The following is a 144,179-nucleotide window of genomic DNA, read 5'->3' as shown; positions in this document are numbered from 1 at the left end:
TTATCTTTAAATGTTCATAGCTTTTAGAATATGAACGTTAATTATATATTAAGTTTTTTCCTCAGATAATTCACATATAAATTAAACCTTTTGAAAATTCTGAAGCAAATAAAACATCTCAAGTCCCTTAGATTTCTCCTGTTATATGGCACTAAGTGAGGATATATATATCCATATATATATACAATTCATCTTTAAAATACATAAATACAGAAAGTCCAAAACCCTTAATTAAATAAAAAATTCAAACATGACCCAAGTATGTTTTTAGAAACATTACGGACAATAAACTCATAGAATAGCACGATGGAACAAATAATAATTACACATGGGACCAATGAATTTCAAAACTCAGCTGTTAACTTTGCCTAATAACCAAGATCTCAACAAGGTTTAATTATGTCAGCTCTTACACCTTTGCTATCTGAATGACCCGTTAAATCCTCTATCATATCTCTCAACTGCCCTTCATTTTATTCTCAATCTGCACAATTGGATGGTCTATTTTGAGTAATGATAAGATCTGAACCATGAAATTAAAGTTGCAAAAAAATCAGTATGCAAACCTTGAGCCTTTGACTCATAATAGATTAGAGACTGAAATGAATGAATGGTTAACAAAGTGTATCATTACCCTTTATCAGATAAGTTGACTGCAATGTCAGTGGAAATTATGTGTTAAGCAGTAGTTAAGTCCATTTCAAAACATTTTACATAAATCATAACAATAACAATAAAGAAATAAGAAGTTGATTTAAATATTAAGAACATGCTGAATAGGTATTTTATCAAACTAATCAACATGCAACTTTGCTCCAGTTTTTTAAACTCAGGAAGCCAAAAGAACTTCATAAATTCTCCAAATGAATTAATATATTAGTTTTTAAATAAAATTGTCAAAATGTATCAAATCATTCTGAATTTTAGAAAATTTAACTGTGATTACTTGTAATCAATTTCTTGAGACCTTAAATAGGCAGGATCAACACAACTGCAAAAGTTTTAAAGTATATATTATAGGTAGCATTCATAATAACACCCAGAAAAATATTCAAAATTAGACAGATACCATTTAAAAAATTTATAGAAACCTATGATAGCTGGTATTCACCAAAGAATAACTACTAGGTAGAGTGAAAACATTTTCTTAATATTTTTTATACATGCCTTATTTTAGAAAATGCATGGTCCATATTTAACTGAAAGGGCCTTGTAAAGTTAAACTCTTCTAACACATCTGGATTTCTTCTTGTATATTATATATACTCCAATGGCCATCATAATGAAATTTACTATATAAATTAAATGGAAGTTAATTTTCTAATATCTAATTGCTAAGTAAATGGTCATCTAATTCATTCCCCAAATATAGGCTATAACAAATTTATGGCTCCTCCCACAGCTTTGTACCATATGTGTTCAATATATTATTTAATGAATTCAACACAGGTGCTGGAGACAGTGTAGTCTAGCAGATAAGAGCTAGGACTCTTGGCACCAGATTGCGTGCATTGAAATTCCAGTTCTTACTCTTATTTTCTGACCCGTGGCAAGTTACTTAACCTCTATGTACCTCATTTCACCCATCTGTAAAGTAGAAGTGTGAAGTGAAGTATTGACTTCACAGGGCTATTGTGAGAATTAAATGAGTTAATTTCTGAAAAGCACTCAGAAGCATGCTTGGTAGGTACGCAGTAAGCACCCTCCACATGGTAGTCATTATCATCACAGCCAAAGTAACCATAACCTAAAAAATATCCTATGAAAAGTATCTCAACGTACAAATGTTCAGTATCACTAGACAGATCACAATTTTAGTGATTATTTTATTTTGAATTTTAATACCCCACTGAGATACACTAGAGATCGTCTGTTCAACAATGAGAATTTTTATTTCTTGGAATAAAAAGTAATATAAAATTGAAATGTATACAGAGCATAAATGAACACTTTAAGACATAAGAACCAAATGCAAAGCGTGGCCCTTCCTAGGATGCTGATTTGAGCAAATCAATCCAAACCCACACTTTTTAGATGTGTGGTATTTCTAAACCAGTACTCTCAAATTTTAAGAGACTACAAATCCCCTGGGTATCTTCTTATAATATAGATTCTGATTCAGTAGGTCTGGCATGGAGCCTGAGAGTCTGTGTTGCTGACAAGCTCCCCAGGTAATGCCCATGCTGCTGGTGCCTGGAGCATACTTGGAGTAACAAGATGGTACTTGGGAATTACTGTTAATTATATCGTGTATGATAAAGGCATTGTGGTTATACAGGAAAATGCCAGAACTTTTCAGAGATGCTCAAGGAGTTACACAGTGGTGAAATGGTATGATGCCCAGGATTCATTGTTTTAGCAAGGGACAAAAAAGATAGATGAAGCAAATGTACCAAATCTTTATTAGAGAATCAGGGTGGGTAATGGGCATTTAAGTATTCACTGTACTATTTTATTATTGTGTGTTTGAAAGTTTTTATAGTAAAACATTTTAAAAGTATACTTCTGATAATAATGAAGGGAAAATGTCCATAAAGAACCTGAAGAACATTATTACGCTCAAGATTTCTTCTGGTCCTGTAAATAGTTTCTCTTTCATAGGCAAGGAAAATATTAACTTCAGAGAGATCCTCAAAATAATAATAAAACAGCTCATTTCTTTTCAAATTTCATTTTCTATCTTAAGGGTTTAAAATCTTACTATTTAAAGTTTTACATCTTCATTTAGCTTCTTCCTTCAAACCTGCTGCTATGTTTATCTGGTTTAACCAAGACAAGCTGGTCATGTTTCCTGGAACTTAAAATGCTCACCTGTGATTTCTCTGAAGTGGTTTCAGAATGTGATTCATTTGTGATACCAGTGGTGTTTACAGGAGAAACTTCAAATGTGACATCATCTAGGCCTGGGATAGATGACAACTAAGAAGAGAAAATTAATGTTGGTATTATGAGGATAAGATTAGCTCTTAAACACTGTAAGTTTCTAGGTGTGTGTGTTTTAAATAGCTATTTTAAGTTCTTAAGCCTATAGAAATAGGGTGTATAGGGGCACCTGGGTGGCTCAGTTGGTTGAACGTCTGACTTTGGCTCAGGTCATGATATACGGTTTGTGAGTTCGAGCCTCATGTCAGGCTCTGTGCTGACAGCTCAAAGTCTGGACACTGTTTCAGATTCTGCGTCTCAGTCTCTCTCTCTGCCCCTCCCCTGCTCGTGCTCTCTCTCTCTCTCAAAAATAAATACATTTTTAAAAAACATTAAAAAAAAGAAATAGGGTTTATAAAATCTCATCTTTGGTGTCTGAAATTCTCCATGCCATAAACTATTTAAAAGTGAAAGTCATTCACAAGTAAAATATTCCTGAATGATTTTCCATTAATCTGACTTAGCTTATAACCATTCTTTTCCTGGGAATTATCTTTTAAAATATAAGGATTCTTAGTTCAGGGAATAAAAAGCAAGGGCTTTGGAGTCAGATTGTGTAGGTTTAAGTCACAAGCTATGTGACATTCTGTAAATCTCCCTAGACCTCAATTTTCTCCCCTGAAAAGTGGGGATAAGAAAACTTAACTCACAAAGTTATTGTAAAGAGATTTTTATTAAACATGCTTTGTAAAAAAAAAAAAAAAAAGAAAGAAAGAAAGAAAGAAAGTCCTTTGTAGCACATTTTAAATGTGAATGATCTGGGAAATGACAAAACTCTTGTCATCACATTTTAATGTTTGACAGCCCATTCTCTTTTTCTTTCTTTAAGCATTTATCACCAAATATTACTAAAATGTGTTATTTTTAATACACAAAAGATAGGCATGTTGTCAGTGGTTATATATTTCAGGTTGGATCTGCAAGATCCATGCAAACCCACTTTTCTGATTTCGTTCTGATTATCAGTGATAGATGTTTGTCAGATGTTTGGCTGACTTTAGGGATTAATTTTATGGTTATGGAAATAATTAAGGTTCTGGAAATGATTAAAGTTAAGTTAGCTACACAGTAACTTAACTTGTGACTATGGACTTTAACTCCAGAATTGCCCAAACATTAAAATAAGACACATACTCATAATGAATAATAATGAAAAGAAACAGGTCTGAAGCAGCAATATTCATTGAGAACTGCTGACTGATGACAATACTTAGCATAGTGGCTATGGCCCAAATAGTTACAAATAGGTATGGCTGCTAGGAGAGTATCTTAAACATGGTCAAGGCCAGGTATCCTAAATTTTCCAAGCTACAGAAACGTGCTGAGAGAAACATAGCGGCTGAAGTCCACAAGACGTAGAAAGTACAAATTAGACATTCTAATCTTTATGCTAATGACATTAGCCATTTTACTTCCTCATAAATATTCAATAAGCATTTTTTTCAGATCAATTTTTTTTTTTATAAAAGACAAAAATATACTAGGGTCTCCATTACTTTATAATCAGGGAAAACACAAAACCTGAAAGCTTTCAAATCAAAACAGTTTTCTATTTTCGCTAGTTATATTGTGTAACTTCTGACCTCAAAACTGGTATTCTTCATTAGCATTCAATATATTTGATATTTGAAAACAGGAAATAGATATTTTCTCCAAATTTTGCTCTGGAGACATCTGAACTTTTATTAATTTGTACTGTGTTACCAAATGATTACTATTTAAAAAAAATTTTTTTAAATGTTTTTATTTATTTCTGAGAGAGAGAGAGACAGCATGAGCAGGGGAGGGTCAGAGGAAGAGGGAAACACAGAATCTGAAGCAGGCTCCAGGCTCTGAGCTAGCTGTCAGCACAGAGCCCGATGTGGGGCTCGAACCCACAAACTGTGAGATCATGACCTTAGTCGAAGACGGACGCTTAATGGACTGAGCCACCCAGGTGCCCCCCAAATGATTACTATTAAGATAACTGTGAATTTTCTATCAAATGAACTATAGAAATAGCCCAATTTGTTAACATGTTATTCACATGCTTTTGACTAGAATAATGAAAGAAATTTCAATTCCTGTGTACATTTAAACAGACTCAGTTAATAGTTCATAATGAGTATCATTTCCTTTGCAATTATAATGAATTAAAAACAAACACAAAACACTGTACCACCTCATGGATGCAGGAGCTAAATTTAATTTCCAATTCAACTAAAGTTAAGTATGACTGAGAAAGTTGGTATATGCAAAGCTTATACTATAAATTATTCAGAAATACAAACCTTTGCATCTAAAATATTGAGAGTTGTTTCAATTTGCTGGATACGAAGAGAAAGATCTGCCAGTTTCTGGAATAAGATCAGAAGGACAAAGTCGGACTGAAATGAGCTGTTAACAAGGGTAACAAAGGGCAGATTTGAAAAACAACAGGAACCCACTATGGTTTAAATATTAGTCATTTTCCAATGTATTACACTTTTATTTATAGGAGTAGGAATGGGAGCTCAAGTACGTATTTTTGTAACTTCCATTAGCATGCTTCACAGCTACTTTATAAAATTGTATTCACAGATAAGCAAAAATTGTATTTTCAGCCTTATCAAACTCATCAGAGCTATCTATAATCAGTCATTGGAATCAGAAGGTAAACTTCTTCTGGGACAGAGTTTTTTGTTCACTGCTATATCCCTCATGCCCAGAACAGTACTTGATACTTAATAGGACTCTAATAATTATTTGTTGATGAATGAAGGAATTCTTCACAGAAAAGAATAAAAATTAGCCCAAGACAGCTTGGAACAAGATTTGCCTTTAAAAGTTACTTAAACACTTAAATATATATAATTAGTCCCAAAATAAAAATTTTTAAGTCTGAAAATAAAAAGAAGATGAAATTAACAGATGAGCAGTTCATGTTAGAAAGAAGTAAAACCAAGAGAAAAAATTAACAGTACTAAAAAGCAAAAGGAATCAACCTACCATCAACATCCAAGATAAAACAGAACCAAAAGCTTCCCATGCTCTAGTTATTCTGTACAATTAAATTACCCATGTGTGTATATACACTATATATAGCCACACAAGTAAAAGTAACACCATAAAATATGATCCATTAGAGCATTTATTTAAAACTCCCTAATCTTAAACATTATTATATTCAGTGTCAAGTCCAAGGCAGTTGGCCCATTGACAGTTGGCAGATATGCAGCATTCTGACTGCTTTCTGGCTTATGATCAAGATCCTGACTAGCTCTCAAGCAGAATGTTAACACTCCAAGCAATGGTCATTTTGCCCACATTTAGGGGAGAAAAACCCTGAAAGCAGTCACAATGTAGAACTTTTTCACAAGACATTTTTAAGATGAACATCCTGGTATCTATAAAGCTACAATTTTTAATTTTATATATTTTTTAATTTTATAATGTTTTATTTCTAACACTAGAATCTAGTTTTAATGGCACTCAAAGCTTTGATTTCTTTTAACTTTGACTTCTAGCATTTGTTCATATAATGCTTTACAATAAATATAAACACAGGTTTATGAAACATCAGATGAATGAATTCCTCTCCAAATTATAAGTGTTTTCCTGGAAATCATGAAAATTATGTTTTTCCACATTTCGTCAGTATTTTACAGAAAAGCTTAGTAACTGCAGAAATCCTATAACAAATTAATTTGTAAAGTGAAATAATTTCTAGCTTATTTATAAATACATGCATTGGCTTGATTAAAGTGAATACATAAAAAGAAAAAGATGAATTAATTGTTTAGGTATATTTATATAATATACTTTTCAAAATTTTTATTTATTTCTGAGAGAGAGACAGAAACAGAGTGTGAATAGGGGAGGGGTAGAGAGACAGGGAGACACAAAACCTGAAGCAGGCTTCAGGCTCTAGGCTGTCAGCACAGAGTCCAATGTGGGGCAGGATCATGACCTGAGCCGAAGTTTGATGCATAACTGAGTGACCCAGGCGCCTCTATATAAATGTACTTTTAAGCAATAATCACCAGCATTGTAAATGTGTGAGCATCCACCTTACTATGCTACACTGTAAATGCAATGTATCATTTGAAACCTCACACCAAATGCATAAAGTAGGAACTATTATCATGACAATTTTAAAGAACAGAAAACTGAGTTTTCATACAAGTAAAACCATCTGAACTTAAAAACTCCAAATCCAGATACAAAATTAGTAACTATCTTTCAAAGACAGAAATAATTTTTACATTGTTTGAAAGAATTATACATTGTGAGAACATGATGCCATAGACTCTGGGTGACGATGTGTCAATGTACAGTGTAACAACACTGACCAGGAAAGTTGATAATGGGGGAAGTTATGCTTGCTGAACTCAGGGAAGCAAGGAGCACATGGGAACTCAATGCTTTCTGCTCAGTATTGCTGTGAACTTAAAACTTGTCAAAAAAAAAAATATATATATATGTATATACACACACACGTATGTACATGTGTATATATATATTCACACACATATATATTTGTGTATATATACATTAATTAGGAAAACACACATCAAGATGGAAAATTCCCAGGCATTGCATACATAGAAATTTTGTTATTCAAAGCTAATAGGTAATCAATCCATTTCTTATAAACACTAAGATGCTACTGTGCTTAAAAAAAAAAGAAATCAAATTACTCTGACCTATTTTCGAAAATAGATGTTATTTATCTGGAGTTTTTAAAAAAATTTTTTAATGTTTATTTTTGAGAGAAGGAAGAGACAGAGCGTGAGTAGGGGAGGGGCAGAGAGAGCTAGAGACACAGAATCTGCAGCAGGCTCTGAGCTGTCAGAACAGGGCCCAAAGCACAAAGCCCAATGGGGGACTCAAACCCATGAACCGTGAGACCATGACCTGAGCCTGAGCTACCCAGGCACTCCTATCTTTATAAGGATTTAAAGCAAACGTGAAACGTCTTGCTTTGGGACCATAGGGTAATTTGCAAGGTACCTGAAGTTTGTCAGACAAGCTGAAAATTTCTTGATTTATCACCTACCTCTTTCTAAGGTGGTGAAATTCATTAAAGTGACCAAAAAAAAGGATGAAAGGAATAAATATGGAGTTAATAGTTGAACATGGAAACAAAAATAAAATACTGTGGCTTTTCAGGTTTGTAAAATATCCAGTTTGCATACCCAATTCTCAACAAGAGAAACAACATTTTAAAATCATGGCTCCCTTGGTATATTACACTGGGTTGGTTGTGTCCTATAAGCCAGAAAGGGAAGCAATCAGTGGTTTTATTAAGCTTCATCTGGCACTTAAACCCAGCAGTTGTAAAAGTTGTAGCAGTAAATATAGCAAGATTATTTGGTTGAAGATTAAGTCTGATGGTGGGATTAAAAATTAGATGCAGAAGATAAGCACACTAAAATCTGTTAGGTTATATGAGAATTCCCAGCATTTTTTTTCTTATTCTTAAAGAATTTAGAAAAAAAGTTTGGAATATTTGAAAATGATTAAGAACTCAGTATTTTAGGCATATTACAAGTCTGAGTCAAAATAACACATATGATGGCCCTGTTTACAGAGTACCTTTGACTTTAAAATTCATTATAAGGTTAAATTTCTGCTCAGTTTTATCTATAATATGCATAGAACTTGCATTGTACTTCCTACCCCATTCTGTTTTAAATTTGCACACCCGATGGGCCACCATAAGATTTTTTCTGAGTGAGGCCCAGAATAGAAATGCTTACTGGGGATTTGTGAAGGAAGAACTTTGTAGCTTAGGTCTGATTCAACTACCTTCCTTTCTCCGGCTTTCAACCTTTCTACTTATCCTGGTTTCAGTCATTAGAAGAGTTATAAAGTACTCTGGTGTCCAGAAAGTTTTTTAAAAGTTAAGTTTTTCACTTTTCTCTTTCTTTTTTTAAAAAGTCTATTTGTTTATTTATTCCTTTTTTGCTGAGGAAAACAGTCATTTTGGCTCCTGCTTAAGGCTTTAACTAAACAAGAATACAGGTCTAATAGGTGCTGTTAACAAATGACAGCCCATTTTGAAAAATTACATTGATCTTAACTCGAGGGGAAAAAGTGGCACCTGATGTTTGAATACATATATTATGCCCTTGGAATTTATCATATCATATCGAAAAAGATATAACATCAAATGGATATGGCATAGCAAAGAAGAGAATACAAATCTAAAAAATAAATTTTGAAATAGCTCATTACAACCTCTCACTTGGAAATGATGTAAACATGCCTCTTATCCAGATCAGAAGGGGCAACGTAACAGACGAGTGAAATGCTTTTGGTTTTTACAGTTATTAGATCAGAGTTGGAACCCCAACTTTGTTCCTTTCTAGCTGTTTGAATGTGGGTAAGTTAGAGTAGCAACTGCAGCTATAAATAATATGTAAACAAATATATGTCTAATAATGAATAAATGAGTAAGCAAATGATTTAAATCTCTCTACATCTTAATTTCTGTATTTCTTTTTTTTTAATTTTAAAAAAATGTTTATTTTTGAGAGAAACCGACTGAGTGCAAGTGGGGGAGGGGCAGAGTGAGAGGAGACACAGAATCTAAAGCAGGTTCAAGGCTCCACACTGTCAGCACAGAGCCAGGTGCCAGGCTCAAACTCACAAACTGCGAGATGATGACCTGAGGTCAAGTCGGACGCTTAACCCACTGAGCCACCCAGGCACCCCTTAATTTCTATATTTCTAAAAAAGAGATAATTGGACCTCTCTCACAGGGCTGGGCTGTAATGAATAAATGCATGTAGAGCACATAGTATAATACCTACACAGAGCAAGTACACAAAAATAAATGTTATTGTCATCACACCAAGCAAACAGTCTATAACTGACATAAATATCCAGACTACTAAAGTATGAATTGTAAATAATGGGTTATAGTCATTATAATCAACCCTAGACCACCACCCATTAAAGAGAAAAAGGCAATAAACTACCTCTAAACTTCATGAGTTTTTGGTCAAGAAACTTTTTTCTTCGAGGGTTCAAGGAAGAACAAAGGAATAGTGAAATATTCAAAACAGTTGAGGGAGAGTTGAGAGAGGTACAGAAGGGGGTTAAAGAGTGAATCAGGAGGCTCTGATAATGCATAAGCAATCAATAAAGAGGGGATTATTGTTATATTGGCTTTAGTCTTTACCAAATAGCACTCATTTCCTAGGCAGTGAAAAGTGTTAAGCACTGCAAAGGCTATCCCTGCCTCAGGGCAGCTTAACCAAGTTGCCTTCACATCTGTGTTTGCTGGTTGTTGTTGTTGTTGTTGTTTTACCTGGTGATGAGGAGTATGTGGATGGGGTATTTGCTCCTTTCTGCTTACAATCCGTGAATTGTCTCTCTCCACCCTACCCTGGTATAAAAAGTGAAGGACCAAATCCTTAGTCAGTCCATTCTATATCCCATTTAGAGAAGCAGCAGTAGGTGATAAAACTCCTGGAAGAAAGCACCTAGCCTCTGGGCCTGTTAGATACCTGGGTGGCTCTCCTGGTTTGTGGGGTTGAGCCCCGCATCGCATTGGATTCTGTGCTGACAGCTCTGAGCCTAGAGCGTGTTTGAGATTCTGTGTCTCCCCCTCTTTCTGCCCCTCCCCTGCTCATGCACCATCTCAAAAATAAACATTTAAAAAATTAAAACTAGGGGCACATGGGTGGCTCAGTTGGTTAAGCGTCTGACTTCAGCTCAAGTCATGATCTCACGGTTCCTAGGTTTGAGCCCCGGGTCGGGCTCTGTGCTGACAGCTCAGAGCCTGGAGCCTATCTTTGGGTTCTGTGTCTCCCTCTCTCTCTGACCCTCCCCTGCTCATGCTTTCTCTCTCTCAAAAATAAATAAAACATTAAAAAATTAAAACTATATATAATGAACTGAGTCTCTTACTGTATCGATTATCATATTTCACTTTGTTTTCTTTTAGCGAGAAGGCAGAAGAGATTTTAACTAGAGATTGTTAACTAGACAAAAATAAGATGTGATACAAATGAAAATAGTTTTCCTGTCTCCAAGCAATTTTTGTTAATAACAACACATCTAACAAAACTACTTGCTAAAGCTATATCTTATAAATAAGACAGAATGAATTAATGTTATTTTTATTGACTCACCTGTGAATGATCTCATTTTACTCCTCTTTCTCCTTTCTTAAACCTGATTTCAACCCAGGGTTCCCATTTACTTCCCCATTCTCCTTATTGGCTTTTTAAGAAGAAACAGGGGTCCTTGAATCTTAAATAAGTACTCAATTCTCATTTCACAAGTCATTTGCTAAAAGTATTTTTATTATTTTCATAATGATATTTGATACTGAAGTTATATTTTGAGGCTACTTCCCCAACCATCTTTTGGATCAAGGGGTGTAAAATAATTTTAATATGAACTGAAAACAATGTGCATGTAAAGATATATATCTTGGGGGGGAAATGTAAATCTTTGGGGTAAGAGAAACAAATTTCAAAATAAAAAAATTTTTTCAATTGTGAAATCCTGGAATTCCTTTTGTTCTCTTTAGGCACATAAAGGTGATTGATGACACATAATCAAAGAGGATTTATGGTTTGTCAACACAATAACTGGATGACAAGAGGTCATGGTCCATGAGCACCTAGACTGACTCTTGTTTTACTCATCTGCCACCTTCAAAAGTACAAGATGATTTCTAGGCTCCTCATTAAACCAGTATCATCAGACCTACCTCCTCACAAACTGTAGAAAAGCGGTTGAGGAACTGTACAGTGTGCACCACAAATTGGTTTAGAAATGCCACCGTTCTTTTCTGTTGAATAGCTGGCACCTGTGTTATGTAAAAACAAACATGATTTGTACAGGAAGAAGTACACCATGCAAACCCTTTGACGTCAATTATATATAATCATAACGGGGCATTTTGCTGTATTACATGAGTTACTCTAAGTACTACGAATAGTCACTAACCTGTTTTCCTAAACTGTGGGGTGGGGTGTCTGATGACAGAAGCTGCAAAGTTTGAGTATGCGCTTTGGATTCACAAATATTTGTGAACTTTAACATAAAAAGGCAACACACATAAACACACAAAAAACTTGGGGACCATATAAAAGAGGTAGGGTTAGAGGTCGCAACTTGCTTCTGTCGCCGCGCGTAACCTGTGTAACCCGAGCGTAGAGCGACTCCTAATTTGGGAAGCAAAGAGCAGGAAAGGTACACCACCCCTTTAAACGGATCAGGAGGGACCCCTTTTTAAGGTGAACTGTAGGACTCTTCCCTCCCGAGAGCAGGACCGGAGAGGCCCGGGGCCAGTGACGCGGTTGGATATGGAGATGGGGTGTCCCTGGGAACCGAGGGTTCCTTCCCCCATCCTCCTCCCAGGTCGCCTAAGTTCAACTCGGTCGTTTACAAACCTTGGTCAGGTCTATGCCCGACCCCATGAGAGGAAGCCCGTCCTCATCCATCTCCTCAGCGGGCGGGGGACCCAGGGCTCACCCACAAACCCCTCCCAGACGGGGCCCGCCCAACCCGGTAATAATGTTCAAATACCTCCCCCTAGTCCCCGCCTCCAGGGCCCTTCCCACCGGAAGGAAACGCCTCCGCTTGCCAATCACGCGGCTGCTTCCGTAGAACCCGCCTCTTTGCGCGGCATTCTGGGATTGGTAGTTCAAGTCGGGACTGTGACGTCAGACGCAAAGGCGCGGGGTGGGGCAAGGCTGTGGGTTTAGCAGTAAAATCTTTAAAAGCAAGTTAAAAAAAATAATAAAACACTGAGTACGGATGAGGTTGTCCTTGCTTAGCCCTGTTACATAAATTGCTAAATCATTCGTTAATTAAAAAATATACATTTTTAAAATTCTGCTAAGTTCTGGATACTCTCCTAGGTCCTGTGGGAAACACAGAGGTTGAGTCAGTTTTAGCCTGCTGCCCTAGAGAGATTTATGCCCTGAAGCAGAACACAAAACTTGTTTCCTAAGGACTTTAAACATGAAATAAAATGTCAAATGCTACCAGTGAGACAAAGACCGATGCAAGTGACATACACTTAGATCATCAAGAAGGTACAACAGACACCTGGACAGAACTTTGCATCAGGAATTTGAAGATCTAGGCTCAGATTTTAACTGTTCAGCTTAGCACCTATAGGACCTAGGAACAGCCACTAAGCCAAAAATTGATCCCCTTCCATGTACCAACCAAGATGCTCAGTACTGGAAAGATTGGAGAATAGTCTCTGCCTTCATGAAGTTTATAGTCTAGGGCAGATATACAGAGTCAAGAAGTGCCATATCTACATAGATGTGCTAACAATACTGAGAATGTTGTGCCCTTGCATACTCCCAAACAAGAAAACATACCATAGATAAAAGGTGCTCTTAAATCCTCTGAGAAAACCAGAGAAGGTAGTTTTATAGCAGGTACTTGAATGGAGTTATCCAGGCAGACAATTTGAGGTGAACCTTTGTACAGAGGCATGGGTGTATGGTATGTAGGGGAAATGGAAAGCTGCTTTGTAATGTTGAAGGAGAAAGTCCTAGAAATGGAGAATGGTAGGAAAGGAGTCAGGAGACATAGAACAACTCATTAGGGGCCTTGTGTGTGAGATTTGATACTATAGTCCATGTTTCTCTAATATGTGATCCATGGACCACCATCATCCATTTTTTGAGAGTGGGCAGTACTTCTTAAAGTACACATTCCAGCAATTAACTTTAGATAAACAAGGACCTCTGGGGGTGAGTCTAGAAATCTGCATTTTAACTCTCTGTCCCTCTCCCCCATTATTCTAAACTGAAAGGTTAGAAAGTTTTTTCTGTAGGTGATGGGAGCCATTAGAAATTCTGGGCAGGAGAGTGACATGATTGACTCTTCCATGACTTTCCTTCTAGCTCTCTGGCCACTGATTTTTCTTTTGTTGGTCCCTTCTCATTTTCCTAACCTCTGGAGTTTCCCACATTTCTATATCTAGGCCAGATCTCACATTGGAAACCAGTATAGCTGAAGCAGAGTGAGCAAGGTGGGGAGTTATGTCGGGGGCAGATCATGGAGAGCTTTGTAAGCCATTGTAAGGACTCTAGCTTTCTGGGTAAGGTGGGAAGTCATGGAAAGATTTCAAGCAGAAACATAATAGGAGCCACTGAAGAGCTTTAAGCAGGGAAGTAGCATGATCAAAATTGTATTTGAAGGCAATCATTCTATTTGGCACTAAGTAATAAGAGTGACATGAGGGTGGCAAACCCGGAAAAGTTAGACAGCTGTAACAGCCACCTTTTACTCCATTCTCCTTTGCACTTAAACATCCATGAGGCTGTATGTCTTCCAGCTCCTACATAGCCCTTGAGTCTATTTGTAACTCTCCATCTACACTGCCACATCTCAAGTTCTAAACATTCTTTGATGACTGGGTTACTGTAATAGCCTCTTCCTGCCTCCATCTGTGTTGCTCCAAACAAAACACAATGTAGCCATATAGTGACTGTTTATAAAGACAAATCTGATTATATTATCCAGGATATAATTTTGCTTCTCATTTCCCTTAATGTGCTTAGAAGGCCCTCTGTATGGCTCTTGCTTACCTCTCTAACTTCACTTTTCACTATTCTCTCCACTTAAACCCCCGAAATTTCTCTAAATTCTTAAAACCAGGAATTTCTCTGGGCATTAAATATGTTGTCTCCTTTGCCTAGAATACAATCTCCCTTGTTCCCTGACCACCCTTGCCTGCCTAACTCCTACTTATTCTCATCTCCTTTATCCTTGTTTTCAACAGTTTGAATACTGTGTACTTGGATGTGATTTTCTTTGTATTTAACCTTCTTGAAGTTTGCTGAGCTCACATCTGTGGTTTGATGTTTTAAATTAAATTTTGAAAGATTTTTTGGCCATTACGTTTTCAAAACAAAGTTTTTTTCCTGTCATATTTCTTTTTTTCTGGGACTCCAAAATACATGTATGTTAGATCACTTGATACTGTCGAGTTCATCGGTGTTCTGCTCATTTTTTTCTCCCTGTGCTTCTGAGTAGATAATTCTTATCAACCTATCTTCAAACTTACTGATGCCTTGTTTTCTAGTGTTAAGTTTGTTGTGACACTACTCATTCAATTAATTTTTTAGATTTTTCAGTTCTAAAATGTCCATTTTTAGGAGTTTCTATTTCTCTCCTGACATTCCCTGAATCCATCTTTCCCTCTATATATTTTTTAAAACAAATTTATAATTGTCACTTTCAAGTCCTTACATAATGATTCCAATACCCGGTTCACCTATTATGTCTGCTTCCATTGCCTTTTTATTGATTATGGATTGTATTGCCTACATTTTGGGATGTTACATAATTTTAATTTTTATTCTGGATGTTGTGGTGGAAAAAAGGAACAATGGAAATTAAGTGAGGAACTCCTTTACAAATTAAGTTGAACTGGGGCTAGGATATAGTTTTAATTAGATTGAGTTCACCTGCAATTAGCCCAATTCCTGGTCTTCTGCAAAGGCTTGAATTTTTTGATCTTGTCAATGTTTGAGTTAGAGGGGAATAGTCTGTTTTCCAAACATTTTGATTCACCTTTGTTTTCAACTTCAGCAAGGCCCAAAAATCCAAGCACCATGAGAATGTGCAAGACTTAGTATATTCTCTCTACTGCTGCTTTCTTAGCAAATTTGGGGGGTTGGCTGTAGTCCTAAGAGATTTGTTTTCATAACTGAGGTCTTTCTAGATCCAAGCCTGTCCTCCCAGCTTATACCGCTGGCAAAAAATCTCAGCTGGTTTCTTCTCGAATCTCCAAAGTTTCCCAGAGTGTCACAGGCTTGCTCCTCCACCTACTTATACTTAGACCAGACCCTTCTCTCTATGGTAATGCCACACCTCTCTACTCATTCATGTCCCCCTGGACCCAGACATCTCTACAGAATTTAGTTCATTAAGGTCTTACTCCATCCACTGCTTTCCAACAGCCCCATGGAAAATTATGATTTTTATTTTATCTGGTCATTATTACAAGCGATGTGAGTTTTCTTGCATCTTTTTATGTCCTAACTAGTAAAGAAGCCTTATCATCCTATCTTTAGAGAAGCTTTCCCTGAACTACCAACATCAGGCTAACTGTCCCTCTGAATATATGCTTCTATAGCATCCTCTGGATCACTTTATCATAGCACATTTTATACTTGCCTATTTGCCTAAATGTCTACTAGAGTGTTGATTCCAGGCAGAGATTCTGCCCTGTTCACTAGTAAGGCCCTGTCTCAATGACTGACCTAAGGTAAATCCTTAAGAATCTGTCAAATGACTTTTGGGCCTAATGACGCTTATGCTTCCATATCTTGCTTGATCTTCCACGATTCTTTGATTTAGATGGCACTCATAATTCTTGGTAAACTCATTCAATCAGCTATCCTTGAGCAAAGTCCCCAACTGGCCAGTCTCGCTTTCCTCTTCAGAACCAGGAGAGGCTCTCAGTAATAGGAAAAAACAAAAAACCAGTCACTTCATGGTTATGTATGTCATCTATAAGAAGCAGGCGTCCATATATATAATATAGAATTACAGAAACATGAACTTGTTCTCAGTTGGCCAGGTGACAAATTTTTTTTCAAACTGGTTTGGTTTCTTAAAAAAAAAAAGGAGAAACATAATGCTAGATGTGATTTCAGTGAACAGAAAGAAGAGTGGCAGCTTCTCTGCCTCCTGGGATCCTTGATGATTACTGCTCATCAGTCATCCACAGCTCCTGAAAGCAGTGCCATTCACGGTTTAAGAACAGAATACCCAAGACTACTAAAAACAGTCTATAGCTAGAAGTCTTGGCTAACTGCCAGAAATCCTCTGAAGTATGTACTTCTTCCTCCAGGCTTTCATTGGGAATGTGTTACCAGGTTTCATTTACTATAGTAAATTTTGGAGGCAGGATGAAACAAGTAGATTACAACGAATATTTATTTCAAAGGGCAAAGCTATACACACGCGCACACACACACACACACACCTGCTTATATCTTATGAAATTTTTCAATAAAATCTTATGAATTTTTCAATAGTATGTTTGTTTTCACAGCAGGTTACTGGAAAATAACTTATTTAATTTTATCACGGATAGGTTCTTAGGCAAGTGGAACAAGGAGAATTTGGTTCCTATTTTTCTTCTGTGTTTCTTCCTGCTCTGCTTCAGGATGACCAGTTAGAGGGGTGTGGTGTTTATTCATGAGTGGGAAAATAAAATTAAATGTCCTCATCTGTTCTCTCCGCCCCATGGCTCATGAAGGGATGCAAATTATCTATTGGGACTTGGTTAAGTGAAGGAATTCTAGCCTAATTATTTTAGTTGTGTTAAGAATTAACTGTCTTGGCTACTTCTTTTAATTGTTTTGATTTTTCAAACTTCCAAACTCAGATAGTTGAGTTGTAGGCCTATATCCTAATGGCAGGGTACCGGATTCTTCTCTAGAAAGCTGACTACTTCATGAGAAGAGATCAAAAGGTATTTAGTTAGGGGGTCCCTAATAAAACAGCACATAGCCTAGTGATCCTGCTTTCTTTGAGGGAATGGGGTGGGGGAAGCTCTCACTGTTGCATTTGTACCCACCAGTTTTAATTCATGATGATGAATTATGGGTGACTGATGACAGAATAATGCTATTGAGAGTTTATTACTTACATTTCCCAAGAGAAGGGAGCACACCATGCCACACAGGGCCACAGGGAAAATGCCAGATTTTAGCAAGGAGGCAGAAAGAAGCAGAAGCCAGGGGAAAGCATAGGCCAGTCGTTATTGGGGTTTCTGTGGGAAAGGCAAAGCAAGGAAGGGGAAGCAGTTGAAGACTGACTAGTGTGAATGATTCTGATGAGCTTTCAGGCATGGGAGCTCTTCCTAGCTGTCTGTACCTGGCCCTGAGTTGATACAGGGCAGGCGAAATGTTGGCTCAGTGTATACGAGTTAGATAAGGACTCCAGATTGGTTGGCTTGTATATTGAAAAATGTATTTCCAAGTAAGTTGTTTTACTGTTTTTAGGCATTAGCCAGCCCCAGAAGAGGCAGTTTCTCCTCTTGAGGTCACAAAAGTCAGAGCCTCAAGAATACAGAAAATTAAAAAAAAAATCTATAGTTAATTGGCCCATCACAATTAGTGATGGATGCTAAAAAGACAAATACAGAATCTAAGAAAGCAGTGAGAATACTCACCTTTCAGTATGTGGGTTTTAGGTCATAATTTCACCAAGGCACCCCACTCCTGAGTCTAGAGTCTCATTCAATTTCTCAAGTGATCAGAAGGGAAGGAGGAGCAACTGTCTAGGTATGCAAGCCAGGGGGAGGGTATTTGGAAGGGGATGTATCTAATTACTCCTCATGCACACTCTCAATCAAGCTTTCTGTTTTAGTGACCCCTGAAGCACTGCACCCCCTTCAGAGGAACTGATGCCCCAAGAAATCCAAGTGTCTTAACTTTACTGCCTTAGAAGATGATGCCACTTCTCTTCTTTCAATCCTTACAACACTCCTTGCTTTCATCACTCATTTGATACCTAGTACATGTTACCATTCTTTTTGTGACCACGTGGTATATTGCCAACCTCTGTAATTTCTTTGAGATCAGAGGCCAGTTTCCATTTCTTTACATTGCCATGCACATGTTAGTTAATATCTGGTTTTTAAGTTAAGAACTTAGTATAAAAGTGAACTACTGGGGCGCTGGTGGGGAGGGGGCTCAGGTCATGATCTCACAGCCCTGTGTCGGGTGTGGTGACGGCTCAGAGCCTGGAGCCTGCTTAAGATTCTATGTCTCCCTCTCTCTCTGCCTCTTTTTTTATGTTTTTTATTTATTTCTGAGAGAGAGAGAGACAGAGAGACAGCATGAGCAGGGGAGGGTCAGAGAGAGAGGGAGACACAGAATCTGAAATAGGCTCCAGGCTCTGAGCTGGCTGTCAGCACAGAGCCTGATACAGGGCTCGAACCCATGAACTGTGAGATCATGACCTGAGCTGAAGTTGACGCTTAACCGACTGAGCCACCCAGGCACCCCAGGGCCTGACTCTTATTTAGGCTCAGGTTATGATCTCACGGTTTGGTTTGCTAACAGTGAGGCACCTGCTTGGGATTCTCTCTCTCTCTCACCTGCTCCTCCATGCATACTTTCTTGCTCTTTCTCTCTCAAAATAAATAAACATGAAAAAGAGAAGTAACCATTATGACTCTTATATTGCCAAGGTACTTTATCTTAAATTCACTAAGTCAGATTTTTTTCCTCATTGGTGGGAGTATAAATGAGTCTTTACTTAGCTTTGTACACCTTTTATAGCACTCTGTCTTCTTCATAGAATAACCTTCTCAATTTATTTAAAAAAAAAAAAAAAAGGCAGCAAGTGATGCCACTATCAGCTGCTTCTAATTAACCTCCCCTGGCTGTTTCAGAAAATGACTCAGCACCTGGACTTCTTAAAGCGGTCAGGTTATTTTGAATCACAACCACATAAAATCACTTAACACTACTCTGGAAGTTCAACATCAACATTTCTTCTTGTGGCCTTGTTTCCAGAGTCCAAAATGATCTTGTTAGAACCTTTGCTATTATCCTTTAAAAAATGATGGGGCCAGAAGGTATAAGCCAATCAAGCTAGGAAAGTGGTTTACAATATTTTCCAGTATGAGAAGACTTTTTTAATAGAAAACAATTTTGAGGAACCCCAAATGATTGTGGCTGAACATTTAGTATCCATTGAGTGAATACATACACATTGTTGAGGATTAAAAATTCTATTTAATAATGGAAATGATGAAGTATATTGGGAAATTCATCTTAAAATCCCAAATTTTCATTCAAAATAGGAGTTTGCTCCCTTTTATTTTCCAGGCTAGGTGCTATTAGTTTTCCATAATACATCCTACTTTAGAAAGTCTTGCCTCTTATATGTCACATAGGCAGGAATTTTTTTTTTTTACTTTCTATAATTTATTTTTTATAATTTACATCCAAGTTAGTTGGCACATGGTACAATAATGATTTCAGGAGTAGATTCCTTAATGCCTCTCACCCATTTAGCCCATCCCCTCTCCCATGACCCCTCTATTTATATAGAGCAACCCTCTATTTGTTCTCTACATTTAAGAGTCTCTTACGTTTTGTCCCTCTCCCTGTTTTTATATTATTTTTGCTTCCCTTCCCTTATGTCCGTGTTTTGTATCTGAAAGTCCTCATATGAGTGAAGTCATGGTATTTGTCTTTTTCTAATTTCACTTAGCATAATAACCTCTAGTTCCATCCATTTGATTGCCAAGTAATACTCCGTTGTATATATATATACACCACATTTTCTTTATCCATTCACCCATCAGTGGACATTTGAGCTCCTTCCATACTTTGGCTATTGTTGATAGTGCTGCTATAAACATTGGGGTGCATGTGTCCCTTTGAAACAGCATACCTGGATCCATGGATAAACACCTAGTAGTGCAATTACTGGGTTGTAGGGCAGTTCTATTAACATTTTGAGGAACTTCCATGCTGTGTTCCAGAGTGGCAGCACCAGTTTGCATTCCAGCAGTGCTAGAGGTCCTCTTTCTCCACAACCTCGCCAACATCTGTTGTTGCAGAAATTGTTTAAGTATTCTGGCTCTCATTTGAACTCCAGAGCCAAACCTGGGGGGGTCACATAAGAGATATCAAGATACACTTTTGATGTATGTGGGAACCCTCTCAAGATTTCTGAATGAGATCTTCAAAGCCACTCTCACTGAATTGGAGAGAAGGGTTCATTGACTGGCTCATTCCGACTCTTACTACCTGTTAACAGCATTTTGGGGAGGAAGAGGCTATTAGTAAAACACTTGAAATCAATATCTGCGAGAATTGTGGGCAAGTTTGATTTTTGGAGCTGTTTATAATATTTCAGGACCCCAGGAGGTTATGATTTCAAAGGTAAAAAAGGATTTTGATAGTGGGAATATGAATATAATACGGAGAAGCCTTACAATAATTCCATGCTCCTCCATTTGCCATTAACAGATTGGCAAACAATGACTCAAGGTTTTGTAACAATTATATATACATGAGAGCATAGCATAGTTATTGTGGCAGGTGGGTGGAATGATGGGGAAAAGACTAGGTCAAAAACACTGATAGAATCTAGAATTGCTCCTTGGTATCTAATGTATTTGTGGGGTAAGTCCAGGAGGAGGTGAGACCTCTGAAGCAGCTACATCTATTACCAGGTCTTGTACTTGCTCAAAATAAAGTGCCAGGAAAATCTTATTAGAGTTCTATAGATTCCAAGTGAGGGATAGATACTCCCATAGATTTCTCCTTGGTACAGGCAACTGGGAGAGAAATGCCTCATTAGCTGTTCACAACGCAGCCTGAGGCACTAGTGTCCAATTCACATGAGAATCAGCCCTATACAACATTTGGCAAAGTCTTTTAAATTGAAGAGTCTCAGCCTTAATGAAAAAAAATTTTTCTGGGGGGGCCTGGGTGGCTCAGTTGGTTAGGGGTCCAACTTTGGCTCAGGTCATGATCTCATGGTTCATGGGTTCGAGCCCCGCGTCGGGCTCTGTGCTGACATCTAGCTCAGAGCCTGGAGCCTGTCTTCAGATTCTGTGTCTCCCTCTCTCTCTGACTTTCCCCTGCTCACGCTGTCTCTATCTCTCTCTCAAAAATAAATAAAACATTTTAAAAAATTGTTTTTTGTAATCTAAAAACTAAAGTGAACTCTTATACAATAATTACTATAAAATATACCGGACTTATTTTTATCTGTAATAAACACCTAGATTTAATTAATACTAGTGGAAGAAAGAACTAGCAATTAACCAAAGAAATACTAATTAAGAAAAGATGGTAGAAAAAGTTCTTTAAAAATAACTTCTAGTTGGGGCGACTGGGTGGCTCAGTCAGTTAAGCACCAGACTTTGGCTCAGGTCATGATCTCATGGTTTGTGGGTTCAAGCCCCGTGTCGGGCTCTGTGCTGACAGCTCAGAGCCTGGAGCCTGCTTCAGATTCTGCGTCTCCCTCTCTCTGCCTCTTACCCACTTGCTTGCTCTCTCTCAAAAATAAACATACATTAAAAATTAAAAAAAAAACAAACTTCTAGGGGCACCTGGGTGCCTCAGTTATCCATCCAACTCAATCTTGGCTCAGATCATGATCTCATGGTTTGTGAGTTTGAGCCCTCACCAGGCTCTGTGTTGACAGTGCGGAGCCTGCTTGGGATTCTTTCTTAGCCGCTACCCTGCTCGTGCTCTCTCTCAAAATAAATAAATAAATAAAGTAAAAAAAAAAAGCTTCCATTGGTCTGGTTTAAACTAATGTCAACTAAGAAAGTCATTTCTTACAGTTATGGTCGAAGTAAAAATGAACCAAAATGAACTAATTTGTTTAGACAGCCTCCAACTTCTTTATCACTGTGGTATAATTTATGACTAGTTGCCTCTGGCTTTCTTGAGAGGTTAGTTGTCTGGGGTTTATTTCCTTTACACACTGTCCCAAAAATAAAGATTTCCTAAAACAGCACTGGAAAGCTCTTACTTGAGATGGCTGCAGAGATTAACCTTAATTTTGGCCAGAGTCTAATCTTGTCTGGATTTGGCTCAATAGGACAACAGCTGTGCTTATAAGAAACATCAAAGTTTTGTGTTTAACCACTACTAGGAGCAAACATACCAGAAGTATTTATAGTCTTTTACTATAAAGAAAGGAAATAGGCACTCAAGTCAGCATAGCACTAAAAATGCAGTTGGCAAAAATGCTTTTATTTCATACATCTTTAAATCTACTGGGTTACTCAAATTGTTTTCAACGGTAGAGAAACTTGGTACCATTGTTCCTATGGATTTTATAAGCTTATATAAGTGTTACAAGTTCAAAAACAGAGTGTTCTGTGAAAAATTAGTTGAGAAGGCAAATAGCTATATAACAAACATATACGTTAAACAGAAATATGCTGATCCAAAGAAATTTCCAGGCAAATTTAACTTGATCCTATATATGGGCAACAACTGTTTTTACTAAGGTAGTTCAAAGAAAAGTAGAAAGGTCAGAAAGGAAATTCAGTGCTTTCGATTTCTCATGTCCATACATGCAGAAGAAATTGGTTATGTTGAGTTTGAGTAATGGATATGTCACCAAATGTGTGTTTTTCCTTTTGTGAAAGGAAATCTTCAAAGCCTGATATCCTAATTACTTCGTTGTGTTATTGTGCTTAGTTGACGAATGGGTTGCTATAAAGTCATGTTAGTAACAACAAAAGAAAACTACCTATGTTTAAAAGGCATATTTCTTTAAATGTATAATTAGAAATGGATGTTAGCTGTTTTGAAATTCTTTTCCAATGCCTGTTAAAATAAATGTTTTTGAATCAGCAAGGTGTTAGATTAAAGAAACAGAGTGTTCTCTCCTGTCTGTGTTACTAAGCACACCGACAGCTTGATAAAGATATATTGGAACAGAATGCTGCTTCTGGGGACTGGACCATGCTCTCATGAGGAATATGTGGAAATAGACCATCATAATGGTGATTTTTATTTTTGCACATTTTATTTGGGCTCAAATTTAAGGCAATATATTACTGGTATCATATAAAGTTGGGTTGAGTTTAACTTTTTGAGCACAGAAACATGAGGAATAATCTGGAGCAAATACATGTTCTCTCCAAAGAAGTCAGTCTTGGGCATAATACCGTCTCATAACTTCCCAATCAGCATTTCTGGGATAATGTCGGATTTTGGACAATTACAAAAAACCAGACACAAATGTGCAAACCAGATTTCATTTTCTTCTCCACTGACATGAGATTTAAAACAGCAACAGGAACATTTCTAGGTCAGTGTCAATATGTAGTCACAAATTACCAAAGAAACAAATTGGAGAGCATGGGTGTACGGTTTTGTGTTTTGGCATGGGAGAGACACTGAAATATTTACAATGTACAAGCCAAATCATAAAAATAAAATGGGACTTATGATTCCATCATTTTGAAAGAGTAGGACTGAGTTCTGACATCTTACAGATTTGTGATATCCTGACTTTTCCTTCAACAGCTCTAAATAATATGAATTTTAGAAAACAAGTACTACTTTTTTTCCCTTTCTACAATTTTTGTAAGTGAAGCAATCCTCAGAAAAACTTATTTTCAACAGAAGAAAAACCCTCTTAGAATAAACAAACATGGAAACACTAAAACTAAATGGGACACACACACACACACACACAAAATCAGAATTCATGTTATTTATCAGGAATTAGAAGTGATGAGCAATAACTCATTCTCCATTAAACACTGCCTCCTGTGTTAGTCTAATTTAAACATAGTTTACTAAGAACAAAGTTTCCCATGGAAAAAGAATATCATTATATCATTTAAAGTCATTGAACATAGAAAGTTTAACAATGCTTACTCAGGATAACATACCACTACTGAAGCTAAGGAATAAAAAAATTCCTCTCATTTCTTGAGACTTGAGTCTTACAGTTACTGTATTAATTTACGAATAAAACAACCATTTTCTCTCTTTAAGGATAACACTTCCTGCCTCTTGGCATAAATAGCATAAATTTAGTATTTACATGACCACCATGGGTTCTCTTTCCCCCAAGACAGCATCCCCTAACAGGCAGTAGTCCTACTGGGTAATTTCATTAGATAACTTCTATTTAGGTAAGCCCTCATTCCAAAGAACCTATTTCTAAAACACCCAAAAATCCAAGGCCAACCTACCAATCTCCACCCCACTCCCCACCTTTTTAAAGTTCACTTATTTATTTTGAGAAAGAGACAGCGTGAGTATTGGAGGGGCAGAGAGAGAAGGAGAGAGAAGAGAGAATCCCAAGAAGGCTCTGTGCTGGAAGCACAGAGCCCAACGGGAGACTCTAACTCCTGGAACTGTGAGATCATGACATGAGCCAAAACCAAGAGTCGCTTAACCAACTGTGCCACCCAGGCTCCCCTCAATCTCCACCCTTAACAACAACCCATTCAATTCCTAAGTCAACTTCCCTAAGTATAAGACAATTTTCAAATGTACTGGCTCAATCTGACATTTCAGTATGTATTCCTTATTTTGGGGACACATCTTGAAATGTGAAATTCTTACAAATTCTTTGATCTATCCTAATGCTTTTATGGTTCTCTGTCCCATCACAGAGATTGTTAAAAGGAAACATGTCCAAATTCCCTGCTCTTTGCCTTTCTAAGTTACAATCTGCTTATTAAGGGGTAAAGGAAATCACTTCTACTTCTACTATTTTGTAATAATTTATTATATCAAATAATTGACTTAGAAATTGCTATGCTATTTTTCATCTATACTTTAAAGCATGTTAATATTTATACTAAGTATCTACATGATTAAAATGTTTCATTACATTAAACAAATTACTCCCAACATTTCTTTGTCTCTTAGAGCTAATTTTTTTTCTTTTTTCTTTGAGAGAGAAAGAGAGGGAAGGAGGGAGAGAAAGAGAGAGGGAGGGAGAAGGGATAGCAGGGGGGAAGGTCAGAGAAAGACAGCAGGCTCTGTGCTGTCAGTGCTGTTTTACTGCCTCTAGGTGACATCTCAAAAACATCTCAGTTTCTTGATAAAAATGGTGAAGATTCATAAGAGTCAGAGGCTGTTAAAGATATTAATTATAATTAATTTTTCAAGGTAAGCTTTATCCCATACAACAGATGTTCTAAGAATGTTGAGATCTAGTCAAAAGAAATCTGTATATAGTCAACAAGATTGAGTCAATCAGTCACATTTTTAAGAAAGTGAAAATCATTCTTTATATTTAGTTGAATGACAATCTTTTATAATTACTGAGTAAGTTGTAAGACCCTTACACATAGAGACTGCTAACAAAGATGCATATACCCACACATATCATTCGATAACCTCCAGAGTAACACTGAAAGGAAAGACCTTTTCTTACTTTTGTAAATGTTAGTGTCTCTGAGAATTAGGAAAACAGCATATACTTAAAGTATAGAGGACAGGATATACTTTAGATAATTTGTGATGAAATCATCTCTTTTCTGGAGCTGCTGAGTCAATTATAGTCTTGAAAGATGATTTTAAAAAATATTGTTTGTGTATGTGTACATATATATACGTATACATAAACACACATACATGCACATACAGAACAGAGCTAGAAAATGACTTTTCAAACCATTAACATTTTATTTAACAAAACCAACAACTGGGACATTTCTAGAGCTTATAGTATATTTGATATAAAAATAGGGAGTTCTCCAAAATATGTATTAAAAATACAAAGTTTATGGATCTAAGGTACGCAGAAAATTTGTTTTACATTTCAGTTACCCAAAACAATAGCTTGTGGTCTCCTCCAATTGCACACAGTGGGAGAGTTCTATGCCAGGAAAGGCCAGATCCGACGGCTACAGAACCAATGAGGACAGGCTACAAAATATGTGAAAGATTAGAGAAACTCAATAAATCACCAAAATTAATAGGTAAAAACCACCCTTCAAAAATAAGAAATGCAGTGCGAATTTGTCTTTGTTTAATGTAGCAGAAACAGAATTAAAAATATGCTCCCTCATAGGTGAAATACACATTATTTGTTTGCAGCTGGCTAGAATGAAGGATACAAACAATCTACAAATAACTGGAGCAGCTGAGATTCAATCATTTTTGTAGCCTAAACCAAGCAAGCAAGCAAAATTATTATATTTAAATGAAGAGGGAAATAAAACAGAAGAAGTAAAATTCTTCTCACATGAATACTGGCAAAATGTCTGTTACTAGTGGTGGTTTAAAAATCAAAAAATGCTTTCTTTCCAACTATTTTGAGCAGATAAGACATTCACAAATGTCTTTAGTTACACATTACAAACTTGGGGGTTATAAGTAGAAAAGTAAGAAACACAAATGTGAAAACATATATGCCACAAAACAACTCCATATTACCTGAGGGTGTCCTAAATGATGAATTTGAAACTGGCTTGTCATTTTGCCAGGATAACCAGTGGTTGCAAACAAATTTTCGTTAACTGTAGACCACCTAAGAAAAGACAAAAAAGAAGTAGAGTATTCTACAGATAACTACAAGCTTTTCTAAAACAAGTTATTTCTTTTTGCATAAAACCAATAATTTTTAAGTCTAAATTTGTGAATACAGCTTCACAGACTGGAAATTCCAGGGAAGTTAGCTATAAATATTTTCTCATTTTGTGAATATTTATTAAGTGCTTACATGTGCCACCTTATTAAGTTCCAAAGTTACACAAAGTTAGCAGTTTCTTTCTTGTAACCAAAGGGCTGACAGTGTGGTACGAGATACAAATAAGGCATCAGAGATATAAAATATTTCACAGTGCAATATATTCAAAAAAACATTTACTGTTCTGACATTTGCTGTAAAATTATCAATAAACTCATGCATTTAAACTCCTTAGGATGATACAAACACCTATTTAGATGTTTAAGCATTAAAGTTTTAAGATCTCATAGACACTGAAATATAATGAATTAATGAATCAACAAGTATTCCAGCAACATGTCCAGTACTACCATTAAGGGCACTGGGGAAGATATAAGAAAAAAGAAAGAGTTTGTTGATAAACAACAATAACAGCAAAAATCAAAAGGCTAAAGTATAGTTAGTATTTTCATATGGGCAGACATTATTAGTTGCTTGCCCTACAGCCTTTCTGCCCTTTTCCCATGCTAACTGAACCCCAACTACATTCTGGCAGTGTGTCCGACCCCAAGGGATGAGGCACAACTGAGTGAGGGTAATGACAGTAATCCCTCGTAAAAGAGGAGTGCTCTTTCCTCTCCTCTTTGGACAAGCATGTATGAGGCCCTGATGTTGGAGCCCTGGTGTTCATCTTGTGACTGTGAAGCAACAAGCCCAAAGCCCTGCCCTTGCAGAAGGCAGAGGGAAAGGTCTGAACTCTCAGTTGGCGCTGATGAGCTAAGCTCATCGCAAGCTGCCTCCTTCCGAAGCATCACCTCTCTGTGATGTGCTCACATTTCTGAAATCAGACTGCGTCTTATAATCTATGGCATTTTTACATTTTGTTGAATGTAGTTTTTTCTAAGGTGTACAAAAAATAATGGTGTCCCTAGGTTCTAGAATTTTATTGAGGGTATTTTAGATTTGATGAAATACAGCATATAATGAATGTTCTACTGGCTTTATTCTCTTTTAGTAAGTCTTCATGTCACTTGAAACTAAAAGCACCCTAATGGAATCATGGAATGGAATATATAAACATAATATATATTAACATTAACATAATAAATACACAATGGAATATATTATTATTACATAATAGTAATATTATTATTTAATAAATATATTTTATTACTAATTTTAATTGATTTTATTTAATTTTATTAATAGTAAATATGACAATATACATAAACACACATAAATACACATAAAACATAATAAATATACAATGGAATATTATGTAAAAATCAATAAGAAAGAACAAGGTAGACATATATTAATTTAAGTAGAGAAAAAGTCACAGATATATAATATAGTGTGTTCTCATTTGAAGCACAGCAATGAAGTTTATATGCATAAACATGGGTCCACCTACATTTTATATCTTTATTAGAACAAACAATAAGGACGCATATACTCCAAATCATTGGAGTGGTATTAGTGGAGTGGCAATGTGTTTTGTATTTTATAAAATTTTTCAAAGAAAATATTGGGAAAACAAATCACTTTATCACCCAGACAAAAAGACAAAAGCAAAGAGTTAGTTAGGAAAGCAAAATAACCATTTATAAAATAGTCAGAAAATAAAACCAAAAACACCCCCAAACAACTCAGAACAAAGGATAGGACTGGGAAAGTATTCCAGGTGGGGTCACGGCATGCAACAAAGTAACCAAACTAAAAATATCAAATACAGCTCCAACAAAAATGGTACATTACCTGAATAAGCAGGCTTGATCCATGTGGACAGGTCTCTTATCTTGAGGATAACTAAAAGGTAACATTTTGCATTTTATGGATTTACATGCTTGTCTCAAGTAGAGGAACTTAAACCAAGACTTAAAAGGTATTCTCTCTTTAGAGGACACAATACCCAATGTACTTAAACTGTTATAAAATTTCAAATAAGCACTGGATTAACAAACGAAATACATTAGAGACACAGACATAATTTAGAACTGTTACAGAATGCCGTCATTCAACAGAGTCAGTGTTTTTCTGTTGTTGTTCTTTTTTAACATAAGTAAATATTGCCCAGGTCTAAGAATTCTTCCTTTGCAATGTTCTTTCTGGGTTACTCTCAAAGGAAATCTGTAAAGCATGGGCATCTATCTCTGTTATGTGAAAACCCATAGCTCTGCTCCTTCTACAAGAGGGACTTATTTTTGATTACAGTGAGGCTTGGGTATACAAGAATGGCTCAATGGATCCTTTAGCAATAGTGACTGACTTTTTGGGTAAGCAGCAGATGAATAATATGCTAAGGAAGTACCTGGATCGAGTAATATCCCAAATTAACCAGTCATTTCCTGCGACAGCTCCAACTTTGAAGGTGTTTTTTAAGCACCAGTGGGCTGACATTAATGGCATCTGTTCTGATTCAAGAGATAAAATAGCCTGTTGAGCCAAAAGATCATAAAACCGGATTGTTCCATTCTTCTCTGCAACCATCAGCTGTAAGACAGAAAAAAAATCACCTAATTCACTAGCCAAATCTGAGGCAGAAATTTAATATTATATAGTGATATGCAAACATTTGCATATATTACAAACAGGACATCAAATGCAAATAAAACGGGAGAAGCCTATGTAAGAGTCTCTATCAAATATAAAAAAGCTTACAGAAAATCGGCAAAAGAAAGATTCAAGAACATTGGCTACAATTTTAAATGATGATGTATGGTTACCAGGAAAAAATAAGCCCAAAGAATCATTCTGGAAAAAGTTATACCTTTAAGTTATATTGCCTAGAAAGGATAGCTAAGTGCGTATTTTGCAACAGAGATGCATATGTATGTGTTACATATCCTTATGTGATGTGAGTTTCTTTCCAGAATGGAACGCAGAGCACATATAGGCCTGGGGAGCAAGGCTGCTTCCCTCACCTAAAAGCTGAATGACTGGCCAAGTTACAAGTCTTTGATTGGCAACTTTCTCATCTCCAAAATGTATATGTGAGGATAAGAACAGTTACAGCATTGCTGTGTTGATTAAATGAGTAATATCTCTAGCTGTAGCATCCAGTACAGTGCCTGACACCTACTAGCCACTCACTCAATAAACAGTAGTTACTCTTACTTCAGTATTTCCTTCATTCTAAAATACTACTGATTTAAGATGTTGGGTAATGAGTTTGCTTGCTTGCTTCCCCTATCCCTCCTTCCTAAGAAATACTTTATCAATGCAAAAACAGCTATAAGATAAATATCAATTTTATAAAATATTAAAATGTGAAAAAATCTGTTTCTTAGACTTAAAAGAAGGGCATTTGGATACCATTTGTGGGAATTAAGGTAAACAGACTGCTATGAATATATAAGTGCATAAGCAGTTGTTGCCCAAATGAAATAGTTTAAAAACTCTCTACATTTTCTGTAAAGTTCTCACTTTTACAAAATGTTCTTGTAATTCTAATTATGTTAAGGTGAAAACCTCCCTGAAGATGTGAAGTAGCAGCGGTAGCCTGGAAAGAATGAGAGACTTAGTGTCAATAATCCTAGGTTCTACTAATCTGTTGAGTGACCTGGAGTTTGCTCTTATCTATAAAACGCAGGATAATTACATCAGACTCAAAAAGTTACCATGTAGTATGGTATTGGCACAAAAACAGACACATAGACCAATGGAATAGAATAGAGAACTCAGAATTGGACCCACAAATGTATGGCCAACTAATCTTTGACAAAGCAGGAAAGAGTATCCAATGGAAAGAAGACAGCCTCTTTAACAGATGGTGCTGGGAGAACTGGACAGCAACATGCAAATGAATGAAATTAGATCACTTACTTTTTATTTACTTTTATTTTTTTTATATGTATCCCTATGTAATCACTTACTTTAAAAAAAACATTTTTTAATGTTTTATTTATTTCTGAGAGAGAGAGAGAGACAGACAGACAGACAGACAGTGTGAGCAGGGGAGGGTCAGAGAGAGAGGGAAACACAGAATCCGAAAGCAGGCTCCAGGATCTGAGCTGTCAGCACAGAGCCTGACACAGGGGCTCGAACCCACGAACCATGAGATCATGACCTGAGCTGAAGTCGGACGCTTAACCAACTGAGCCACTCAGGCGCCCTGAAACTAGATCACTTTCTTATACCATACGCAAAAATAAAATCAAAATGGATGAAGTACCTGAATGTAAGACAGGAAACTATCAAAACCCTAGAGGAGAAAGCAGGAAACAACTTCCTTGACCTCAATCACAGCAATTTCTTACTGGACACATCCCCAAGGCAAGGGAATCAAGAGCAAAAATGAACTATTGGGACCTTATCAAGATAAAAAGCTTCTGCATGGCAAAGGAAATAATAAAACTAATAGGCAACTGACAGAATGGGAAAAGATAGTTTCAAATGATGCACCGGGTAAAGGGCTAGTATCCAAAATACATAAGGAACTCACCAAGCTCCACACCCGAAAAACAAATAATCCAGTGAAGAAATGGGCAGAAGACATGAACAGACACTTCTCCAAAGAGGACATCCAGATGGCCAAAAGACACATGAAACGATATTGTCACTCATCAACAGGGAAATACAAATCAAAACCACACTGAGATACCACCTCACGCCAGTCAGAGTGGCTAAAATGAACAAATAAGGAGACTATAGATTCTGGTGAGGATGTGGAGAAACCGGGACCCTCCCTACACTGTTGGTGGGAATGTAAACTGGTGCAGCCCCTCTGGAAAACAGTGAGGAGGTTCCTCAAAAAATTAACAATAGAACTACCTTATGACCCAGCGATAGCATTGCTAGGGATTTACCCAAGGGATACAGGAGTGCTGATGCATAGAAGCACATGTACTCCAATGTTCACAGCAGCACTCTCAAAAATAGCGAAATCATGGAAACAGCCTAAGTGTCCATCAACTGACGAATGGATCAAGAAGATGCGGTTTATCTATACAATGGAATACTACATGGTAATGAGAAAGAATGAAATCTGGCCATTTGTAGCAACATGGATGGAACTTGAGGGTGTTATATTGAGTGAAATAAGTCAGAGAAAGACCATTTGTTTTCACTTATAGGTGGATTAGGAGAAACTTAATGGAGGACCATGGGGGAGGAGAAGGGGAAAAATAGCTGGGGAGAGGGAGGGAGGCAAACCATTAGAGACTCTTTGAATACTGAGAACAAATTGAGGGCTGATGGGAGGGGGGAGAGGGGAAAGGAGGTGATGGGCATGGAGGAGGGCACTTGTTGGGATGAGCACTGGGTGTTATACGGAAACCAACTTGACAGTAAACTATAAAAGAAATAAAAAGTTAGCATATAGCTAAAACATGATACTGTATATACAAGTACTTTCCTAAACCCATAAAATACTATAAAAGTATTGTTACCATTTCTAATAAAAACATAATGTCTAATAAGACACACATGCTCAGGACTATTGGCAGTCATTCTATTATTTATCTAAGAGACCTTTACCAAGCATCTACCCCAGCTCATCTGCTGCTGACACACAGTTGAGTCTCATTATTCATGTTACTTAGAATCTATAAAGTTGCTGCAAACAAATTAGTGAATACCGAACATTGATCCTAGAGAAAATAAAGGGTTGGGTTCTAGTGAGTCTCTGGGCATAACATTTTTGTCAACTGATCAATATGTAATCTTGTCTTAGGTATGTTTAAAGATACCTTATTTCATATATATGCTTCATTAACATAGAACTCACAGCCAACAGCACTATAACTCACTCCTGAACAAAACTTACCTAATACATGTATTTTTTCCATAGAGCACATCACAGTCTTCTGACACTTAGGAACCCTAGACGGTACTTCAGTGCATATGCTTGGGGGACTGTTTTACATGGTGAAATTACAAACAAAAACACAAAAATGTGGCACTAAACAGACCATAAACAGGACACCTGTTTACAGTGTGAGAGCTAAAACAAGAAAGCAGATCACTAGCCTCATTCACCCTTAGGTGGAAATATGCACATTAGCTGCCTCAAATTTCTTGTTGCTCTGAGCAGGTCTGTGACTGAAATGCCACTGAGTATTGACTTTGGGGTTATAAATAAATTTTGATGAGCAGACAAACTTGCAAATATGGAACTGTGAATAATGAAGATTACATACACATGTGTATGCAAAATACTATGCTAATTCCTAAAGAAAGTAGAAGACATGATCCTTGAGATCAAGAAATTTCCACCTCAAGATGAGAATTATGAAAAAAGACTGAACATAGAATATAGGTAGAATATTGGTAATCTTTGCAGTTATAGGATTCTTAACAGAAAAAGTGGAATTTAAAATTATTCTTTAATAGGCAGAATGTTTAAATAATACTAACAATAACATGAGGTCAATGACATATACAACAAAACCAAATGCAACACTGATCTTTATATGCCCTGCCTTATTGAATCCTTTTAAGCACTGGATGACATAATTACTATCATTAATTCCATTTTTCAGAAAGGAGACTGAAGCATAGTGTCAAGAGTAACTTGTTTAAGTCTCATTGCTAGCCTGTGGCAAAGCCTCCATTTGAACTCCGGTCTTGAACCCAGGTCTGACTGACTATAGAGTACATGTATTTCTTACTATGAGCTAGACTGTGAAGACTGGTGAATGGTCAAGTGTGTGGGAATGGTGAGGGTTGGGAAGAAGCAGTAGAAATGAGAGGAGACCAAGGAAGCCTTAACAGGACCTAAAAAAAATATTTGGGATTTTGAGCCTGACTCTAAAAATCTTAAGGATTTCAGATGTAAATTATGCACTGTGGATGGGCAAAGTCTATCTGGGCTTAGGTCCTAAATTAGGAGGGGCAATAAAGCAGTTCGGTTTAAAATGGGGCCTTTGTTAGCGAGACTACTTGGGTGGGTCCTAGTTCTGCTCTATGATCTTGAGCAAATGACCTCGCTGTGCATCAGGTCATCATCAGTAAAAGTGGAGATAATTATAGCACTTACTTCCTAGTATAAAGATGGTATGAGTTAACACATGAGACAAGCACTCAGAACTGTCTTAGCACAGAACAGGCACTCAGAAAACATTAGCTATTACTATAGGTTAAAGTCAGATTTAAAACTCATCTCTGTTATTTATCCTTAAAAAATTTTTATTTTAATGTTTATTTTTGAGAGAGAGAGACAGAGCAAGATCAGGAAAGGGCCAAAGAGAGGGAGACAAAGAATCCAAAGCAGGCTCCAGGCTCTGAGCGGCCAGTGCAGAGTCCAACGTGGGTCTTGAACTCAGGAATGGTGAGATCATGACCTGAACGAAAGTAGGATACTTAACCAGTGACTGAGAGCCACCCAGGTGCCCCTTATTTATCCTTTTAAAACTGTGCTCAATTATGATGATAGTGTTTGGGGTTTTTTGTTTGTTTGTTTGTTTTTTTGGTTGAAAGTAGATAGAGTAAAAAAAATTAAATAAGTTTGGGAACTGCTGGAGCTAAAATGTACAGAGGAATTTTTCCTTTAGGACTTCTCAGAACCTTAAACAGAATATGTACTGAATTTTCACAGGGGAAATATCTTTTGCAGCACAGAACATGAGTACTTGAACCAGAATGAGGTCAAATCTGTGCCTGTGTGGCCTTGGAAAAATTACTTATTAACCTTTTGGTGCTTCAGTTTTCTTATCTATGAAATGGACAGAATAATGTTATCAACTTCAGAGTGCTTTGTGAGAATTACAAGAGAACACATATAAAATGCTCAGCACAATTCCTGGTACTCAGCATTCAACAAATGTCGGTTCTCACACCTCATTTCATTTAGCAGTTCTCTATTCTCTCAGAGTCAGAGACTGAGATGTCCTTAGTCCCAATTCTCTGACTGCATGACATCTTAAACTCTGGTTTCTGTTATTACTACCTAGTAAAATACTAGTTCCAATTGTGGTTAATTGGATTTAAGATCTTAATTTCTCATGATCTTTTGACTTTTGTATCTTTTACTAACTATTAAACACTAGCTTTTTTTTTTTTAACATTTATTTATTTTTGAGAGACAGTGTGATCAGGGGAGGGGCAGAAAGAGAGGCAGACACAGAATCTGAAGCAGGTTCCAGGCTCTGAGCTGTTAGCACAGAACTCGATGTGGGACTTGAACCCACGAACTGTGAGATCATGACCTGAGCCGAAGTTGGATGCTTAACCGACAGAGCCACCCAGGCAGCCCTAGAATTTGCTTTGTACTTTCCAGATTACATGGCTCTTTAAAAAAATATTTTTTAATGTTTTTGAGAGAGAGAGCAAAAGAGAGAGAGAAAGCGAGCATGAGTGTGAGAAGGGGTAGAGAGGGAGACAAAGAAACCAAAGCAGGCTCCAGGCTCTGAGCTGTCAGCACATAGCCAGACACTGGGCTCAAACTCATCAACTGTGATATGATGACCTGAGTTGGACACTTAACCCACTGAGTCACCCAGGCGCCCCAACATGGCTCTTTCTGCATAGTTCACACCTCATATGATTTTCCTATGCATCCTATGAGTCAGGTAATCATGGACCTATCTCTCTTGTCTGGCTGCTTCATTTTCATCCAGGCTAAGCATATCCAAACAAAAAATCTGGGCTTGAATGGATATGGTAGCCCCCAAAGAACCACTAGCTTTAGTAGTAATGGTGTCAGTAATGACAAGCAGCTAAAATTGACTGAGTGCTTATTATGTGCCAGGTTCTCTTTTAAGGACTTTATAAGGGTTCACTCATTTAGTCTTTATGAGCTTCCACTTTACAAGAGGAGGAAGTAAAGGCAGTTGAGAGCTTTTGTAACTTACCAGAGATCACACAGCCAGTAAGTGGTGAAACTGGGGTTTGACTCCAGGCAGTTATCTTAAGAATCCATATTCTTAATCACTTCTGTGTTGTTTTTCTGTATTTTAGGTTTTTGAGTTTAGGGGTGATATGATGAAACTGATATTTTAAGATTAGTCTAACTAAAGTAGGCAAGAAAATCAAAGAGTGGAGAGCCAAAATTTTTAAAACAAGCTAAGCCGTGGCAAGAGTTACATATGAAAACAGAATGGTGAAGAACGTACCTTAATGATGGAGGAATGTGTTTTAGTAACAGGGAAGGAAACATTAAAAACCTGGAAATTTTTGCATATAAGGGCAGGAAGACATCAAAAGTGATTTCAGAATTTTGAGTTTATGTACTTTACAACAGGGATTTCTAAACATTCTGAAGTCATGGAAGCAATAAAAAAAGGAGATGAGGTGGGTTGGAGTTTTAATGATATACAGAAGAAAAACAGAAATTAACTTAAAGCATATGAAGGAAAGGGATCTGAATCACAAGCATTAAGCTGTAAGTTTTGGGACAGAGGTTGTAAGAAAAATTCTCATTTCTCATCTAAGTCATATATTTTATTTTTTAAATTTTTAAATATTTTTTTGGAAGAGTGCAAGTGGGGGAGGGGCAGAGAGAGGGGGAGAAAGGATCTGAAGCAAGGTCTGTGCTGATAGGCTGACAGCAATGAGCTTAAACTCACGAACCACAAGATCATGACCTGAGCCAAAGTTGGATGTTCAACTGAGCTACCCAGGTGTCCCAGGTCACAGATTTTAAAAAGTTACCTATTGTATTTATACATGGTGATATTAACATTTAGGTAGGATCCCTAATTATAATCCAAGTAGACTTACTACTACAGGGGAGAAATTTGGCATAAAATAAATATGGGACCTGGCTTCAAGAATAATACTTCTACATGGAATAATCCCTACATATGTAATATGAATAAATTGGAAAATTTTATTCATGTACATAAACAGTATATAGTTGTATTGATGAAAGATCCAATAAGCCTGAAACAAGTTTTCATGGCATCCCAAAGTTCAAAGAACACAGTTATATAGTCTGGGGTATCTCAGCTCAGGATTACCTTCTCTGTTAAGGCTATGAGCAGATCTGATTAATCCTTTTTTAATGTCATCATTCTACTTATTAGGTTTTTTTATTCAAACACTTAAAATGTGTTATTGTGTTTACCTACATGTTTTTTTTTCCTCATATGTCAGTCATTGTGTAACTTAAGGGCAAGGGCTTTATTCATTCTTTTATACTCTCTTACAATAAAGGGCACAGCATAGGTGAGAATTACCTCTTGCAACAATTCACAAATACATGGTAAAAGAAGAGTTGTCAGAGAAGAAAGAAAAAGGGAAGATACATGTAGAGATGCTCAAGAGGACTAGAATAATACAGCTTTAAAGATCAAGTGAGCAGAGTTTTAAGACAGAGTGGTCTCCTTATCTGTAAAATGAGGATCATACTTGTTTGCTATCCCATAAGGTTGCCATGAGGATTAAGTAAGGTAACATGAAATGCTGACAAAGGGCCAAGTACATACAAATACTGTGTAAGTGTTTGCCATAATTAAGTGGGCTTATATTTCTTTTCAAGTATGAGGACAGAAAAGAGCCAATGGAGAAGCACGAAGACATTAGAGAGATATAAAATCAAGATACCTAAGGAACTGGCATGAGCTCTACACAGCTAGAGAATTAAGTTTAAGAAGATGAACAAGGGAACTTCTATGGTTCTAGGGAAAGATAAAATAGAGTGATGCCCAAGAGAAGATACTGGCAAATGAGAGAATTCTTACTGAATGTAGCCGATCTTCTCAATGAAATAATAACTAAGGTCAACAGATAATAACTTGCAATATATTTTTAGAAGTTTAGAAAGCTCTGCTTTGAATAAGAATTGAATACCACTGCAGCTAGGTCAAATTTGCCTTACGCCACTGATGCTTTCTGATTACATGTTATGGCTCACAAGAATGGATTTTAACTTTTTTTTTCCCTAATGAATACTGCTACTAGACAGTCCAGGCATCGGTGTTTTTTATTGCAATCTATCAAAGGGCAGGAAAAATGTACTCTGAAAAAAATGCTATTTATGGATGATGGCTGTAAAATAAAAAACTTAATTACAGAGCTTTTAAGTTACAGAATTCTGGACTAGTCCAAATGCATTTATGACAAGTAGAGTTCCTGAGGTGGAAAAAGTAATTGATTTTTCTCTTCTATGTATGCATGTAATGATAGGGAAAAATCTGTTATAAGATGGCCGGCAGGACTGATAAGGAAGTATGTGTCCCTGATCAAAGGCTCCCTCTTCTGGGTTCTTCTTCCCACACTGCTTGTCTCATGCATTAATGACGAACGCAGAAGTTAAACGGCTATAAATTACTCCCTCTGCTGATGCTCTGGGGTCAGACCTCTGGAGAATGATCTCCTCTGAGCCCACAGGTGTAAAATAAACCTCCTCCCTTCCAAGGATCTCTCAGTACCGCTTGATTCTTCCAATAGTGATCCAGACCAGATTTCTGCAAAAGCATTATACATGTATATGTCTTTTCAACTTGATAAAAGAAAGCTAAGTTGTAAATAACAACCTTAAATGTTTCCTCAGGATGCCAGCACACACTCATTCCAGGGGAATGAAGAACAAAATGAGCTGTCTGCATTCCTTCCAAGTTCCAAATCCTAATAAAAGAATATGAGTACAAAGTTAAATATTTTTGCTATATCACCACTAAAAAAATGAAACCTCCATGAATTCAAAGCTATTAACCAGAGATTATAAGGTCGACATTTATACCTAAAGTATACATTTTTTTAAAACCGTAACATAATTATAATTGTTTTAGAAAATGTGAAAGTAGTATGAAGGATTTGCACTTTACAATATTCAATCACAGAAAAATTTAACACAGCAACACTGAAACACAGTAACCAAATTATTTTGTGGCAGGAATCTTCAAGTTTCCAGTTCACTAAACAGGTTGCATTCTTACTTCAGTAGTCATTTAAATAACAATAATTTCTACTGAGGGTGCTTAACACACACCAGACATACCCAATACCACCATTTAGGTGGCTTTGAATTAAAAATTACCAGATTAAAGGGTGGTTCAAGGAACAGATACGTGGCTCCTCCCACTCTTTCTCTTTTCAAGACTTAGAAATCTATAGTAACAAGGGCAAAGTTACTCTGTGAGATGGCTTTCTATCTCCATTTCTTTTCTTTCCCCATAGTATAGAGATCAAGCCTTAGAAATCTCAGTAATGGCACTCTGTTGTTAAGAAGTGTGACTCCCCCACTGAGATCATCCTACACACTCGGCCATGCTTATATCTCCCTGGTACAGAGTGCAGCAGAGACAGCATGACACTTGGCAGAAGTGGTGAGTGGTTGGCAAAGTATTCACAGAATTCTGGTCTTTAAGAATTGAACTTACTCATTAGAATGCCTTAGACCTTTTCTTCTAGGGATTATGGTTCATATCTCACTGAGGACCATAAAATAATTTTAACAAACTTAAGGAATATATGTTTAAAGTCTAGGGAAAGATTTACTTCAAAAAAAGTAGGCATATTTATTGGGCAATGCTCTTTTCTGTGCCAAATCACATTTTTTCAATTATTTTTACTTTCTTGTAGAAATTATAGGGTCTCCAATCATGAAATATTATAGTCACATATAAACATAAATGTTTTTCAAAATGACTACCTACTTGATTAAATACTTTAGAAGCATACTCTTCTCTTGCCAAAGCAACACTTTTCGTCTATATTTACTATACAAGGGCAACAACTATAACATAATTGAAGAGGGGAGTCACATTTACTAATGGTTTATGCAATTGTGTTTCATTCCCCACAATGAATAAGATTATTAATTATGGCAACTGAATATTTCTTTCTTCTCTATTGCTTCTTGCATAATAAAGTGCTGGGCTAGCATATATTTTTTACCACTACTGAAATAATATGAAGGTCTTGCAAATTCAGTGAGTCTCATGAGAGAATGGTTTAAAGGCTTCTTTTGATCTTATTCTAATATGTATTTGATTTTAGTTTGCCATTATGTAAATTGAATAAATGTGTACCAGAATATTTTCATGATTTCTTCCTTTGAAATGAGGAAAATCAGAGGTAAAAATTGTCAATAAAGACATTCTAGAAAAAGAGGTCAGTTAATGAAGTGTATTTCTGTCCAGTGAACCAAATTTCAATCTAATTTTTAAATAGTATTTTATCCTGAACAGAACTTAACACTTAAAAAAAATGACTTAGAAAGGAGGAGGGCAATCCAGATTACTTTACAGGACTAGGATAAAGTGATTTATGGTTTATATTTATCTGCTTATTAAATAATTCTCAGTGGTTGCATAATTCACATACTAAGTATGCAAAATACAACAAATTGGCCTGAAATGAGTTATCGTAACTAAATAAGCTACAGATGGTACACTTTAAGTTGTTAACTCTTATTTCCCTTTTTGATAGATTCCATAATTTAGCTCTTCTCAAATCCCTTTGTAGAGTTCAACTCATTTTTCTGTTATTACTTCATGGTTCATCTAGTTAATATTATTTCCATCAGATAAAATCATATTATTTTTTTTTGCAGTTCACCATACATAATAAAAACACATATATCTTCAGCATACAGCTCAAAGAGAATAGCACCCAAATTAAGAGAGAGTATTTCCAGAACTCCAAAAGTCATCTTGCACTTCCTTCTAGTCACTACCTCCTTGTTCTCTCACAAAAAGCACACCATAGCTTACTTTTGCCAGGTCTGAACATCATACAAATGGAATCATACAGTATGTATTTTCTTGGTCAGGCATTTTTCTACAGTTAGATTTTGTGAGATTTACCAACATTACTGCATGTTGTTGTACTTTGTCCACTCTCATTGTTGCAGATAGTATTCCACTAAGTACTGTAATGTGTTTATTCATTTACTGCTGACACTTGGGCTGTTTCCAGTTTTAGCCATCAGCAATAATGTTGCCATAAATCTTCCTGCATATTTTTTAGTTAATATAGACATCTACATGCCCACCCCCCTTGCATACACATACACATACACACATGCACACACACCTCGGGGGGGGGGGGGGAGTATTGACAGATTATAGTTTACAAATAGTTGAACTCTAGCAGGTGTTGTCAAATGGCTTTCCAGATTGCCTGTACCTTATTTTTCTTTTTTCTTCTCATATTTTTTTAAATTACCAACTGAAAAAAACCTGTATTGTCTCTGACAAATTTTCTGACAAAAACAATTTTAACAATCATCTGACTGGCAAAAGGTACTTTCGGTTATTTGTAATAAATTTTTTCAAATCATCCCTTTTATCTTGCATGTTATTTTCATGTACCTATATATGGAAAAATTTGCATCAGTTTTAAAACGTAGTGAATACAGTATATAGAAAAAGGTCTTAACTGACTTCCTTCTGACAGGCTCTTCTTTTTTACCTCTGTAGTATTGACAGGAACAGGAAGTCTACTTTCTAATAGGCTTACACATGCATTTGTTGTAGACTTACCAAGGGGGATTATTTTGCTTAGCAAACCACTGTTTGTAAGTGGTGTAGACACATGCTTAATTATAGTGTAATTACATAATTAGTATTATGTAAGCTGATAAAATATGAATGTGAAAGAGCTGTTACAATGAAATTAAGTTGAAGGTCACTTACTAAAGGTAAATTTATAACTTAAAAAAATGATCTTAAATTAGGCAAGTATGTCAGTAACAAAAGATTAAGCAATAAAAGTGAAAAGTCTAGATAATTTTGAATTAAGAATGCCTAGCAAATGTTTTCATTGTAGACGCTGTATTATGGGTATGGTTCATGCCAAAAAGAGGTCCAGTGCTAATCAACAGACTCAGAAATTAAGGGGGGGAAAGGTCTTGGCCTAATACAAAAAAAAATTGGCAACTAGCAAATTGGCAAATTTTCACATATATAGTATATTAAAATAAGGTAGGTAGACCATCTCTTAAAATGATTTCCTGAGTTTACTCACTTTTTGAGACTAGCTTAATCAATTAAATTTAAATTCTAGTGTAGTTAACATACAGTATTACATTAGTTTCAGGTGTACAATATAGTGATTCAATACTTCCATATATTACTCAGTGCTCATTACAAGAAGTGTACTTTTAATGCCCATCACCTATTTCATCCATCCCCCACTCACCTCGCCTCTGGTAACCATTAGTTCATTCGCAATTTTAAGAGTCTATTTCTTGGTTTCTTTCTCATCTCTCTTTCTCACTTTTTTTCCTTTGTTCATTTGTTTTGTTTCTAAAATTCCATGAGTGAAATCATATGGCATTTGTCTTTCTCTTACTGCTCCATCCATGTTGTTGCAAATGGCAAGAGTTCATTCTTTTTATGGTTGAATAATATTTGCTTACTTTATCCATTCATCTATTGATGGACACTTGGGCTGTTCCCATGGTTTGGCTATTATAAATAATGATGCGATAAACACAGGGGTGCATATATCTTTTCAAACTAGTGTTTTTGTATTCTTTGGATAAATATCCAATAATGCAATTCTTGGATTGTACGACAGTTCTATTTTTAATATTTTGAGGAATCTCCATATTCTTTCACAGTGGCTGTACCAGTTTGCACTGCTACCCACAGTGAACTAGGGTTCCTTTTTCCCCACATCCTCACCAACACTGTTTCTTAAATTTTTTATTTTAGTCATTCTGATAGGAGTAAAGTGATAGATAACTCATTGTGGTTCTGATTTCCATTTACTTGATGATGAGTGATGCCGAACATCTTTTCATGTGTCTGTTGGCCACTGTATGTCTTCTTTGGTGAAGTATCTCTTCATATCTTCTGCCCATTTTTTAATTGGATTTTTTTAGTAACCCTTTATCAGATATATCACTTGCAAATATCTTCTCCCGTTCAGTAGTTGTCTTTTAGTTTTGTTGGTTGAGTTTACTGGCTTTTTCATTGTTTAACAAACTACAGGTTTAGACCATGTCAGATAAGGGAGTTTCTATTGTAACAGGAAAAAATTCATAAATTTGAAAGTTCATATTAATATTTCAAAACTTATTGCTATTAAGTTTGTTTTTAATGAATAAAATTACTTAAAGTTAATTATGACCACAGATGCATACTTTTCAGGGAAGTGGTGCATCACAATAAAAGTTGTAAGGGTTCATAGGCTTTTTAGTTTTTTAATTAATTATTAGTGTAATTAGTGTAATTATTTGTTTTTGAGCAGGAGAAGGTGCAAAAAGGGTGAGGGGAAGAGAGTAGAGAGAATCTTAAGCAGGCTCCACACCCAGTGTGGAGCCCAATGTCATGACTGTGAGATCATGACCTGAGCTGAAATCAAGAGTTGGATGCTTAACTGACTAAGCCACCCAGGTGCCCCTCACAGAGTTTTTAATACACATAATCAAGTACATGGAAAGATAATGGACTATTTATAAAAACATAAAAATGTAACGTTACCAAGTTAAACTAATGAGCAAAAATCAACAGCTATATGAAATATATTGTATACTTATTTAAATGTTTGCAAGGGAAATTTCAAAGAAAAAGTTTTTAAAGTAAAATTAATTTACCGACATATTAAGAAGCCAATATTACAGATTAAATCAAAGGGCATTGGAGTATAGATAGCATCACTCTTCAAGGAAAATAAAATAAATGACTATAATTGTAACAAACACCTCCACCCCTCCCAACGCTGTGGACCTCAGTTGAGCTCTTAGATTTTAGCTGTAACATGTACAGATGGAGAGCTGTCCAGCTCTAAGGTTATGAATTATACTTACTTTACTTTTGGCAGTTTATTCTTAAAATTATTACCTCATTTCAGGCTGTGCTTTTTAGCTGAACATTAAGTATCCCTATTAAATTAATAAAAAGATCCCATAAATTGGGTGTTGGCATATTGCAGATATCCTAGATACTCTCAAGGGTCTTTTAAGTTACAATTAATAGAGGGAGATGTTCCCTCTGAGATTCTGAAAGGAAATTTCCTGGGTAATACTCTGTTCTTTTATTTGTTCTCCATTTTGAATTGGCAGCTCATTGTGTGTTAAGGAGTTCATTATAGGAGGAAATTTCTGCTACCAAATGTTTCTGACAACACAGACAAAAGAAGGAATGGATGACATTAAATGACACATCTGTATGCATTTGGCTTTCTCTAAGTAGTAAAGTAAAAAATACTAACCGCAATCTTTCTAAAAGACTTGACTGGATCACATGAATCGCTGTGCTGATTAATATGAAAGCAAGAAAAAAAAAAAGGAATGCTGAGATGTAGTTATGAGGAGGAGAAGATACTTTACATGTTACTGGGTGCAAGAAAGGGACTTCAAATATTCTTTGACAACAAACACTTGTTTCATTGAGTTTTGTGATAACAAAATGAAAATTTTCACCTACCATTTCCAAATAATCACTAAGTTACTCATCACACTATGGATAATTTAAAAACGGGAAAAACATAGTATATTTCCTTAGTAAGTGAATGCAGAATTAGGAAGAAGTGAAACAAATTACAAAGTAACTTAGTGCTAAAATGTCTGGTTTTACGTGCAAAAGGAGTTCGGAAGGGGGAATCCATATTAACTGAAAGCACAAATCTAGGGATAAGATGGGCCAATCTCCATATTGGGTATGGCAGGTTAGAATGGTGAATAAATAAACTGTCATCTGGGCAAAAGCCTTTAATAGTGGAGGCAACCAAAAGGCATGATACAAAAAAATAAGAATTTTATACAGGGTAATTTCAGTATTTGTCTATGTTTCAAATATAATCAGAAATAAGATTAGACTAATTCTAATTAGTCTAATTTTTCTTTTTAATGTTAGAGACTACTAAGCAAGTAGTATTAAAGTACTAGTAAGTATTAATGATAAAATAAATGGATAACCAGAAATTTTATTGACTTGAGAGTAAGAAGAATTTTAAGGGTGAAAATAAGAGATACTTGCATATGCTTATTTTATCCTTCAATAACAAAAACTAATGAGTCAAAAACAGAGTCAATAATCAAAGACTGTGTGTTTTGGAGGGGAGACAAAGGTGGCCTGTTTCAAACATAACACTAATAAACCAACTACACCATACATAAAATAATCTACTTTTGTAAATTTTTACGAAGCCTTGGAAGAGTTAAATATTACAAGCTCACGTGTCGCTTCATTTTGTTTTCTTGAAATTACAAATTCAGGAGAAACTACAGGTTTATCATCACAGAGGTGAGAAACTAGGCGAGGCTGCCCCAAGGGAGAATTAACATCTTATTTAACTTACATAGACAGATTTTTGAAGGATAGGAATTCTGAGAAATTTTGTCACATTTAAAAATAAATTCAAAATTAAACTCTCAACTGCGAAGAAATACCATATGGTAGTTTTCAAACAGATCATACAGACTGATTTCATCTTCAAGGAATTCAGAATAAAAGAACTTTTCCTTTAACTAACATAAACACCAGTCATACCATCCAGGAAATATTAGCATTTCATTATTTCCAAGAAAAATTTTGATATACTTTACAACCTAAAACTTAACTATACATTATAACTAAGGGAAAGTACTCTTTTTTAGTGACATAAATGGACTTTCAAAACAAATCTGAAAAATGTTTATGGATCTGATTCTCATTTATAAACTCCACTTCCTGCAACCACACGAGGGCCACATAAACCAGCTTACATCCCTGCAGTCACTGACATGGTCATACATCTTATGAAGTACTGGTTTTGGATTTCATGTACGAGGGCACATGAGAGACAACAAAGAGTTGAATATTAGAGAGAGAGGTGACCAGTACCTGTTCATATAAAAGTTTAGAAAAGTCTTATATCACTTTCTAACTTTTACTCTATTATAATCTTGCATACTATTTCACTGCACTGAATTGAAAAAGGTCTGCAAATGTGATCAGCAGGTTTTAGTATGACTTTTGGATAGTTCTTATAGAGAAACAGATCCTTATGTTCCACACAAGGGAGGTAAACTATTACCAAACCCAAAACAAACTGTTTATTTTATCCCATTCTTAAAGCTCTTGTAACTGTGCAATAATTGATTTTGATTTAAAATGTTACAAAAAATTACATGGAATTTTGGAAGGCAAGCAGGGAACTTTACTTCTGGACTTATTTAACCATAACATTATAGTAAATAATAAAAATTCTCCTGATTTCACTTTATACCCGGAATTACTTAGGCAAAGTTTATTTGCTCCTGAATAGGGATTCATTGAAGGCTCTCAGTCCCCTTCTCTCTGTTTCCTGCAAGGACTATTTTTAAATAGATTGCATATTCTGTCATCCCGGTTGGGGTAGGGGAGGAGGGGTGAGTAGGAACACTGCATCGTAACTATGGATTATGAAGATTCTCAAATGTACATGAACAGAAGTAATATGGAAAGAACTTGGCTGGCATGGGGTTCACAGAAGACTTTTGATAGACATTCTTTTTCCTCTTGTATAACTTTTCAAAAAACAATACAATTGGTGTGAATATCTTAGATAATTTAGTATTCCCTTGTCCCATGATTTAGTTACAGTCCTAAAAAAATCTTATTTATTTTTTATATGCTACACCTTCTCCCATTCTTTTTTTTAATAATTAAAAAAAATTTTTTAACATTTATTTATGTTTGAGAGACAGAGAGACAGAACACAAGCAGGGGAGGGACAAAGAGAGAGGGAGACCCAGAATCTGAAGCATGCTCCAGGCTCTGAGCTGTCAGCACAGAGCCCAATGTGGGGCTCGAACCCACAAACTGCGAGATCATGACCTGAGCTAAAGTAGGCCACTCAACCGACTAAGCCACCCAGGCGCCCCTTCCCATTCTTTTTAAAAATGATGACAGCTAGAACATGACAACTACTAATATCCCATGTTTTATAGACAAAGAATGGCACATTACATGCTTCTATTATTTTAGTCTTAAACTAAGAATTCCTTGGTTTCTAGAAGCCAATTTTCCTTCACCATAAATTTTATCTAATATTTAAAAAGATTGTTGTGAGGGGAGTGGAGGAGGAAAGAGATTTATTTCTGACATCCTTTGTAGTTACAGTGAGTACTGAGTCTTCTATTTCTTTTGTATCCCCCAAAGTACTAAATGTTGGCTATACTAAACGTGTTTAATAAATACTTGTTGATCTGACTTGTTCTTACAGAACGGTACTGTTTTTAATATACAAGAACATCTGTTATTTGGCACTGACTGGGAATGAGATGTTCTGTATTAGTGAGTTTTTAAAATAATAAGCTTAACCCATTAAATACTTAAAGACCATTTTTACCTTTTTTTAGAGGTATGGGATAATAAGTCTTTCTAAATGAATATGTACTCATTTACTTCTCAAATACAATAATAATTTTAACCTTCTTTTGATAATGCTGGGTCCTAATTATGAACACCAGTATTGACATTTTCCTGTGCATATCCATACACGTATATACATGTATAGGTATACATATATATATACACACAAGTATGTATGTGTATATATGTACATATTTACACACAGTGGTCATGATAAGGGCCATAAAGGAAATGGTACTGAACAGCAGGCTGAATGCTACAACCCATGGGTTACTTGGGAATTTCTTTTCTTAAACACATCTGTTAGATGCTTTGTTTGGTGGTGGCAAGATGCTGTGACAGGTACAGAGTTGTATTCATTCCTCACATACTCACTCACTGAGTACTGCCACAAGGGCATTCAGATGCTATGATGACTCTAAGGTAGTAAAGCATGGCTGACTCTGAAAAATACCTTATTAGTGCAAAGTCCATAGCAATCTCCTCGAGAATAATTTTCCTTATCCTCTAGAAAAGTCTGTTTCTCTTTACTCTTCCTCATCTGAAAACTGCAGTAGGAAGTAAGAAGAAGGACCATGACATCTTCTTTTCAAGAGCTGGTATAGAATGTTTTAGCAAAGGTACTTTTTAAAAATTATAAATTCTATATAAGCAGAAGATAACATTTCTGTAGACATGACAATTCTGTCAGTTTTGTTAAGCTCTACAGAATGCTCGATTTTGAGCAGAATACACAGGTTATTTGAACACTTGCTTTTTCAATAATATAAAAAGACTAAAACTTAAAAAGCATTCAAGTAGAAATAGTGTCATGTAGTGAGCCAGGATCTGGGATTCCCCTCTATAAAACAACAAAAGCAAGGAAACCTTCCACATAAGGTTTTTGAGGATTAAATGAGTTAATCCATTAAATGAGAATGAAATTTAGAAATCCCACAAAAGGTGGGAGCATTTCAAGAGAGAAGACAGAGTTTTTGCAATGTTAGTATTCCATCCCATGGCATAACAGTGATTTTGTTATTATCCACATAAAAACTGACTGATTCCAAGAATGTTATCCTTAGTTTTTCAACTTGACATCCTATAATTTTTCTTATGTTATTTTTACTTTGAAAACCTTATTTCCTTCTTTCACTGTTTTCTATTAATACCAACATGAGTTTTAGTCTAATACGGTAGTTTCACTCAGACACACTGAGCTATGACACTGCAGAACTCCAGATGGCACTATTTACATTGTACTTGATACAAACCATAACCCTGAAATCCTGAAATTTGGCAACCTTGCCTCTGCATTACATTTTCCTATCATGTTATTTTTCTGATATTCAGTATTATTCATTGTAAAGAGGGACAAAGACTACCTGAGTATCTACACACTGCACTGTTATTCTGTACCAATTAGTTCTCTTTTTTACAGAAATGTATAGTACAATTAAGGCACTAAAATAATTTTTTTATGAATATATATTTTGATAGCTTATATTTTCTATGAGCTAAAATAAATAAAATATTTATTTTAAAAAGGGGGTATTGGGACTGATAAGGAACTGCTGACTTAAATGAGAATTCAATTTTCTTATAAACCTACATAGATCATAGAATATTAAAGCTAGATGAAATCTTAGGTTACAGTATAATCTCTCACATTCTATAATAACATTTAAGATTATGAGTAGCCCTGTGGTTCACTGTTTAAATAAAGTTGTATCACAGAATGTAGAGAAGTCAGAAAGAGCTAACATAGTTTTAGACACAAATACATCTTCTCAGGATAAATGTAAAAACCGTCACTCAGACAGGTGAATATCAATGCAGGTACTAGGGTCAGACTGCCTGATATTCCTGTTCCTCTACTTAACAGCTCTGTTCCTTTCCACAAATTACTTAGCCTCTCTTTCTTATATTCCCATCATGTAAATGGGCATAAAAATAGTACTTATCTCAGAGTTGTTGTAAAAATTAATTAAATTTACATAGGTAAGGTAAACTTAGAGTGGTGGTTAACATACAGTAAAGCACTCAATAAAATATTTAGTAATATTTTTGCTTATTAATATTGTAATTCATTTATAGAAAATAAAATACCTTTGTCAGTCTTGGAGAAGCCTGAAATGGCTTCCTGTGAAATTATTTACATCATGATTATTAAAAATAAGTCAATGATTACCCATCACTGTCCCCCCCCCACTTCCCTCTCTCTCAAACCCTCAAAGAAAAAAAAAGTCAGTGCTTACCAAGTACCTAGCATGGTGCCTGGCACAGTATACACTTGATACTTGTCAACTGAATGTACTAGTCTATACATTAATTGATTCTCAATACATTTATTTGTTCTTTATAACAAGTGACAACTTTTCAACAGATTGACATGCTAGTACAAGTAAGAAGTATCTTTATTCTGTCTGATACAGAATTTGGCAATTTTCAATATAATACATAAACTTTATGAACCTGTTCAGGGGATGTATTGTTTTGAAATGATGTCCCTAAGGCCATAAATCTAGCTAATTATAATACTGTCTCTCTCTTGGAAATGACAACAAACAGTAGAAAATATGCATAGATCAAAACACTTATTTTAAAAATTATTTAAGTTGGCACTGAGTCAGGGCGAAATATTCATTCTACTCTTTATAGTACAAAATGTTATTTTTAAGAGTTTTCTAGTTTTAGCTAGATATTATTGAGGACTTTTGCGTCAATATCTGTAAGGGATATTGGTTTGCAGTTCTCTTGTAATGCCTTTGGTATCAGGATAATACTGGCATCACAGAATGAGTTAAAAAATGTTCCCTTCTTTTCTATTATCTATAAGCATTTGAGACACTGGTGTTGAATCTTCATTAAATGTTTAATAGAATTCACCAGTGAAGCATCCTGTCCTGGGCTTTCTGTGCTGGGAAGTTTCTGACTACTGATTTGATCTCTTTGTTACAGGTCTATTCAGATTTTCTCTTGGAGTTTTGGGAATTTTGTGTTTCTGGGAATTTACCAGAATTTTATCTATGTTAATTTGTTGGTGTGTAACTGTTCATAGTATACTCTTAAAATCCTTTTTATTACTGTAAGGTTGGTAGTAATGTCCCACTTTTTCTGATTTTTCTAATTGGAGTATTCTCTTGGTCTAGCCAAAGGTTTGTCAATTTTGCTCTATCTTTTCCAAGAACCAACTTATGGTGTCATTGATTCTCTATGGTTTTCTATTCTCTGTATATCTCTGCTATAATCTTTATTTATTTTTTTAATGTTTTTTATTTATTTCTAGGAGAGAGAGAGAGAGAGAGAGACAGCATGAGCAGGGGAGGGTCAGAGAGAGAGGGAGTCACAGACTCTGAAACAGGCTCCAGGCTCTGACCTGGCAGTCAGCACAGAGCCTGATGCGGGGCTCGAACCCACGAACCGCAAGATCATGACCTGAGCGAAAGTTGGACGCTTAACCGCCTAAGCCACCCAGGCGCCCCAATCTTTATTTTCTTCCTTCTGCTATCTTTGCATTTCCTTTGTTCTTTTTCCTTTTTTTAAGATATAAACTTAGGTTACTGATTTCTTATTTTTTTTTAAGGTTTATTTATTTTTGAGAGAGAGAGACAGAGCGTGAGCAGGGGAGGGGCAGAGAGAGAGGGGGACACAGAATCTAAAGCAGACTCCAGGCTCTGAGCTGTCAGGGCAGAGATAGATGTGGGGTTTGAACTTGTGTACCATGAGATCATGACCTGAGCAAAGATCAAGAGTCAGATGCATAACCACCTGAGCCACCCAGGCACCCCTGAGAAGTTTTTCTATTGTAGTCCTCTCAGAATTCCTTCTTTCCTCTGTGACTATAAAGTGTATAATAACTACTAATCTTCTTACTTTAAACTTCTTGATTTATGCTGTTTCTTTTAAAAGTTTTAATCTACATTGCTTAGCTTTTGGCCCAAGAGGTCTGACTTTAATAGCCAATTGGAATTACCCTTTAATTCTGATTGAATTAAGCTGATTAATTCTAAATTTGGGTCCCTAGCTATTCCTAAAATGGTGTTATCAACCCCCAAATCTCAATGGCTTACAAAAATAAGCATACATTTCTCGCTCATGAATCTGTGGGAAGCTCTATTTCATAATGCCACATGGGTCCATATTTGTTCTGTGTGTTTTTTATTCTAGGACCAGTAGCTATTTATGCCACTCTCATAGAAGACAGAGGACAGTAGGTCAAGACAAACCAGGTACATCATCTAAAGTGTCTGCTGGTATCATACCTGCTAACATTGCATTGGCTTAAACAAGTCACACAGCTAAGCCCAATGGAGTGGGAAAATCTCCTCCTCCATGGGAAGAGGGGCGGGAGCGTATTTGTTGAACACTAACATCACTGACCACACTCAATAACATCACTGACCACAATCTAGCAAAATAAGGCAATTAGGTACAACACAGCAAGTTTTTTTTTTAAGTTAAATTTATTTAAAGGGGTTACTTTGAAGTTAAGTCTTTCTCCTTTTTAGAGCAATAATGTTCTTACTTTCAGAAAATGATGGTAATAATAGAAGGCAGTAGACCTTTTAAAATTCTTATTACTTGACAAAATAAGAATTTGGCAACCCTTTTTCAGTCCCCAAAATTTTAGGACAATTTTACTAGTTTACAAAAACCCCAAATTCTACAATAAGAAAAAAAAGTAATCACAGACCACTGAATGTAATCCCAGGTCTTTGGCTATTGTTCACTACTCAGATGCTATTCCTTGGCGTGCAAAGACACTCATTTTCCCGCTTCTCAGGTTTCATTATTCCAAATGCTTGTGATTAGGAAAGTCCATGTGTTAGAGAACTAAAATGTCATTATTTATATCTAGTGATCTATTCTAACTTTTACCTTAAATATAGTCCCATTTAGTCTTCAGCTCTCTATACAAACTTGGTTTTGTTAACACTTGAGGCCCTAAAATCTTAATGGCATGTAAATCTTTCATGTCCTTGACATAAAAATTTTAACAGGCAGTACATAAAGAATAATGGGCTATGACTCTGTAACTTTAAAAGGATGAGCTGTTATGATTAAAATTAACAAGTACCTAGTGGCTTTACTTCCAATGTGAAAGGACACATTTAATGGTTTTATATGTATACAAGTGTTTATGAATACTAATGATTTTGTCCTAGCCTTATCAAACATTAAAACACCATGCAAAATAACAGCTGTGGGGTATTTTTCCTCATAGTACTGTTAAAGCAAATGAAGCGATTGGCACTCCTATTGAATTGAATTCCCTCATTTAACTCCTTACTCCTCAGCTTATTTCCACCTCCTACTCTTCATCTTGTTCTTTACTTGTGATAATCTCCAGCTTTAGGCACTATTAAAAAATGTTATAGCTATCTCATCCATTCCAAACTTGGGGTGAGGTGGAGGAATGTGATATTTAAACACATTATATCTATAGAAAACCTTTACCTTTTATCTTAAAACAATTTTTTTACTGTTTATTCTTGAGAGAGATGGAGAAAGAGCGAGTGCGAGCGAGCGCACAAGGAGGGGAGGGGCTGAGAGGGAGGGAGACACAGAATCTGAAGCAGGCTCCAGGCTCTGGTGTCAGCACGGAGTCTGAGTTGGGGCTTGAACTTATGAACTATGAGACCATAGTTGAACCATGAGCTGAAGTTGGTTGCTTAACTGACGGCGCCACCCAGGTGTCCCACAGAGACTTCCAAATTTGTCAAAATAGGAAATTTCCCATGAGTCTTAGTTTAGCAAATGACATTTGCAATCCATTACTAAACATTAACTTATCAGACAGGATCTGTGAAATAACTTCATACTATAGCAATTGCCTTTTAGTATCCTAGTCATCTTACCCATTATTGGAGAATTTGACCCATTAAACATTTAAATTTCCAGAGTGTACACATCTAAAATAAGAGGCATAGAGGCATCCATGAGTCAGCAAGGGAGAGTTTCCAGTAACTGGGATGAGAACTCAACTTACCACTTACGAAACTCATGTTTGTGTCATGCTTATAGTTTAAACCCAGTATACTTATTTTACATTTTATGGAGTATATATACAAGTTACATTTTCTCTAATTTTTCTAAGGTAATTCTCATTAAAATAAGATGAATATTTAAAAACGTGGCTTTAACATAAGCAACATACCTGCAGGTATGATCATCACTCACACTTGCAAGTTCTTGGCCCTCTTTGGGCTCAAACACCAAACCATTAATGAAATCTGAATGGCCCTCTAAAACCTGACAAGAGGGGAAAAGTTAATAAGTACACAGGAAAATAACCTACAATATTCCTACCTAATATTTTTACTTCACTGCCTTAAAAGCTTTCACTGCATGCTTCCTTTTTCTATAAATATTTCTTAAGCAATTTGCTATTTTTAAAGCATGATTTATACACCCACTTTTCTGGAAGGTTTATCTTGGAAAGAAGCTGATCATTCAACACACAGCTATTAGCTTGATCTTTCTTTTCTAGTATGCATTTCTTACAAAAACACACACACATACTTTTTTTTTTTTTTTACTGTACCTGTCCTCGTATCACCTCCTCTTATTACATAAAGCTTAAGCAAAAATTAAAGCTAAGAACTTGAATTGAAGAACTTTCTAGTGGCACTGATATAGAGTCCCCCTCAACTTTTTAACTCACACCTACTACTTTGCACGCTCACTATCTAATAAACACATATGGATTTCACCTTCTAAGGTCTTTATTCACTTCCTCAATGTGACTGCCATCACTGGAGACAGCATTAGAAGCCCATAATTACAACAACCCAGAAATCCAGTTTTATTTTGTGGCGAGAACATTTAAGATCTACTCTCTTTTTTAAAAAAAAAAAAAAATTTTTTTTTGTTTTTAAATGTTTGCCTTTTTTTTTTTTTTTTTTGAGAGAGAGAGATGTAGCATGAGCAGGGGAGGGCAAAGAGAGTGGGAGACACAGAACCTGAAGTAGGCTCTAGGCTCTGAGCTATCTGCCCAGAGCCTGATGCGGGGCTCAAACTCATGAACCATGAGAAGATCATGACCTGAGCCAAAGTTGGACACTTATCTGACTGAAACGCCCAGGAGCCCCTAAGATCTACTCTCTTAGCAACTTACAAGTACGTTAACACATACTGTTTATTATACTCATTATGCTGTATGTTAGATCCCCAGAACTTATTCATCTTATAACTGGAAGTTTGTACCCTTTGACAAGTATCTCCCCATTTCCCTCACCCCCAGCAACCACAATTATACTTTCTGTTTCTGTGAATTTGGCTTTTTAAAATTCTACATATAACTGAGATCATACAGTATTTTTCTTTGTCTTATTTTACACGGTTATTTATTATACTAATATAAAACATATACATAGGGCTTACTATGCACAAAGTATTGTTCTAAATGTTTTACGTGAATTAGCTCAGTCAATGCTAATAGTCCTATGAGGCAGATGCTATGATTATCCCCATTTTACAGATAAGGAACTGAGCACAAAGAAATTGGGAACTTGAACAGTCACACTGTTATTAAAGTGGTAGAATTGGGCTTCAAACCCTGGTAGCCTGGCTCCTGTATCTGTGCTCTTAGGTACCTTGTAATCTCACCTTGCCCTATGCTGTGCTGATTGCTGGTTCTCCTCAAGTCTGACTCTCAACTCTATGTGTGTTCATATCTATTATACTCCTACTATACCCAAATGTGAATTTCTAATTTTCATTCATTTGCTGTGCCTATGTAATATTTTAATAAATGCTATCATATATATAACCTATAGTCTTTACCATACCTAAAACAGAGTAAAATAGAGTAAGATGACCAGTAAATGTCATTTTAAATTGAGATAAATTCAATTAAGAAAGCAAAAATAAAAAATGTTTTCAAATAAGAATTACGAATTATACTTGTCAACATACCTTGTATTCATTTTTATCTTGAAGATCTGAAGTAAATAATCTTATTTTCATATCAGCAGCTGAAGTACAAAATCTGGAAGTAAAAAAACAAAAGCCAACACAAATCAGTAATTAGAGCTACAAGTAGAAACAAGGACGTATCTCATATATATAACATCAAGTGAACACAGCAGGGTAAAAGAAGGATATTATTATTCCATTTGTATGAAAGTTCTTACGTAGGAAAAAATAAACTATATTGTTTTAGAGATATATACATAGCTGATAAAACTACAGGGAAACAAAGCAAGAAAATAAATGATTGCCATAATAATCATGAGAATAATTATGTTTAAGAGGAAGGGAGGGTAATTTAGGAGGGACAGTGGGAGACCTTGGGTACTGGCAATGTTTTTTATTTCTTTCCCTGGATGATCATTACATGGGTGTTTCTTTTGTCATACTAGTGTTAAACTGCATATGAATTTTTTTTTTCCTTTTGCACTTTTGGGCATGTATGCTATATTTTATAACATACAAATTAAAGAAAAAAAAAAACCAACCAAGCTTATAGTACCTAATTCTTCTTCTTTGAATTTGTCCCATTATTGTTTTGGGTATTCATATTTTCCCACTCAGAGGAAATTCTAGGACAGACTTACTATAACAACATTACTACTGTGAGGGTCTCCTAAAGTAGATTTCCTTATAGTGATGTCATAAGAAAGCATTTAAAAATCTCTCACCAAAATATCACTTCTAAAATAGAAAAAGGCTATTTTAGAAGGTTTTTAAAAGAAACATCCCAAGCAAAACAGTTTTATAAAGAAGGTATTAGTAAGAGAATAAGGTCAAGTTCAATAAAAACATCAGAAAATAGAGGCCTTAGAGGGATCAAAGGTTATTTACTTAAAAAAGAATTAATGAAAGAATCTCATTAAGATTAAAAGAGGAGGCGCTTCGATGGCTCAGTCAGTTGAGCATCTGACTCTTGACTCTAGCTTGGGTCATGACCCCAGGGCTGTGGAATCGAGCCTGGCAGTGGGCTCTATGCCCAGGATGAAGCCTGCTTGAGATTCTTTCTCTTTCTCCTTCTGCCCCTCTCCCTGAATTGTGTGTGTGCTCTCTAAAAAAAAAATTAAGAAATAAATAAAACTAAAAGATAAAACACACACATACAAAACTTTATGGCAAATCTTGTGGTGTTCTACTTTTCTCCAAACTTTGCTGCTTAAGTTTATACATGGTACGTATATTTACATCATCCTTTAATTAAACCATAAAGACTGAGAGAACAGAGGTAAGGTGAAAGAAAAGCAAGTGGGGATGAACAGAGGCAGAGAGAGAGAGAGGCAGAGAAAGAACTGAAAGTAACTAAATGCTGAAGATAAAACATTAGGAATGGGTTCTTTTAACTGTAAGTTAACAATGGTAGGACAGACACAAAGTTATATACCTCAGTCATTTTGATAGACCACTGTTCAGTCATGAAAAAAATGGTATTTACCTTGGATTATAAATATAAAAAAGTAAAGTTAAGATATATCAAAACTTACAAATACAGTTTAATCACAATTGTGCAAAACTATTTATGAAAAAATAGGGTCCTAGGTGTGTAGATGGCATTTAAAAATGTTTTTGTATATTCCAAATTTGATATAGTAAATGTGTATTATTTTTATAATAAAAATAAATAATTTATTTAAAAACAAAATTATGCTGTCTACCTGCTCTAAAAATACTGTCTTTAAAATTAATGGCTGGGTAATTTGGTGAATTTATTATACTATTTGTAGAGTTCTCCCCAAAATTTGAGGCTGCTTATCAAAAAGCAACCAAAAAGATGAAACAATATAGCATATCCATTAAAAGGAGGACAGGAAAACAGGCACCAAGGAGAACCATGGGAAGAAAACAGTTTCTACAGCTTTAAAAATGTGCTAGCAAATGCAAAGAGACTGCCTTTTATTTAGCTTCAGATTCTGTGAATACTTCTTTTTAATATAAAAAGAAATGAACAGCAAACTGGCTGCTGACAATGACCTATGTATATTAACAAATGCTGTTGTGTGGATTATTTAAAATTCAGTTAGCTAAAACCTGTAAAGCTTCTAGAAGAAAACAAACATCTTTGTTGCAGGCAAGCATTCTTTAGTTAGGAAACAGGATGCATATGAAAAGGCGCTCAACCTCTTGAGTCGTCAGGGAAATGTTGTGATACTAACCAAATTAAAGACTGACAACAACTGAATGTTGAAGAGTTGGTAGAGGAAGTTGAACATCTTTAGATTATCGGTGGGCATAAAAAATGGTAGAACCACTATGGAGATCGGTACTTTTTAAAAAATGTTAACTTACGTCTACCCTCTGATTCTACTGATTCTCTTAGGAGTAGGAGCAATTCTACTCCTAAGAGAAATAAAACCATGTATCTACTAAAAGCTATATATAGGGATGCTCATAGCAACTTTAGTCATAATAACTAAAAACTGGACACTGTCCTGGTGTCTATTTACAGAAAAAGTTACAAATAGTGGTATTTACACAGTGTAGTGGAATACATTACAAAGTAATAAAATAAAGAAAACCACTGGTATTTCTAACATGGATAAATTTCAAAAACATTACACTAGACTCAAAAAATACATTCTATACAACTCCATTTATATGAAGTTCTAGAATAGGCAAAACTAATTTCTGAAAATTAGATCAATGGTTGCTTTGGCAGAGGATGGGGTACATGGATTGACTGGGAAGAAGCACAAAGAACCGTTTGAAGTGATGAAAATGCTATGTATTACCAGCATATGGTTATACAAGTGTATGCATGTCAACACTGATCACAGTACCCTCAGAAATTGAGAATTCCATTGTATTTAAATTATCCTTTAATTAAAAAAAATTAGGTTAGCTCAGTAAGAGCTAATCTGGTTGCTAAGCTGTTTACTAAAAGAAGACATATCTTTTAGATTAGATAGCTGCAGAAGCAAGGTTAGCGTTTTGTGATAAGCATTAAATAATCTGACATATTATTGCCTTTGTGAAGAAGGCCTAAGCAGGTAGTGTCAAGATTTTTCTCAAAAAGCAACTGTTCCTTTCAAATATTTTCATAAAAACTGACGCTCAACTATTAGAACTGTAGTTTTAAATACTGTTAAACATGTACATGTGACATTGGCCTGTGTGTGCAGCAGTAAGTTTGATTAATGACTCAACCACATTTACTCATTTCAACAGGGTTGTACTTTCAGTAAGTAGTGAACTCAGTGAAGAATCTGTGAAGACCACAAATGATTTAGGTGAAGCTCAAGTAAAAATTTATACAGTCAGGCCCAAACATATACTCAAGGCACCACTACCATGTTGCATATTTAAATCACATATTCAGATATCAAGAATAATTACAAAATAATGGCCGATGGGGAAAAAGGGAATGGAGGAAAAAGGTCCTTGTGATCAAACACTTCAGATCACTTAAAACAAAGGACATTAATAAATACTGCATTTAATAGTTTTAAACTTACTTGATTACTGGAGGCAATGAATCAAGTCTAGTTTCTGGGCTCCAAGCTATGCCATCGACCCTGACTCCATGCTGAAATGTACGTAGTGTTTTATACTGAATTCCGGCAATGTCTGCTTCTTCCTCCTAAACATACATAGTAAATGATTTAATAAGTTATGAGAACAAACACTATAACACTTTGATTTCATTATGATGAAGAATTCATCAGGAGGCCGTATATATTCTTTTGTAAGTTCAAAAACAGATTAGATACTGAGATTTAAGTGGTTTACTGAACAACAATGACAAAAATCGCTATAACTTTCTAAGCCTCATAGAGTATCTCTCTAGAGCAACTAAAACCAGACAGTAAACATGTTATACTTTATCTTGCTTAGAAGACATTTAAAAAAAACTTTTTCTTAACATTTATTCATTTTTGAGAGACAGAGAGAGACAGAGCACAAGTGGCGAAGGGGAAGAGAAAGAGGGAGACACAGAATCTGAAGCAGGCTCCAGGCTCTGATCTGTCAGCACAGAGCCTTATGTGGAGCTCAAACTCATGAACCATGAGATCATGACCTGAGCTGAAGTCAGATACTTAACCGAATGAGCCATCCAGGTGCCCTAAGACATTTTATTCCTAACAGTAAACATATTTCACAGTAAATGCAATGAGAATGGAATGCTCTAAGAATCAAAATATTCTAGATAAATGAATTACCACACAGATTATCAACTGACAATATTAAAAAATACATACCAAATATAAAGTTTTGATTATGTTGCCTCAGTCATTACAATGAATATCAATAATTTTCACATAGTATTATATATGGCACTATACATGTGTAAGATGTTACAAATTGTTCATCTAATACTATTACAGTCTATGAATAGTGGATATGTTGATACAATCTGGTTAATTTAGCCTTTCAGATATTGGATGCTTAATTAAAGTCAGCTCATTTACCTGCTCGGTACTAGTAACATGATTTCAGTTTATCTTCATAGGAAGATAAGGAAGAAAAAATGAATTTTGAAAAACCAAGTCATCTAGGTCTGGCAATATGGATATTCACCTGAAAAGCTTTCCCATTACAAAAATAATGTAAAAGTCCAAATCCAGGGAGGCAACTGAGCACTGAGGCATGCAGCTATCTTAAGTATTTCTGCCCACATCCAAGAACTAATGGCTTCAGTTTACAGGGCAAAAAGACAAAGCTTAGTGTCTGCAGAAGAAAGGACGATTAGAGACTTCTGCATATATCCAGGACTTTTAAAGGTGAAGTAGGAGTAAAACCAGAAAACCAAAACTACTCTGCAAAATATCTACCGTGAGTGAAGGCTAAGAAAGAGAAATGCCACTTATAAGAAAATCTCAACCATAAACTGGTCTTCACATGAGTTTGGGGCCTGAATTCACACTAACTATGCGCTTCAGAAAATGACATTTTAAAATGGTCATATGTTGGTAGTGGCCCTGAGCGCTTGACAGACAAAGGTACATTCTCTTTGGATGAACTACCTCTATCCAGGTTTCAAAAAGTTCCGCCATAGTTCAATCAAATATGACTTTACACGCGTGCACTCATATATGTGGGGAAAAAAAGTATCACAAACACAAGTATGAGTAAGCAGCAAGAGATTACCAAAAACGATTAGGCATTTAAAAAAGAACCAAACAAAACTTTTAGATGAAAATACCATAAAGGAAAAAACCCCAATGCTTAGAGCAGCTGGAAGACAGACTTGAAAAAATTACTCAGAATGGAGCAAAGTGAAGACAAGAGAAGACGGATTCAATGAAAAATTCCACCACATATCTAATTGAGGTTGTAGAGGAGTGAATAGAGGGAAGAGGCAATATTTGAAGAGATAATGTCAAAGGATTCTCCACTTGATGACAGGCACCAATATGCACATTTAGAAAGAACAATACATCCCAGGTAGCTTAAATAAAAAAAAATCTGCAGGCAGATACAACATAGTGAAGCTTCAGAATATACACACAAATCTCATGATATGTATTTGTGTGTATGTGTATATACATATTGAGGGAGAGAATGGTGGGGAGGCAGAAGGCCGGGTGTGTGTGGGGGGTGAGGGGAGGTGTCAGCAACAGGAGCCAGAAGAAAAGACAGGTTTCCTACACAAGAGATTTCCTATAAAAGGACAACCATAGACTTCTAAGCAGAAACAACAAATGTATGAAGACAGTAGAAGAAGATCTTCAAAATGATGACAGAAAAAACTCTAGAACTAAACACTTCATTTTAAGAATGAAGCTGTATTAAAGATATTTTCAGAAAAACAAAAACCAAGACTTAGCATCAATAAACTCTCGCTAAAAGATCTCTTAAAGCAGAGGGTGGCAACCAAGGACAGGCAAAATTTGACCTATGTCTTGGTTTTGTTGGCCCATGAGCTGAGAATCATTTTTAGATTTTAAAGGAGTTGTAAACAACATAGAGTAACTTGTAACAGACCCTTAGAGTGGCTGGAAAAATCTAATATATTAGAAATTATTTAGTAGTAAAAATTTAGTAGTAAAGTTTTTCTTATAGTAGAGAATGTACTTCCAGGTGAAGAAAAATGACCCTAGAAGAAAAGGCCTGAGATACAAGGAAAAGTGAGTAAAAAAAATCAAATGCAAACAGGTGGATTAATCTAAACAAATGTTAGCCACAGAAAACACTTAAATTCATGTGTTAAATTGTAAAGAAAAATGACAGAAATAAAATATGACAGTAATGTAAGTCTGAAGGGAGTGGTAACAGTTCAAGAGTCAAAGATCCTTATTTTGTTCAAGAAGTTAAAGATATTAATTTTGACTTTGTCTAATTAAGTGTGTATGTTAAAGTGTTTTTGGTAACCATTAAAATAAACAGTATATACAACCAAATTATCAGGGAAGAAAACAATTAAAGGAGGAGGTAACAAAACACAAACAGAAGACATAAAAATATGCATATTGGCAAGGTTTTCAAGAGTAAAAAACAAAAAGTAAGCTAAATCGCCAACAGAAGAATACATTAATCATGCTATATTTGTATATCATATAACAATGAAAATAAATGAACTCTGACAGGAGGAATCTAACAAATACATTGGTAATAGGAACATACTGTAGAAGAACAGAATACAGAATACTTCCATTGAAATAAAGGTTAAAACATGAAAAATATACTAATTTGCAACACCTACATATACGGTAACTCTATAAAGAAAAACAAAGACTCTCCAACACAAAATTTCAGATATGGTTACCTCGTTGGTGTGAGAAGGAAAGGCAGTAAGGGGAGAACACCCAGAGGGCTTTGAAGTAATTGCTAATGATCCATTGCGTAAGCCAGGTTTTGGGCATAAAGGAACTTATTATTATTATTATTTTAAAATATTCGTTTAAGAGAGAGGGGGGAGGTGCAGACAGAGGAGAGAGAATTCCAAGCAGGCTTTGCACTCATAGCCCCGATGCAGGGTTTGATCTTACCATGAGATCGTGACCTGAGCTGAAATCAAACACTGGATGCTCAACTGACTGAGCCACTCAGGTGCCCCTATTTTATTATTCTTTACACCTTTTATAGACAATACATATTTTAAAATAATTTTTATAAGCTTAAGATATTATAATTTAAAAATAAGTAAATTCTTGTCTTCTTATTTAAATCAATACCGAGTCTAGAAACCATAGCAAAAATTTTCATGACAGATTTGCCCAAGGAATCCTCTGTATTAAGTGGCTATAGTTATCTTTTATAAGTTATCCTTTATAACACTTTTATAAGTTTATAAAGTTATATCATCAGGGAAAAAATCTGGAGCAGGTGAAACTTATTATTTAATGGAATACTTATGTCTACATAGATAGAAATATTACCTAAAGGCCTGTTTTAATAATTCCCTTCATTCTGAATCTAAGTACAAAGTTTTAGAATGAGTACTTTAACTGAATCCTATGGGATGTGTAGATTTTTCCAGGATAGCCTTAGGGATCCTAGAAAAGCCATTTCACAGATAGATTACACAGGGCTTTCTCCACATTATTCAGATGGCCCTAGAAAATAACTTTAAATTTCAGATGAACTTAGAGTTAACAGCAAAAAATTTTTCCATAGATGAAAAAAAGGAAATAGAAATGCACTTATCAAGGAAAGAAAAACACTGTCAACTTTTATTACTTCATAATCTGCGCGTATAATAACTGTATAGTTAACAGCCAGATGTGCCAAGGCAGCAACCACTAAGCAATTTTAAAATAAGGTTAAGAGCCTAATCATAGCTGACTTCACAGTTTGGGTTACGTCTATTTTTCCACACTGGACAAATCAATCTTCTAAAAATGAAGTTTTCACCATCAAAACACACATTACTTTGCTACTGTAACAACAGTGTTGACAATTGGGTCCTACAGTTTGTTACCCAAAGTATATACAGTTTTTGGGTGGTGGATGGAGATAAAGAAGTTCTAGGGACTGTATAGCCTGAGCTTTATGTATTACCAGTGAAACCTTTTTTCCTGGCAGCAATGTCTGCCATGGAGCCAACTAAAAGGCAAGGGTGTGTGTGTGGTATAGGCAGAGACGAATGCTATTTTAAGTTTAGTTTCGGGTGTAGGCAGTATTGTATAGACAGGAAATTAAGATACTTTGGAAAACTTGCTACAATACAAATCATTATATAAGGCTCTGGCGTATTTGAGGTTGGGGCAAAGCCAGGTTGGTTGAAAGGGCTATTCTAAGGGTTTGAAATTGGCAGGCCTTCCCACCACACCCTTTTAAGGCCAAATACAGAATTTTAGTCAGATGAGATTTTGGGTAACAATTTAAGTCCACTTCTTTCATCTCACACTTGACTTTATAGAACATCTGAAGAGTCTGCAGACAGTGACAGGAAATTAGCTACTTTTGGGGGGAACTTATTCAACTCAGGGGTAGTTCTAATTAGAAGAGTTCTCTTTAACATTAAACCTAAATCTGTTTCCCTGTAAATTCTACTCAGTGCTCCTGCTTTCTGAAAACATATGGATGAAGCCAACTTCAGTGATGGTGTCTGACCACAGCTGATCTCTCCTTAGGTGAACACACTCAAAAGAGCAGATTCAGCATCAGTCTTAAAGCACTATTAAGCCATAACTCCACTCAGACAGATTTGACAAGTAACACACAATACGTTTACCATTCAAAGTCTAATTTCTCTTTCACATGACAATTTTAAACATTTTAATAACATTCTGAAATCCGTCTTTGAATACATCATCTCCTTTGCACCATAATATACACTGCTGAGAACTGAAGGAAACATTAAACAACCCTGTCAATTTATACAGGAGAATATAGAGCTACACTGTCCAGTATGGTAGCCACCAGCACATGGGGTGATTAAATATCTGAAATACAGCTAGTTCAAACTGTGTATACTATATAAACTGCAAAATCCACATCAGATTTCAGACTTAGTATAAAAAGTATATAAAATATCTCATTAACTTAAAAACACCCCCTTTTTAAAAATGTTTGTTTTTGAGAGAGGGAGAGGCAGAGCATGAGCGGGGGAGGGGGCAGAGAGTGAGAGACAGAATGTAAAGCAGGCTCTAGGGGCTGACAAGGGGCTTGAACTCACAAACCGCGAGATCATGACCTGAGCTGAAGTCAGACGCTTAACCAACTGAGCACCCAGGTGCTCCTCATTAATTTTTTATATTGGTCACACATGAAATATTTTGGCTACCAAATGGGTTAAAAAAAACCCACATTATTAAAATTAACTTCTCCTGGTTTTTACTTTTAATAATGTGGTTACTATAACACTTAAATTTATATATTTGTGGCTCACATTGTATTAATACTGGACAGCATTGAATTTGGCAGTTAATCATTGCACTGATTCATGGTGAACATCCAGGCGACTAAAAACTGTAAGTCACAACTGTCTCTTCTAGCTTTAGGAGACTATCATTTCAAGACTTTATTAATTTTTAGCTTGTTCAACTTGGCCCATTAATCCAATCTATTAAATAATAGTTGAATTCTAAGTACACTGTCTGGCATACAACAGGTGCTTAATAAATACTTGTTAAATGTAGTTTATCATCCAAAGCAATAGGTATCCTTCTCAGCTTCATGTTCTATATAAATTCAATGAGCTTGCTTAAATCAAATGTTTTCATTCAAACCCCAGTAAGGGCCCCAATGCACTACTGGTGACCATTTGAATAGACTTAGAAACTTTCATGTTTCCTCTATCCTTTGCACAGAGAACTTTTTATAGCAGTTTTCTTGCTGCATTGTTTTATGTTTAACCATCTTGAGGTCAGGGTCCTTGCTTTTTTAACATGTATTACCAGTTCCCAGCACCTGACTTGCAGTTAATACTTGACAAATATATGACATCAATTAACAGTACTATCATTCAGCTCAAATTTCCACCATATTCAAAAGAACACCAGAAGATTCTGAAAAATGCTTTGTTGAAATTTAAACCTACTACATTGACTTTTCCTACGAGTCTTAGAATGAGGACTGCCTTTCCAACAGGAATGTGGAAAACCTTTAATTCAATTTACCTTTACTTCACTTTCTCTCAGACAAGAGGGAGGCAGGAAATTGGATACTATGGGACTTGAAGATTCTAACATAAGAAAATAGAATCAATGTTTAATAGTGTTTAATTAGAGTTAAAAAAAAACTTAAAAGGGAAGCAATTATTTATTCTGAATCCTCAAACGCAGATTATTGGGACTCAATTTTCATGCAAAAATATTTGAAATATGGTTGCAACCTGTGTGATTGGCAGCACAGAAGGAAAAGAACAGGGGTTTAGAAACAAGGTCAAGATCTTGTTTTTTCATTTACCAGTCATACAAATCCCTGAAACTCTTTGAAGTAAAATCGAAACTCTATGAGGTCAAGGACAGTTGTTTAATTATATCTCCAATACTTGGCACAGAATATTTGTGTTCACTACTTGCCAAATTGATAAAATCCAATTCTTTCTTAAGGTAACTTGGCTGTAAGACCTAGACTGCCAATCTGACAGGTCTGAGGATCAACAAGGACAATGTGCAAGACATGACAAAGCAATACAAATGTTTTTGTTAGTTCTCATTTACTGTCTTTTGCTTCCATTTTCTCCCTGCCACTCATCACCTCTGCTTTTTAAAAAATTTTTCTCCCTTCTTGACTTTCTCATTTCCTAGCTGAACAAGAGATAAAGTATATTTTTTCAATATTTTTTAAACACAATTCTATGTTCACAGCTATTTTAAAAATAATGAAGTAAAAAGTTCATCTGTAGGGAGCTGCTTTATTCTTTTGTAGGTTAGTAGCCTGCACTAGATAGTTTTTTCCTTTTTCAAGAGTATGTTATATTATTTCTCCTAATCATGTGGACTTTTTTTGATCCTAACCAAGAAGTCCAGCTAAAGTCAGGCCAAGGGTCACTTAGTCTGAAAGCTAGCAATTCCTATCTCAACCTTAAGAGACAATGTGGGACAATGTAAGAGTTCCTGTATTCGACTCGGACACCAAAAAACTAAAGCCTTTAATTCATACTTTATAAGGATAAAGGATAAAAATTCATGCAGTCTAACTTTGTAACTTTATTTACTGTACTGTAAAATGCTAAATTGCATTTATGATGACCAAATACTGTAAGATATTGAACTGCCTCCTGAGTCAAAGAGGAAATAATGTTTAAAAACAGTACGTTAGTGGTAAAGTTACTTTAAATCTTTGAAAACTGGTCACTGCCAAATCACTTCATTGATTAATCTTGAGAAATATTGTTCTATGAATAATATTCTGGTAAATAAAGGATTAGCCAAGATTTCTGAGGGTTGAACTCTCATTGTTTAGACTCTTCCACACGTGGAACTAGCTTTTCTGTGAGAAAACATGATGTGTGCTCACCGCAAACAATTTTGCTTTGGTGATTAAATATGCGCCTGTGCTAGGGGGCAATGCTGACCAAATCAACAACAGTTAAAACATGCATGTATGTACATGATGCATTAAATGTGCCAGATGCCTTCTAGAAATTTCACATGTACTAACTCACTACATTCTCATAACACCCCATTAAGTATTATTTTCCTCATTTTTAAAGAAGAGAAGTACCTGGTCAAGCTATTAAGAGGTAAAGCAATGCAGGAGTAAAAATCTGGGAATTTTGGTGCCAGAGTTGTCTTAATGACTGTGCTAAATTGTCTTCTCAATTAATATGGGCTCATACTTTGTATACTCTGGATATATGCTTTAGATGTATGAGAAGCAAGACAGCATATGAATAGAAAAGCTGAATATCCTGACAGGCTGTGAAATCTCCTGGAGGATCATTTTTAAGGCTTGTTTCCTACGTCAAAGTAGAATGAAGAAAAATTGGATTACTTAGAACTCATGTTTCCCTATATATACCTAATGTTCAGTTAATCACAACCTTCAATTACTAGAATATTCCACTTCTAAACATGAGGCAAAAGAGAAGCCTTATAGTCTTTTCACTACTTATTTAATGTTTTCACAAATCTCAGGCATATAATACTGGGAATATCTTCCTCTGTAGTTCTTCATATCATATTTTTCCTTATATTCAAACTCAATATGCTTTCCAAATTTAGCCAAAGTTTACCAAAGTTTTTTTTTAACCAGTGAAATAGCTGCACTGTCATTCACTGAGTTTTGTACACTAACCTGAAATGTACACGTGCCAATGACCACATAATTACTGCCACCGTATGCAATTAGGTTTCCTGAATCCCCACTCTCAAAGGGATTAAATTCTACCACATGCACATAATCTTCACAATCCACAGTGTAGGCAGCATTTCTTGTGGCATCTTGCTTCATCTTGTATGTCAATATTTGAACACTTGTAAAAATAAAATAGTCTTCTACTGGACAAGGTCACGAAACTGTGGATGACAGCACAGACAGTTAGATAGAAACCATCAAAGTGTTAGTCGCTTTCAGCAAATAAATCAAAATAAGGACATGGTGTTTCAGATGCCAGAGACAGCTAAAAAAAATGTCAAGTACTTCTTTAAATACTTTAAGAGTGATACCTGCAGAATAAATCATCATATCCTGTTTAGATGAACTAAAAAATATAGTAAGTACATGGAAGATGTAACCACTGTAATAGTAAATACATTCATAAAAAAATTAATGATACTGAATATTTACAAGGCACCACTTGTAGGTTCCATGTTAAGGATTTTACTTACACCAGGACACCTAGTATTTCCAAACTTAAGAGTAAGGTACTACTTATGGTTCCCATTTTACAGACAAAGAAATAGAGATTTAATATGTTAGTTAGCTGCCAAGATCATAAGACGAGACAGCATTTGAAATACTTTACTATGTGTTGGACACCAGTGCTAGAGAAGTAAAATACAGCCCTCTGCCTTGAAGATTACAATATTCGGTAACAGTCATGATTCAGTGCTCATGAAAGGAGCAGTAACATAAGCAGATCCAAAATAGAGGATCTGGAGGAAGGAGTGCCGAAATGTGTGATACAAAGATAATATTCAAAAAACCAGGCACAAAACTTCAACCAGCCTGTCACAGCCTGGTGTGCACTGTGGAAGTAGTATTCCCAGATGAGACTTAGGGAGCTAAAGAGTTTTTTTTTTTTTTTCTACCTTAATTGGATGCAGTCGTCCTGAGAACAGTTGGGCTCAGTAACACATCAAGAACCTGATAAGTATTTACTGAGAATCAGATGAATCGCACCTCAGGGAGCCTATAAACTAGGCTAGTAACTAGAGGAGAGGGGATCCGGGACTGGGCGTTTGTTAAAGGTGACCAGCAGGTGGATGCCCTCAGAGGCAGCGCGGGTGGGAAGTGGAAGATTCGAGGTCCGGAAACTCGGTCCCCTATTCCTCATTAAACTAGTGCCCAGTTTCATTACATTCTCAGGATTTTACAGTACAACGCGGGCTGGACTTGCTCTCTAAAACCGGAGGGGAGAAGAGGGAAGGAACAACCGAAGTCTTCTTAAAGAGCCCCAACACCTCTCCCCAACCAGGCAAGTCCCGCGAGACCCCGCTACCACCTCCGAAGCCCTAGGTCAGAAGGAGGAGAGGTGGAGCACGGCCCGGGGAGAAAAGGAACTCGCACGAAAAGGATGGGAGCGCGGGGCGGCCAGAAGCAAAGCAGCGCGTCCCCCCTGAGTTTCCGTGTGATACGCACCGGGGGCGTCGGGAAGTGGCCAGAAGGAATCTGGTCTCCGTTAGGGGCTGCTGCGGCGCCCTCGGATTTGCTTCCGGGTCAGAGGGCGGAAGCAGCGATTGGCTCCCGAGCCTTCCCGCGAGATTTAAAATTAAAATGGACAACTTCGAGACTGCGGCGCGGCAGGACTTCGCTTCTGTTGGGTCGGCACCTACCGGGTCTACTTTGAGCCAGGTGAGCCTCGTCTCTTCCTTACCCTACTGTCGTACTTAATTTGTGATTCAGGCTGCGGCTGGTGAGGGGTTTTCGGTGACAGCTAAGTAACCGTCTAGGGTATTATTTGTTCAGTGGCTTTGCGTCTGGGGGTGTTGAACAGAGTTCACAATATCTGGTGATGAATAGAGCTAGAAGGTCCTGAGGGATCATCTGCAGACTGGAAGACTGAACCCAGTAGAGGCGTATTTAGGTTCATTAGGCTGGCAGGAAACCAGGTCCTAGTACCAAGACATGCGCAGGCTCCAGTTCTGAGTCTTTTCGCCCTCTCCCTATTATATTCTCCTAAGGAATATTTAGGATCTGTGTTCTGACGATGATAGCACCGACTGCCTTCTTTTTTTTTTTTTCAATTGAGCACCTATTAAGTGCGCAGGAACCAGGTGGGTTGTCTCATAGTTTTATGAGGTAGGAGATCTCTTAACTTCTACATTTGAGGAAATTTATATTCATCAGTGATTTTAAATACTGAAGGACATACATCTCATAAATTGGGGAACCTGGTTGTGGACCCTGAAATGTCTGACTCAAAATTTCTTTTACCATCTTACACTCTCTCTAGTGAGCTACAGTGTGGTTTGGAATCCAGTTTTTTAAAAATGGGTATTTATCATCTCTGGCACCTTCTACTACTGTTTTTGTATAGTGCAACCTGACATTCATAGTGCTTGCATATTCATTGTCTCATTGACTTCTCATAACTGGCTGGAAGGTACAGGTAGTCAGTTGTAAAACTTATTGCCTAGGCCCAAACAGCCAGCTAGCTGCTGAAAAAATGGAGACTAGACCAGAGTTGGCAAACTAGGACATTATTTGTTTTTGTGCAGTCAGTTCCTGAGCTAAGAATAGATTTTACATGTTTGAATAGTTGAAACAAAAACAAGAGAATAGTATTTTGTGACACGTGAAAGTTACATGAAATTTAATTTTAGTTTCCATAAAGTTTTGTTGAAGCATAGCTATGCCCATTTGTTTATGTATTGTCTATGGCTATTTTTGCACAGCAAGGTCAAGTTGAATAGTTGTGACAGACTGTATGCCTTGCACTCCTTAAATATTTACTATTTGGTCCTTTTCAAAAAGTGTGCTGACCCCTGGATGAGACAGTTAGCTTTTATATGTGCCAGACACTGCTAAAAGCTGAGCTTGTATTTATGTCATTTATTTTTCACAAAATCCTGTGAGATAGAAATTATTATTTTCATTTTCAGTACAAGGAGGCTGAGGCAGGAGCGGTGACATAACTTGGCATAGATCTCATAGCTAGTAAGTTAATTCTTGACTAGTTTGCTTTCTTAGCAAACTAAGAAACTTGGCAGAGCCCGGTAATTGCATAAAACTTAAACCTTTACTATCAGAGGTTCAACTCCTCCAGATGCCAGGTATAGTTCNTGTCCCTGAACTTCAACTTTTAAATAATACCCTAAATAATTTAATACTGAAGATTTATTTCATGCCAACTGATATCACTGAAAACTTACTTTTTCATTTTCTTTTTTTTTTTTTCTTTTAAGAAATGAGGGTGATGAGGCACCTGAGTAACTCAGTTGAGCATCTGAGTTCAGCTCAGGTCATGATCTCTTGGTTTGTGAGTTCGAGTCCTGCATTGGGTTCTCTGCTGTTAGTGCAAAGCCTGCTTTGGATCCTCTGACCCCCTCTCTTTTTGCCCCTCCCTGGCACGCTCTCTCTTCCCCCTACCCAATAAGCTTTAAAAAAAAAATGAGGATGATATTTTGAAGAGAAACATAACTTTTAGCTATTTATTAGTATTTGTATAGATGTAGATATTTTATAGTTTTTTACCTGTATCTTTAAATTGCATCACTGATGCAACTATGAATTATTGCTTTGTAAATATTATGTACCCATTTTCTTGATTGTATGAACCCAGATACCTAGTAAATATCTAGAATTCTATTTATGCCACATAAAAAAAGAAAAAACGTAACTGAAAGCTAATAAATGGGATATATACAGTAAAATATACCCAAAATAAAATAATGGCATATGAATATGTTAGAAATGAGCATACTTAAAAGAAACTAGGAAAAAAACAACTTTTAGTGGGCATAACTGTAAACTCAAGAGAAAGGAATTGCTTCCTTATTTAGACCTGGGTATATAAAACATTGGAACTACATCTGATTATTTTGAAAGACTTTTGTCTATCAGGAGAAGTTATGTAATACAGTGACTTAAGAGCATAGCTTATGGAGTTAAGCATCTTGGGTTTAAGTCTGTTTTGCCATTTACTACCTGCGTGACATAAGGCATCACATTCTTCAGAGGTAAAATGAAGGTAATAATAGACCTTCCTCATAGGAGTCTTGCAAAGATTAAATGAGGTAATAAATATTAAGCTTTTGAAAAGTTTCTGGCACCAAGCAACTGCTGAATATTAGATATTGGTTATCTACTGCTGTGTAACAAACTGTTCCAAAACTTAGTGGATTTAAAACAGCAACCACTTTGTTTGCTTGTGATACTGTGGACCAGCAATTTGGGCTGGATTCACCTAGGTGGTTCTGCTAGTCATGCCTGGGCTCACTAATAGGGCTACAGTTCATCTGGCAGGTTGATGGTGGCTGGAAAGTCTAATATAGCCTCACATGTCTTTAAGTTGGTATTGTCTTTAAGTTGGTTGGTATTGTCAGCTGGAGTGCATTGGTTCTCTTCTATGGCCTCTTGAACAGGCAAACTTGGACTTTTTCATAAGTAGCAAGAGAGTAAGAACTAAAACTCCAAAGGAGGTCCCTAAGACCACTTTCAGGTTGGATGTTTGCTAAGGCTCAGAGGACCCAGCATCTAGTTGTGCCCATACCTCTAATTTATTACAGCAACAAGATGCTAAACAAAATCAACCAAGAGAGAAGCTACATGGAGAGAAGGTGTATAACAGAGTCACACAGGATATGCTTAAGTCCTCCAGCAAAAAGTCGTGACAACTCATGTGAAATATTGTCTATCAGGAAACTCTTTAGAGACTCAGTGGCCAGGGTACTGATGTAAGCATCCTCTGTCTATGTTCTAAAATTTCAAACTCAGAAAGAAAGCATTGTGTTGAGCATAAACTATATTATTTGTATAAACAGTTTAGTCATAGTAAGCCACTCTTACTGGAAACCCTCCTGAATTCTAAGTTCCCAGGTGCAGCCAAGGGCCAGCCTTGTAGGCAGGACTTTCAAAAGATAGATATCAGGCCTGCTGTAGTAACTCTTTTCTGCATGAGCCTTTTGAGATCTTGGTTTGAACTCCCAGGACGTCATTCTTGCCATATTCACTTGGTAAATTAAGTCACTAGACTGACCCATATTTAAAAGGGTGGAAAAATAGACTATTTCTTTTGGGACAATGTAGGAACAGGAGGAAATTGGCCTTTTTTAAAGAGCTCTTTTTACTACACATTTAGCATCTATCTCAAAACAAATATAACAAATATTTTGAAACTCCTGCTTTAATTAGCTATGTCCGTACCTATAATTATGTTTGTAGAATTTACATATTTGTTTTGTATGAGTTATCAGATTGAAGGTTGGATTTTGTTATTTCAAAAGATTTGGCTTAAGAAAACTAAAGGAGAGGAAAATATGATTGGGCAGAAGTTGTGTTATTCTGTTTTCCTAAATTTAATTAAAAGCAATCTTAGTAAACATGAAATGACCTCTCATTCACTACTTATTTTTCTCTAACTCTGCTTTCTTACACATGTTAAGTATTAGTTTCCAATTAAAATAAAGCTTTTTAACATTGCATTCTGTCCTACTTTCAGAGGATGGCTGTGCTTAATCAAAAGTCTGTCTTGGATATGATTAAAGAGTTCAGAAGGAGTTGGCGCATTTTTTGTGACTCCGAGAGAACTACTGTATGCGGTGCAGACTCCATGCTTTTGGCATTGCAGCTTTCCATGGCGGAGAACAACAAACAGGTTAGTAGACTATATTTAGGTCTACTTATTTTTTAAGTGAATTTTGGTAATTGCTCATTTTAATTATATTAATTTCTTTCCAATATATGCTTTCCTATGATAATATGAATATACTGTTTTCAAAAATGCCTCTGCATATGTAAAAATGCTTCTGTATATGTATGTCAAAATATTACAGTTGGATTTGAAATGGCTTGCTTCAGAATTGAGGCCTTCATATGTATAATTTAACGTAGGACATGCACATTCAATGTTTAATTTGAAATTTTGAGATCAACATGTGACTATTATTATTGTTAAAAATATTTTTATTTATGACTTATTTAAAAAGTTGTAGAAGGTATACATGAATAATGTTTATTTTAATATAATTGAAGTATTTTATGACTAATTTCAGACTCTCTGGTATAGATTGATTATTCTAAGCCAGGTTATGAATCAGAATCACTTGGGAATGTTTTTAAACAATACTGGCTTCTGTACTCCAGTCTTGGAAATTCTGATCTTCTAATCTACACTGAAATTCTGAAAATTGTCATTTTAAAATCTTTTCTTAATCTGGTTCTTATGTAGTTGGCTTGGAACAAACTAGTGTTTGGAACGAGCTGTGCTTAAAGGTGTTCAGATGAGAGAAGGATGAATATAGGATGGAGTGGTAAGAAAATGATTTAAAAATTTTGGATTTTAGGTAGTAAAACTTAAAGGAGAGGGAAGTCTTTGGATGGGAAGGTTTTAAAGAAGGGATGAAGGAAGGGAGAAGTTAGGAAGTATCCAGAGGGATCAAAGTCTTGATGGTTCAAATAGAATAAGGAGAGTATCTCCTTATATGAAGGGTGGAATAGTTTCAGTGGGCCTGTTGGGCAAGATAGTGAAGTGACATTCTGATGAGTTATTTTAATTTGTTATGTCAATAGTTCCCAGATTTTTAGATTTTGTGCACCAATAAAATTTCCAAAACAGCATTAGACCTTGACAAGATTTGATCATTTCTCACATTGGCAAATAAGGCCATTGAGAAAAACTAGTTACTTGAACCATCATTTAGAAAAGGAAGAATATTTTAACACCTAAAGATTAGGAATTATATAATCTTAAAACAAGAGATAGTTTTTATTAGACATGATAATTGGAAGTTTTGCGTGTTTCAAACATATATATTTTGGTGTATATATTAAGATAAACTTTGAACATATATTTTGACAAAATTCTGACATAGTCATTCTTTTAACAAATATTTGAGTTTTGACCAAATGCAAGATGTTATTCTAAACATTCTAAGCAGGACACCTGGGTGGCTCAGTCGGTTAAGCATCTGACTTCGACTCAGGTCATGGTTTCAGTTTGTGAGTTCGAGCTCCACATTGAGCTCTGTGCTGGTATTGTGGAGCCAGCCTGGGATTCTCTGTCTCCCTCTTTCCTTGCCCCTCCTCCATTTGCATGTGCACATGCTTTCTCTCTCAAAAATAAATAAACTTTAAACATTTTGAAGGAAATCTTTGCTCTTACAACATTAATCTTCTAGTGGGGAGAGACAGAGATAATACTCTAAATTTTTTTTTTTAATGTTTTGTTTATTTCTGAGAGAGAGACAGCATGAACAGGGAAGGGTCAGAGAGAGAGAGAGAGAGACAGAATCTGAAGCAGGCTCCAGGCTCTGAGCTAGCTGTCAGCACAGAGCCTGAGGCGGGGCTTGAACCCACGAACCCGTGAGATCATGACCTGAGCTGAAATCGGACGCTCAACCAACTGAGCCACCCAGGCGCCCCTGATAATATTCTAATAAATAAGATATTTAGTATTTTATTTTAGATCAAGTACTCTAGAGAAAAATAACAAGATTTGCAGTTATGGAATGTATAGAGTTTGAGGTAAAAGAGGTCTTGCAGTTTGAAAAAGGATGGTCAAGGAAGGCCTTATCTACAAGTTGCCATTTAAGCACAGATTTGAAGGGGGAAAGAAGGAACTAGTCATGGGAATTTTTGTGAGAAGGGACTACCAGACAAAATGGAAGGGACTTCCATTTTTCATGGTAGGGCCCTAAGGTAGGAATATGCCTGACATGTTCAAGGAACAGCAAAGAGGCCAACACAGCTGTTTATATAAATGTTAAATGTTAATTTCTAACTTCCCCAGATTTTTTTTCTTTTCATTTTTTTTTTTCCTGTTTTTAGCTTCTGTGTGCCAAGCATTGTGAAAAGTGTTGAGGTTAAAATGATGAGCAAAACCAGACATGGCTCCTTCCTAGCTTATTACCTAGTGGACGAGGTAGACATTTAGTAGAGAAAAATACAAATAAATGTAAAACTATGGCTGTGAGAAGAGGTTTATGAGGTCATGAGACCAGGGAATTGGCCTGGTTGGAGAGATCAAGCTGAACTGTAAAGGAAGGAGAGCAGTTAACTAGACAAAGACTCGGGGGCAAGATGATGAGGATGAAGGAACAGCATATGCAGAGGCCCTGGGTAGAAGACTGCAGGTAGAGTTTGAGAAAATGCAAAAGAACCAGGGTAGCTGAAGTGGTGGTGGTGGTGGTGGTGGTTATATGACCCATTTGTCTGTTTTTTATTTTTAATCATGGTCATTGTTAAAAATCAGTTTTATGTAGGTATGTTGAAAAAAAAATGGACGTAGCACTTTTCGGAGTTTGTGTTTAAAGAAAAAAAGTTAAACTTTGAGAAAAGTCACAAGAATAGTATACTGAACTCCTTTATGCCCTTCACTTAGATTCACCAATTAATATTTTGCTACCTTTGCATCATTATTTTAGTATTTTTGTATGTGTATATAATGTATAAATATACATACAAATATGGCACACATACATATTATTCATATTGGTCTGTATGAACCATTTGATGATAACTAGCAGACACCCTGAGTCTTTATGCCTAGACACTCTTGGTGTTGTACATTTTGTGGATTTTCACAAGTATATAAGACATGTATCCACCTTTGTAGTACTGTACAAAATTGTCTCCCTGCCCTAAAAATTGTCTCTATTCCACCTATTTCTCCTTCCCTCTCCCCAACTCTTGTCAACCACTGATCTTTTAATTGTCAGCATAGTTTACCTTTTTCAGAACGTCATGTAGTTGGAATTGTGAAGTATATATAGCCTTTTCATATTGGCTTCTTTCACTTTCTTTCAGATGTATTTATGGGTCCTCCATGGCTTTTCATGGCTTGACTGCTCATTTCTTTTCAGCAGTGAATAATATTCCACTGTATGAATGTATCAGTTTATCCAGTTATCTTTTACTTTTCTTCCAAGCAATATTCAATAAGATAATCAGTATTTAATATGTTTTCTTTTTAGTTTAATAATTGTTTTTCTGTTATTCTCTCTTTTTTTTTTTAAGATTTTATTTTTAAGTAATCTCTACACCCAATGTGGGGCTCAGACAACCCTGAGATCAAGAGTCGTGAGCTCTACCAGCTAAGCCAGCCCTGTTATCGTCCTCTCAGTTTCCAAGAACTCTTTTTTTCTCTTTTTGAAATACTGTTCTGATCTTTCTGCAAGCATATACTGTTTCTCCTTTGAGACTATTAATAATTTTTTTTGAGGTTTTCTTCTTATGTAATGTTTCCTCCAAGTTCCTTGTTTTATTAGTCTTGTTTGGGAAGAGTTTTCTTTCTTCCTACTAGAAACTTTCTTCATGATGATCCTTGACCATCCATATACATTTAAGTAGAGCACTAAAATGCTTTCTGGAAACTCTTCGTGGAGGGTTAGGGTTTGTCAGTCTGACTTGACTGGGCTATTTGGCTGGGGAACATTTGATGCCTATCTCGTTAGGATATCCCTTTTAGAACAGTTTTCTCAAAAAAGAGTCGTCTTTGCTCCTGCACAAATAGTATAAAGTTGAGCTGCCAACGTGTTGGGTATTTGAAAGAAGTATCAACATTTAGAATATAAATGGTCATGTGATTCTTATTGTTTGCATTTGGGTACTCTTCAACTGAAGTCTTCAGTCCAGAGACTTTTACCCTGTCCAGAGAATAAACCCCCAATTTTCTGCCAAAGTAGATGACTGTTCTCCCCTTTATCAACAGAAATTATTAGGCAAAGTCTAAAAGATGATTATCCAGAAAGGTGAGCACAATACTGAGGCTGCTTCAGAAATCTCCACTGGGGGCGCCTGAGTAGCATCCGACTCTTGGTCTGCTCAGGTCATGATCTCACAGTTGTGAGGTTGAGTCTTGTGTTGGGGTCTGTGCTGATAGCGTAGAACCTGCTTGGACTTCTCTCTCTTCCCCCTTATCTCTCCTCTCTCTCTCTCTCTCTCTCTCTGTCTCTCTCTCAAATAAACAGACATTTAAAAAAAGCAGTCTCTTCACTGGCAAGTATCTTCATCCTCACCTTTTGCTGGGCAGATTTTTTTCTAGTGGACATAGTAAGACTTGTTGACCTCTAGATCATTTATATATTTATATATATGAGAAAGAGAGTCAGAAAGAGTGTGTGTGAGTGGGGCAGGGGCAGGGAGAGGGAGAAAGAGAGGAGGAAAGAGAGAGCGAGGGAGAGAGAATCTTAAGCAGGCTTCATGGCCAGCGCTGAGCTCAACCCAACGCAGGGCTCGATCTCTCATGACCCATGTTATGTCACGACTAGATATCCTGACCTGGGCCAAAATCAAGAATCTGAAGCTTGACTGAATGAACCACCTAGGTGCCCTGCCCTGTAAAAAGTGTTGACCTTTAGAGGCTTTGACTTTCTTTAGGAGCTTGTTTGGAGGTCCTAGCAGGGGAGCGCAACAACTCGTATACCCCGACTGAAGAATGGTCCTCCTCTTTCAGGGAGGGTCGTCCTCTTTGACTGAGCATGCAGCTTTGGGAGGGATGCACATGGAGTGGTGAGGAAGGAAGGGGACACTCACCTAGGCAGCCAGATCAGCCAAATCAACCCTGGCGATCAATGGGGTGACAGATGTTGCAGCCAGATCACCCTCACATCTTAGAGGCTTTGACTTTCTTCGGAAGGGTGGGTGGGGAGGGTCTCTGATGCAACTTTCCACCTTTTTTATGCTTAGATTTGTCTCCTAAACTTTGTGCTCAGGGTTCATAAAAACCAACTTCTTTAGTGTCAGGGAATGGTAGTTACCAGGGAAATCTACACCCCACCATTTGCTTACCCCTCTATACTGGCACTTTCTCATTGTTTTTGAGCTTTTGGGTTTTTACTTTCATTTTTTAAAATTAAATTTTAGTTAACATACAGTCCAATATTGATTTTAGGAGTAGAATTCAGTGATTCTTCACTTACATACAACACCCAGTGCTCATCACAAGTGCCCTCCTTAATACCCATCTAGCCCATCTCCCACCCACCTTCCTCAATCAACTCTCAGTTTATTCTCTATCATTAAGAGTCTCTTGTGGTTTCCCCGCTCTCCTCTACCCCACTCTTCCTTCCCATATGTTCATTTGTTTTGTTTCTTAAATTCCACATATGAGTGAAATCATATGCTGTTTGTCTTTCTTTGATTGACTTAATACACTCTAGCTCTATCCACACTATTGCAAATGGTAAGGTTTCATTTTTTTTAATGTTTACTTATTTTTGAGAGAAAGAGAGAGAGAGAGAGGGACCAGAATGTGAGCAGGAAAGGGACAGAGAGAGAGGGACACACAGATTTCAAAGCAGGCTCCAGGCTCAGAGCTGTCAGCACAGAGCCCGATGCAGGACCTGAACTCATGAACCAGGAGATCATGACCCGAGCTGAGGTTGGACGCTTAACCAACTGAGCCACCTAGGCGCCCCAAGATTTCATTTTTTTGATGGCTGAGCAACATTCCATTGTATATATATCCCACATCCTCTTTATCCATTCATCAGTCGATGGACATTTGGAGTCTTTCCATAGTTTGGCTATTGTTGATAATGCTGCTATAGACATAGAGATGCGTGTACCCTTTGAATCTGTATTGTTGTATCCTTTTTGGTAAATACCTAATAGTACAATTGCTGGATCATAGGGTAGTTATATTTTTAGCTTTTCTTGTTTTCCAGACTGTCTGTACCAGTTTGCATTCCCGTACCAGTTTGCATTCCCAACAACAGTGCAAGTGGGTTCCTCTTTCTCTGCATCCTCGCCAACACCTGTTGTTTCTTGTGTTGTTAATTTTAGCCATTCTGACAGGTGTAAGGTGGTATCTCATATGGTTTTGATTTGTATTTCCCTGATGATGGGTTATATTGAGCATCTTTTTTTTTCTTTAATGTTTATGTGTTTATTTTTGAGGGGGTTGGGGGAAGGGCAGAGAGAAGTCAGAGAATCTCAAGCAGGCTCCGTCCTCATTTTCAGCCTAGAGTCCATTGTGAGGCTTCATCTCCCCAACCTGAGATCATGATGTGAGCTGAGATCAAGAGTCAGACGCTTAACCAACTGAGCCACCCAGGTGCCTCAATTGAGCATCTTTTCATGTGTCTGTTAGCCATCTGGATGCCTTTGTAAAAGTGTCTCTTCATGTCTTCCCATTTCTTAACTGGGTTACTTGTTTTTTGGGTGTTGAGTTTGATTACTTCTTTATAGATTTTGTATGCTAACCCTTTATCAGGTATGTCATTTGCAAATATCTTCTCCCATTTAATAGGCTGCTATTTAGCGGTGAATTTATTATTTCCTTCCTGTACAGAAGCTTTTTATCTTAATGAAGTCCCAATAGTTGATGTGTTTTTGACCTTTTGTAATTTTCTTTATGGACAATTCAGTCATGAAAAAGTTATTTCTTATTTTCTTTTGTAGTTTAGGTATTTTATACCAGGAGGGGATTTTCTGCATATCCAGTCAGGTAGATTTCCCTGTTAATGTGTCTACTTTAAAATTAAAGCAGATGGTATACATTCTTTCTGCCTCTTATATTGGTTTCAAGGCCTCTTTAGGTATAACAGAAAAGTTGATTTAATTCATTCATTTTAACAATCATCCTTTGTGTGACTGATACATTTTACTCACTGATGGACCTTTGGGTTGTTTGAAGGTATTAGGTTGTTTTGGTATTGTAAACAATTCTGCATTGAAATGAGATGTCTGTGCATGGAACAAGAGTTTCTCTAGGCCCCATACACAGCAGGTCATATGATAGATACATCTAGAGAGAGAGAGCGAGAGACACGAGAGACGGAGACCTCAGGAGGGGCAGAGAGAGGGAGAGAGAGAATCCTAAGCAGGCTCCACACTGCCAGCGTGAACCCAACATGGGGCTCGAACTCATGAACTGTGAGATCATGACCTGAGTCTAAATCCATTGTCAGATTCTTAACTGACTGAGCCACCCAGGTGCAGCCAGAATTTACATTTATATCAACAGTAGAGGAGAGTACCATTTGCTTTTCTTTCTCCATATTAGATGTCATACTTCATTGGAAAAGAGAAAAAGTGGTATTTCATTTTAATTTTTCTATTAACTAGAGCATTCAAACATCTTTGAAAATGCTCATTTGACTATTTAGATATCCTCTTTTTATTGTCTGTTCATGCATATTCTTTTGCTTTTAGTTGTTTTTATCTCCTTCTTACTCTTTAAAAAGAGTTCTACATGTTCTTTAGATACTCTTTGTTATACACATTGTTAATGTCTTCCAATATGCTACATTTTACCTATTGACTAGATATACTTGCCTTACATTGTTTCATCAGCATTTATATGCTAGACTTCTCTACTGAGTCTTACGTGGTATGATCAGGTACTTATTGGACATTTTACCTTGATGTCCTAATACTGTCTCCACATCAGTTTTTTTTTTTTTTTTAAGTAGACCATATTATTTCCTCCCTCAGCTTACCTTCTTGTTCATATTCTGAGTCTCAATTGTACATACGATTGTTCACTCAGTCTGCAAAGCTAGACACCCAAGGATCATTGTAAAGTCTCTTTCCTTTGCTCTCTATTGCAATCCACATTCAAGTCTTTCCAGTTTACTGCCTGAGCATTAAAAAAAAAAAAAAACCTCTCCTTTTTAATAACCTGAAGAAATGGTACTAAGGTAAGTAATAGATTCTGAAGATACTGTAAAAATGGAATAGACTAACCAAAGGTTAAGCCATGCACTGGAAAATAAGGACAGAGAAATTGAAGTAATTATTAAGAATCATTATTGTATAGTAATTGAGTATTTTGGAATTAAATAGACCATGTTCATATCACCTTTTATTGTTAATGAATAATTTTTGAAACATAAATATGTTGAAATGCTAAGTAAGATGTACTGTGAAGAAAATTTAGGTTTTATTGTAAAAATCTTGATATATTGAAATACTCAAATCAAGTCATTTTTTCTTTAGGACTTGTCTGTGTAGCACTCACTCAAGATCTCTTTATACTTGTTAATTTTCTACTTGCTAATTTGCTTAATTCACAGTGAAAGTTCAGACTCTGGGTGGGAAAGAAGAGGAGAGGTGAATTGCAACTGAGCTTTTCACAGTTTGTGTATATGTGTTCACACATGCGGTGGAGATGGTGGGTCGCAGTTCTGTTTGACTCTCACTCTCCATGTTGCGTTAGCTCAGGCATCCCCAACTGTGCTGAGACTTCCAAGTCATTCAGCAATATGAAACAACATACATATATGCCTGCAGGTGCATTCACAAGTAATAGTAATAAAAAGATAGAGTTGGTTGTATATATGCTTCACCTGCACTTCTCACTCTCTGAGCTCTGTTTAGGTTTTTAATTCTCTGAAGTTTGTCTACTGGCATGTTTGTTCTCTTAGTTGCTTTAATTGGGATAAAAAAAAAAGATACAGTAAGAAAGAAAATAATCTTTGAGTTTTAGGTTTTGGGAATGTTTTCTGAAGGGAAGTTTTTTTTGTTGTTTTTTTTTTGGCTTAAATCATCTGACCTTTAGGAGTTTTATACTGCTGAAGATTTAATTTATTATAGATTCATTGAGGACCATATGGCAAATTTATAGGACTTTTATTAGATTACCTTTTCCTTTCTTTAGAGTTGGCTTCATTATTTGAATCTATCTGACAATGATACATGGTATTTTTCACATTAAATAGCCTTAAGAACATTACACATGTTCCAGTAAATGAAACAAAGATAGAGAGTCACAGCCTGTGGTAGACTGTCAGATTTGAAAATGACCTAACATTGACATAACAAATAAGAAGAAACACTTTTTACAGTTGTATTGCATTTATCTAATACTCCCCTCAATAAATAAACAACTTCACTTTGAATAAGAAAAGAGAAAGCAAACTGACATTTTTTAAAATCCCCTACCATTTATCAGGTGTTATTTAATCTGTATAATCTCATTTTGTAACCAAGGAAATGTACTCACAGGAATTTCAGTATTTTACCCCCGGTCACACAACCAATTAATAGCTATTAAATAGATCTATTTTTTCTCTTTTGATAACAAAAATTCCAGGTAGTTAAAAATGGAGGGTTTATTTAAATTTTTGAATAACTATAAAAGTAACTGCAGTAAAATATACAAAATATAATGCTCTGATTTTTTTCCATTTTTCTCATTTTATTCTTAAGAAATATAATCTTTCTATGTCCATTAGAGAATTAAAGCATTGACCATCTTGAACTTCTTCAGATATTAGCCAGTTGGCATGTTTTCCTAGCAAAACATTTTCTGATTTGACCACACAGTCTCTGAATCAGTTGTTACTGGTTTGAATAATAGAATATGCCGTCATGGTGGGCACCTGATCATGAAAACTGATATCTGGAGTACATTTTTATTTGGATTTAAAATGTTTTTACAATCCCAGTATAAACACTGTTAATCTAGTCAAAACCTTTTCTCACAAGATCAAGAGTTTGCATAGTTTTGCTTTAACTAGTTATAGTTAACAGAATGAGAATAAATTGTACATTTCCATTAGGCATAATTTTAATGTATTTTTGATATGAAGAATGTCATACCAAAATAGTTTTAGAAATTTTTGAGATAAAACAACTTAGTTTTGAAACTCTAAATAACTAGATTTATTTAACTTAAATAACATTTGGAAATTTTATTGTGTAATTTTTGTGGGATTGGGAAGTGAGGTATACAATTTTAGATTCAATGCTGAGAAATTACAAATCTGTCTTACATTTGAGTTATGGATTCAAGGTTTGAGAGTTACTGGTTTTTTTTTGGTTTTTCATTGAATTAATTTCATGGAATATAATTAATTTTTATAATTTTGATATAACAAGTTGCTCCAAGGATAGTAAGGGTAATTTTCTTAGTTGTTTCCATGCAGATGAGTAAAAAATTAATTATTTTAAGGCAGTTTGGGTATATTGTCTTAAATTTCGATAGTAACTAGATAATGTGGCTGATTTTCATAAAATAAATATAAAAGAGAAATATACGCAATAAAAACAGTGTAGTATTTGGCTCTATTTGATCTTGTTATTCTTTTTTGGCTGAAGATAGTGTTACAATTTTCATTCCAGTGAATTATAGTTTTATTTAAATATCCACCCATCTTTCAGTGCAATTAATGCAAAGATCTTGGTGTTATCAGAAACTACTAATGTATTAAAGGGACTTAACTGTGGAAGAGAGAGCAACATAATACATTTCACAAAATCACGTATGGATATTTAAAAATATTTGTTACTCATGTTGCTTTGGAAAGGAGTAGTTAGAATTTTTTTACTGAATTAGGGCCGGCATATTTTGGAGGGCACCATTATTAATATCTGAGATGTTAAGTGGGAGCAGAATGCAATAAATTAAAGAAAAAAAAAAAACTTCAGTATGTCCACTGACATAATATATCATGTTGATATTAAAGAAGAGAGAAGGACAATTTTGCCTGATTAGGAGCATCCAATAACTTATAGAAAGAAACCTTGGCTTTTAAGAACTTGTTTGTTTATAGTTTAATGTGTCCATGAGCAGGGAAGAATCAAAATTCTTTTTTGACCCAAGGTTTTAGCACTGATATTTTGTCTTCCTTGGAACAGTAATGAAAAAACCCAACAATATGATGTTTAAAAATTTAGTTTTTATGATCATGTTTTAAGACTAACAGTTGGAATAGTGTGGTGTGTAGTAATTCACTATTGCATTGACAGTTTTGAATAAGAGATTCAAAATACATTAGCTAGAAGAGCTGAAGGGAACTAAGTATTAACAGAATGAAATGTTTGCCCAGTCAGTAGTACTTAAGTACAGATCATGCCCACCCATTCCCTGACTTAGGGTAGGAGAAATTTAGTGAAGAATGACTGTATATTTGCCAATTTTGTCATGCACAAACTTGTCATAGTTGTTTATATTTTATAAAACTTTCAAAATCTTTTTATATCTGGTTTTAAACTTATTCCACAGTTGAATTTGGATATTCTCTTCAAATCCACAAGAATTCAACGTAGACTTGTATGACAAAATTCAGTTTGTACCTCCCATCTCAATTATAAGTTAATGAATATTCTGGCATCCAACTTTATTTTTTAAGTTTTGGTATTGTCTCTTTCAGCTCAATGGAGAATATACAGTTTCTCTCAGTGATGTCTTATTGACCTGGAAATTCTTCCTACATGAGAAGTTGAACTTACCAGTTGAAAATATGGAAATGATTGACCATTATGAGGACATTAGGAGGACTTACGATGATTTTTTAAAGAATAGTAATATGTTAGATCTGATTGATGTTTATAAAAAATGCAGTGTTTTGAATTCTAGTTGTGAAAATAATGCCATCATATCCCCTGTAAGTATTTTTAAGTCTATCTTAAATGAAAATATGGCTAGATTTATTTTTATTTTAAATTATGGTGTCAGCATTTATAGTAACATGATAATGCTTTGCTTTTCAGATCATGTTAGAAAATGGAAAATTTAGCTACCTGAAAGCTAGTTATTACTGAAAAGAAATATTTCGGTGATAAATTTTGTTAAAATTCTGTCGTTTTTTGATTGAAGTATAAGAAAAGCTTCTTACTAGATCAAAACATTTTAACAAAGAGATCAGTCCCAACTGCATGATTTCCTTCTGAATTCATGTCAAAGATTGCTTTGCTATTTTGCTTTCTTGGTTTAATGTGCATCTGTTCATTTTGGCATATGTTGTATAAATGCTATGACTCTTTCTATGGATTAATAATGTTATTTTACTGAGATGGGATATCATTTTGTGAGGATAGTATGATGCAGTAAACATGAGGTAATACATTATTCCTTTTTTTAAACATATACTCATATTCATTGCTTTATTTTTTATTGAATGTAAGTTTTAAAATTAATGGAATGTTATCCTTTGCAGTTTGGTTTCATCTATATTAGAATTGATAAACTATTTTCAGAATATATTTGGATGTATCTAGTTTGTTTTAAAGTGTTGAAATATTTTTCTTTATTTTAGCATTTACTGAGTACGAGTAAGGTAGTAACTAAATAGTAGTGATAACTAAATAATTGTAGATTTATTGTGTTTTCTAAGATGTTAAAATATTTTATAAATATTTCTGTCTGATACTTGGGAATAGTGTTTTGACTGCTTGTGATAGAAACTGCCACAATAACAGTGGTTTAACAAAATGGAAGTTTATTCCACTCTTCTGTAAAAGATATCTAAGGGTAAGAATCTGGGACTGATGTGATAGCTCTGTGATTAGCAGATACTTAGGATTTTTTCTGTTATTCTCCTCTTCCATCTTAGTTCTTAACCTCTGCCTTCAAAGTCCTCTGTGATCCAGAGAGCTGTTAGAGCTCCAGATCCCATACTTGCGTTCCTTGCATCAGGAAGTAGTAAGGGAGCACAGCATTTTTCAGACATAGCTCTTTTGCTTCCATGTCCTTGCCTAAAGCCTAGTCACATGGCCACACCAAGATGTTAGGGAATATGGAGAATATAGTCTTTTTTTTCCTGCATAACATGCCAGAATAAAAACAAAATCTCTGTTACTAAGGAAGAAGGGGAGAGTGGACATTGGCAGGCAGTTTGCTGTCTTGGCCTCACTGGGCTATAATGGAACCCTTTGCCCCATTGTAACTTCCTAAGATGTACATGCATACGTGCACATGCATACCCACACATGCACACCCACACTATGGTAAAGATACTTGTGAGGGAAGATAGTTTTTTTTTTTTATTCCTTCTTTACCTATGTTTTATTTGCTTGTAGAGAGGATTTAAAAAAAATTTTTTTTAATGTTTTTATTTATTTCTGAGAGAGAAAGACAGCGTGAACAGGGGAAGGTCAGAGAGAGAGGGAGATACAGAATATGAAGCAGGGTAGAGATGATTTTTGACTGCTTTTCACATAGTTAATTTAGAGAGGCTAATCAAACATAGTCTTGGATTATAAGAACAACAAAGAGAATCTCCAATAAGCCAATGAGAGTATAATCTGCCTGAGTTTGGGCATGTTGTTTTCATCTTATCCTTTGCCTCTAAGTCTTATAATAAGCCTCTTCATTTTCGTGAATTATGTATAGTATGAGATATATAGGTTTACATTAGAGGGCATTCTGTGTCTCCAGATAGCAACATGTTCTTCCGCAGGACATCAGGAATGGAGTGCAAGCTGCTAAGAATATAGTGTGTGAAGTTGAAAATTTTCTGCATTTAAAATGAAAGGTTTGATCTCTGATACTTGTTTGCTCTAGGAAAATTTCCAATGAGAAAAAAGTGAGCAGGAAAACCTATCCCTATATTCATTTCTCAAAAATGCACTAAATATAACCCTAATTTATGGTAAAAGTGTCTTTAAAGTTACATATGCTTATGTATCTTCTTTGTTTTTTTCTTTATTATCACCTAAGAAAGGCAAGAATTATGAGGAATTACGATCAAGACAGGGAAGTTTTGGGAACCTGGTAACTTGAACAATGCTCCTTTCCCCTATATCTCAGACATTACAGTTCCTCTCCTGGAGAACAAGGATGCAGGGACTGTGGACATCTGTAGCATAGAAGGCCTTGGATTCTAACTCGAGTTTAAGTAGAGACAGTTGGTACAGAGTTTGCTTTCTCATGAAGTGAGCAATTATCTGGAGGACATTGGAAACCTAGGCTGAGGAGAAGAAATGGTAGATCTTGAGAAGAGCTTAGCAGCCCTCAGAAATCTGGGGACCTTCTGAGGAAGGTTAACAAATGCCCCCTGTGAGTGTGCCAGGATTCTCTGTCTCTGAGGAAGCCGAGAAGTAGCTGAGTAGATGGGTATACTGTTGGTGACCCTTGAGAGACCAGAAGAAGACTCTCCTTTGGCCTCAGTAGGTGACTGGTATCCTGTTTATTTCTCCACTGCTGTTTCATAAAGAGTAGAGACTTTTTCAGCTTCCATTACTTAAAAAATTGTCAACACTTGAAGTACCTCAACAGTCAAGGCTGACCCCCAAAAAGCCAATGAGGAAAAGCAATAGCCACTTAAGGAGTCCTGGCAGCCACAGAAAGATGAGTTAACTGAGAACACACATGCCCTATAGAATAGAGTTGCTAGTGGAGAGTGATGATTTAAATCCATAAAAATAGTAGTACCTGAGGAAATTCAAGGATAAATTAAACGTAAGACTTTCTAGATGAGAAAAAGAAGAAAAAAGTTTTCCCAATGCAAGAGATGAACTCAGATACAAATTAGTGTCCTGATAGTCAAATATAATAAATACTTAAAGTACAGAGAGAAAAATCTGAAGCTCAAGAAATTATGAAGGAAAAGTTAGGAAATTTGGAGGTTAGATCTAGAGGATTTAACATACAAATGCTAGGAGTTCCAGAAGAGAAAAAAGAACAGATGCAGAAGAGACCATGATTAAATAAAATGTTTCTTCAAACTACAGCTGTTATAATAAATATTTCTCTGAGTCTGCTAGTTAAGGATGTTTATGAAGTTCCAGCCTGTATTCAAGAGAAAAGACACATAGCTACGCATATCCTGGTAAAATTCCTGGACTCTTTAAGGATAAAGATAAATATTATAAGTTTCCTAGTGGAAAGAACAAGTTATTTAAAAAGAACAAAAATTAAATAGAATGTCTTGATCCTCAACAAGGTTATCAGTTACTAGCTAAGCTAAAGGGAGGATATGGAAAAATTTAAAGAATGTCCTTCAACTGAAAACTTTGCCTTTTCAAAGACCATAATAATTAAACAGATGAACTGGAGCAGATACTATCTAGAGGAAAGAGGTAGTGAGCAATGAAACTTGTATATATGATAAGGATGGACTGGGAATATGTGTGCTAAAATTGAAGGCTTACATTAAGGGAGATTCTGATATTAGTTTAGAATTAAAATGACAAAGTGTTGTGGTTTGTTGGGAGTGAGCAATTTATTTTAAATTGCTTTATTTAATTTCTTAAATAATTTAATAAATTTAAATAATTATTTAAATTTATTTTAAATAATATAGAGAAATGGGTCTGATTTGAGTACCAGAAGGTGAAGGTAACCATTAATGGAATGGAAAAATATGGTTAAAAAGAGGATAAAAATAGAATAAATAACTTATCCATAAAGTAAAGGTATAAATCAGTAAAATTAATAGTGTGTCACAGAAAATACATTGTGATTTTTATGCTTACTTCAGAGCTTTATGCCATATTATCTAGAGTCTTTGTTAAAGTTTTAAATTATCTAGAGTCCTTGTCAAAGTTTTAAGTTTAGGAATGCCTTTGCACTCTTAAAAATTAATTAGGGGGATTCCTGGGTGGCTCAGTTGGTTTGAGCTTTGTGCTGATGGCTCAGAGCCTGGAGCCTGCTTCAGATTCTCTGTCTTTCTCTTTCTCTGCCCCTCCCCTGCTTGTGTGTGCTTGCTCTCTCTCTCTCTCTCTCTCTCTCTCTCTCACACTCTCAAAAATGAATATACATTAAACATAATAAAATTAAAAATAATTAGGAAAAGGAGATTTTGTTTATATGAGTTATATCTGTTGATTTATCATATTAAAGGTTAAAACATATTTAAAGTATTAAAATATTGATAATAAACTAAATATGTGTTTATGTTAATAGTACTATGAATAAGAATAAATGAGAATATGTTTTATATATTTTATATTACTGTTTTACATTTTTATAAATATCCTTAATGTCATGTATGATTTAAAATAGCTGTTTTCTCATGTCTACTTCTGTCTGATATGTTGTTGTTTTTTAATGTTTTTTATTTATTTCTAGGAGAGAGAGAGAGAGACAGCATGAGCAGGGGAGGGTCAGAGAGAGAGGGAGTCACAGACTGAAACAGGCTCCAGGCTCTGAGCGGACAGTCAGCACAGAGCCCGATGCGGGGCTCAAACCCCCGGACCGCGAGATCATGACCTAAGCGAAAGTCGGACGCTTAACTGACTAAGCCACCCAGGCTTCCTTGATATGTTGTTTTGATTGAAGTATATCAAGAAAGTTCAGATTCACATTGATACATAGTTGGAAAAGGGTGAACTTCCTGGGTCTCCTGAATGGGTCTTAGGGACTTCAGAAATCCATGGATCCTCCTTACTGAACTGATCTAGAATATTGTACTTTACATGTTATTAAACATGAATATAGTTTTATTTATTTTTTAAAGTTAATTTCTTTTGAGAGATAACATGTACAGGATGGGCAGAGAGAGGGAGAGAGAGAATTGCAAGCAGGCTCTGCACTGTCAGTGTGAGGAGCCCAAAATGGGGCTTGAACTCATGAAACCTGTGAGATCATAACTTGTGCTGAAATCAAGAGTCGGGCACTTAACCGAATGAGCCACCTAGGCACCCCAACATGAACATAGTTTAAACCAGACAGTAATATTATCTGATTAAAAAAAAATAAAATTGTGTTTATGGAAGAATAAATCTTTGCTTTTACCGTCTCTCCTGAAAACATAAGAACCATAAGTGTGAGGACTACCTCTATTCAAGATTTGTTAAATAGTAAATTATTTTTTTAAAAAAAGACAAACCAAGAAACACTCTTGACTATGGGGGACAAACTGATGCTTAGCAGAGGGGAGGTAGGTGGGAGATGGATGAAACATGTGATGGGGATTAAGGAGGGCATGTGAGATGAACATCAGGTGATGAATGGAAATGTTGAATCAGTATATTGTACACTTGAAACTAATATAATACTGTATGTTGACTATACTGGAATTAAAATTGAAAAAACAGTAATTGTCAAACAAATTCTCCTGAAACAATTTATCTATTTAAAAATAATGACCTTGAATTATTTCATAAGATTACTTTTTTAAATATTGAAAAGTTACACTGTATGTAGTCAGTTGTCATTAAATGTTTCTGGCTAATATTTAGAAAATGGGTATCCAGGGGCACCTGGGTGGCTCAGTCGGTTGAGTGTCTGACTTCAGCTCAGGTCATGATCTCATAGTCTGTGAGTTGGAGCCATGTTGGGCTCTGTGCTGACAGCTTGAAGCCTGCTTCAGATTCTCTGTCTCCCTCTCACTCTGCTCCTCAACAGCTCATGTTCTGTCTGTCTCAAAATAAAAATGAAAGCAAGTGAGCAAGCAAGCAAGAAAGAAAGAAAAGAAAAGAAAAAAGAAAAGAAAAGAAAATAGGTATCTAAGTTGCCCTTCGTAGCAAAGGAGTAAAAGTCAAAACTTACCAAAAAAGTAAATTCTTTTTTTTACTGAACTTGAATTTTGAGATTCAAGTTATGAACATCAAAATCCCAGGCTTTTTTTTTTCTCTTCCTTTTATGATAAGCTCTGAGTTCTAGCTCGAATAAGTATATATTAGGGAGTTACTTTAGTTTTAATTTTATAGTGGCTGAGAGGGAAGTGGTTTGCAGTCTCATCAGGTTTTGTTAATTCAGTTTATACCTTCCCTTCAAGTTTACTAATCAGTAATGAGGTGTGTGAATACCTATATAATCTTAGATCCCTTAGAATAAATAATAGAAAGCAAATCTATATTTTTTTCATTGAAATTCTCTCTTTGAAATATTATGCTGTTAGGACACTAGGTTTACTTTTGTATAATCCCAAAATGAAGTATTTATTGTGTGCCTTAGGTAAGCCTTTTCTTTGTCTTTAGTTTCTTCTATAAAAATAAAAGACTGATTAAATTTCCAAGGTTATCTTTTAACTCTAAACTTGTGACCTCTGTGAGTACAGCCATTAGAAACAGAAGCATTTTGTTAGAGTTTAATTCCATGTATACTTACTGCCAACAAAGATCAGGTGATAATATCTATGCTGGAATATCATTGACACTATGTAGTGCTCAATGTGAAGTATTTTTTATAGTTGGCATAGCATTTTATTATTTGCAATGGTCCTGTGTTTTCTCCAGAGTCAACTACGAGATTTTCTGCTTGGGAGACCGTATGCAGTAGCTGATGAAACTGATCCTTATGTACCAATATCACCAGTGAGTAAATACAACCAGGATAATGAAAAGGTACTGATAAATTGTGAGTAAATTAAAGCAGGAGATGATCCTCTTCAAATCACTATAAATGTGATTGTACATTTTCTTTAAAAATTTTTTTAATTTGCTTAAATCTATATTTGCAAAAAGTAATACATTAGAGACTGGCAAGATCTTAGCAGTCAGTTTCTTCCTAGTTTCTGGCCAGGGTCACAGGCACTGCACAAAAATAGGTTATCACTCTAAGTTTCTGAAAAGTAGTTGGAAGGTCTAGGTTGCCAGAATTCTCTGAATCTTTGTATTTGGTAAATTTCACAATTATGGTTATAAATGACTGATTCTTGGGAGGATACATACAATGGAAAAATCTGTCTCCTTTGTGGTAGAATAACTGATGCATCACAAATTGTGATAATAGAGTTTGTTGTACAAACAAACCATGGTGAACAAACCACCTGTTTCATCTAATATAATTTACCTTTAGCTAAATACTATGCTAGGCACCTAATTGAATATAGTAACCCCATACTAACTATGGGAATTATGTTTATGAAAGTTCCTATCGTAAATAAAATCACCGTTGACAAAGATAAAAAATTTAGGAGTAATGGAAAAAACAGTAAAATTACATTCAACATATCTAAATCCATCTTTTTCATTAAGTTAACATATTTGATGAATCACCTTCTTCATTTTGTAGGAAGCATTGCTGAGGCAGATTCTCCCATAAGTCCCATGCCATACAGACAGCTTTTAAGAAATATATTTATTGGGCCACCTGGGTGACTCAGTGACTCAGTCAATTGAGTGTCCAACTTCAGCTTAGGTCATAATTTTGTGGTGAGTTCGAGCCCCTCATCAGGCTCTCTGCTGTCATGCAGAGATCACCTCAGATCCTCTGTCTCCCTCTCTCTCTGACTTTCCCTGAAAAATAAAATAAAACATAAAAAAAAAGAAATATATGTATCACTGCCCTCAAATAAATACCTGTGTACCTACTTCCTAGATTTACTAAGGTGCTTTACATTTGCATTTAATATTTTTTCTGGCTGATTTGAAAGTTAAGTTTCTGACATTATGACCCTTAATGCCTAAAATTCTTTAGCATATTATTTCCTGAAAATAAAGGCATAACCATAATATCATTATATATAAGAAAACTTAATTATTCTCTAATATCATTTACTGTTTTCCCTATTCAGATTTCTACATTTGTCGGCCAAATGGTTTTATATTTCTTAAGACTCTTTTAATCTAGAAGAATTCCCCTCAGGTTTTTGTTTGTTTGTTTGTTTGTTCATCTGATTAATTTCTCCTGGTATTATTTATCTTGTTCTTCTGTTTCCAGTAAACTGGAGGTTTCAACTAATAGCTTGCTTAGATTGAGGTTTAACATTTCATAACAAATACTTTTTAGCTGATGGCAAGTATCACATCAAGAGACACAATCTCAAGTTGTCCCAAATAGCCAGATTAGTCTAGGAAAAAGATGTAGTTTTCCCTTTGCTGTCAGCAAAGATCTGTGGGGTAACACTATATAAATATCCTGTTTCCCAACAATCTTACATATCCATTGATGATCCTTGTCTGACTTAGTTATTTCTGTAGTGTTTGCAGAATGGTGAATTTCTAACCCTGTCATGTCTTTACATTAGTTAGCTTCCATTTTTCAGTAAAGAATAATTTCCTCTTATCAATTGAGAGGAAGTATAGAGTTCCCTAAAAAAGGCAGAGTCACTATTTAACTCTTTCTATTTCATTACTAGCTTAGGAGTTGGGATAATAGTTATTTATCCTGGGTGGCTCAGTCGGTTGAGCATCCGGCTTCAGCTCAGGTCATGATCTCACTTTCATGGGTTCAAGCCCTGCGTCAGGCTCTGTACTGACAGCTAGCTCAGAGCCTGGAGCCTGCTTCAGATTCTGTGTCTCCCTCTCTCTCTGACCTTCCCCTGTTCACACTGTCTCTCTCTCTCTCTCAAAAATAAATAAAACACTAAAAAAGTATAAAAAACAGTACATTCATATATCAAGAGACTGGATCACTTACAAATCTCTTAAATTTATCTTACAGGCTCTATAGGGAAGAAACAGTAATTGTTAATTGTGCCTTTTAATGAACAGAAGTGAACTATATTCTACGTGTAAAACACCTAAGTGTTTATAATTTTGGCTTCAGATATAAAATTTTATATTTTATTTTATTTTATTTTTTTAATGTTTTATTTATTTCTAGGAGAGAGAGAGAGACAGCGTGAGCAGGGGAGGGTCAGAGAGAGAGGGAGTCACAGACTGAAACAGGCTCCAGGCTCTGAGCTGGCAGTCAGCACAGAGCCCGACACGGGGCTCGAACCCACGAACCGCGAGATCATGACCTAAGCGAAAGTCGGACGCTTAACCGACTAAGCCACCCAGGCGCCCCTAAAATGTTATATTTTAAAGGGATGCCCATGAAAAAAGATCATAATATATAGAAACTATATGCAAGCATATCGTTTTCTCATTTAAAAAAACAATGTTAGTTTCATTGGGTTAATCTTCTACTTCTATCTTTTGCCTTCTTGGATTGTTTTTTGAGAACAGTTAGCTGACTGATTAGATTTTATGAGGACATTAAAATTGCAGCCATCCTCTTAACCATTTTGCATTTTACTTACAGATTTCTAATTTTTTTTTTTGCAGAGTATTTTTGGGAGGCAATATATTTCTATTAAAATTCCAAAGTGACTTTTTGGGCTGAAGTCTTGCAAAGATATATTTTGATCACAAAATGTACCTTACTAATGCCACACTAGAGTCGTCAAGTAGATGAATGGCATGAATTTGAGAAAAAATATTTTTGTTTCCTTATTTTATTTTTCCTAAGGTATTAAACTGCATTAGAAACTCTGAAGCAAGGAAGGGAAAAATGGAATAAAGGCCCAAAAAGAAAACTTTCAGTTTAATAAAGAATTCTACCAGTATATTAGCTCTAGTCCAACTTTTTGTTGTTGTTGTTATATGTAAGAATTTATGTGTTGGCAAAGAAAGTAAAAAATACCTGTATAAATTATTAATGTCAATCTAGCAAAAGTAACTTTCAAGCTGAGATTGAATATCTACATTTTAGTAATAATTAAGGGATAGGAAAAGAAGCTTGGACTTGGCAGAAAGCTTAAGTAAGATTGTTCAACTTCTAAACAAACATTGCAAATATTTTGTGGTATGGATTGAATCGGTTTATTAAACAAATAAACAGAACATTATCTTTATTTTTGGTATCTTGGTAAAAGCTTCAATCTTGTGGATTTTTTCAATTTAGGCCCTTGCTTCTGGACATCATAACTGTATTTATGTGGAATGCTTTTTGAGAGAGCCTCTTTAAAACACACTTGCAAATACAAGAGCAGGGAAACCATAACTGCCATGTTATATGACCATAATGATAGGGATAGATTTCCAATTGTAGCCATGAGTTAAAAGAAACACTCTAACTGTGAGGACTCTAAGATGTTTTTCCCTGATGTTTCCCTAGCATCACAGATCAGAAGGGCAGAATTTGCTAGCCTTAAAGAGCAAGTTGTAGATGTGGTAGTGTAAGTCCTGGTTTGTACCCACTTAGGATCAGATCTATACATACTGTTATATTCTCATTATTTTTGAAGAGCAGAGTCATGGTGAAATGGATTGAATGAAATTAAATCTAGAAAGAGTAGAACAGTTTCTGATTACAGTAGGAATGTCCCTATTTCTGTAATTTTTGACAACTGTGTTATTCTTTTGAAATGTGAAGAGATAAGGTAGAGATTCATATGTTTTAGACAGACTATTGCACTATGAAGTTAAAATGGAAACTTTTGTTTTATAGATTCATATGAAGTATTATGATTTACACTGAAAATAAAAAATAAAAACACTTAAAATATAAGCAGAAAGCTATGTTATGCTTTATGTTATAAAATTTTAGGATGGATCTAAAGGTGATTTTAATTTACTTGTACCTTAGAGTGGTTTTCTTTTTAAGGCAATGTAATAAAAATATGTGAGTGTTTATTTGATCCCTAATAAGTTTTTATCAATAGTTTTCATTTTGAAATATCTAAAAGGGCTTCATACATGTATTTTTTTTTTCCATTTATCATTGAACAAAAACTGAGAACCTATTAACAAAAATGGACTGGTTACCTGCTCTAATACCAGTCATTCTTTCAGGCTCTAAGAATACATTATTTGCTTTCCTGGAGCTCATGAGGTAGTAGTAGAAAGATTAAGAAAACACACAACGTCAGAAAATGTTAAGATCTATGAGGAAATTATAGTTTGCTGATATGCAGAAATATTACATGGAAGTAAGAAAGGGAGTATGTGAATTGCTGTTTTATATGGGAAATCAGGGAGCCTCTCTGCAAAAGTAACATTTGCCTAATATTTTTAATATTTAAGAAAAAAGTTTCATAATGTTAATATTTAAACTTTATTTAAAAAATCAATTTTGTTTAAACTTTGAGTCCATGTTTAAGGTAACCTTCTCCTGTCCAATAAGGTTTTTTCTAAGTATTTTTTTAAGTTTATTTATTTATTTTGAGAGAAAGAGCGTGAGTAAGGGAGGAGCAGAACGAGAGGGAGAGAGAGAATCCCAGGCAGGCTCTGTTGTCAGTACAGAGTCCAACACAGGGCTTGAACCGACAAACTGTGAGATCGTGACCTGAGCTGAAACAAAGAGCTGGATGCCTAACTGACTAAGCCACCCAGGCACCCACAGTAAAGTTTTTTAAAACTGACCTTGACTGCCTACCATGTTTTAAGAATTTAAATTCATGAAATTTAAATAATCTGAAAGAAAGCATGTCACCTTTAAAAGCACTTTTTATATGTATATGAACTTGAGACTTTCTGAGTAATTGTCTAAGACACTTCTTAATGATTTGTAATTTTTATTTTTCAGTTCTGATAAGTTTTGGCTCTGTACACTTAACACTTCAAGCCTGTCCAGCTTCAGTGGTCTGCTGCTTAAGCTATATACAGTTGAGGAATGCACTGTTTAACAAACTTTCCAGCTCATAGCTCTGGTTCCTTATAGCTCAGTCTTTACTGAATATATTTCTTTCTCCTTTCAACCTGCATTTTTGACGGGCCTTCTGGAGTCTCCCCCATGCTTGTGTAGTTTCCCTGTCAACTAGGGATTTTGGCTCTTTTTACTCTCAATTTTTCCAGGGTTTTCCCCTTTAAATTTCTAGCTGCTTTCCCAGCCCTGGAGTCTAAGGACACCTTTCTAGTCACTTCTACCTTTTGTAGACATAGTCATGAAATTTGGGCCAGTAAACCACAAACTTAATTCATACCCTTCTTATTTCAGTTCCGTTAAAATTAGTCTTACAGCTTCTGTCTACCTTCTGGACACCTTTCAGTGTCTTTATAAATAGTTTTTAAAATTTATTACCATTTTATGTTTGTTCTCTGTGAGGTTCACATGATCACTTGAAGTGGAGGAAGTTTAGGGTCTTGAATAATCACAGGCTTGCTATTCTTACCCTTCTTGTTGCAGTTCTTTTTTTTTTTTTTTTAATTTTTTTTTTATTTCTAGGAGAGAGAGAGAGAGAGAGAGACAGTGTGAGCAGGGGAGGGTCAGAGAGAGAGGGAGTCACAGACTCTGAAACAGGCTCCCGGGTCTGAGCTGGCAGTCCGGACAGAGCCTGACGCGGGGCTCGAACCCATGAACCGCGAGATCATGACCTAAGCGAAACTCGGACGCTTAACCGACTAAGCCACCCAGGCACCCCTGCAGTTCTTTTAAAATTAAATTCTCCTCTACCTTGTGTCTGCTTTTTAGGTCCTTTCCAGTGTCTTTATGTATTTGTGTTTTTAAAATTTTATCTAATATTTTATACTTATTTGTGGAGTTCACACTATCACTTCCCCCATACTAGAAGTTGCAAGGTCTTAAATAGCTATAAATAGCTAACTTTAAAAATAAGATAATTGAATTCCCTGGTTTATTATTTGACTATAAAAGACAAGTACAAAGTACAGTATATATGAAAGAACTGATATCCATATTAAATATTTGCAAATATTTATCTTATGTTTCAGCAGTCATAGCTCTGTTTTAGGCCAGTTAATGTCAACATCAGCTACTTATTATTATTTTTTTGTTTACATTTGCTTGAATCTCTTGATTGTAATACTTACTTGGTTATTTGGTATTGTCAAAGCCAGTATCTAATAATTTCCCTCTGAATTTAACCTTTAAACTTCAGCCTATATCTAGCCCTATATGGGTAAAGAACCAATACTGCCAGTTGGCCCATTCCCTAAGCTTCAGGGGGCATCATTACTCCTTGTTATTTAGTGACAATTGTGTGTAGGGGAAAGAGATCCAGCCTTATCAGAAATACAGACTTTGGACTTTATCTTTTTATATCATTTTTTAAGAGACATTTTCAACAATTACGATAATTGTTGTTTGCTCATAGATGCTCACTGGTGGCAAGTTGGTTTCATGATCAAGAATCAATTGTCCAAATCAAACTTTTGTTTTATGACAGTTCTCTTTTCCCAAAGAGTTGAATGATATATTGTTATTGGATGGTCATAAGTATTTTTACTGCATATTTAAAAATATTATTGATTCAGAACAACTTCAATAAAATAATATTTTGTTGTACAGGTGCAGTTACTAGCAAGGAAAATTATCTACTCATATTTAAGCCTGCTAGTGAATTCAAAGAATGACCTGGCTCTGGCTCATATTCTTAATATTCCTGATAGAGGACTTGGACGAGAAGCCTTCACTGACTTGAAACATGCTGCTCAAGCAAAAAAGATGTCTATCTTTTTGGTATGGACATATTACATTTTCAGGATGTTTTAAAAGACTATTAATGAACAGTGGATATATGTACATTAATATAGAATTCTTAATATAGAATTCTTATGATAAAACAACTTTTAAACTGTGAATATATGTTCTTCCTTTGTTTTGAAAATCTGTAGTACTTTTATTTATTACCATATTCTTCAAATTTGACAAGGGAGAATATCTCTAAAGCACTGTTTCACGTGTTCTGTAGTCCTGTTAAATTCTCCTTGAATAAATATTTCCAAAGGCAAAAGTGCCTGTTAAATGCCCCTTGAATAAATGTTTCCAAGGGCAAAAAGTTTGGAAATAGTATATACCTTTATTGGATGTTTATATATCAAAAGCTCTGAGTAGTCCTACCATTAAGAAATATGCTTAAATTAACCATCTTATTTAATCTGTTGTTTCTAAGTTATTTATCCTTGGAACTTTTTTCCAAATTTCTGAAATTTCATAGAATTTGTCTTAGGATTTACTTTGGAAAATACAGCTTTAGAACATTTGATCTTTGATGGAAATGCTCTTAAGTATAGCCATCGTATACATAATTTTATCATTGTAAAGATAAATCTTTTGAACTACACATGATTAAATAATCCTAAAATGTGAAAGCTAGATAGGACTTAGTGATTATTTAGTTTAAGTGTTTAGTTTATAAATAAGGTTTGGAAGAGTTGAATCAATTGCCTTGAATAAATCAACATAGTTGTTACTTAAAAACCCTTTTGATCCATATAAGAATTCCAGTTCAATCTATATAAGAAAATATTTGTATACTAATATTCTAGTCAGTGATATTCTCTTATGAATATATTCTTATGCTCTTAGTTGGTTGCCTAACTAGGCTCCTCAGTCTCCACTTGCATTGTTATCACCCTTGCTGGCATGAATTCTGCATGGCATCTGTTTCTTTAATTATTTACTTCTGAAAGTGACCTGAATTGTAAAAAGTGTTTATCTCTATATCCAGAAATAATATAAATGTACTTAGGTTCATAAAGTTTTATTTTTAACTCATTAAATCATGAAGCATTTAAACATTAAATCATTTGTTTTAATTCATAGGTGGCCACATCATTTATTAGGACACTAGAGCTTGGAGGGAAAGGATATGCACCATCACCATCAGATCCTTTAAGGGCACATGTAAAAGGATTGTCTAATTTTATTAACTTCATTGACAAATTAGATGAGATTCTTGGAGAAATACCAAATCCAAGGTAATGACTTTTCATAAGTTAACAAATGTTTGTTACTAATCTAGCTTTAAAACTTACAAAATCAGAAGTAGATTTGAATATAGGAGCTATTGAAATGACCAAGCATCTAACAAAACAGTGGGGAGAAGAAACAAAATATCTAGATGAGTAAATTATAACCTCATGGCCTGTCCCCCTAAGTTTCTGCCTGTCTTTGATTCTAAAAATTTTGCCCAAGTCAGATGGCATGTTCAAATTGTCTGTTTTGTCTTTTTCTGGAAGAAATAGATTTTTGAGGACTGGACATGACTGAATAGATCATTTCTTTAAAATTTTTATTTAGCAATAAAAGAAACTTATACCTGGAATGAGTAAGGAAATTGACAGAGATATGATGAAATCTAGCTTCTACTTCCTGCTACTTTTTTTTCTTTTCTTGGATGTAAATCTTTGGTTCATCTGGAATTTGTTTTTACATTATATTGGAAGTAATATCTTCTTATCTGATAGAATCTCATTTATAATATATGCATATTGGATTAGTAATTTTGAGAGCAATTTGGTGGAACAGAAATACATTGTATATGTTAGCAATCATGGTAGATTACTGTCAATTTGGTTGGTATACTTTAGCATAGTACTAATAAAAAGAGCTGGTATTTATTAAACACTTTTTATGTGTCAGGCATTATACTCAGCTTTTTATGGGGGTTATAATTTGATCATTACAACAGCCTTCCATTATGGGTACTATATAAACATCCAATTCAGAGAGGAAGAAACTGAAGTACTGGGACTAAGTAATTTACCTCAGTCACATTGTTATTTAAGTAGCAAAGATGGGATCTGAACTCACTTCTGATCCTTGAACCCCTTAATCTCTGTGTCTTATTTCATGAAACTTCTTTTCATCATAAGATTCCAAGAAGAATTTTTTTGTCAGGATTTTATTCTGAATTACATCCTTTTTGTGTCTTTTTTATGGATATCTGTTACAAGGAAGTAAATTTGGAAAAGGTTTTTTGAATATGACTTATCGTCAATATCAGTGATATCTTCTGAACTTTCAAATATATTGGCTGGCTGTTTCTTCTGAGTTTGCAGCTAATTTTTAAAAAATATTTTATTTTTAGCAAAGCAGATATAGGTATGTTTTGTTAAAGTCAAGTGGTATATAGACTTACAGTAAAATAGTTCTCTACAGATGAATTGACTCTAAGTTTTTTGCTTTTATATTTACCTCATTTAAATGAAATTTTCATGAAGCTATGTTTTTTCAATTTTAGACATTATTAACTTCCTACCCATTTTTAAGTTCCTCACCAACCTCCCAGTCTCCCCTTTTCTGTCTTCTCCTTCCTGATAGGCACACAGACACGCACAACTTTGTTCGTCCTTCTAATGTAGCTATACCACAATTTCAGCTTAAGTTACATTTTAGAATTTTTTTTATTACTGTAAATACTCCCTATACCTAAGGTATGTGATATGCTGTGATTATACTTCCTTTCATGTACAAATTTTTGGGGGTTTTTTCTAGAGTTAATATCTACTTTTTTCTTTTGCTTTACTTCCTATATATTTATTATCAAATTTTTATCAAGCTTTCCACAAAACCATACAATTTCTGGGTTTTGCCCTTGAAGACATTCCTTCTGGAGAATGCACTATCTTCTTCATTCAGTGTGTACTTTTTCTTGTTAGTTCTATTTCACAGTGGTAACTATGAAGTTTCATTACCTTATGAATTTTCTTTGCTTCTGCCTTGTTTTCTGAATCTCATGACTTTATTTTTAATTGGTAGACCCCTTATTTTGTGCACATGGCTTTCTGAGAGAAACAGGAGACAAATATTTTTATTGCATTCTCTCATTTTATTGAATGTGACCTTATATCATGTTTTATTTATCTGAAAGTATTAATTTTTTAAGATTATTTTTGTCTGCATCTTGGATTGTCTTTGTTGTTATCTAAGTTGAATGTTTTCTTTTTGTTTGTTTTGCCCTCTTTAATGTTAGAGGTGTTCCTAAAATGTATGGTGATTCTGAATAGCCCTTTCATCATATTTAAGAATGAGACCCTATAGAGCTGATTAGTAGCTCTGCACAGTGGATTTCTTTATAGCCTGGTAGCCAGTTAGTTCCGTTGTTGGGGATTCTCCAAATATTGGTAACTAAAGGTCTTTTCTTTAGGACTTACCCCAAAATTTCCACAGTTGCATCCTTAGGTCTCTTTTGGAAAGCTCTAAGTCTAGCCAGTCTAGTATTATTCTGAGATTCTAGTAATAATCTAGCTAGTAATTACTAGCTTGTCTAGTAACATTCTGGGATTTGAAGTAGGATAGGAGTTGATCCAGTTCAGTCTATAGACTTTTACTCAGTCCCCGTTTTCAGTCCCCACTGCCTCGAGGTCTAGAGCCTATCTAGCTTACTTTGTTCAGAGTAATCTTGCTTTTTATGCTGAGCGGGGATAAGTGCACTGGCTTGACTACTTAGAATAGGAGAGGAGATTTTGGCGTTCTGATGTAGACTGTCAACCAGCTTTCTTATTTGCAACCCCTTTATCATAGCCTTCAGTATTGAATTCAATTTCTGAGAATTTCTAGAGTTGCTTCTTATTGGAATCTCTTTTAGCAGTTACATATGTTTTAGCTTTCTCTGTGCTGAGTAATCAGCTACCACATGTCCATCTGCTTTTCATCTTTCATTCCTTTCGTTATATGTCTCTGCTGTCATCCACTATTGTCTCCTCTTTCATTCTTTTTCTTCGTGGATTTAAAACATTTGCATTTCTGTCATTTCTCTGCAGCTTTAGGAGGGAGCAGACATAAATGCATACATTCAATCCAGTGTAGTTTGTTATAATTACATTCCCTTTGGAGGAATTTCTGGTTTGGATAAGTTATCTACAGGATAGAAGTACATTTTAGAGGCATTTAGGATGAGAGAATAGAATAGACTTAAATTCTTTAACATATCACTGAGTTATTGTGGATATCCTATCTTGCAACAGTGAGTAATTCACTCTATGTTCTTGAGAAGACACTGAAGAAGAAGTAGGTGTTCAAGTAGTGGGTATATTTATGTGAGTGTCTAAACAGTCCCCCTAAGCAATCTTTATTTTTTCTTTATGGTGATATTTGTATATATTAAGTATGTCTTCATTTCCTAATTTAAAAAAAAAAACTATTAAAAGCTAAAGCCATATATCCTATTTATGCAGTAATAAAAGGATGTGTACAGAGGAAAGGACAATTGACCTAATTGTGGGAGCCAGGGATAAAAGGGTCTGGAATGCTTACCTGGGTGACTGTTACAGTTCAGCTTACTCTTGAAGTATGAACTTGAAAGAGTTAGACAGACATGGAGAATGGGTATGATATGAAGCCCAGATGGGGAGAAGGGAGGATACTTCCTACAGATAATAATGACTAGCCTATTGGGGCATTGTTTCATTGGTTATTCATTTTGTCTTATAATTTCAACTCCTACTAGTATTTTTGCCGCAGTCCATAAAGATTATAAGAAAAAACAACAAACCATTTTCTGTTTTTGTCACTTCCTTCTCCTTCCTGAAATTCTTTTTTTTTTTTTTTAATGTTTATTTATTTTTGAGAAGCAGAGAGACAGAGCACAAGCAAGGGAGGGGCAGAGAGAGAGAGGGAGACACAGAATCAGAAGCAAGCTCCAGGCTTCAAGCTGTCAGCACAGAGCCCGACGTGGGGCTCGAACCCACACAGATTGTGAATTATGACCTGAGCCGAAGTCAGATGCTCAACCAACTGAGCCACCCAGGTGCCCCTCCTTCCTGAGATTCTTGAAAAAACAAAATGCTATTCTTTATTCCATTTCCCAATTCTAATGACTTAATATGTATTTCTCACCAGACTGTTAACTCTGTGAGGGTTTTAGTGATTTTCTTCACTAATATCCCTTAGAGTTAACATGGTTTCTGGCACAGAGTAAACACTCAATATTTATTTACTTGTCTGTACTTAATTGACTGACAGTCATTTGCCGTTCCACTCTATTGAAGCTATTCTGCCAAAGATCACTTCTGATCTAGTTGATATGGTCTTTTTGGACTCAAAAAGTCCTTAACTTTGATCATTTTCTCTTAGAACCCTTTTCCCCATATTTCTGAGATTCCATTGTCTTATTTTCCATCTACTCCTAGGACTGCATATATGCAAATTCTAAATCTGTATTTCAGTGGGATTCAAACCTCTTTCCTGAATTTCAAAAATACATCTTTGTCTATAGGTTGTGACCATAAAGGCAACTAAAACTTAACATGTCCCAAACTAAGTCTTCATCTTTATCTGCAAACCTTTTTCTCTTTCTAAAGTAACCCAACTTGTTGAAGCCTCTTTCTCAACTACCTAAGCAGAAATCTGGAACATATCCTAAACTTTTTTTTCACTTTCCCTATCCCTTCTGCCACCAAAACCCATTAATTCTTCTTACTTAACATTTTTTATATTCTTTCTTCTCATCTCTATTACTATAGCTACTATCTTATTTCCATTTTTTATGGAAAGTCTGTTTTCAGATTTTTATCGTTTCTTGCCTGAACTTCTTCACTTCTCTCTGAATTGTTCTTACTGCCTCCAGTCTTGAGTTGCCCCATCCTGTTGTCCTCACTACTGCCAGTGGTCTTTGTAAAACAACAAATGTTACTCCCATGATTAAAATCCTTCACTGATTTCATATTAGGTACAGGATAAGACTCCAGAAACCTCAGTATGATATACAAATTCTAAATGCTCTAACTCCTGCTTGTACCTTCCTCTCGCCTGTCTCTCAACCTTAAAACTTAGAGTTAAAAATGTATTTAACCTTGTAACTGAGTATAATAGGGTGGAAGTGGTAGGGAAATATAGTAATCTTTGTATCAAAGGGAGGATGGTGAATAGGGAAGAAATGAAAGAATTGATTCTCACGCTTCCCTCCCCACTGCCAACTTTTCATCAGGCCATCTTAGCTATATTTTGGTTGTATTTCTACATTTTGCCAGTAGGTGCCACTATAAAATGCATGTACTTTCCTGAAAAATATCTTAAATTAGGGGTTTCAGGTTACATAAATTAGTTCTCTGTTGTTCCAATATTTAAAATTATGTATTTCAAGTTTATGACACAACTTTTAATGGTTTAATTTCGGAAAGAGAGAGACAGCGTGAGCAGGGGAGGGTCAGAGAGAGAGGGAAACACAGAATCCCAAACAGGCTCCAGGCTCTGAGCTAGCTGTCAGCACAGATCCTGAGCCGGGCTTGAACCCANTCTCTCTCTCTCTCAGAAATAAATAAAATATTAAAAAAAAAAAAGAGCTTCAAAAGTAAAAAATACATAAAGTAAAAGCTATACTAGTTCCCTCAGAAGGTTCAGACTCAGTGTGAAATTCTCTGGTTGCCCTCTCCCACCTAAGGCTTTGTGTCCTGATCAAAGTACTGCTAGAGATTTTTGCCTCCAGGAAAACCCATTCATTCTGATTGCCTCCCATTTATAGCTCCCAACTTTCTACTCCAGCTCTTGTCTGTTCCTTTTTTGGGGGGAGAGATTAAGTGGTATTTAGAGATTTCCCCCATTCCTGCCAAACTCTGTGAGATGTCCCCCCAGGGTATTTAGTCTGCCAGAGTGTAAGTGGAAAGCAGAAAGCCCCGAAGTACTTTTGTATAACAAATTATATGAATAATCATAAAATATGTATCTTTTGTCTTACTATTAAAAACTTCTTACTGTTGTGTGTGATAGTGGTCATTTATTTAATTAACGTATCAGTCACTTCTTTGTGCTGAGTATAAACTGGTAGTATAAAGATTAGCATTGTTCCTTTCTCAAGGAGCTTTTTCTTTCTTTTAATTGAAATGTTTCCCAAGCTTATATAGTTGTTAGAATCACCTGTGGTACTTTTAAAACAATACAACTATTCAGTACTCTTCTCTGCAGTTTATGATTCAATAAGGTGGGATCTGAAGTTGATTTTTTAAACAAATGTTGAATATGATTCTGATAATCAGGCAAATTTGGAAGACACTGGTCTAATCATACATTTAAGTGTTTCTGCAATTTTCATATAACTTTCTTTCTGTATTTGGACCAGCTGTTTGATTGTAAACAATCATATTTCCAGTGTTTCTTAGGAAAACTGACTTCTTCCCTAAAACATAAAACCTGGCAATAAGGCAATGTGGATTAGAACTTTAATTCATAATTTCCTTTATGCTACTATAAAAGTCACAGAAAAGTTTGGGGCGCCTGGATGGCTCAGTGGATTAAGTTTCCAACTCTTGATTTTGGCTCAGGTCATGATCTTATGGTTCTTGGGATTGAGCCCTGTGTCAGGCTCTGCACTGAGAGTTGAGCCTGCTTGGGTTTCTCTCTCTTTCTCTCTCTGCACCTCTTCTCTTTGCATGTGCGCAGGCACCCACTCTCCCTCTCTCTCAAATAAACATTAAAAAAAAAAAGGTCACAGAAAAGTTAAACAGAATACCCAAGGTAGAAGGGGGTAGGAGAGGTGCTTTCTTGTGCTCAGGTATTCTGACTTTATACCCAGGCCATACAACCTTCTCCTTTAGCACTGCACAACCTTCCCAGGGATATCTCCAGGAATGGAGATCTCCTGACTTAAAAAGCCCTCTTCTATTGTTGGACACCTCTAATTTCTTCCTTGTAATAGATCAAACTCCTTCTTCCTATATATTTCTCACATTTTTTTAGGTCAGGCTTCTAGAGCAGGAACTGCAACCTAAATTCATTCAGGCTCAGGCTTAGTATAAAGAAATAATTGATTTCAGGTTTTTTAAACACTTGTCTATTGGACATAGTTGGTCCAGTCTCTGGTTTGCTTTAGATCGGTATTAACTAGCTTAATTTCCCCTTCCACATGATAACAGTTCTCATATTAGAATGCAATACCATGCTTCAGGTCAGTCCTCACTACCTCCTTCCTAGCTCAGACACTGTGTTCTTGGACAAGCTATTTAACCTTTTTGAGATGCAATTTTCTCATCTGTGATTTAAGAGTAATAATACTTAGTGAATGAATTTTTAAGATTAAAGTAATGTAGGATTCTAGGTATAAATTGAGAGGTAGTGTTTCTATTACCTTGTATCTAAGCATACATATTTTTAAGTTTATTATGTATGTATAACTGTATCTGAAACTGTTATTATATATCATATTTAACTAAAATATTGCCCTTCAGCTTTCAAATCAAGAAGTAACTTACTTTATTGAAATGACTTGCTTTTAGAAAAACTTGTAAATTTTGTTTCTCATGGTTCTCATCCTTTTCTTAATTGTGTTAGTTTGATTTATAAGACCAGTGTCCTATTTTTTGGAAAGTGTTGATTAACTCTGAGAAGTATATTTTCAAGCTTATAAGCATATTGTCATTTCTAATACTATTATAAAGGTGATCTTATTTCTATTTTCAGCATTGCAGGGGGTCGGATACTCTCAGTGATAAAGATGCAGCTGATTAAAGGCCAAAACAGCAGGGATCCTTTTTGTAAAGCAGTAGAGGAAGTCACTCAGGATTTGGATTTGAGGATTAAAAATATTATCAATTCTCAACAAGGAGATGTAGCTCTTAGTACCACTGACATCAGTCCTGCACGGGTAATGAGCTTTTTATTTTTCATTATCCTTCTGTACAAAACATTATCGCATCTACTTGTTATAGAAATGGTTTACTGTTGCTACTTAAGTCAGAAGAATGTGTTTCCTGTGTTATAAGATGTTGAAAATTTAAGTTTCTCAATAGAATTATATAGGATTATGTCCAACTTGAGTAAATCATAACATCTTTGGGCCAGTTGTCTGTGTTTGTTAAAGAAGGCATTGGATAATCTTCACTATCCCTTGTAGCACTAGAAGTTTATAATTCATAATGGACATTACGGTATTTTGTAATGTTTTTCAATAATTATTCTTATGAAACCATTATTTTCCCATTCAAATATAAAATAAAAGCCAGGTTTCTCAGGTTCTGATCCTTATACTAGGTTCTCTGTAGAACAGCAAGAGAAATGTTTTCTATTCAGTTTATTTTTCTTCATTAGAATTTTTAAATCTTTATGATGTGTTCTTTTCTACCTCTTACCAGCCTACTGCAAATATTAGGAATTTCTCCTATACTTAAAAATCTTGTAGCTATATATTCCCCGAGTATTTATCTGTTTCTTCTTGTTGTTGTTGTTTTAACATAGGGAATCAAACACTGTATGGTGCAATAACTATAGTGTTATAGGAGAATTTTTTTTACCATGTTTTCAGCTCTAGAAAAGAATTTTGGGTCATGTGTTATAATCTATTTGTTGCAGTTATTCAAGCAACAAAAGCCCCTTTTCATTAGGTGTGACTCTAATAATCAGAGCATGAGGAAAGACTTTTGCTTGTATTTTATTCATCTGTTTATTCATAGAACCATTTTCAATTATTTTTCTATAAAAATGCATGTTTTTAGATTAACTTAAAGGTGGGACATAGGGGAGATTCTGGGTTGTTGCTCCATGTGTCTCATGTATGTTAACACCTTCTGTGACTAGCTTGGCTCAAATGACATCCAGGTTATTACTATACGTCTAAGTCAGGAACTGTCACAACTCAAGTAATTAAGAGCACCAGTCTCTCCTATTTCCTGTCACAACAACTAAAGATCCAACCTGATTCTTAATTTTATGTTTTCAGCCAAATCAGAAATCTTTGAAAAATACTGCCCAATAATTCTTAGTGAGTTAACATTAAACAATGTGGACTTCTCACTGGTACCAATGAAAAATCTGTGTTAAGCACATATTATTGTGAGAGGCACATACAGTGTGATAGCAGTCATTATTGTGATAAGCAATTTGTTAAGATTCTAGTGCAGCTATACAGGAAGGTTTGGTCAAGCCAAGTAGAGAAAGGAGGCCAACACCATGTTGATGGAAGCTGATTATAGCCGCACCACAACCGAGGTCTCAGGGTGACTTTGATATTTAGGCACAATGTCCACCATACCATATGGGTTGGGCACTGTCATTACCCCTATTTTACCAGTGATTTAACTGAAGCACACAGCAGGGCTAAAGAACTTTCCCAGAATAAGGCACCTACTACTAGTAAGTTGGTATCAAACCCAGCTAGAAATATCTTCAGTTTGTGTTTACATGTATCCATATATAATGTTGTATTATCATATATTTTCCCTTATTCTGTCTAGTCACTAAGTTTTTCTAGCTCTCCTCTTTTAATCTGCTTTTTTCTTTATCTCCACTGTTACTATCTTAGTTCACTGCTACTACCTTCTCCTTTTCCAAGGTGGACTATTACAGTCTCTTAATTTGTGTTCCTATCTCCAGACTTTGTAACCTTCTTACCCTGGAATATATTTGATACATTACCATCATTTTTCTAAAATCTTTTTTTTTTAATTTTTTAAAAAATTTATTTCTGAGAGAGAGAGAAAGAGAGACAGTGTGAGCAGGGGAGGGTCAGAGAGAGAGACACACACAGAATCTGAAGCAGGCTCCAGGCTCTGAGCTAGCTGTCAGCACAGAGCCCAATGCGAGTCTCGAACCCACAAACTGTGAGATCACGACCTGAGCCTAAGTCAGATGCTTAACTGACTGAGCCACCCAGGCACCCCCATTTTTCTAAAATCTAAATAGAATCATTGATGTCCTTGCTTAATAAAGCAAAAGATTTTAACTATGTAACAGACTGACTTATAATTTCTTTGCCAGATATATAAAGCTTTCCTAGGTTCATCCTGCATAACTCTCCCTCTGTTATTCTGTTCTTCAGCCATATCGTTACCTGGTTCTTGAAAGTACTAATATCTCTCCTACCCCTATGTGTCTCCTCCTCCATGAAGCCATCTTTGATTCCTGAGTAAATTGTTCACTACCTTTTATGTGCTCCTATTGTACCATGTATACCTTCTGTTAGAAATAGCACATAAGGGTGTGCCTGGGTGGCTCAGTTGGTTAAGCCTCATCCAACTCTTGATTTCAGCTCAGATCATGATCTCATGGTTCCTGAGATCAAGCTCCTACGAGCCCCGTGGCGGGCTCTGTGCTGACAGCTGTGGAGCCTGCTTGGTCTTCTCTCTCCCTCTCTGCCCTTCAGCTGCTTGCATGTGTGCATTTTATCTCTCCTTTTCTGTCTCTCTCTCTCCTTCCCCCTCAAAAATAAACATGAAAAAATATATAGCACTTAGTACTTTATAGTGCACCTGTTGGTTACTTACTTATTTTGTTTAGAAGACTGGGTTCCTTGAGGCAGTGGCTTTTACCTTTGTAGCCTTAGCTTCAAACACTGCTTGGGACTTGCTATGTTCTTATCAGTGGATTACTGAGTGAATGAATGTCAACTGATTTTTATTTTTTGCATTTGAATACATCTTTATGGCCATCTGTGGGGTTGGTATTCAGATCAACAGAACCCCATCTCTCTTTGGTATAAAAAAGAAAAATACACAAGGAGTTAAGTCATGAGGCTGGGGTCACATAGCTAGATAGTTACTAAATTTTCTGACTTAAAGCCTGGGATGTTATTTTGTTCAGAACCAATGTCTTCCCTGATGATACTATTTTCTATATTCTTTTGTGCTTCTGGAAGGTGTTAAGATTGATTTTAGTATGACTTGAGGGAGAAATATATATGCTTTAAAGCCATTTCCCATGGCTGATTCTTTTATTACTTGAACTATAAGAAGAGGAGAACAGTGGCATGAGAAATGGAAGAGAATGGCTGATTGACCCAACTTCGATTATTACATTTACTTAATATTATTTTTTGCTGTAGCCAAAATCTTATGCCATAAACCATGGCACTGCATACTGTGGCAGAGATACTGTGAAAATTTTACTAGTTCTTTTGGATGAGGAAGCAGCCAGTTTGCCTACCAAAAACAAAGCAGAGCTTTTATATGATGATGAAAACACAGTTCATCATAATGGAATTTCTGTTCTTACACTTTTTAGGTAAGTAATGTAGAAGTTATATGTATATGAATGTTATCTCTAGGCTATAAAAGGAATGTTTGAAAGAACACTTCATTAAGTAAAAAACACATGCTCTGGTAAGAAACTTGTAGACTACACAAAAGTGTGAAGGGAGAAGACAAAAGTTAAAGGGAGATCGAACATTTGGATGTGAGAAAGTTATATATAGAGAGAGACACATAGTATCTTCTGAGAGTATGACAGGTAGTTTTGTTTTGTTTTTTATTTTTTTGTGCTTGTTTTTTACTTCGGAAATACCTATTTTCTTTGTCATGTGTGTCGGGAACTTTGCTAACCGCTTTCACTTACATTATCTCAGCTCTCATAACAACCTCTTTCAATAATATTCTCACTTTATAAGTGAAGAATTAGACACTTGAGAGAGAAAAAGATTAAGTAATTTGCTTAAGAGAGCACAGTTAAGCAAGCAGTAGAAGTGTCTTGCTCCAAAACCTAAGGTGTCTACACCCTCTAAGGATTGTGCTGTTTTTCATGAGAACCAAAGAGAGCATATATACCAAACTTAAACTGGAATTGGCATCTTTTGGTTCTTCCTCACATTATGAAGAAAAACACTTACTAAATTAGTGTTGATATTCTGTGCAAGACATTGATATGCTCTAGTTTTAACAACTAGGTCAAACATTGAATAAGTTGGTGATGTTTTTCATTAATGAACATTCATTTATAGAAACATGTAAAACTTTAGAGCAATGATTTTAAATTGTATTTAGTACATTGTGGAGAAACTTTACAAAGTCATTGTATTGTTTGATTTCTTCTATTTTTCTCTTCCCTTTAAAGAGAAATTTTACAATGGTCTGTCATTCAGTGTTGTCCTCCAATTTATTTAAACCCTTTTCACCAGCTTTCAATAATTATCTTTTACATTATGATATAATTCTTCCATATTCTACCTCAAAAGTGTCCAAATATTTTCCTAACAATGAAAATGTATCAACAATTTTTGAAAAAATTATAAAGAAAATGAATCTTTATTTTTCTCTTCTCTTACCTTCTTTTCAGCACAGTTTGCTTTTTAGGTAAAATCATAAATGATTATTTTCTCAGATTCAATTCTACCATTTTCATAAAGTTATTTTGTGTTTATAGAATTTTTTTTAACAAAATTAATCCCTACATCCATTTTAAAGAGGTGTTTTTCTCAGTCATGTGGCCAAATATATTTTTTGATTTTTCACTCTTTTATTTAGTAGGAGAAATCTGAAACAATGGGTAATATAAAATATAGAGTTATCTCAGAATCATAGTCCATGAATATATTTTCCTTGCCAAACAAAATCTACCAATCTATATTAAAGCATTAAGTTTTAGATGATTTTGAAAAATATAGTGAGTAAATATAACCATAACCATAGTGTTTTATCTGATTGCTAATCTTTGTTTTTTCCTCCTCTTTCATAGTGGCCAAACATACTTCATTTGTTTATAGTTACCTTAGTATTTGCAATTGTCATTGTGCAGGCAAGTACCAGTTCTTGGTAAAGTGAATTTTTAGTGGTCTGCATTGAAATGATAAAATTAAGGACAATGTGGTGTATGAATATAAGTCAATGTAAGGTTATAAACGAGTGTTTCTTAGAATAGACTATTCTTTATTCTTATATAACAGTCTTTTGAGTTAAAGAGGTTATGACTCTGGCTCTATTAAGCCAGAAAGGAATTTATTGAGGAATCCAGGTTTGTCTGGCTCCAAAGCTCCAGTGTTTCTTTCTCCATTGTGCCTTCTTTGACCGTCCTATTTCTAAACTGTATTTTTCTCTTGAATTCCCCTGCTATGGCACTTGTCCTTTTTTATTTTAAATTTTAGTTGTATGGATGTCTTATTTCCTTTACTTTAGGCTTCAGGATGCCTGAATTCAGGGCAATGAATGAATCACTTTCTGTCCTTCATAATATCTTACACAGTACCTTACATAGATCAGAAACTCAGATATGTAGTGCCTGTATTAGTTAACTTAGCAAATTATTAATACTTAGAACTTTCAACAGTAATACTGACACTTTTATATAATATTATAAACAACTAAATTAAGTTGTCTTTATTTCATTATTGCTTTGGGATGGAGAGGAGCAAAAACAAGTTTAAAACCTTCTTTGTTTATAAATTTTTGCTTTTTTTGCACATAGATCTCCCATACAAGTGATTAATTCATCAGTGAAACCCCTAAGAGAACGCATCCATAAGTCAGTGCAAGAGAAAAAAACTAAGGTACAGTTCAATGTACTGTCATAAAAATGATTAAAAAAATCTTTTGGTAGAAGATATAAATATAGAAATCTGATCTGGATATTATAATTATACATGGAACAATAGGAATTAAATGGAAAATGAGTTAAGACATTGACATACAGAAACTTTCCTTTTATACAATCTTGGCTAATTGTTCTTTGGCTTATTCTATATGCTGGACCTAAAAGAAGGAAAGGAATAAGCACTTGCTCTTCTAAGTGTTCAATAAATGTCTGTTCAGTGAATGAAGGGGAAAACGAAGAAGACATGGTTTTCTCATTTACATTACTCACATTTTATTTGTTATTTTTCTTAATGTTTATTTATTTTGAGAGAGAGAACAAGACAGGACGGTCAGAGAGAGAGAAAAAAAGAGAATTTTGAGCAGGCTCTGTGCAGAACCCAATGTGGGGCTTGATGTCATGAACTGTGAAATCACGACCTGAGCTGAAATTAAGAGTCAGGTGCTCAACTAACTGAGACACTCAGGCATTCATTATTACTCAGATTTTAAACTGAATCCCAAGAGACTATATATTCCATTTTTTCCTGCCTGCAGATATTACGACACAATATAATTAATTGTAGATTGAGACATGGAGGACATTTCATACTGTTTATTGACTAGAGCTATTCCTTATATCTTTATTTGGTTTGAACTAAGTTTTCCTGACCTCATTTTAGATGCTAGTGTCTATAAGTAGCGAGTAATGCATTTTTTAAGTGTTTAAAATTTTCTTGGTCTTATTTTTCAAAAAGAAACCGGTCCTAACTCATTTAGCATACATTTGTTGAGTATCTACTACGTGCTAGATATGCTTCTGTGGTTGGGAATTCATTCATTTATGCAACAAAATTTTCATGTCAAATTTACAATTAACCTTAAATTATCAAACAGTTATTCATCTTGATACAACTTGAGGAACTCTAATTTGTATGCTGTTTATATTCCCATTTGGAAAGTTAGTCCCAGTTCACAAAAGTTTTAGTTATCGGTTTTTTCTACATACTCAAAACCCATTTAGTTTATATTAATAAGTCTTGTCTTTCTTTTGGTTACTGTTAGTTGTTAGTACTTAATACGTGTAGACGACATCAGAGAGTTTTATATGATTTTTCTGTGGATAAAATTTGTCAACCTTTTGTTATAGTACTTAAGTACTTGTAGTCAAGGCATAAGATTTTAAACAACAACAAAAAAAGTCCGTTCTTTGGACTTGATTAGAAACAGAAATGTAATGTATACATTCTTTAATTTTTTTACCTGCTATGGATACTGACAGACTTTAATATTTTCATTTAAAGATCATTGGGATATTTTATTAGAACTAAGTAAATCAAAATGAAGAAGTCTATCTGAAGAATGAAAAGTCTTTTTTGTTTCTTTTTTTAGAAATTGGTAAGTCAGCTAATTACTATAAAATTTATATACAAACTTAGAAAGTTTGGGAAGTAGAGGAGAGATTGTCTAATCCAGTCTCATTTATAGATATGGAAACCAAAATCTTGAGAAAATACTTTATCTAAGATTTCATAACTACTATGACATCTTTTGTACCATGTGCAAAGCCATGGGTAAATACTAATGAAATTAAAATCACATTATTTCTGTTACCTAATAGTGGAGCTTAGTCTACATAGCTCTGAAACCAGATGGCAATAGAGAGGGGGAGGAATTGTTTATGATAAATATACTGTAAAAAAGCAAGGTGTGAAAGTAATTGGTTTAGCCAGGTATATAGCTGAACCATAGCCAGGTACAGTATTTTGTTGGAATAGCACAAATGTTACAAATATTTACTACTAAGTAACTATGGAAAAGCAGTTTAACAGCTTATTACCTGTTATTCTGTAACTTTTGCTCTTTTGGCATATAGTTCTTTTTCTAGTCATGGAAACAATATATGATCTACCCTTGAAATAGTGTCTTGGAAAGAGCACTTCAAAAGTAGAAAATATTAGGGAACTTAGAATTTTGATGTCATAGATGATAATAAATTGAAATATCCATGTCATTATTATTTGGAGCAAATTAACTTATCTTAGATTTTAGTTTCCTCATTTGTAAATAAAAATAGACATGCCTCTAATCACAGAATCTTGTAAAACCATATTCATTTTAAGTCTTTGAGTTTTATTTCCTACGATTGCTTTTAGAAACTTGTCCATGCCAGTCAAATAAGTTCCCCTTCAATAGAAAGCAGAAGGTTCTTCTGAAACTACATGGTTTTGATAGGAAGCTATTGAGAAGCTTCCCATTGTAACCCCCAGTTCCAAGTAGTTCAGACAAGTATCCTCACACCTCTTTCTCAAAAGGTTTCCCTCCTTATATCCCTGTAAATTAATTAATTTTATTCCTTTCAGCTTGGTTTAACAGATTTCTGCACATCAGGCACAACTGAAAAGTCACATGTACAGGTCTTTTCCTTATTTTAAGTCTAATGTTTTTGCCCATATTGAATGTATGTCACACAGATGTATAATAGTACATACATAATCATCAGCATTAACTGATTTCATAACTTAAGTGAGCTGATCAGGAAAATACTGGATCTTTAAAATGTGGAGTAGCCAGAGCAGTGAAAAGTAGGCCTCAGGTAGTGTGAAAAATAGACTGGCTGTAACTCTGGTACCTTCATAAGCAGCCAGGTAGTCCAGTGCTCATACTGTTAGAAAATTCTTAACCTAAACCTCCAACTTTAAACTTTAGAGTGTTACAAACCTCTGAGTCTATCCAGATTAAAATGGTAGATTGAGTTTAACTCATAGAATTTCTCTCCCCTCAAAATGACTATAAAATAGTAACAGCTAGCAAAAACCTTCACCAAGAGCAAACAAAAAGAAAAATGCAATTAGATCCAATAACTTAAAATACGATGGCTAAGGAAAGAAACGGAAAATTTCAGAGTGAAGACGCACAGCATGACTTAGCAACTTAATATGGCTCAAGTCCCCACATATTACACTAGTCAGCTGACAAATTCTGAGAATTATCACAATTATTTCTCAAACTGAAAAAAAATTTTTTTTCTCCTTTTCAGAGGAATAGTAGAAGTGGCAACTAGATAGTAATGTGGTTAAAATGTAAAAAACAACCCTGGAACTTATACACTTAACACAAATGAAACCTCTAGTGTTACATAGTGAACTGGGGAAATTATCTAAATGATCCCTTTCCATTTGAATGAGTTATAGTCTAAGTAGAGAGAGTGAACTTTCTTATAGTACATATAATGTATAATAAACTCTTAGGAGAGAGCGTAGAACCCAGAAATGTTTTCAGACTGTCTCCTCAGCTGAACACTACTTCTGCCTCCACCATTCCTCAGGCTACTAAAAACTGAGGAATAACAGAAAGTATGCAGTCTTCAAAATGTAACTGAGGAGAAAGTAAAAGGCTCTCAGAGAAGGAGGGAACAGAATCAAGAAATCACTCACCTACTTGGACGCTTCTGTTTCGAACTAAGATATAGTAGGCCATGAGACAATACCATTTCTGCTACAATAACAAATAAAAAGCAGATAAATTAGGAAGAATATATTTTAAAGACATAGAAAAGCTATGTAAGCAAAGCAATTTAAGTAAACTAAAAGTCTGGGGAGAGTAAAGTCTTTCTGAGGTGATTGATGTTGGCCCACATAAAGGAACTCTACTGAGGGAAGTAGTAACCAACAAAGACTGGATGTCTTGAGGGGCTGGCAAAAATATGAAAACTTTAGGAGCCCTGAATGCATGGTTATTTCTACCTAGTGCACATATGCTAGATTTTTTGTTTGTTTTTAGAGATAGAGAGAGAGATAAAGAGAGTGTGAGCAGGGGAGAAGGGCAGAGAGAGAGAGAATCCCAAGCAGGCTCCATTTTCAGTGTGGAGCCTGCCATGGGGTTCAGTCCCACAACCCTAGGATCATGCTGAAATCAAGAGTCGGATGCTCAACCATCTGGGCCACCCAGGCGTCCCAACATATGCTCAATTTTGATTTTTTTTTTTAATGTTCTATCCGCTTTTGCGAGAGAAAGAGAGAGAGCATGAGCAGGGGAGGGTCAGAGAAAGAAGGAGACACAGAATCCGAAGACAGGCTCCAGGCTCTGAGCTGTCAGCACAGAGCCTGACGCGGGGCTCGAACTCACAAACCGTGAGATCATGACCTGAGCCAAAGTTGGATGCTCAGCCGAGTGACATATGTTCGATTTTGAAGCTAAGTGGGTGCCTAAGAAGCCTCAATTCCATAGACCAAAATCACTGATGATCTTGAGATAGCTAGAAGACAAGGCCCTGCTTGAGGATTGAGAACTGCCTTTAATACATGGCTGTCTCCTTTTCAACCTATTTGTCATATTTGGAAATGGAGTAAGTAAGAAGGAGGCCAAAGGGGACAGTGGGAAAATCCCTGAAAGACAAAACTGAATTCCCCACACTTTTCAGGTCAGAGACAATAAAGATCCATTGAAAGCCTGAGAAGGACATTCCTGAGGAAGAGATAAGAACCAGATGGCAAATGTAAGTTATGATAAGTGCAACCTAGCTCTTATTCAACTTAGTCCCTGACTGCATTTAGGTTATCAGCCCTTTGCTGTGTCTGCTTAAGAGACCATGAAAACCCTTGTAGACAGAGGAAATTTCTTCATCTGGAGTCTCTAAAGTTTCTTTATACACAATATTCAGCATGAAATAAAATATACTGGACATGAAAAGAGGTAGAAAGATTTGTCCTTTAACTAAGAGAGAAAACTAACAGTAGTGGCAGACTTACAAATAATCCAGATATTAGAACTAACTGACAAGGAATTAAAAATTTTTCAACATGTAAAAGCAATTGTAGGAAGAGATGGGCAAAATAGATGAAAATTGGGGAAATCCAGCAGAGAATCAAAATCTATAAAACAGAACCAAAGAAGCATTCCAGAACAGTTTAACATAATCTGAAATCAGGAACTCATGAGATGAGCTTAATATTTGACCAGACATAGCATTATTAGGTGACAAAAGTAGACTTGGAGATAGGTCATTAGAAAAATCTCCAAACTAAAGCAAAGAGAGAGTAAAGAATTTAAAAATCGATAGAAAAGTGCAGGACACAGAGAAAAAGTCTAACATGTGCCTAATTAGAGTCCCAGAATGAGTGGAGAAAATAGGAAAGAAATAGTATTTTAAAAAAAATTTTTTTTTTTTAAATTTCTGAGAGAGAGAGAGAGAGAGAGAGCGTGAGCAGGGGAGAGTCAGAGAGAGAGGGAGCCAGAATCCGAAGCAGCCTCCAGGCTCTGAGCTAGCTGTCAGCACAGAGCCCGACATGGGGCTTGAACCCACGAACCATGAGATCATGACCTGAGCCGAAGTCGGACGCTTAACCAACTGAGCCACCCAGGCGCTCAGAAATAGTATTTTTAGAAGACGTGGAGAACAGATGCGAGGTCTTCTCTACTAATATAAAGTTGCATATCGTTTCAATATTATGGACCCAGCAAACAAAAAATGTTCTAGAGTCCTATGAGAATCCATTTGTAGCACATAAAAGTGCTATAGGGTATAGATGATAATGCTTTGTTCTGGAACAGTGTTGGAACTTTCTGTGGAAATGTTCTGTAACTATGCTAACACATGTTGCTGTCAAGCACTTGGAATGTGGCCACCGCAACTGAGGCGCTGGATTTTTAGTTTTATTTAATTTTAATTGATTAACTCCATGTGGCTAGCATATTTATTAAGAGTTGTAGCTCTAGTGGATTAGAGGTACCCACAAAAAGAATAACTAGAGACCAATAAGTAGAGGAAATGGTGCCCTGACCGTGAGAGATGAGAATAAGATTTAAATAGGCAGAGAGAATGCAAGTGAGACTTATAAACTGAGCAAATAACCTGATGAAATTATTGGGTTATCTCACTAGTATAGACTGTGTACTGAGTAGTTGTACAAAATAAGTGACTAAATAGTGTGGGGCAAGGTTAAGGGAAGTGTGTGTGACTTTTGTGGTTTTAACGAACAGCTATTTTTTGTAGGGCTTATTGTAGGGATATGTGCGTGAGAATCTGAGAAGGATGGACTATTTAAGAACTTTAAAGGAACAGTGGATATAATGGGGCTTAAGGACTCTGCTGCATGGTTTTCAATACTTAAATGTGATTTAGGTTTTCTCTGCATGTATACATTTCTCTTGTTTCTTTATCAAATGGTTTCATTACTCTGCTGAACAGAATAGGGCTTACTTTGTCTTACGTGTTTTTTTGTCTCAAAGCTTGTGTTCTTAGGGTGATTAAGCTGTTCTTTGCCAGTCTCCTTCTCTCATTTCTGGATCACATGGTTTCCTTTCTCTCTATTAAAGAGTAAAATCCATTCTTTAAATCTTTTTTCTACCTCCAAGGCTTTGCTTATGCATGTTTCTGTTCCCTCATACTTTCCTCTTGCATGTATCTGTTATAGTTTTGTAATTTTACTTGATTCATTCAACAAACATGTTTTATATTCTTCCTGGGTACTAGGCTATATCCTAGGTATATCCTAGACACTGGAGATACATCAGTGAACAAAACAGACAAAAACCCCTGCCTCCATGGACAGGTCTTCCCCAAATATTTGTGGGGCTGGGGCATAAGAATATAAATGGAAGTCCATACATGGTCCACCTCCAGAGTCCCTTTCAACCTTTGTTCTGTTCCATACTCTTAGGGACACTCCTCAAGAGGTATACACAGTCCCCTCCCTGTCACCCTTGCCATAAACAGTCTGCCCTTAGGCCTAGAGGAAGTGGCCAGCACCACCCCAGTACCTAAGGTAGTTTGAACAGGGAATTCTGGGATCCCAGGTACTTGGAATAGGATCTAAAAGCGGGTCATAGTCTCCAAGTGGGCCTTATAGACTCCTCACCTTGTGGGGCAGGGGAAACCACGGGAAGGCCAGAGCCAAACTAAGGGTTTGCCAAATTAAGGGTTTTGTTCATAGAGCTTACATTTTAGTTGGAAGAGGCAAACAACAAAACAAGTGAATTATGTGGAACATTAGACGGTTATTAGTGCTGTGGAGTGAAATAAAGCTAGGGAGGGGAATAAGGAGAGTGTGTTCCTTTGTATGTGTTTTGATTTTAAATTAGGATGATCAGTAGAGGTCTCTGAGAAGGTGACATTAAGCAAAGACTGAGAAAGAGCACCATTTTTCATTAGAATGAAAATGGGTTGTTTGTGTTAGACTCAACTAAAGTTGAATTAGTTGGGCTGAAGTAACAAGATTGGGATTTATTGAATACCTTCTAAGTGTCAAATGTTATATTAGACATTTTATATCCTTCATCCCAGTATTGAACTATCTCACTAGTATAGACTGTGTACTGGGTAGTGGTACAAAATAAGTGAGCAAATAATGTGGGGCAAGGTTAAGGATGTTCAATTCTAGAAGACATCATTTTCTAGACCTTACAGTTAGTTAGTAACAGAAAAAAGGTTTGTATTTAGGTATAAGACTTCAAAGACTTTATGCTCTTCCCAAAGAGTAGATAAAGGTATAGTAATTATAGTGGAGTCATAAGAAATTAATGCTACTATAAGTCAAAAATATCTTTCTGCTATTTAATGAAATAAATTGAATTTCACTGATGAAGCAATGGGTTATTTGATGTATTTACAATTCATATGCCATTAATGGTAACAAAACTGGCCTTTCTGAAAAGGCAGTAATGTAAGAATGAAAAGATAAGTTTAGAATATTTGTTTTCAGTTCCATATTTAATGAGTATGTTGAGAATAATTTCCTTTTTTATTGATTTATTTATCAGCGTAATGGGACTTAGCACTTTCATTATCTTATTAATACACCTAACTCAGAGAGTGACTGCAACTTTACAGTATTTTGACTCATTTGTCTTAATTTAACTAGAGTCAGGCTTTCCTATGTGAAGTACTATTTTCCTCAAACTGGGAACCTACTAATAATTCCAATTTAAAAAGAGCTTGTGGCAAAAGGACTTTTCCAATTCTTGGCAAGTTTGAAGTTCATTGCAATTTTACTGTGGATAGAAATCTTTCCAAAGGGGGGAAATCACTCTACAAAGGAAAATGTTCAATCCTTTTCTCTCATGTGACTTGAACATAGAATGATTTTAACAGCCATGTATGAATCTGGACATTATTCTCAGTTGTTTAGTACTTCAAAAGCAGTTTCAAGAGGGAATTATTTTGCTTGTTTGTGATTCCAAATGAAATACACAGAGAGATTTGGAAGATTTGCAACAGGAAGTAATCTCAATTCTATGTAGCCACTAATCCTGTGCAGAAAAATTCAACTTTTATGAACAAAAGAAAAGCAATCTCTTTTAACTTATAAATACAAGCCAACACAGCTTGTATTGTTTTGATAACTAAAATGAAGATGTTGATTGTAAGTTCAGTTTTTGAGTTGCATTCCTAGAATTAATTTTAGAGTTGTCCTGGTCCTGAGAACTCTAACAGATTTCTTACTGTATAGGAAAACCGTCTTCATATATGTTACTATGTTAATTAGTTGCATGGCATCTACATGGATCTGTAGAACTTATATAGTCCTTTCCTATTTTTAACTTTACTTAATTCTGACAGTTCTGTAAGATTAATATTAATCTCATTTATGTGTGGTTCAGAGGTTTACTGGAAATCATCTGGTTTATAAGTAATAGGGCCAGTTTTAGAAGGCAGGTCTTTTAACTGCAAATCTGGAGCCTTTCCAATCACATCACTGTTTTTTTGTGCTTTTTTTTAAGCTGGACATAACATTGTTGGCTCCAGTAAAGTTCATGATCAATGAAAATCTCTAGGTCTTTTTCATATGTTGCATTTAAGTTAGGTTTTCGTCATCCTCATCTGTAATTGATATTTTGAAGTAAAATCCAGGACTTTGTTTATCCTCATTCATTTTCATCTTCTTATTTTCTACTTACGGTTCTAATGTTCTGACATCTTTTCAATCTTGAGTCTGTTATCCAGTTTACTTATTATTTCTTCCAGCTGTGTGTCAACAGCATGTTTTTTAAGTAGAATACCTTTGTGATTATAGAAGCCATCTAAGCAACCTCTTTAGTATTCTGTGTGCCTATTTATCACATAGTTGGAACTTAATAAGTCATAATTGATTAAAAAAAAAAAGATTTTTGTACAGGGCAGGAAAGAGAACCCACATATAATCTTTTACAAAAAGAAAAAAAAATACCTTCATTGTAACTACTCAGTTATTTCTTTTGGACATAAGTATTCCAAGATTACCATAGAACTATTGCGGTTCTCATGTTTTGATATTTTTATAAATAACATTTTTTTTTATGGTGGATATAGTGGTTAACTATTTCCTTTCACATCTAAATCTATTCTCAGTATTTTAGGAATCCATTGCCTTGTAATTCTGGTTTCTGAAATTACACTAATGTCACTAAGCCTCAAGATTTTCTCTATAGGGGGCCTGAAGAGAGGAAATCTAGTTGTAACAAGAGCAAGGGCACTTATTCTGTAATTGTATTTACGTAGCAAGGAAAGGTTTTTACTTAGCTGTATGTCAATAATAAAAATGACACTGCTTTCTGGGGCACCTGGGTGGCTCAGTCGGTTAAGCGTCCAACTTTGGCTCAGGTCATGATCTTGTGATTTGTTAGTTTGAGCCTCGTGTTGGGCTCTGTGCTGACAGCTCAGAGCCTGGAGCCTGATTCAGATTCTGTGTCTCCCTCTCTCTGCCCCTCCCCTGCTCACAACTCTGTCTCTCTACCTCTAAAAATAAATAAACATTTTTAAAAAATGACACTGCTTTCTAAAGAAATGTTTATTTTGCTTAATGTGAGACTGAGAAAACATCAGTTGTCTGTACTAAATAATGTAATTATTGTATTTTTATTTGGAGTGTTTTATGAGTGGAGGTGATGAAGATTTTGTAGTGGGATGCTAAAGTGGTCTAAGCCACCCACAGGTGCTATCACTATCTGGGTACTATGGAAATGATCCTAGCCAGCCACCTAGCATCCATTTGCCTTCATGGTCTTACTGTACTCTTTATAACTCATTATGGGCAATAAGTTTATAATTCTTTATAAGTAATAACTCTAGTGAAACAAAAGAAATGTTGTATAAAGATATAATGTCAACTGTTAATACTGGTTTTGTAGATAAAAATAAAAGTTTTTGATAATGTTACTAGATTAATGATGTGATGTAATATAAACTTTACAAAGTTCATTTTATTAACAAAATATTTTAATGGCTTTCTCATTTGCTTTAATCCTATATTTATAGCCTTAATGAAGTCCAGAAAGGGCTAGTTAAAACCTTTGGTCATATTTTAGGGCATCTCATAACGGAAACAGTATAACGGTAGTTATATTCATGTGGATTCAGGAAGATACTGAATTATAGTTCCATCATTCATAATTAAGAGCTACTCTCTTGCACTATTTCAAATAGTTTTTGATATTTTACATTTTCACGTTTTTTTAATTTTGTGAATTTTTATGTTTAAAATGGAAGATATCAAACCCCAATTATTTAAATTTTCAAACAAATTTAATGTAATTTTTAGCGATAGGGGAACTGGAGCTCTCATAAACACCATTAGAAGCACATAAACTTGTCATTTTGGGAACACTTGCTTTTATGAAGCAACTGGATTAATCTAATTTCTTTCAACCATAGTCTGGATTTCACTGCCATTATCTCTGCAAACATCTAAGTGAGTTAATGCAGTGATCTCTCTGAATGTATAACATCATATTTACTGACTATCAAATAAAAAGTTATACTGTTTTAGACTTTATGAACTGTATCAATCAATATTTTGTAAGTAATGTTCTGCATGATGTAGTTTTTGATGTGTTTAATTTTTAAATTAAGTCCTCTTTATTTACTTATTTATCTGAAATTTCTTAAAATTTTTTTTAAATGTTTAGTTTTAAGAGAGAAACAGAGCAAGAGGAAGGGAGGGACAGAAAGAGGAAGACACAGAATCTGAAGCAGGCTCTAGACTCTGAGCTGTCAACACAGAGCCTGACAGGAGGCTCAAACCTAAGAACCATGAGATCATGACCTGAGCTGAAGTTGGCTGCTTAACTGACTAAACTACCCAGGCACCCCTCATTTATCTGAAATTTAAACATCTGTTTCTGAAAAGGATTTGACATCTCAATTTGGAGATATCTCTCAATTATAACTAATTGTCATTATATATCTACTGTAATTACTGAAATTTGCATTGTCCATATAGATTACTTTGTTCTGAAATAAAACAGCCACTGGTTTTATGTTTGCAGAGTACATTTCCAAAACTACTTCCTTGGCATCTGTTTTACTGGTTAAGAATTAAATTTAGCTTTCTGATTTTCTCCTACTTATGATCTTTGTATGTTGAATATTTGACCATTAAGTCTCTTCGTGAAATCTTCTTAGAATGATATGTTTGAATCATCTTTCTTATTTTCCTAAATATTCAAGTATTCACATATTCTGGAGTCTCAAGTTGATTTTTCTAAACTGTTACAAAAATTTTTTTAAATGTGCATAAAGAACAAAAATGCCAGTTGTTGCAAAGAATGAGTTTGCAGATTATGAAATATCAAGGGTTAAACGTTCCCAGTGAATAATGGAATTTTTAAGGGCAATTAAAAAAATTATTTTAGCAAGAGAGTGAGCAGGGGAGAGGGGCAGTAGGAGAGAATGAACCTTAAGCAGGCTCAACACTCAGCGCGGAGCCTGACATGGAGTTCGAACTCACAATTCTGAGATCATGACCTGACCCCAAATCAGGAGTAGGACATTCAACTGACTGAACAACTCTGGTGCTCCAAGGGAAATTTTTATGATCTCTTGATTAATATAGAGTATATTTCTATATAGATGAAAAAATAAGTCAAAATCAAATCAAATAAATTTATACTTTCTTCTTTCTTTGTTTTACTAGATGAAGCAAACCTTAATTAGATCCCAGTTTGCTTGTACTTATAAAGATGACTGTACAATAAGCAAGGATAAATGGAATGATGTTAATTCAGCATCAAAGCCTTTGTATGCACTTCACATGGAAAATGACCTTCCTGGTAATTGACCTTATTTGAGTAATTAAATAACAATTTAATTCTAGTCTGTTCATTAGTTTTAACTTAAATAAAATTAGATTTTGTTTTGCATAGTATGCAATGTGAAATGTAAAGGTTTATGTTTTAAGACTTGAGTTTCTTTAAAAAGTTACATCTATATATAAATCTAGGAGGAATAGGACATAGTTTGATTTAACTAAATGAATTTAAGAAATAACTTGCAGTATTTATGGATTAAATGTCATGCATTCAAACAAAGCAAATATTTATTATTTATAGGGATAAAAAGTGATATGGGGAAAATGAAAATTAATGTGATAATAATATAGCTATATTTGTTAATCATGTAATTTATGGTGTTATGTGTTTGCAAATCAAATTTTTTAATCTTTGATTTTTAAAGTTTATTATAAAATTTTCACATGTAATAATACTAAGTATTATGTAATCTCTTTCCTCTTTTCATCTTGCATAACAGAAGGTGTAAATTCATCTGTTGGAAGACCAACAATTGGAACAAGTTCTGGAAATGTTCATCTGGACAGAAGTAAAAGTGAAAAAGTTGCAAGGAAATCAAGTAGTCAGACAGGAAATAAAAGCTCAAAAAGGAAACAGGTGGATTTAGATGATGAAAATAATTGTTGTGATAATGGAAATGAACCATCTCAACATAAAAATGTTAAGATACCTAAGACATCAAACAATTGCCAGAATAAATTGTGTGGCAAAATAGCCAGAGTAGCAAAAATCAACAACTGTACAGCCAAGGACAAATTGATTACGGGCCAGACAAAGTTAACTCAATTTTTTAGACTATGAATTTGGTTTTTATGTGCTTTAGATTTCTGTATATATTAAGCCATTCACCAAAGGCATCTACTTAATTTTTAAGAGATCGAGGTATAAGTTACGATTCTTTATTATATTGGTCTAGAGTGTATATATATAAGGTTCGTATGTTAAGCATTTAAAAAATACTAGTAAACCATAATTATGCAGAATATTCACAAAGTTTAATGCACAGATAAAGCATATCTTTGAAGTTACAGATATATTTTATTAACTACTTTCTTTTAAAACAGACATTTAAAATAATACAAGTCATCATAACATTAAAGGCTTTTTTCTGGACAGACAAGTAAATGATTTTGTTTTCTTCAGAAAAGATGATGTGGTCCAACAGGTTTCAGACTTGCCAACAAGGTCGATAGACTCTGCCCAGCATGCACCTGAGCACTGAAGGAATAAAAAGTTTAAATTGTGTAAAGGACTATTATTATCATTACACAAAATTTTTTTTTAATGTTTTATTTATTTCTGAGAGAGAGACAGAGTGAGCATGGGAGGGTCAGAGAGAGAGAGGGAGAAACAGAATCCAAAACAGGCTCCAGGCTCTGAGCTGGCTGTCAGCACAGAGCCCGATGTGGGGCTCGATCCCACAAACCATGAGATCATGACCTGAGCCGAAGTCGGACACTTAACCGACTGAGCCACCCAGGCACCCCTACTATCACACAAAATTTATTAAAAATAAGAGAATGGATCTTATACAGCTAAATCTGAATAAGTCAGAATTACAATAACTCTTAAATTCTTTTTAATCCCACATCTTTGGCAGGGGTCACTTAATGTCAAGAGTATTTGTTTTTGTTTTTGTTTTTTTTTTATTTTATTTATTTCTAGGAGAGAGAGAGACAGCGTGAGCAGGGGAGGGTCAGAGAGAGAGGGAGTCACAGACTGAAGCAGGCTCCAGGCTCTGAGCTGGCAGTCAGCACAGAGCCCGACACGGGACCCGAACCCACGAACCGCGAGATCATGACCTAAGCGAAAGTCGGACGCTTAACGGACTAAGCCACCCAGGCGCCCCTGTCAAGAGTATTTGAACCATGGTCTTATTTGATTTTGTTAAGATTGGATCTAAATCCACTTAAACTCAGAATTCTATTTTATGGCATTAAGATATAAGAATTGAATTTTAAAGAGACTACTCACTGTCAAAATCTCTCCTTCCTATAGGAAATTTAGCTGAGTTTTCTTCATCCCCAATTTCTCTCTTTTCTTGTGTTGATTCAGTATTCTGAACTCCATTATCAGCTGGAAAAGCTACAGATCCTTTTAGTGCAAGATAAGGTTTTAAAGCCATATTCAGTGGCAGACCATGATTTAAGAAATTATGTTTGGAGCCTGTGTTCTGTAAAGAAAAGGTTGATTTGTATTTTAGCTGTCTTATTGGGAATAGAACTATAATATAGTTGTATAATATTCTCATTAATCATTTCAAAGATGGCTCTGTACTATTTTGACTCTTTAAAAATACATTAGAAACATGTTTTGGGGAATAACCTTTTGGATAAGAGGTGTTGTCCAGAATGGAAGAACAACCTGGTATGTATGAAATTTCATCAGTTTTCCTAAAGCATAATGTGACTGCTTGCATATACTTCTGTTTATGAAATTTTACTTTCAAAGGCATTGTAAACATCATTCTAATTTCCACTGAAAACACTGAAATTTCAGTGTTTTCCACTGAAAAACAGATAAATCCCATTACCACTTACCTTAAAATTTTTGTTTTCTTCCTCGTTCATGAAACTGCTCTCATCATTTTTATATTGTTCCAGAGAAGGAGCAACGACTGATTTTTGAGGAGTATCTTCCTTCTGAAACGCTTTCCCCAGCCTGAATGTATTAAATACCATGTCATCTTCTAAATTTCTTATGGACTTGGATGCTGAAAATAAAATGCCTTGAGAAAACAGAGAAAAAGTTAGTATTAATATGTAGGAAGAGAGACTCATTTTTGCCATTCTTAGTTTGATGTTTGCATAGAGTCAAATAAGAGTATGTAAAATGAAGGAAAATTTCTCAACCTGCTTTGAAAGTGATTCCTACCTTTATATATTTTCCAGTTTGAATAGAAAGCACTTCAAAGATGTAGACTTTCATCATTCTAGAAATGACACATCAGGTAGAGGCTAACCTCTTGTCTAGCTGCTAATACCTACATTGTTTGGTTTTAGTGGCATATTGTTTATTTTGAGTGTGTATTTTCTCAGAATCTGATTAAGATCCTTGGTAGAATGCTTTCTGTTGAGTAGATTATAGTCTCTTGAAAGTGGATTGTTATTAGGAAGACCACAGGGCACCAAGCTGTCCATATTCTTATTATTTTCTTCTCTTTATTTTCTGATTAGTATGGTATTAAAGCTAAAGTTATTTTATTTAAGGATGATAAAGGTTTTATTTACTTTTAATCCTGATTAAATTGAAGTAGTCTTCAAAAAGGATTTTCTTTCATAAATGCTCAATGTAGTCTTTGGTAATTTAAGTATATATGCCTGTCAGCGTGAACAAAAAGTCATTCATGCCTTATCAAAAATTGACTTGTCATGTTTTACCTCTGCATTTACAGAAGGATATTACTGATATTTATTAATGAATTTAACAATGAATAAGAAGTCCATGAAAAGAATGTTTATGTGGTCTATAAATATTAATTTTGGGTTATATGATTGTTAATGAAACATTTTGCAATTAACTTCTCATTTTGACCCCTCCAAGTAGGAGAATACATTCTTTTATTTGTCTTCTGGTACGTATGTGCAAAAATTTTCTAGGGTATTCCTAGGTGTGGAATTACTCAGTCATGGAATACATGTGTTCAGCTTTACTAATGCCAAAATGTTTACAGAATAGTAGTCAATTTAAGTGCCCACCAGTGGGGGTTTGACAATTCCCATTGCTCAGCTTGGGTATCTTATTGTCCTTTTAATATGTGCTTCTCTAATTACCAAAGAAATTGAGTGTCTTTTCATATGTTTAGGAGCCATTTGTCATTCCTCTTATGTAAAATGCCTCTAAAAAAATCTTTGTCCACTTTTCTTTTGGTTTGTTTTCTTAATATTGATTTATGGGAGGTCTTTATCTATCCTGAATGTTATTCATTAGTTATATATGTATTAAATATCTTTTTTTCTCGTTTTGTGACTTGTCTTCTCAACCCTTTATGGTGTCTTCTGGGCCACCAAATTGCTAAATTTTATTGATTAGATTTTTCCCCTCATAATATGGTTAGTACTTTCAACGTGTTTTTATTTAGAAATCTTTCCCAACCCTGAAATAATTATCATATTTCTATACATTCTAAAGTTGAAATGTTTCTTTTTTTATCTTATAGTTTTTATTTATTTTTGAAACAGAGAGCGTGAGCGGGGGAGGGGCAGAGAGAGAGGGAGACACAGAATCTGGAACAGGCTCCAGGCTCTGAGCTGCCTGCACAGAACTGGATGCTGGGCTCAAACCCATGAACCACGAGGCCATGACCTGAGCCAAAGTCCTATGCTTAACCAGCTGAGCCACCTGGGCGCCCCTAAAGTTTAAATGTTTTGACATTGACATTTAAAGTCTTAATTAATCTGAAATTTTGTGTATGATGTAGAATAGAGATAGAATTTTACTTTTTCCAGATGTTTTTACATATTTCTTGAATGATTTGTCCTGTGTCCACTAATCTGCACTGCTGTCTCTGCAGTGTATCAGCTTTCTATATACATGTGGATCTCTTTCTGAACTCTTATTTCACTGCCAAATCTACAGTGTTAATTATTATAATCTTAAAATAATTTTTGATATCTGATAGGTCAAGTTTCCTAGCTCCCTACTCACCCACCAGTTTTTCTTCTATAACAGTTCCTTGGCTATTTGTCCATTTCTTTTTCATATAAATCTTAACATCATCTTTTCAAATTTTGTGAGAAACTTTGGTGGAATTTTGAAGGGAATAGTATGACTTTTATAGATTAATTTTGGAGGGTAATCATCCTCCAAAGATAAGATAGTTCATTTTCTTATCTATGAACATGGTACTTTTCCATATTTATTTAGATTTTCCTTGATCTTTTAATAACATTTACTATTTTCTTCATAAAGTTCTTACATATTTTTGTTGAAAGAATTAAAATTCTATATAATTATACTTAAACTATTTTATTGCCAATGGTATTTTTAAAAAATTTACCTTTTCTAATGTTATTGCTGGTTATACACATGCAGTTGGCTTTTGTGTAGTGCTCTTACAAATAAAATACTTCCTAAATTCTTTTTAATTCCAACTAGTTTATAAAGGTATTAAATCTTTGGGGTTTTCCATGAAGACAATTGATATAAAAAAAATAATGGCATTTTATTACCTCTTTCCAAGTCCTGCTATATTTGTATGTGTGTGTCTGTCTGTCTTTGCTGTGTCTTTGTAAGCATACACACTGATACTGACCAAAATGCCCAGTAAATGTTGTGAATAGAGATAACAGACATCTTTGCAGTATGACTTGATTTTAGAGAGAGTGCTTTTAATGTTTTGCCAATGAGTATATCATTTTTCTCCTTCAATCTTTATAAAGGAAATGAACAGATTTTTCTCATGTTAAATCAACCACGTGTAAATGAAACAAACCTTTTAAAAATATAATTGGAGTCAGTGTGGTAATATTTGATTTAGTACATTTTGCATTTATTATCATGAGTGAGATTGATATATACTTTCCCTTTCTTATGTTGCCTTTGTCTGGCATTTAGGTTGTGCTAGCTTCATAAAATGAACTGGGGAATATGTTTATTCCATTTCTTTTCTCTCCTGTAAAAACTATTTGAGTATGGTGTTTTCTTATTTTGTTTTTAATGATTCTCTTTGTTCAGTGACTGTAGGAGCATTCAGCTTCTCTGTTTCTTTCTTAGTGTGTTTCAGGAATGCATATTATTATAGACTTTGTCCATTTCACTAAAGTTTTCAAATTTGCTAGTATAAAGTTATTAATCATATTTTCTTCTAAATATTTTAAGTCTTCATCTGTAGTTGTATTTCATTCTAATTATGTTTACTTGTAGTCTTATAGTGTCCGCCTGTCTTTCTTTCACCCCTCATTTTTGATCAAGCTTCCTAGAAGTTTATCAGTTTTGTTAAACTTTTCAAAATTGAACTTTTGGTTTGATGCTCTTTATTATATTTTTCTGTTTCAGTAATTTCTGCTTTTCATTATTTTGGGGGTTATTTTTTAATTTTTATAACTTCTTAAATTAGAAGAATAAATCATTAATATTTAGACTTTAAGAAAATAAGCTATATATTTCCTTTTATGTATCGTATTTGCTAGTTCCTACAATTTTGATAAGTAGAATATTTAGTGTTTAATTCTAAGTTTTTATTATTTTCATTATTATTTCTTCAGTTACTTAGGTATTTTTAACATTCCAAATATATAGGAATTGAAATTTGGAGGCAGAGAGTACCAATTTTCAACAAAATTTTGTCAGAAGTCTTGGTCTATAAATTATAGAGTATTTGAAATCTAGATTCAACAACATATAATTTTCAACTGTTTTTGACATATAAATGCAAATTTCATATAGTTCAACATATAGAAACTTTCCTATAGCCTATAGTATCTTCACTTTACATAAAAGTTCTATTCTTTTTTTTTTTTTTTTTTTCCTGAGAGAGAGAGAGAGCGTGAGCAGGGGAGGGTCAGAGAGAGATGGAGGCATAGAATCTGAAACAGCCTCCAGGCTCTGAGCTAGCTGTCCACACAGAACCCGACACAGGGCTCGAACCCACGAACCATGAGATCATGACCTGAGCCAAAGCCAGACGCTTAACTGACTGAGCCACCCAGGGGCCCCAGTTCTGTCTACTCTTGAAAAGAATATGTATACATTATTGTTTAGAGCAGGGTTCTGTATGTGTCCCTAAGATGAAACATGATAATACGTTGTTTAAATCTTGTATGTTTTATTCATTTTTTGTCTACATGAACTATCAATTATAGGAAGAGATATTCACAAATCACTACAATGGACTTATCTAATTCTTTTTATAGTTTGCAATAAATTTTTGCTTTATTTATTTTGAGATTATGTTATTAGGACACTCAAATTAGAAATTGTTTCATCTTCCTTATAAACCGAATTATGTATCATGACCCTCTGCAGCTTTAATAATGTGTCTATTACTATTATTTTTCCTGTATTTTTATGTTTTAGGTGTACCTATTATAAATACCGTAGCTGAGTTTGGAATTTTTAGTCTGACAGTCTTTGTCTTTTACTTAAAGACTTTAGTCCATTTACATTTATTCTGTTTACTGAATTACTGAGATTCATTACCATTGTCTTATTTTGTGATTTTTATTCTAATATGATTTTCTTACCCCACTCTTCCTTTCTTGCCTTCTGGTTAAATTTAATCTATTTTTGTTCTTTTAGAGGCAACCCTAGACATTTTAATATCATTTTTAGTTATTTATGTTTAATCTGTATTTTTGTCTTTCTCTCAAATAATGTAAATATCTTAGAATCCTTAACTCCAGTTAACATTATTCCTAATTTATATGTTACTATATTTTTTTAATGTTTATTTTTGGGAGATAGAGTCACGTGGGGGAGGGACAGAGAGAGGGAGACACAGAATCCAGAGTAGGCTCCAGGCTTTGAGCTGTCAGCAGAGTTTGATGTATGTGGGGCTCAAACTCACCAACTATGAGATCATGTCCTGGGCCCAAGACAAATGCTTAACTGAGCCACCGAGGCACCCCTGTGCTNATGTATGGGCGCGAGTGCAAGTACGGAGCTCCTTACTTCTCCGCCATCTTGGAATGAGAGCCTGTGCTGTTATTTTCTAACATTTAAGTTCTCTCTTGATTTTTTTAATGAAATAGAGACTATTCTGTTGTTTTATACAATTAACATTTGTTTAGATTAACCTACAAGCTTACTGTTTTTTTCTCACCATTCCCTTTTACATCTGAGATCTTCATTTGACAGTTGTCTTCCTTCTGAAATACAACTTTCTGAAGTATACTTAGTTAGATGCTAACTTAGAGTCTGTTAGTTATGAACTGAGTTTTGTTTTGTTTTAGTTAAGTGTATTTTGCTGTTCTTAAAAAATAGTGTCAATGTCTATACAGTTATTCAGTTGACTATTATTTTCTCTTAGTACATTATTATTTCAGTTTCTATTTTCAGTGTTACTGGTGAGATACCAATGCTGTCAGTTTTAATCATGATGTCTTTATAGGTAATCTCTATATTCTGTCTGCTTTTAAAATATTCTCTTTGGCTTTGGTGTTCTGCAATTTCACATGATGTTTGGATTTCCTTTAATTTATGCTAACTTAGATTCTTGAATCTGAGGGTTGAGTGTTTCTTATGAATTCTGGAAAATTATTAGTTATTATTCCTTTGAATATTAACTCTCCTCTTTTCTGGAATTCCCAGTATAATATTGGGCGTATGTGCTTACTCTGTTCTCCAGGTCTTGTAACCTCTCTTTCCTGTTTTTTCTTTCTACCTCTGTGCATTTTAAATAATTATTCAGAGTTATATTCCAGTTTCCCAGTGCATTTTCACTTTTATCTAACCTGCTGTTTAATCTGTGTACTGAGCTTTTAATTTAATTTCTTATATTTTTTATTTTTAAAAATTCTGTTTGGTTCCTTTTTAGATCTCCCTTGTCTGTACGGTTTTCCATTTTTCAGCATTTGAAATCTTTTATTGCTTTAAATCTATTTTTAAACATTTATTTTAGATTTGTGTCTAATAATTCCAGTATCGGCTGTCTTTGCCTGTTTGATTCTGTAGTTTCTTATTTCTGCTCATAAGGTCTTCTTCATGCATTTAGTGAATTTTCATTTTTTGTATATATTCATTGAACTGTATCCAAAGGAGTTCTTGAAATTCCTGTGTTGGCTTCTGCCAGGCCTCTGGAGCACTAGCAATTCAGGGCCACTTTAAAATTTCTGCTTGAGGCTTTTCAGGGCACAGTGTCAGTACAAATATCAAAGTCAGTATGTCTTTGTCATTAGGAATTCTCAGGACAGTATATATTTTTTCTCCACCCACCCCATCTCTCTCCCCCTTCTTCTCAGAGCCATTCGCAACATAGGCTTATTTCCTTTTACCGGCTGGATTTTTTTGTAGTTTACTTCCTTATGTGGGTTCCCAGCTTTACGTGGGATTTCCTGATCTGAGCTGTCATTTTACTTGGGGTCCTAAGGTTTGTCTTCTGTCCCAGCATATGTGGCTCATTAAAACCAGGTGTTAGGCCACCAGGAATTCACAGAATCTCTCAGAGCAAATACTGTTTGTGACCCTCGTTAAGTCCTGTGGATTTTTTTTCCTTTTCTAGCTTTGTATGGTTTTTTTTTTTTACCTTTATTTTACCATGAGTAAAATACCACCTTACTTTATAAAAGATGTTTTTGTCAAGCATTTTGTCAAGATGTTTTTTAGAGGTGGTCTTTACATAAGTAGTCTGCCATATTGCTGGAGTTGGATGTATTCGTACTTTAGTGTAAAATTCTCTCTGCAAGGGAATCTTTGTGCAAAATGTATATATAATGCATATTAAATTATTTTCTTTTTAACTTCTGTCTTATAGGGCTATATTTTACATTCTTCAGTGATACTGTTTAATATTCCAATTTCTGTAAATATATTTTGTTAGAGATTGGAAAGAGATAGCTGCTGATTCTTTTGGGGACTGTTTAAACCTTACTAGGCATATGTTTTCTGAGAATATTTTTAATAAAAGACTCTGAAATCCTCTGACTTGCTCTTAGAGCTTCCTTATCTTTTTAATGTTGTTAGTTGTGCCTTTATTTTCCTTAGAGTTTGACCCTGATTTGGAGGTGCTATTTAATCTACAAAGTCCTTGTTAATGGTAACTTCTTTTTTAGCTGCTGTTCTAGAAGAGTAATAAATATTTATAATTATGTATTTTGTTTTAAATTTCCACTGGATGAATTGGTTTGGGCAATCTCCATGCAAAATTTGGACTAAATTCAAGCCATTTTAACAGTTTAGAAAAGTTAGTTAATGTTTTCCTTTATTTTGCTTAAATTGTCATAGACTCTGAACAGTGTGAGATTTTCCCATACCCATTTAATTATGGAGATAGTTTCCAATTTTCTTAAATGATAACTTTTTTTATAACAGTGGTTACTCTGATGTGCAGTGGAGCATAGTAGATTTCTTTTCCACTGATGCTGAAAATTAAGTGTCCCCAAGTGGTAGAAAGGAACTTTGAAGAAGAAAAACTCTTGCCAGATGGGCTTGGGTAGTTCAGAAAACCTTGGAAAGGCAAATGTGATCTTCATTTTCTGAAGGACTACTAACACCATGTATTGTAAATTGCTTTATCAAATTTTTCTTTTCTTAACACATCTTTGCCATATGATGTCAGTTAAGTGTAATGCAAATTGAAGGGATTGGTCATTGTTTTATTGAGAACCCTGAATTTCTTAATGGCTAATTTTATGAGTCTAAAAGCCAAGATTGCTCACTTATTACCAAAAGATACAAGAAAACTTAAATTCCTCCTCAAATTTGTACCGTGAATAACCCATATACTCCTACCTAAAGTCTGCCATTAATATTTTACTATGCCTGTTTTATTATCTATCCATCTATCTCTCCATTAATCACCTTATTCTTTTTCTTAAGTTTATTTATTTATTTTTGATAGAAAGCAAGGGAATGAGCAAGCAAGATGAGCAGGGGGAGGGACAGAGAGAGAGAGGGAGAGAGAGAGAGAATCCTAAACAAGCTCCATGCTGCTAGCGTGGCTTGAACTCACAAACCCTTGAGATCATGACCTGAGCGAAAATCAAGAGTTAAATGCTTAAACCAACTGAGCTACCCAGGCACCTTAATCATCTTATTCTTCTAATGCATTTCAAAATATATGTATCAATATTCTTTCTACTAAATAATTCAATGTGCATATCATTAAGTAGAATTCAATATTTGCTTATAAATTTTTAAGGTAAAATTTACAAAAAATGTACAATTCATAAATGTGCATTTGGTAAGTTTTGACAAATCTATATATCTACGTAACCCAAACTCCTTTCGAAGTAAGACATTGCCACCACCCTGGAAAGTTATCTCTTGCCTCTTCATAGTTAACTGTCATCACTCCCCCACTTGCATGTCTTACCCCAGTCATCTGCTCTGAGGCCATCTTTGTTCTGACTTTTTGCACTGTGAGTCCGTTTTGGCTGTTCTGTAATCACACAGTATGTAGTCTTTTGTGTAAGTTATTTTTCACTTAGCATGTTTAACATTCATCTGTGATGTTGTGGGAATCAGTAGTTCCTTCCATTTTATAACCATTGTTTGGATAAATCACTGTTGGTTTATCCATTCTCCTTTTGATGGACTTTTGAGTTCATTTTGGTTTGGATTTGTTTTGTTTTGTTTTGGTGCGTGCGTGTGTATGTGTGTGTGTGTGTTTGCTATTATAAATAAGGCTTCTATTAACATTTTATACAAGTCTTTTTGTGGACATGTTTTTATTTTCTTGGGTAAATACCTAGGAATGGAATTGCTGGGTCATAGAGTATGTATGTTTGATTTTATAAGAAGTTATCAGGCTGTTTTTTAAAGTAATTACACACTTCAACCAAGAATTTATTAGTGCTTCAGTTGCTCCATATCCTCACCAACATTTGATGTTGTCAGTCCTAATTCTAGTCACTTTGGTAGGTGAAAAATGAAATCTCATTGTGGTTTTAATATGCATTTCTATGTTGATGAGCACTTTTTATGTCTTTTTTAGCGATTCACATATCTTCTTTCGTGAAGTGTCCTTTTAAATTTTTTGCTCTTTTTTTATGGGAGGATTTTTTTTTTTAATTGTTGAGTTGTAGGAAGTTTTTAAATATCCTGAATTCTAATCTTTGCTGTGTGTGTGTGTGTGTGTGTGTGTGTGTGTGTGTGTGTGTGTGTGTTTTTCTCTCTTGACTATTCATTTTCTTACTTGGATGTTTAGATGAACAGAAGTTTTTAATTTTGATAAAATTTAATTTATCAATTCTTTCCTTTATCATTACTTTCTGTGTCCTAAGAAACCTTTGCTTACCTCAAGATACAACGATACTCCCCTAAACTTCCTCTAGAAGCTTTATGGTTTTAGCTTTTACATTTAGGTTTGTGATCCACCTCAAATTATTTTTTGTGTATGGTGTGAATATGAAGTAGGGTTTTGAGTTCCTTTTTATATATGGATACACAACTGTTTAGGGACCATTTGTTGAAAAGATTTTCCCACCTTCATTGTGGTGTTTGGTGCCTTTTTAAAAAACTAAGTAACCGAAAGCACATACCTATTTTAGGATCCTCTAATTTGTTCATTGATCTGATTGTTTATTCTTTTTGCAGTACCATATTATCTTGATTACTGTAGCTTTATAGTAATATTGGAGTCAAGAGTATAAGTGGTTCAAATTGTTGTTGTTTTTCAAAACTGTTTTGGATATTCTATTCTATATTTCAGTAAACTTCATGTTTGAAATTGTAGTGTACATTCTTTTATCACTCTGGAGTTAAGCCAGAAATCATTAACAGAAAAATAGCTAAGACTGTCTACAGATATCTACATATTATACAACACACTTTTGAATAATATATGGTTCAAGAAGGCAATCACAATAGAAATTAGAAGATATTTTGAACTGAAGATAATGAAAATATGGGAAAAGGTGGGGTTTAGTTATGCAGTGCTTATAGAAAATATGTAGCTGTAAAATGCATATTTTAAAAAATAAATGAAAAATTATATAAGCTTATATCTTAAAGAATTAGTATAAGAACAGCAGAGTAGTCTCAATGAAAATAGAAGGGAGAGGTTACTAAATATAAGAATAGGAATCAATAAAATAGAAGGCAGTCATAGAATAAAAAAAATTTACAAAGTTGAAAGAATAATAATTAATGACTTGTTGCAAGACTGATTAAGAAGAAAGACAAAACACACAAGTTACTAATACCAGGAATGTAAAAAGAGAACATTGCTATAGATCTTGCAGATTATAGAAGATAGTAAGTGAATATTATAAAAAACTTCTTGCCAAAAATTTAGATGAGTTGGATGAGGGATTTGTAAACTTCTGCAAAAGGCCAGATAGTAAATAGTTTAGGCTTTGTGAACTGTACAGTCATATCTATTCAGCTCTGCCATTGCAGCATGAAAGCAGCTGTGCATGATGTTTCAAAACTGGGTATGGTTGTGTCCCAGTAGAACTTTATTTACAAATACAGGTAGCCCAAGGGACATAGTTTGCTGACTCTTAAGATAGACAAATGCTGTAGGAAAGAAAGACCTAAGACTGGCACGAGAAATAGGAAATCTAAACATTTCTGTATCTACTAAATGAATTGAATCCATAATTTAAGACCCTTCATCTCAGAGAAAACTCCAGGCCTAAATGGCTTCATTGGTACATTCTTCCAAATAATAATCTCAATCTTACAAAAATTCTATCAGACAATAGAAAAAGAGGAAACAGTTTCTGTGGTAGCTTTGTAACATCTCACCTTACCTAAGCTGAACTATATTTTCCAAAATTTCCTTCCCTTCGTCTGTATATTTCTAGTTTGAGTTGACCACAAGAGACATTTTTGTATGAGATTTAGAGGACAGAGGTGTGAATCAGTATTCCTTTAGCTTACACATGATGCTGCTTACCTGCTGGCTCATCTGGTTGGCTTAGGCAGCATTCAGGCAGCAGTCAGGATCCCCTGGATCCACTTTCAGTTTCTCTAATTACTGGGCACATGTGTGTAGTTCCGTGATAAAGGGCACTAGCTCTCCTACAGGACATGTCAAATGCAGTAAGATCAGATATGAATTTCAATCTGTTTTCACTCGTTTCAACTCAAGCTTATGGGTTCCAGCTTACCCTGTTCTTCTCTACTTTACATCTATCTTCCCTTCCCAGTAATCCTTCTCGTAAATAAATATGTAAAATTTCTAAACAAAATATTATCTAGTAGGAACTAGTTATATGGAAAGAATCATAATTCTTGACAAGGTGAGGTTTATTTCAGGAAAGCAGAATGGTTTAACTTGCAAAAATCAAATTTACAACATTAAATTAATAAAGGAGTAAAAACTTGATCGTCTCAATAAACGCAGAAAAGCACAGTGATTAGCTGTGCCAAATGCAACTGGGTAAGTAAGATAAGAACTGAGAATTCATCTTTGATTTGGCCATGTGGTAATCTTTGGTGACCTTGATGAAATTTCAGTGATGCTGGTAGAGACCAAACCTCTGTAGGAGAGGATTTAGAAAGAATTAGAATAAGTGGAGATGTTAAATATAAACAAAATGCCAACAATTTATGCTGAGGAATGCAGAAAAATTGGGCTGTGGACAGAAGAGGGTGTGGCACCAGGGGAATATTTCTATTTAAAAGTGGAAGATATTATACCATGATAGTGAAGAGAAAGAAGTGACATTGCTGAATCTGTGGGCCTCAAATAACAGAAGGTTTCACATGTTATTGACAGTGTGAAATAAAAAGGGCATTTATTCCCTTTCCCGACCCTTAAGTATGTGTGATGGTTAAAATATCAGTTAAATAGAGGAGGGTATAATTGTGTTTATTACCCAGAAAGCATAGTATAAATTGGAGAGGGAGAAAAGAGAAAGCACAGAGCTGTTTGGAGATGACAGTGTGGGAGAGATGGATGACTGCAGGGCTCCCATTTGGATGGAGAACAAGAACAGCAGGGTGAATGGCAAGGTGGATTTGGCTGGCAAGAGATTTAGTCCTAGCACTTCTTAGAAGTGGGTGGTGTTTCTGTCTGTATGGTGTTTACATAGTAGTTAGGAAAGGGTAACTCCTGGTGGGCATTTAGGCCGCTGAATGCAGCAATGGAAGTGAGAGGTTACACTTCTGAGATTTTGAATTTAGTTGGTGAGTTGATTACAGTTTTTCTGTGAGGAATCAACTTGAGTCTGTCTGTAATTTGAGGGCTTGGGAGAGATTCAAGTCTCCCAGGACACAGGCTCAGGCTCACAGGGAGGATTTAGAGATTCTTCACGATATGGGGCCCAGCTGAGGGTGGGAGGCTACTATAAAGCTTTTCAGTTTTGCAGATACAGTGGAGGTGAGTAGGGTATCTTATCACCATGCTCAGTGCAGTGGATATGTGGGATGGTAGGTGGAAGATGGGAAGGTTGGTGATGCTCTACTGAAATTAGTCCAGTGAATTGAGACCAGGTGAGTAGAAACATTGGTATCCTCAAACTTTTTTCTACTGTCACAGCTGCTAATTAACTTAAGTATTTATACCACTATAATATGTATTTGAGTTAAGGGCCTGCCTTGCATAAGTTTTCCTTTTTTTATTTATGTATAAAGATTTAATTCATCTCTGTCTATGAACACTAGTGGACTGGCTATTTCCCTGAATCTCATTACTGAGTGATGATGTTGCTATTAGTGTCATATAAGCAGAATTAATAAAACTGTTTAAAGAATCAAAGGAAGAGCTTGTTCTAGTGAACTATATACATTACCAGTTTTTAGAGCTTAGAAAATTGTTGAGAATTGCCTTAAAACCTTAGTGCCATGATTCAGGATACAAGTAACATCAAGAGTTACATGCTTGAGATTATGTTTGTGGCCAAATTTTTCAGTTGCCTTGCAAAGAAAATTCTTGGATATTGTTTTGATTCTTTGCAATTTTGGAGTCATCTGATAGCATGCTTCCAAAATAACAATGTGATGATAGCTTTCAACATTGGGTTACCAAAAAGGATTCTTATATTGTATACATTGATTCATAATTTCAGGTTTCTTCACCATTATGGTAAATACTGCATTGAGATTTCATTGTTGCACATGTTTGGAATCTTATGTTTGTACTCCCATGGCTGCCTTCAACCCTCAGACATTCTTGATTATCACATTGAGAACTCTAGACGCTCAAAACATTTTGAAATGGAGTGGTTTCTATTATGTAGGATGCATATGAGATTCGTTTGTTCTACTTCATTTTCTTCTGTTTGTGATAGAGATGGGATGAGATGGAAACATCTTGATATTGGTATGCATGCTAGTCTTCATTCTGTGTATATACAGTGCTCTTTTTTTACCATCATAACTTTGTTCATGTTATTCTCTGTTCTTAAAATTCCCTCATCTTGTCCTTTCACCCATCTAAAACTAAAATACCTTTCAAGACTCTTTGTAGCTTTCTCTGAGTATTATAGTCAAATACCTTTTCCTGAACTCCTACAACATTTGTATTACATTATTATTTAGAAAATAATTATTTCTTACATTTATTAGTTTACCAAAGCCTTATATCTCTGCAGAAACTTGTCTTGATGGCTTCAATTGTTCATATTCCCTGTGTCCCTACCATGTAACTTTGTCTTCCCACTGTCTTCACCCTGCTCACTCCTTGACTTTGACCTCAGTCAGGTGACTTGCTTTAAGTAATGAGAAGTTATCACATATTACACAAGCAGAGACTTGAACTTGTCTCGCACACTGGGGATTCTCTGTTGAACCTCTGCTATCACCAGAAGAACATTCATTCCTCTGCTAGCCTGCTGGAGAGAGTGCCACATGGAACAGAGCCCTTGCTACAGCTGAGGCCTTCCTAGATCAGCAGATACCCATTTCAACACCAGACATGAAAGCACATCCAGTTGAGATCAGGAAGGCTGCCTAACAGACTCTCAGCTGATTCTAGGAGCACAAGCTTTATAAAAATGAAGTTATGTGTGTGTTTGTTACACAGCATTATTGTAGCAGTAGATAATTGATACAAATGTTCAATATTGCCTGGCCTTTGTCTTGCTTACTAAGTTTTTTACTGCTTTCTCCCTCTTTCCACTCTCCCGCCATATTGGCCGCCTCTCTGTTCCTCTGATATACTAAGATAACATTTTTGGCTCTAGATCTTTGCCCTACTCTGTTCTCTCTGTCAGGACCATCTTTCTCCTATTATTTGTGTGGCCATTTATCCCTCATCATCTTGAGGCTCAGCTTACCTGTCATGATTTCTGAGAATGCTTCCTTGATTCCACTGCCTGAAGGAGCCCTCTTCCAAGTCATTCCCTATTCTATCTCATTTTTTAATTTTCTTTACTGTGCTTGTTATTTTCTAAAATTATCTTACTTGTCTATATGTTTATTGTCCATTTTCCCCAATGTCCACAAGGGTAAGGACTTTGTTTTGTTTACTTTTTTATTCTTGGTATTAAGAACAGAATCTGGAATATAGTAGATTTTCAATAATATAAGAGGTAAGTGTATGCATACATTTTTGTTAATCAAAATGGCAGACAATACAATGTATGGTAGGTTCCTCAGGCTGCTGTAACAAATTACCATAAATTTGGTGGTTTGAAACTATAGAAATGTATGTCTCACAGTTCTGGAGGCCAGATATCTGAAATCAATCTGTAGGTAGGGCCACAGTCCCTCCAGAGGCTCTAGGGGAGATCCTTCACTGACTCTTCTAGCTTCTGGTGGCTGTTGGCATTGAGGCTGGCTGCATCTGTTTCTGCTCTGTCTTCATAAGGTCTTCTTTGTGTCTATCCTCTGTGTGTCTGTCCATAATATCCCTCTGCTCCTTACCTCTAAGGGTTCATGTGATGGCATTTGGGTCCCACCCAGATAATATAGGAGTATCTATTCATCTCAGGATCCTTAATTTAGTAACATCTGCAAAGACCCTTTTTTCTCCAATAAGGTGTCATATACATGTGACCATGTATGTAACCTCACTCTCCTTCCAAAATTCAATTATATAAATAACTGAGTTAAGAAAAGTTCTTTCTGTGATTGAGAAGTACTTGCTTCTGGTCATTAGAATGTAAGCTAACTGAGGACAGGGGAATTTGTTTCATTTCATTTTTTTCCCCTGCCCTCTCCCCCTTCCCTAGCAGTCTTTTCAAAATAGCATCCATTGTAGATCTTTGAAAATGCAAGTCAAATCAGTTCACTTGTCCTTTTAAAAACCTCCAAAAATTTCTTCAGGTTGCATAATGGTGTCCAAACCTCTCCTTGATCTGATGGCTTTAATAAAAATCACATCAGGCTATGTAGCATAAGATGAATAAAGAGTACTAGAGTGAGGTGCACTAGCCACATTTTAAGTGCTTAGATGTCACACATGGCTAGTCACCATCATTTGAACAGTTCAGTTATGGAACATTTCATCATTGCAGAAAGTTCTACTGGACAGCACTGCCCTAGATAGCAGAAATTGTGAAGATTAATCTAGATAATAAGGTAACAGTTATTTTATGTTTTGTCTCCCCAGAGGAAGCATAAGGATTGTGTTTTGTAATTCTTGTGTGCCTTCATTCATTCAACAAATGGTTACAGTGTATCTAATAATACATGCCAGGCACTGTGTTAGCCATTAGGAATTCAGTAGTTGGCAGAATAGCCTCAGGCCCTTCTCTGTGAACCTTATATTCTAATGGGAGAGATACTCATTATATAGTCAATCATACAAATAGCTATAATCTGCATAATTCTGGGTATAAAGTAGCTGTTTAAACAACCATTGGTTAATTAACGTTTAATTCGTTAATTAACAAATATGTAGTCTCACCAACTTCTTAGATCCTTACAAAGCATAGGCACAAAAAGTTACATAGTAATGTTTATTTCAGGTGTACATTGTCAAAAGTTTCTGTGCAGTCAATAAATTTAGTAATATTCAGACTGCCTTCTGTATTTGTCTTATTTCGGACATAGAGCAAAGATTATGTCAGTTGCCCTGTGGTTTAAAGCCACAGTTATTCTGGGAGTACACAGTTGCCATCATTAAACAGTAGCTGATCCAGAAAAATTCCAGCCAAGATCTTGCCAATGATGGAAACAAATGATGTGTCCTAGTAGTTGCCAAGAAGTATGTTTTTCTTGTTGATGACAATCATTGTGTCTTTGAAGCTTTCATATATTGTGACGTACATATATGAATGTTCCTTAGGAAGCAGAGATCATGCTGTCAACTTCATTCAAACACTACTTACCTTATACAAATGCCTCATAAATGTTTTCAGTACTGCTGTTGCTGCTGATGTTGCCAATAACATTCCATAGAAAGTTCTAGAAGTGCTATGGAGACTGGCACTTTATCATTGTTTATTATTTTAATTTAGTTTTTCCCTTCAAAGCAGCAAGTCTAGTTTGTGCTGTTATGTCCTAGAAATTCTTCTTTAATATGGAAGGGGTTATGAAGTGTAATTCACACCTCTGAGAATTTTCTTTGTGTTGTTGATTTTTGCAACTTCCTTTAGAAGTTCCTTTAGAACTTCTCTAAGGTGGTATGTCTGTGTGTGCTATTATTGACACTGATACTCATAATAATCAAAGGGATTATTGCATTGGTTAAAAATTAGTGGAGTAACAGATTCACAATAGAGGCACTTAAATAAATTGGGAGAGTAGTTTTCCTACACAAAAAGGAGTTTGGGAATAATCAGAGCAAGGCAGTGTGGTGGCTCCGTGATGTCACCAGAAACTAGGTTCTCTTTGTTCTTGGCCATACTTTGTACTGACTTCCATCTCCCAAGATCACAATGGTAGTTGTTGCAACTCTAGTCATCATATCTGTGTTAATGGCTGAAAAGAGGTAAAGGGGTGGGAGGGGAAGGCAAAATATAGCACACATCCATTGAAGCCCCACAAGGGATGTCTGTCCACCTCTCACAAAATCATTTCTTATTGCAAGGCAAGCCAGGAAATAATTTTTAGGTAGATCTATTTGGCACCCTGAGTAGTATTGAAAGTAAAGAAAATCAGGAGTATATATATTATGTTGGTAGCTTACAGTCTTGC

At 35.3% G+C, this 144,179-nt stretch overlaps 4 protein-coding genes across 12 annotated transcripts in view; 1 reads left to right on the top strand and 3 right to left on the bottom strand.

The window, feature by feature from the left end:
• WASHC3 (WASH complex subunit 3) overlaps positions 1–12,424 on the bottom strand; it is a 120,814-nt gene extending 108,390 nt beyond the window's left edge. For 5 of the 8 annotated variants that reach the window (XR_013337128.1, XR_013337127.1, XM_077772271.1 and 2 more), the window contains exons 1-5: positions 12,297–12,424; positions 11,612–11,710; positions 10,199–10,276; positions 5,193–5,258; positions 2,812–2,919 (exon numbers count right to left, since the gene is read on the bottom strand). Coding sequence is in view for 6 of the 8 variants with exons in the window: in XM_077772271.1 (XP_077628397.1) it covers positions 2,812–2,919; positions 5,193–5,258; positions 10,199–10,276; positions 11,612–11,710; positions 12,297–12,347 (402 nt within the window). In the remaining 2 variants the exon portion in view is untranslated. The remainder of the gene's footprint in view (positions 1–2,811; positions 2,920–5,192; positions 5,259–10,198; positions 10,277–11,611; positions 11,711–12,296) is intronic. The other 3 variants (XM_077772272.1, XM_077772273.1, XM_077772274.1) reach the window with 2 other exon arrangements.
• Positions 12,425–26,009: 13,585 nt separating this feature from the next.
• Positions 26,010–68,830, bottom strand: NUP37 (nucleoporin 37). Of its 2 annotated transcripts, none has more exons than XM_077772175.1 (10): positions 68,772–68,830; positions 67,266–67,486; positions 58,592–58,716; positions 55,089–55,161; positions 53,329–53,423; positions 38,436–38,526; positions 29,330–29,511; positions 28,777–28,827; positions 26,787–26,880; positions 26,010–26,276 (listed from the first exon to the last, which is right to left on the bottom strand). In XM_077772175.1, the coding sequence occupies exons 2-10, from the start codon at positions 67,419–67,421 to the stop codon at positions 26,163–26,165; spliced, it is 981 nt and encodes a 326-aa protein (XP_077628301.1). In that variant the 5' UTR covers positions 67,422–67,486; positions 68,772–68,830; the 3' UTR covers positions 26,010–26,162. The 2 variants fall into 2 exon arrangements, with proteins under 2 accessions (XP_077628301.1, XP_077628302.1); XM_077772176.1 differs by lacking the exon at positions 68,772–68,830 and adding an exon at positions 68,222–68,317.
• Positions 68,831–68,906: 76 nt separating this feature from the next.
• PARPBP (PARP1 binding protein) lies at positions 68,907–125,353 on the top strand. The gene is made up of 11 exons (XM_077772207.1): positions 68,907–68,984; positions 72,793–72,948; positions 84,392–84,625; positions 91,143–91,250; positions 97,864–98,034; positions 99,121–99,275; positions 106,693–106,876; positions 110,048–110,226; positions 112,399–112,480; positions 124,394–124,529; positions 125,008–125,353. Exons 1-11 carry the CDS (start codon positions 68,907–68,909, stop codon positions 125,346–125,348), a joined length of 1,824 nt encoding a protein of 607 aa, XP_077628333.1. The 3' UTR covers positions 125,349–125,353.
• Positions 125,354–125,700: 347 nt separating this feature from the next.
• On the bottom strand, positions 125,701–128,144 carry PMCH (pro-melanin concentrating hormone). Its single transcript, XM_077772208.1, has 3 exons — positions 127,088–128,144; positions 126,522–126,720; positions 125,701–125,765 (listed from the first exon to the last, which is right to left on the bottom strand). The coding sequence occupies exons 1-3, from the start codon at positions 127,334–127,336 to the stop codon at positions 125,716–125,718; spliced, it is 498 nt and encodes a 165-aa protein (XP_077628334.1). The 5' UTR covers positions 127,337–128,144; the 3' UTR covers positions 125,701–125,715.
• Between the last annotated feature and the right edge of the window lie 16,035 nt (positions 128,145–144,179).

Source organism: Crocuta crocuta, unplaced genomic scaffold, assembly GCF_008692635.1.
Source record: "Crocuta crocuta isolate KB4526 unplaced genomic scaffold, BGI_CrCroc_1.0 scaffold216, whole genome shotgun sequence".
NCBI classification, from domain to species: Eukaryota; Metazoa; Chordata; class Mammalia; order Carnivora; family Hyaenidae; genus Crocuta; species Crocuta crocuta.
Note: the sequence above shows the minus strand (reverse complement) of the source record. Positions and strands in the feature narration are given on the sequence as shown.

Excerpts from the sequence above, each read along its gene's own strand:
- NUP37 (XM_077772175.1), bottom strand. The coding sequence starts at position 67,421 with ATGAAGCAAGATGCCACAAGAAATGCTGCCTACACTGTGGATTGTGAA. Across the intron at positions 28,828-29,329 it reads TGGGATATTACTCGATCCAG|TTATCCTCAAGATAAGAGAC; the intron begins GTACTTCCTTAG and ends GTTACCTTTTAG. Across the intron at positions 26,881-28,776 it reads GATCAAGCCTGCTTATTCAG|GTGGTCTACAGTTAACGAAA; the intron begins GTAATGTACCAT and ends GTCTTTTCTTAG.
- PARPBP (XM_077772207.1), top strand. The coding sequence starts at position 68,907 with ATGGACAACTTCGAGACTGCGGCGCGGCAGGACTTCGCTTCTGTTGGG. Across the intron at positions 91,251-97,863 it reads ACAACCAGGATAATGAAAAG|GTGCAGTTACTAGCAAGGAA; the intron begins GTACTGATAAAT and ends TTTGTTGTACAG. Across the intron at positions 98,035-99,120 it reads AAAAGATGTCTATCTTTTTG|GTGGCCACATCATTTATTAG; the intron begins GTATGGACATAT and ends TTTAATTCATAG.
- PMCH (XM_077772208.1), bottom strand. The coding sequence starts at position 127,336 with ATGGCAAAAATGAGTCTCTCTTCCTACATATTAATACTAACTTTTTCT. Across the intron at positions 126,721-127,087 it reads AAGAAAACAAAAATTTTAAG|AACACAGGCTCCAAACATAA; the intron begins GTAAGTGGTAAT and ends TTTTCTTTACAG. Across the intron at positions 125,766-126,521 it reads AGGAAGGAGAGATTTTGACA|TGCTCAGGTGCATGCTGGGC; the intron begins GTGAGTAGTCTC and ends TTATTCCTTCAG.